This window comes from Myiozetetes cayanensis, unplaced genomic scaffold, assembly GCF_022539395.1.
Source record: "Myiozetetes cayanensis isolate MyiCay16 unplaced genomic scaffold, myiCay2020 scf18, whole genome shotgun sequence".
Lineage (NCBI taxonomy): Eukaryota > Metazoa > Chordata > Aves > Passeriformes > Tyrannidae > Myiozetetes > Myiozetetes cayanensis.
In genome coordinates, this window is record NW_026087389.1 from 14,735,816 (window position 1) to 14,875,879 (window position 140,064).

At 47.4% G+C, this 140,064-nt stretch overlaps 3 protein-coding genes and 1 long non-coding RNA gene across 8 annotated transcripts; all 4 read left to right on the plus strand.

Annotated features, from left to right (window-relative positions):
• The first annotated feature begins 2,870 nt into the window (after nt 1–2,870).
• Nucleotides 2,871–58,546, plus strand: POC1A (POC1 centriolar protein A). Of its 5 annotated transcripts, none has more exons than XM_050312989.1 (12): nt 11,761–11,799; nt 12,515–12,626; nt 12,922–13,006; nt 13,698–13,869; nt 16,508–16,687; nt 17,752–17,859; nt 19,071–19,186; nt 23,538–23,671; nt 31,880–31,948; nt 34,012–34,107; nt 46,744–46,884; nt 58,273–58,546. In XM_050312989.1, exons 4-12 carry the CDS (start codon nt 13,709–13,711, stop codon nt 58,369–58,371), a joined length of 1,104 nt encoding a protein of 367 aa, XP_050168946.1. In that variant the 5' UTR covers nt 11,761–11,799; nt 12,515–12,626; nt 12,922–13,006; nt 13,698–13,708; the 3' UTR covers nt 58,372–58,546. The 5 variants fall into 5 exon arrangements, with proteins under 5 accessions (XP_050168948.1, XP_050168945.1, XP_050168944.1 ...); XM_050312990.1 differs by having other exon boundaries at nt 11,762–11,799; nt 12,515–12,629; XM_050312991.1 differs by lacking the exons at nt 11,761–11,799; nt 12,515–12,626 and adding an exon at nt 2,871–3,272 and having other exon boundaries at nt 46,747–46,884.
• Nucleotides 58,547–78,573: 20,027 nt separating this feature from the next.
• On the plus strand, nt 78,574–88,808 carry LOC126638848 (uncharacterized). Its single transcript, XM_050313075.1, has 4 exons — nt 78,574–79,054; nt 82,422–82,496; nt 82,695–82,828; nt 87,969–88,808. Exons 1-4 carry the CDS (start codon nt 79,013–79,015, stop codon nt 88,456–88,458), a joined length of 741 nt encoding a protein of 246 aa, XP_050169032.1. The 5' UTR covers nt 78,574–79,012; the 3' UTR covers nt 88,459–88,808.
• Nucleotides 88,809–88,874: 66 nt separating this feature from the next.
• On the plus strand, nt 88,875–93,419 carry LOC126638849 (uncharacterized). Its single transcript, XR_007628702.1, has 3 exons — nt 88,875–89,391; nt 90,372–90,532; nt 91,401–93,419. It is a non-coding gene; the product is annotated as an uncharacterized LOC126638849 (long non-coding RNA).
• A 10,068-nt stretch (nt 93,420–103,487) lies between these two features.
• DUSP7 (dual specificity phosphatase 7) lies at nt 103,488–111,775 on the plus strand. Its single transcript, XM_050313004.1, has 3 exons — nt 103,488–104,105; nt 106,394–106,822; nt 109,365–111,775. The coding sequence occupies exons 1-3, from the start codon at nt 103,694–103,696 to the stop codon at nt 109,670–109,672; spliced, it is 1,149 nt and encodes a 382-aa protein (XP_050168961.1). The 5' UTR covers nt 103,488–103,693; the 3' UTR covers nt 109,673–111,775.
• Nucleotides 111,776–140,064: the final 28,289 nt, after the last annotated feature.

The following is a 140,064-nucleotide window of genomic DNA, read 5'->3' on the forward strand; positions in this document are numbered from 1 at the left end:
AGATCTCATACAATGGGTCAAGGTACAGTTCTAGACAGGAATGTGCTTGGTCTTGACAGGGCTTGGTTTATCTGTCAGGCTCATTGCAGGCCTGGCATTGAGCTGAAAGGCAGAGGAATGTGTCTGCTCTCCAAGAGGGAGTAAACCTGACCAAGAATTGTAGGGCTGGGTGGCTTGCAGTTGGACATGAATTCTTCTGAGAAGGCCTGAGGTGCTGCAGGAGACAGTGGCTTCTCCTACACCACTGGATGACTCCAAGCAGCACATCTGAAACTCACTGAAGCTGTAGCACCTCCTTTTTTTTTTTTTTTTTTTTACTTGTCAGTCTTCCTATGACAACCAGCTGCTCTCTTCCCCTTTCTGTTTTCACAGGAGAAAAGAGAATAAGTTGCTTCCTGAAGGTGGAGTTGGGAGAGATGGCTGTAATTACTGGGTCCTGCCCCTTCGTCCCAAAGAGTGCTGCCAACAATGGCATGTTGCTGTTCCTTGGTTTCTGTGAGTGCTTGGTGAACTTAACCCTTGGAGCAAGCCTGAATTTCTGAGGCTATTCGGGAGATAAAGTGAAATCCAGAAGCTGAATATAGGCACTTTTTAAGGGACAGGGCATGTTAGGAAGTAGCCTGTTGAATCTGTGTTTGGAGTGGAGGATTCACATCCATTTGCAAAAGACTGAAGTTAGTCAGTGAGATACCCTCTGCTCCTCCCATTCCTCAGCACTACATACAGGATTAAAGTCTGTTGCAACAGTCTGAAGGACTCATATTTAGATATAAAGTATTCTGTAGAGGAAATACAGTAATGTTTATGCTCTTCCCTTGTGCTGCTGGTGAATTTCCCTGTGTGACAAGCTTTTCATTCATTGGCATGACCGTGGCATGCCTGCTTTTAGCACTGTTTCCAAACTTAGCCAGTGCTTAGAACAGATTGTTAGAGAACAGCAACCTGGCACTGCTAACAAGGTGAGCTCAGGGGTTGTTCTGGGCTCTCAGCTGTCTGACGGGTCTCTGTCACCTCAGAAATAGCTCCCCCTGTTACAGAGATCCCCAAATGCTGCAGCCAACCTGCCTCACACTGGGCCGTAAGAGAGAGACAAGCAGGAGCTCAGACACTGGGTACTAAGTCGGGTCATTAGCACTGATTCTGCTGGCATGAAGAGGGTTTACTACACACAAAGACTTGTTGCAATGTGTTTCAGCAAGGGAAACACTTTTTCCTTACTTGGCTTGCTTGGCAGAAGTATTTGTAGCCACACTGAAAGGCTAGTTTGTTACTGGGGAGCTTGTGAGATGTTTGTCCAATTAATCACAAAAATTGCAGAGAGTGTAAGGGTGTTTCTGCAGATGTCCCAGGGGCCCAGATGGAAGAGAAAAGCAATAAGAATTCCTCCCCATGCTGCTCCTACTGGCCAAGTCATGAGTGCCACCCTGCAATGTCATCACTGTGGGACATGGGCACCACGGTGGTGTTTGAGAATGTCCCACGGGAACCCACGGTCAGCACCAGTTGGTACTGGTTGGCCTTTGGTTGGTATCTGGCAGGACAGAGCCTGGCTGACCAGAGCAATGGCTGCAGAAGAAAGGTTGAGCCCCAGTGAGAGAGGATGGTTTTAAAGGGAGGCATCAACAGCTAAAATCTCCTTGTCTTCCTCAGACAAGCTGTGAGAGTCCTCGGGTTCAGCTTCTTCGGCCTCTACTGAGTGGGATAGTCAAGCAGCTGTGGATGATGCTGTAGGAGCAATGACAGCACTGACTGAAAGGGACATTCCTCCTTCTTCCAAGGGGAGAAGTGGCTAGAACTGAAGATCTCTCTCAAGCAGCTCTGGAAAATTTCTCACAGTGATGAGTTTCGTTCCATTTGGTGGGTTGGTGATGGATTCTTTGTTGCCATCAATAAAGAAATGTTCAAGAATAAGGTGCTGGTGAGAAGAGGCCTTGGGAGAGCTTTTGAATTATAGAGTATGAGATGTTTTCCTCACCAGCTTGATCTCTGTGGGCTGTGCAAACTGCCATGTCCAGTTTATCTAACTCCAGGGATGAATTTCCAGGAGAAGAAGCAGCTGCTCCAACTCTTACAAAGGTAAATCCGTTCCTTTCCACCTGAACTGCTGGGAGAGACTGATGTTCATACCAAATAAGCCTCAGCTGTAAATGTCCTCACTTTCATTGCTTTCTCAGGGCATTTTCAGGTGAAAATGCAGAGCTGGTTATCCCTTAACAGGACCATATTGTAAGATTTGGGACAGCCTAAACTTGAGGTTTCATATGCCCCTAAAAGTCCTTTTTAATACCCAAGTTTGGCTTTTGTCTAAAACTACCAGTCCTAGTTCTCATATCTTTGTGTTTTTCAGGTTTGAATTAACTCTCTCCTTTGCTTTGCACTATGAATCTCTTATAGCCCCAACTTTAAGATGGAGCATCCCCAGGTGCTGGAAAGGTACAAGCCAAGAGTGGGCCGCAAAAGGAGAGCCCCAGCTGCATCATGTCTGGCTGAGGAGCTGGAGGAAAGCCGCCTGCCAGGAACCTGCCAAGATCTTCATCCTGCACAGGGAACTGCTGCTGGCATGGAGAAGGAGGTGATCACACCAGCTCCACCACAGGACATGGAGGTGTCTGCTCACAGAGAGTCCATACCTGCCAAGGTAAAGCAACAGTCCATTGGCATCAGCTGCCCTTTGCTTGCTGACTGGCAGAACGAGCTATGGCTGTGCAGGGCCATGGCCAATGAGGGAAGCTTCAGTCCACCTGTAGCAAAAGAAAAGGGAGCTGATTCCCACAGAAACAACACCCCTTTCTAATCCAGATGCACTGGGGCATTGGGCTGACACAGCTTCTCCTGGCCTGCCAGGACAGGGGGAAATCCTGCCCTGTGACACTGCCATACAAGCGATGGAGAAGGAGCAGGACATCCAGCCTGGCAGGGACAGACACAAGGCCAAACAAGACCCTTCTGTTTCCAGTGAGAGCACAGGCAAAGACGGTCGACTCTCACCCCTCTGCTTTCCGCAGAAACTTTGGAAAATGCTGGAAAGTGACCAGTTTCGGTCCATTTGGTGGAGTGACAGTGGAAGATGTGTTGCAATCAATGAAGAACTCTTCAAAGAGGAGGTGCTGGGCAGAGGAAGACTTCAACAGGTTTTTTACACGCAGAGAATCAAGAGTGTTATTCGCCAGCTGCACATCTATGGATTCACCAAAATGCAGCGGGATGACCACAGATCTGCCTCCCTACCTGAATTCCTGGCAGAGGAAGCAGCAGTTTCTGCTCACAGCCAGGTACAGCACCTGCTCTGAACATCAACTAATGCTTATGGTAGTCCTGAGGAGAGAGGGACCTTCACTGCAAATAAGGCCTCACCACAGAGGAGATGGAAGTGGGAATGAGAGGTCTGGTTTTCATTTCCTTCTCAGGCTGTGCTCAGGCAGGTTTCAGTCTTTCTGACTACTAGAAATGCAGATAAGAGACAGTTTGGTGAGATCTGCTGAGCCTGAGCCCACTAAAGGGAAAGACAGACTCAGCATAACCTGATTTCTCTCAATGTCTTTGCTCTGTGTTTTGCTGTACCAAATCTGAAACCTTCCAGCAGCACCTGCTGAATGCTGAGCAGATGCATCTAAGGAGCACAGGGTTACCTGACTGCTCATATCCACACTGAAGCTACTCAAAAGTAGTGATATTTGGCTTTTGAAAGCAGTTGTTCTGCTTTTGAAAATCCTACATTGCTCTGCCCCCAGAGAGCAAAACCCCAGGGGTAGGATGACTGAACACAAATATCACATAATGCTTTAGCCTGAGCTTTAGGTTCCATAGAGCTCTCAGAGCCCTTTTCTGCATCCATGCTCCTCTTTTGCAATTCAGAGTCCTAGTTCTTGTAGCTTGGGGTTTTCCATCTTGGGATGGTGGCAACTAACTCTTCTCCTTTGCCTGTTTTAGATCCTGTACTACTATAACCCCTGCTTCAACCGAGCACATCCCTGGCTGCTGGAAAGGTGCATGAGGAGAGCTGCCCTCAAACGGAGAGCCCCACGTGCAGCAGAGCTGGGTGAGAGGTCCCTTCAGAAGCCCAGAGGATCGGTCTGTGGGAACGTGCAGGTGTCTACTAAAGCCCATCCATGCCCACTTGGCAGCTGCTCCCTTGCTTCCAGAACCTGATGGAGCACAGTACAGATATAAAGTCTAATATAATTAGTTACAGATAAAGCCTAATATAGTTGGTAATAAACTGCTTGAATAGTAAACCTTTTCCAGTTGTCCTGCCCCATTTGAACAGTGGAAAACACAGCACTTACATAGTTCTGTGGTGTTATTGTTCCCACTTGACCTGTAGCGGCCTTAGTGAGACAGATGTCCCAGCACAAGCATGGGGAAATGTTATGGTAGCACCAAGGGGTGCAGAAAAGGCTGAGCTCCTGTTGGCACTGGACAGGAGGGCAGCCAGATGTCTCTGCCTCCCTGAGGTGGAAATGTTGGAAGGGCAAATGATCTGTGCAAGGAAGCGACTGGTTTGGGTGATGGGCAGTGGGCCAAACTCACTCTGTGGTTCTGCCTGCCTCAAACTGGCTTGGAAATACTTCACTTCAGAAGGGACTGGGTTTACTAACTACGATCTGTTCACAGATGGGAAAGTGCTGTGGGGTAAAAGGTCAGACGTGTGCCACAGTTTTAATGGTGGTTGGAACCACGGCTGCTCTCATGTTTTGCAAACAGAGGCATCTTTCCCTTAAGCATGTAAAGGCAGCAAATGTAATGGATATTTAGGGTTGTTCTGTGCTCTGCCCTGGTCACACTGATCTGCCATTCCTCTCCACAGCATGCAGGAGTGCTGTGTGGGAAGTAGAGCAGGCAACCACCCTGGCTCTTTAGGAGATGCAAGTCCCCTGGGACTGTAGAGCTTTAGAAGAAGGACAGGACAGTTTTGTGCTTGCTTGTGCTGACCAAACTCAGCAGGAGTTTCTCTAGGAAGGATGATGTCTCTCCTCCCCACCCTGCTCTCAGCATGCCTGAATGTTCATTCATCCTTTTAGCTCTTCCACTTAGCACCTTTTGTGGAAATTCAATACCTTTCAGCAAGGGCAGACTGATACACTCCTCTGATCTGCAGAGCAAGGACCCCGACTTGGGATATTTTGAAACAAAGACTTTTCCCATAAGATTACAGGCTTAAAAATCAAGACCAAGCGTGATCCAGTCCAGCAATCAACATTGATTGGAAAGCAGGCTAATGGGGAGAGATGGAAACTGAAGCAACTGGCACTGGTAATACTGATCTGGTTTGGTAGGTGGGTGGTGCTGGACTGTGCAGCATTACCTGCCTCAGCGCCAGGGTCTGTGTGGCAGTGCCCCTGCTGGGTGTGAACGCTGGGCATGTGGCCCACAAGTGAGGAATTCCATGGCCCAAAGGTCTCAGCTTTGCTCCTGTGAACTCAGCTGGCCTTTTCCTAGTACCACTCTCTTTGCACTTTGGGTTCTGTGTTGATGTAATCATGAGTTCAGGGAAGCCTGAACTCCTCTCACCCCTACAGGCACCAGCAGGAAAAGTTCAGGGACTGAAAACAGCCACATGCCCTTGATCAGCAAGATCAGCAGAGCTGGTGCCACTGGTATCAAAGAATTTAAAGGTGGGTTTGAGCTACATTCCTGTAACAGATAAAGTGGTTTAAGACACTAGAACCAATGTAAGGGGTCAGAGAAACTTTGTAGGTACCAAGCAAGCTGATGATGGGATTCTGGCTGGATCCAGCTTGCTAGGTTTTCTTACTCCTGAATCCTTCTCCTTTAGGCTAGCTCTAGGAATTGTAGGCATGTGTGAGCTCCCTTCCCTCCCCCTCTCCTGGATGGCTGAGGAACTCTGTAGTTTCACACAGGGAGTAGCAGTGAATTCCTCTGGCACTCCAGCATATGTCCTGGTGTCACTGTGTCCCTGTCCCCTTGTCACCCTTCCCCTTAGTGCTTCAGCTATATGGCTGAGTAGTGAAAGTGGTACAAACCACCTGCAAAGACAAGGCAGCAAATAAAGCACACTACTGCAATTCATAGGGTGCTTTCTGGCTCTGTGTCCAGCTTCAGATCCGAGACAGAAATATTTTGTCTCGGTGGTCTGAGCAGCTCCAGAGCCCAGGCTTTGCAGACCCTTTGCTTTACAACAGCAGAGACCCTCAGCATGCTGAGGGCTGAGGAGGGTTGGCGGCTCCCCCAGCCCTGTCAGCTGGTTCCTGTTGTTGCTATAATCAGCTCCTGTCACTTTCCTACCCTCTTTTCAAGGCTCTGATAACAAGCACCTGGGGCAGCCAGGTGACCTTTGGCTGAGCTTCCTCTTTAAACTCCCGTGGCTTTTGCTTCATTGCCTGGTTGTTACGCAGCAGTAAAGATCTGTTCTGATAGCAGCAGAGGCTGCTCCCCTCCCCTTTCCCCTCTTATGCAGGATCAAAGCTCTCTGAATTTGCTTGAACAAATTTGCATTTAGGTCAGTGAGAGACTTACTTGAGGGAAAGATTTTTCTTTCTGCTGTCTTTTTCTTAACTCTGTAAGAAAGGATAATAAGCACAAAGGCAGGTGGGAGAAAAAAAACTCTGGTCTATAAATAATTGGGTTTGGCACAGATGGGAGGACAAAGTCATTAGGAAGAGAGGAAACAACTGATGTGGCAGCAAGCTGCATCTTAAGCTGATGTAAAGCATCCTCTCCCCACAGAAGCAATGGGACCTTGTCACTGCCATCAGCTGAGCTGCTTGGTGGACTCAGTCCCCTCTGCAGTGCCTAACCTGTCTGCAGCTGCCTCCTTATTGCAGCAGCAGTGAGGGAGGTTGAACTGCAAGTCTCTGGAATACCAGTCTTCATCTACATTTTTTGGCTGCTTGTCCCTATGTGCTTAGGCTGCCTAAGTCCCTGCTGTGCTCTCAGGATGCAAAGGGGCAATAAGGGGGTGGCTGTCACATCCCAGATGGTCATGTTGACATATGCCAAAGCATTGCAGGGTTGGTTGCTCAAGGCTCCTGCCTCCATCTTTAGTGTGCATTGGGATGGGACACAAAACAGCTGTGGAAGACCCTGCTGGGATTGTGGTGGTCATGGAGACAGGATGACCTTGTTCTGGGAGTGCTGCTAGCAGCTGGGAGACCTGGATGTAGTTCCTGGTTCCATCTTAGCTTGTGCACATTGTCTTGACCAATTCCACATCTCTTGGGGCTTTTTCTGTAGATGGCAAATACTTTTTCTCTCTGCTGGTCTTGTTGAGCCCCTTGGCTTTTCCAAACCTCATGGTGGCTTTCTGAAGCCTTGCACACTGCCCCTCAGTTGGAATATTCTTAAAACTGCACAGGTATGTGTAGAGACTGGTGTGCCCAGCAGTTTAAGTATTAACAGGGCACGTGAGAACTGGGGTTTGCAATATAGAAGTGGTAAACATTCAGTTTAGTTGCTAAACTTAGACGCACTCACTCCAGCGAGAAGTTCATGGCTTTCTGAATTGGGCTCAAAGTCAAAGGCTAACTGTAATTTCACGGAAGAACGACTCACCTGAATTCTGGGCGGGTCTGATGCTCTGCAAGAGCTTTGCTGCTTCGCAGCATGCAGGGACCACAGCCCTGGCAGGGCTGGCAATGCAAGGCTCTGTCGATAAGACAGAGGTGGCAGATACTGGGTATCTGGTCTCTGCCTGATTCACAGTGATACAAATAAGGCCAGGGAAAATACCAGATAAAACTTGCTGGGAAATACCAGATAACGTCTACGTCACAAGCTGTGAAGTGGCATTTGAAAGAGGCGAGCTCAGCGCTTCTTCCGCCCAGAATTAAGATATTCTTCGCAGAGAAGCTGACTGGTTTGGCCTGATTTATCTTTAATGCAATCACGTCGCATTTTATCCCATTTTCCTGCTCGTTTCTCCCTCCTTAGCCAGCGGACGCTGTCGGAAGCCCCCGCCTGCCCCCCGGTGGCCGCCTGAAGGACGGCTGGAGTCCCTCCAGCCGGGGTGACCCCGCGGGGACCGCACACGGCCCGAGCTCCTTCTCGCCCAAACACAGGGCAGATAATGCCGCAAAGATGTTTGAATGGCTGAACCGGGCTATCCAAGACCCCACCGCCTCCACCACTGGACCCTATGTGTGCTCATTTCTCCTGAGGGCCCTTTTTTCCCCTGGAGACCTTGGCATGAATATTCATTAATTCTTCTTCTTTTGACTCTTCTGGACTGCCACAAGTGGGAATGACTTGCCAATGGGCTGCTGTCACGTCTGGCTGTTGTTATTGAGCAGTGGTACCCCAGGGTTGATGGCTGATAAGAAAAGTGGCCATCCACGGCTACCACAGATCCTTCTAGTGTATTATCTAGAAGGTGGGTTGGGGGTTTTTTGGGGTGGTGAAGTCCTTCAATTAAAGCAAATGTTCCCACTTCCTGTTTTTATCAGTGGGAGTGCAATCACATGTTTCTGGTTTTCTGTTGCTCTAAAATGGATTGTACAAGGCTTCCTTAGTGCCTCAGGCATATTTAGCATCATTTATGTGTTCTTTTTTATTTCCGTGCAGAGAAAGAAAAGCTAATACTCAAATGCCAAGGAATTTAATGAGGAACAGGTCAGGCAATGCTGGAAACTGCTTACAATTTCTAGATCCAAAATCCATAGCTATGTGGGCAGAAAGGCCATGTCTGAGGAAGGAATTTATCTTTTCAGACACAGTAACTCAAAGGACAGAGCTTTTCAGGCACATAAACACCCCTGAACCAGCAAAGTGTCTATGGCAGGAGGGCAGTGCAGCAGGGAGAAGGATGGATGGCTTCCCTGCAAAGAGCAATTCATGGGATTGTGTTCATGGCTTTATGAGCAAAGCAGGAGCAATTCAGAAAATGGGAACCAGAACAGCTCCTGACCACAGGATGGCTTGAGTGAGTGCTTGAGCTTTGCTCCCCCAGCCCCTGATTGCTGGGCCATTCACAGCTGGAGAAGACAACACTGCTTTTTGGGTCTCCCATCTCTCCCAGGTGGTTTTAAATCCACTGGTCAAAAATAGAAAAGTGCAATCCCTTTCGAGCGGTTTGCAAGGACAGTGAGTTGACATCAGGCAATACCTGCCGCTTTGGGGCAGGGGATGTCAGGAAAAGGATTCTCCCTCCTGGAGCTGCTGCTTCTGCACTGCAGTGCCCCAGGGAGAAGGATGAAGGACTTTTCTGCAGGTGTCAGAGGGGCCCAGTTGGAAGGCTTCCCAAAGGGGCACTGGGATGCCCAAGGCTGCAGCCATCCCTGCTCCTCCCTAAGGACCCACTGCTGGGTGCAGCCTCTCCTTGCCCACAGCCCTTCAGCACAGCTCTGGGGACTGCTGGGCTCTGCAGTCCCACCACCTGTATCTCTGGGAGGGAGAAGCAACAAGTGCCCTCCAGCAGCTTCTCGTCAGGCTGCTCCCCTCTGCCAGGGCACCACTGCCAACCATCACTGAGATGTCCCCTGCAATGTCCCCACTTTGCAGCACTGGCACCACAGTGACATGCCAGAACATTCCATTGGAACCTGCAGTCTGCTGGTGCCAGCTGGCCTTTGCCTGCTGACTGGCAGGACATGGACAAGCTGTCCATGGACAAGTTGGCCATGGAGGAAGAGTTCTCCTCCCTTCGCTTTCCACAGAAACTTTGGAGAATGCTGGAAAGCAGCAGGTTTCAGTCAGTTTGGTGGAGCGAGGGTGGAAAATGTGTGGCCATCAACAAAGATGTTTTTGAAGAGGAGGTGCTGGGCAAGGCAGGACCTCAGCGGCTTTTTGACACACAGAAAATGAAAAGTTTCATGCGACAGCTGAATGCGTATGGATTCACCAAAACAAAACGGGATGACCAGAGATCTGCCTCCCTGCCCGAATTCCTGGCAGAGGAAGCAGCAATTTCTGCTCACAGACAGGTAGAGCAGCTGCTCTGCACATCAACTAATGATTGTAATAGCCTTGGGGGAGAGGCAGACCTTCCCAGAAGGACCTTATTAGGTCTCATCACAGAGGGCCATTTGTGGGTGGAGAAGCCATTTCTTACAAGGGGTCTCATAAAAAGGAGGGCGGAGAGTGACAGGACAAGGGACAATGGTTTTATACTGAAAGAGGACAGGTTTAGGTTGGATGTTAGGAAGAAATGCTTTACTGTGAGGATGGTGAGGCACTGGAACAGCTTGCTGAGAGAGATTGTAGATGCCCCATTCCTTTAAGTGTTCAAGGCCAGGCTGGCTGGGTCCCTGAGCAACCTTATTTATTGAGTGGCATCCCTGCCCAAGGCAGGGGGGTTGGAACAAGGCAATCTTGAAGGTCTATTCCAACACAAACCATTCTGTGATGGAGGATATAGAGGAGGGAATGAGAGGTCTGGTTTTTATTTCCTTCTCAGGCTGTGCTCAGGCAGGTTTGAGTCTTTCTGACTACTAGAAATGCAGATAAGAGACAGTTTGGTGAGATCTGCTGAGCCTGAGCCCACTAAAGGGAAAGACAGACTCAGCACAACCTGATTTCTCTCAATGTCTTTGCTCTGTGTTTTGCTGTACCAAATGTGAAGCCTTCCAGCAGCACCTGCTGAATGCTGAGCAGATGCATCTAAGGAGCACAGGGTTACCTGACTCCTCATGTCCACTCTGAAGCTGCTGAAAAATAGTGGTATCTGGCTTTTGAAAGCAGTTGTTCTGCTTTTGAAAATCCTACACTGTTCTGCACCCAGAGGGCAAAACCCCAGGGGTAGGATGACTGAACACAATTATCACATAATGCTTTAGCCTGAGCTTTAGGTTCCATAGAGCTCTCAGAGCCCTTTTCTGCATCCATGCTCCTCTTTTGCAATTCAGAGTCCTAGTTCTTGCAGCTTGGGGTTTTCCATCTTGGGATGGTGGCAACTAACTCTTCTCCTTTGCCTGTTTTAGATCCTGTACTACTATAACCCCTGCTTCAACCGAGCACATCCCTGGCTGCTGGAAAGGTGCATGAGGAGAGCTGCCCTCAAACAGAGAGCCCCACGTGCAGCAGAGCTGGATGAAAGACCCCTCAGAGGCCCAGACAGTCAGCCTGGGCACTGAGGGCAAGCAGGACTGGGCTTCACGCAGGAGTTTTCCACCCGTGAGGACTGCACTGACCAAGGGATGGGCTGAAGCCTCTCCCAGCATCTGCAGCCCCAGCCCTGCACGCGGACCCCAGACGTGGCACATCGCGGAATCGCTGAGAGTCGGCAGCCAGCTGATAATTTCTAACTAAAAGCGTTACTAGATAGAGGCGAATGGAGTTGGAATAAATACATTTTAGTTAAGTTGGTATTACACCGTTGGAAGAACAACCTTTCCCCGCTGTCCTCTGCCCTTTGAACAACCCGGGGTAAGACCCTATTTGAACAACCACAGACGCCAGCAGAAGCAGCTCATCCGCCACCAGCTGAGCCCTTTATTTCAAGAGTTCTTAGCCCTAGAGAGCACGAGTGGGTGCTGCTCCAGCGGCCGAGACCCAGGGACCGATCCCTTCCACCAGTCTGTGGACTCGCCCAGCCCCGAGAGCGGGAGCCGGGCGGTTGGGCACTGCAACAGGCACCAAGCGTAACCGATGCAACAGCGCGGGAAGGCGCCTTCCCTAGCGCCGCGAGCACCCTGACGGGAGCGTCCGTGCTCGGAGGGAGCGGCTTGCCCGGCGAGGGCTCGTTCCACAGCCCCGAGGATCCCCGCCCTCAGCCCCTCACGCCGCCCGCCATGGCGGCCCCTCCCGGCCGGGCCCGCCCCCCGCAGGGCGGGGCCGTTGCTACGGGGCGCGCGCGGCGCGGGAAGCGAACGGCGGCCGCGGGGCGTCATGGCCGCCCTGGGCATGGTGAGCGCCGGGCGGGGCACGGCGGGGCCTCAGGGGGGCTGCCACCCAGCGCGGGGGGGGGGGCCAGGGCGTCCCCGGCTCTGCTGGCTGGGGGGAACGTTGTGTCGGAAGCGGGGGTGCTGGAAGTGCCGGCCGGGGGGTGTCTGGTGCTGTGCGGGGCCGCGGTGGGAGCCAGTGCTGGGGTTAGGGGGGGTTAGTGCTGGTGGGGGTGGCAGCTTGCAGGAGGGGCTGGGGGCAGAGGGGTCTGGGGGAGCTCGGTGCTGCCCAGGGTGTCGGGGGGCTGGGGCTGAGCTGTGCCCGTGTGTAGGGGCAGCTCTGGGCTGTTGGAGGGGCTCTGGGTTTGGGGAGGGTGGTGCTGGGTGTTGCTGGGGGAAGTCAGCCCTGCTCTGGGGCTGGGCGCAGGTTTGAGCAGGCTGGGGCTGCGCTCAGGTCCTGAAGGGCAGAAGGTTGTGGTGGGCATTGCCAGGGGGTCGGAGACTGCGTGTGTGAGAGCAGGGGTTGAAGCCTGATCAGCCTGTCCTGGTGTCTGGGGGATTTTCAAGTGTTAAAACCTCTTGTAGTGCTTTTTGTTTGTTTTTCTGCCTGGCCTCAGGCTTTGTTTGGCCTTTGCAGCAAGGTGCTGTGCAGGGACATGCTGAGTTCCCCAGGTGTAGGGGATGGGTAGTGGGTCAGTCTGTTTTGCTGCAGTTCTGATCCCACCTGCCTGTTCCAACAGGTGTGGTAAATCTTGCAAATTTGCCTCTTCTGTGCAAATAGTGGCCTCTTTGCTGCACCTGAGCTGGGATGAGCAGCTGTCAGAGCAAAGCTGGGCTTGACTGCCTGCTCAGGTGGTATGGACATGGCTTCTCTGTCTATAGTCAGCTTTGGGGTTTCTATACCAGTAGCATGAGGGATGTGTGCAAAGTTACCTTAGATCCAAGCTAATAACAGCTTGGATAATTTGCCCCTTTTAAAGTTTGTGATACATGTGAAATTTGTGTTTTGTGTTGTGCAGTGTTCTTGTCTCTGCCTGGCTTTTGTGGGGTGAATATGTGGCTTGGTTCACCTGTTGTAGAAATAACATGGTTTTATTGTGCCAAGATGGTTCTTAATCTATGGTGTCTGAACATTGTTGTCTTCTAGGAAGATCCATCTCTCGAGAGACACTTCAAAGGCCACAGAGATGCTGTCACTAGCGTGGACTTCAGTCTCAATAAGAAACAATTGGGTAAATAGTCCGTGTTTTGGTGGCCAGATGGTAAAGAAAGAGCTTCTCTGCTTTATTTAGATGGAGGGAGGAGTGGAAGTACTGAGCTCTGCAACAGCAGAAGATCCTACTGGCCCTTCCTGTTAACAGCAAACTGAGCACTGCTCTAGTCACCTTGCAAGCTTGTGTTTCTCATATATTGTCAGGAACTGCTGAGCTGACTTTGATCAGCATTTTCAGAAGGGAGAGATGCTGGAGGGAGATGTAGCCAGGTTGCCTTTACATCACCAACTCACTGCTCTCTGTAATCTGTGGTGTGTTACTTGATATTTAATCTGCTGCAGCTGACACCTGCCTCTGCTTCCCAGTAAGAAAGTGATGAGATAACCTTCATTCACAGGCCTTCTGTGTGTTCTGTGAGTGTGTATTTAACTGGAAAAAGCTTTACAAACCTGTGTGGCTTTTGCCTCTGCAGCTGTTGCATGTCCAGACCCTTGGAAGTAAATTGTCAGTGCGAGGCAATGCATGGCTGGCCTTGTTTTGTTTGAATTGCTAATGAAATACACAATGTGCAATACACTGGTGAAGCTTCGAGGACAATGCACTTGAGACTGCTGGAAGCAGGGTACTGACCTGAGTGTGAAATGCAGGTTTAGTGCAGTTGGAGGAGAACTGAGGCAAGTTTGGTTTTGTTTTTCCTTTTTCGTTTCAGCAAGTGGCTCTATGGATTCGTGCCTGATGATCTGGAGCATGAAACCTCAGATGAGAGCCTATCGCTTTGTGGGCCACAAAGATGCAGTGATGTGTGTCCAGTTTTCACCTTCTGGTCACCTGGTGGCTTCAGGCTCCAGAGACAAAACAGTCCGTTTATGGATCCCTAGTCTGTGAGTACCTGTTCCCTTCTGTCTCTCTTTGTGTTTTAACCATGGCTTGGGATTTGTTCTTGCTTCTTGGTGGCAGTTCTCCAGCTGTGGGACTGGGATCTGTTTGAGGGAAAGAAGAACCGCTTAATGTGAGGCCTCTGACAGAGGAGATGCAATTTGGTCTTGAAATTGCATGGAAAACAAAACCAAAATCCTTTGCAAAGATTAAAATCCATTGTAACTTCCTATGCCAATGTAACAAGCCACTGATGTAACTCCTCAGTGGTGAGCTGTTGGATTTTTCTTACCTAACACTTCCTGAAGTAAATAGGAGAGTGCTGAAGGACTTGTGCTTGAAAACTTAATCTTACTGCAAGTAATGAGAAGCATTTTGTGGCCAAGATGCAGAAAAGCACCTGCCCCTGCTTCCTCTGGTTTCTTGTTTCCCACAGTAACAGTGGGGTTGTTTTTTCAGAATGGACAGGGATGTGAATAGGGATTGGAGATTCTTTTGCTTGTGAGCTTGTGAATTACAACTATCAAAAGACTAAAGGAATGTGTACAAAAGCAGACCTGATGATTGTGGTGGCAAATAAAAGGGATTTAAAAACAAACAAACAAAAAACCTCAACAAACCCCAAACCTAACAAAGCCACACAAAATATATACCCAAACTTTAAAATAAACAGGTTACTTCAGGAACCTGGGAAAGCATTGTTTATTTTTGATGGGTTCTTATGTTATGATTACACATTGGAAACTTTGCTTTATCTATTAAACCATAAGTAATCTCTGTCATGGGACTGGTGTGTCCTGAAAATGACTTCTTAAAATTCACGATAAAAGTGCTTTTAAATATCTTAGTTATAATGGAAGTTACAATCTGCAAATTTAAGTTCTACTTCATTATAAATTATTTTTTAAATTTATTTATTTTAGTTCAGCTTTCCTATGAGGAATGATCATGAGGACGTGTTGGCGTGTATGTTATTAAAAGGCACAAGGTGGATTAGGATTAAAATTTAACCTTGCTGCTCATCAATCTCCTACAAAGAAGGAGACTGACACTGTCGTTTTGCTGTTTCCAGAGCTGATAACACAGACTGTTTAAAATAAATTACAGCACAAACTTGTTAGGGTTCTCAGAGGCTAATGTATATATTTTAAGAAAGGACTGAGATGTGATGGGACAACTAAATGTGTGCTTGGGTGATTCTGTCCTGGTTGCTTAGCCATGTGAACTCTGAGGTTGAAACTGTACCTTTGGCTGTCAAGTCATATCAGAAAAGGGCCACTGGGAGTTATTGTTATGCCAGTTGTTGATACCTTGGTGCATAGCACCTTGAATCTGTGTTTATTTGATATTCTTTGTCATTTTACCTTCTCCAAATATAACAACAGTGTTGATGTTGAGTCAGGTTTGAGACCTTCAAATTGACACTTCTGCACTGTCATTAAAAGGGGAGAGAGAGCCTGCCCCATAGTCTGTAGGGTAGGACTTTATTTGCAAATAATCTCAAAATTTGCAGTCCCTTATTACAAGGGCAACATGTTACTGAAGGAGCTAATGCTGCTGTGGATTTCCATCTTTGGGATTTCTTTTTTTATGGACCATGATGACAGAATTTTGTCATTTCGTGTTTCTGCATGAGTTTTTATCAGAGTTGTGGATGTTCTGTGGTTTTGGACAGAAAGAAAACTTTCCTGAGAAGTAACCTTTACACTTGCTTGCCTTGTGGCAGACAAAGGATTAAATAAAACTAGGCAGCTCTGACCTTTTCTGAGGAGGGAGGGAATATTGCTGGAAGGTATGTAGTATTTTGATTTTTTGGCCTTTATGGTTTTGGCAGTCCTCAGCCTCAGTATAAAGTTAAATCCCAATGGAGAAGGGAGTGAACCATCGTGTTTTTCTGCTCTCTTCAGTCTGTGAACATGGAGCTCCTGGTACATCAAGAGTTCCATAAGTCTATTAGACCTCTAAATATGTTGCATTTTGTGTCTCTAGATATGCCTTGCATTTATTTGCCAGAAGAATGCCTCTTGCATTTATTTGCATTTATGTGTAAAGAAGAGTAACAGTAGCTTGACTCTTTCCTTGCCTGGCTGAGTTAATGGTGGTTTGCTCACAGTTGCACAGCATCAGGTGTGCTGAATTTAGTTGTGTTATTTCTTGTGTGATGCTGCACTGGGAATTGTCCAGCTGGAGCTTGGGCCTTTACAGGAACAGTTGTGAGGTCATTGCCTGCTTGGCTCTGTCCAGGATGAACTGTGGAAAGCTTCCCTCCTCACCTGCCTTGCAGACAACAGAACCTTAGCATCTTCTTTTATATCGATATTTCCTTAAATGTTGTTTGAAATGGCTGCACAAACTGGCAGTAGCATTTCTGCCCCCTTATAGGAAACATGGGTTGTTTTCTGTCTGATTGGGCTCCAGTATTGAACTGGAACAACTAGTTTTAGCTATCTATTCTTTATAGCTCGTGAAGCAGGAGCGAGTTTGGGGTTGATCAATGATTTTTTCCTAGTGTAATCATGTGCAGCTCCCATTGAAATTGTGGTTAATAGCACTGCTCAGTGTACAGCAGCTGTGTGTTTTCAGGAGCATAATGCCTTTGTTGCCCTGTTGTGCAGTTTTAAAGTGCTCTTTCCTTCTGTGCAGCAAAGGAGAATCGACTGTGTTCAAGGCTCACACGGCAACCGTAAGAAGTGTTAATTTCTCCAGTGATGGCCAGTCCATAGTTACAGCTTCTGATGACAAAACAGTCAAAGTGTGGACGGTTCACAGGCAGAAGTTTCTGTTCTCACTGAGTCAGCACATCAACTGGGTTCGCTGTGCCAGGTGAGTATGGCTCTGTGACAAATGGAGATGGGGATTTGTCCCTCAAAGCAGGGACTGAGTGTCATGGGCTGGTGTTAACACAGTTCTATTCAGAGTGATTCAGGTGTGTTTAGTGACTGAAATATGTTGCTGACCTGCAGAGAGATCCCTTTAGATAACAGTCTGCACCCGGTGTGTGTTACTCTGGTGATCTTTGTGAAGCAGAGACTTTCCTGCTTTGTGATTTCTTCTGTACTTTGCTGTTACCTGGTAAAGCTTTTGTTCCTGTTGCTAACAGGAACAAAAGGAGAGGTTTCTACTTTTATTTCATCTTACTTACTTTAGACTTATGCCTCTAGTTAAAATGATCAGCTGTGCTCCTTCCAGAAGGCTGTAAGTGCTGCCCTAATAATAACATTATTTCCTGGTAACTGTCTCAGGTTTGGTTTTGAGGAGTTTTTTATGTCTATATGTATGTAGGATAAAGCCACAGTTTCTCTGTAGGTGAAAAGTTCATTACAGTTCTGGAATGTGGTGGTGGCAGTGGCTGATAGCTCTGTAGATGCCCACAGAAGAGCAGGAAAGATGTTTTTCCAGTATGTTTGATAATGTTCTCTAGTTAGGGACTCACGTCTTGATCCTGTAACCTTTGAAGAGAGATCTTGATTTGCCATGTACAGAAGATTTTGAGTTGAGAACTTAATATGATCCCCTAAGGCCCTGGAATGGGGAAGGTTCTGCTGCAACTGTTACCTTGGGAGTAATTGTGTTGCTCTGAACTCTTGTGGCAAAGGCAGGAATTGTTTTGAAACTGGGTAGAGAAGCAACTTGAGATAGACTTAAATTGAAACAAGCAGGACAGGAGATCTTTAGTCAGACTCAAGACTATCCTGAGAGTTATTTTATGTGCTTGAGGAATTAGGGATGGTTTTGCTTTCTTTTCCCTCTAGTTAGTAATTGGATTTTTATTCTCACTGATGCCAGTGTGACTTCTTGAAGAACGAGGTGTGTTTACCAGCGTACCTTGACAGCTGGCCAAATCCAGTTGACCCTGTACACCTTAATTGCTATAACTCTTGTTTTAGGTTCTCTCCTGATGGACGATTGATAGTGTCATCTAGTGATGATAAAACTGTCAAGCTGTGGGATAAGACCAGCAGAGAATGTATCCACTCCTTCTGTGAGCACGCGGGGTACGTACCTGGGGGTGAAGTCTGAAGCAGGGTGCTTGCTGAACATACACCTGCTCTGTGAGATTCAGAGGTCCTTGTCCTGGCAACCCCAAAACTGCTTAAAAAAATCCTTAGCACCTGTTATAAAAGCAGCCAGTGTGGGGCAAGATGCAAGAGAAGTTTCCAGAATTTGTTGACAGTTTGTGACTGCTCGAAGTTGCAACTGGGAGGGTTGTATTTCAGTAACTGTTCAACACATCAAGCTTCAGTTTCTTTGTGCTTATTTATTTTTGGCTTGGATACTTTTTTTCATCCTCAAATTTTTAAGTAACAAGGTTATTAAAAAAACCCACTCTGTATTCAGAAAAAACAGCTGTTTAATTTGGAATGTTTAACCACTGCAAAAGTTCATTTGTCCAGAAACATAAAACAAAAGTCCTTAGAGAACTAAGAAACTTCCTAATTCCTTGCTGCATTGAATTTTTAAGTACAAAGTTCTTTCCGGGTAATATCCAGTGACTTTAAGACAAATTCAGATGATGTTATTTTTTCCAGTGTTCTTAAGAATATGGCTTGTCCAAACAACTTATTGAAATAGCTCAACTTCTCCAGCATTTATTACAAGTACACTCGAAGGATAATTAATTTTATCCAATTTGTTGTGTGTATTGAGTGAGGAGTTACAGGTGCCCTTAACTGAAGGTTCTGAAGGTTTTATTGTACTTATGTGTTCAGAATAAAAATTGATTTCATTCAGGTCCAGAAAGAAATTTGGCCTCAGCCTCACTACCTTACAAGTGGCTATATGTGATTTCAGGTACAAATTCACTGAGTTCCATCTTAAAATTAGTTAATAGAAGAAAAATATCTGTTCAGTCTTGTACACAGTGCTCTGGAAATAATGTTCATTTAATAGAAGACATGTTATGGAAACATTAAATGAACACTTGAAAATGTTCTTGTGACAGTTGGATCCATCATATTTCAGGATCTTGTGTCTACAGCTCCTACACCTGCAATGCAAACTGTTGAGATGGTGTGCTTAGGTAGGACCCTGCATTCTGCTTGGGGTTAGGAGCAAGGTCTTAAGAGAAATTCAGCAAAATAAATCTGCAGGTCATCTCCTCCTTAATCTTCAGCGAGTCATAATGTAACTTCCCTTCTTGAAAAGGCTTTTTTTGATCTTTAGCAAGAGCTGAATGTGAACAGTTGGACTTAATTGCCCTTTGCAGGTTTGTGAATCACGTGGATTTTCATCCCAGTGGCACGTGCATCGCCGCGGCTGGGACGGACAGCACGGTCAAGCTGTGGGACGTCAGGATGAACAGGCTGCTCCAACATTACCAAGGCAAGTTAAGATCTTGCACAAGTTGAACCTTTCCATGTACTGATATGAATTGCTCTGAAGTCCAAGGAGTGTTTCTCCATCACCTGCTGCTTTTCTGAAAAGGCACTGGGTGAGGCCTGCCAGTGGAAGCCTTTTTTCTGCAGACATTGTGCTTTGCTTTGTGTGAGCTCTGAGATTGATTCTGAAGCTGTCTCGTCTTGCAGGTGGGCATGGATGTTTGGCTCATGCTCACTGTTCTGGAGGAGATGGTGTGCAGTAAAAAAGATGTGGCCTTTGCCTCTGAGTAAGCCTATAGGAAGAGTCAGAGGTATTCCAGCAAAACAAAAGTTGAAGTTCTTTATGAGAAAATTAGGAAAAGTTAAAAAAGGAAAATCAAATCAATGAATTGCAATTTTGTACCATGATCCGTGTTTACAGTTCCTTCTCCAGAATCTGTTTGGTTTTCAGCTTCCAGAATTAGCTTTGACCAAGTTGTCCAGGTTGGCTTGTCCATGGAGTAACTATCTTTTTCTAAATGTTTGGGGCTTTTTTCATCTTACCTTCCAAATGGCATTTCTTCCCATTACCTGTCCTTGTCCAGCTGAGAAGTGCTGCTGTTTGGTATAAATGGGTAGGAGAAGGCTGCTTTCCCATCCCTGCAAGCTTCTTTGAGGTTGATTGTCCTATTCTGTGCATATTAGTTTCTTGAGCCTAAATGTGGCTCTTCTTTCCTTTACCAATAACAGTTTTTAAGGCTGCTGTGGTATTTTTAAATTGATACATTCTCAAACACTGTTTCCAGTGTTGATAGCTTGTTGAACCTAATTTTGGTAACTTTTCCTGAGGGTTGTTTCTGCTGTGCTTGTAAAGCAGGTAAGAGACGTGGGGTTGGAGCTTGATGCATTCTTTCTGCCATCCACATCAGCTACTGTGGGTTCCTCCTGTGACACCCTTACAGCTTCAGTTATTCTTATGGATCACAGTCACTCCTAGTTCTCTGATAGTCAATAAAATCTAATAGAAATCAAACTTTCTGATGACTGTTGCTCCAGTTCACCCGTATTGAGCGTACAATCACAGCAATGAATTCTGAACTGCGATTTCTTTATGTAATAGGTATTGTTAACTTGTGACCCATATCAAAACTTGGAAATGCCTTTCTGAAGTCTTGTTGCTAAAATCAGTAATGTGTTTAAATACTTGGGCAGTGCCAGGTTGTCCTTTTAACCTGCTTTATCAGCTTTTCAATGGTGGCAAGATCTGCAGTGCATGTTTCCAGCCACAGTATAACTTGGCTCAAAAATCATCTCTTCCTGCTTTCCACTTACTGCTGTTAAATTGTCCAGATCTAATGTGGTTTAGGTTTGGCTGCCAGGTCTATTTTTTGTCTTGGAATTACACATTTCCCCAGTATCCCACCCTTACTGAATGACATTTTAGTGTGACACCCTTGCTATTGAAGTGATCATTTCCTGTTGTGAGTGTTATTTTTAACAGCTACTGTGCAAATCCTAATTGTGTATTAAACTTTGAACTAAAAATAGTCATAGAAGCTGAAGGAACCTAAAATTGCAGTGGTGGCTGTTTTCAGGCCCTTCATGGACCTGTGACCACAAACCGATGTGTTTGTAATGTGTTCTGGAGATGTGTTCATAAATCCCCCTGTGCTGAGGGTTTATACCTGTCCTTTTGGGTAAATCTGACATAGTTTTGTGGCTCCCATGCGAGGCTGCCAGCCCAGTCCCACTAGATGGCACCTCTGCCTTCAGAACCTGTTGGTGCTGCTGATTTGCAGGGAATCCATTTTAAATATGGATTTTCATGGAGGAGTTAACAGATAAGTAGCCCTGCCACGGGCTCTTGCGTCTTAAATTTGGGCTGTTTTCCAGCACCGATTAGTCTTTTAGCAGTGTTGCTCTCATTGCCAGGACTCATTCCAACTGTGACATTTGTAAATGAAAGTTGGAAGTAGAGAGCAAGCTGCAAAACCTTTTGTATGGTGTGTTTTTCTTTTAGCCAAATGAAGTATGCTCTGGTCATGTTTGCTGTATAGTAGAACAGACACTAAACTCTCTTATACAGTAGATTTTGCACAGCCCTTGCAAAAGTGGCCAGTGTTTATTGCCTGACACTGTTTTTCTCTGCCCCAAGTTGAGTGTGGGACACCTCTGCAGCAGGTCTGTGGAAACAACTCTAATCTGTTTTTTAAAATTGCTGTTTAAAAAGAGTAATTGGTACTTTTATCCAGTTTGGATGGGGCTGATGGTAGTTACCTGTGTCAGTAGGGGACTGTGGCTTTGTCAAGTCCGTGCTAATTTATCTTCTCACTGGTGGTTACTAAGGGTTGCATTCTCTATTACATAAAAGTAGTATTTTGAGGCTTGGGACAGTTATGTGCAGTCACTACAGGCTGGCAGGACTCAGTTTTAGTTGTTAACCCCAGTGTAAGTCTCCTAAAAGGCTGTTATGGTGCTCAGGCTTGGCTGGTGGAAGGGTGGCCTTGTGGAACAAGTCACTGGGAGATCCCACCTTGTGCTGCTGCACTGGATTGATTGCTGACAACATGAAACCATGAAGGGAGGCTGCAGAATGTGTTGGCAAGTTTTTGGAGTGGTGTTGTGAATGGTCTTGTGGGAGGTCTGAGCTGGTTTGGTAGAAGGCAGATGAAGTTTTCTGTGAGCTTACAACAGCCAAGAACTCCTTGGGCACAGAAGCTCCCACAGAAACCCCAGTCTGTGTGACTTCTTTCCATTATGGAAAGGGTTTTTTGTGAAGCTGGAAATTATTCACTGTCTGGAACTTGGAAGATAGGATATGTCATCAACTTCATCTATTTCTGGTGTAATTCCTTTCAGGACTTGCCTTAATTGACCAGATATGTTTGTCTCTATCTGAATATAGACACTGATGGGGTGGGGAATATTACAAATCAAAATTTTCAAGGGAGGAGGTCATTTAGCACTCTTTCATGGGAAAAAAAACTCCACACAGACCTTTTTCTCCTTTAATACATAGTGTAATACAGGGTAGTAGAGGAAGATCTAGCTGTGTGATAGAGGCAGTATTCACCAAGAAGAATAACTGTTCAGAAGTTACCTGTGTTAAGGTTTTCTTCTGTGTTTTTTAATAGTTCAGGTCAAGAGGAGTTATGTTTTCAGAACTTAAGCTGAGGTATTTAGTGTTCCTGAGAATTTCAAAAGTAGAGGCATTCTGTTTTACGACTGAGCAAGGTTATTTCAGATATCTCCTTCAAATCCCCATCTGCAAAAAATAATATGTGGTTGTAATGTTTTAAAACTGAATTTTGGGGTGGTTTTTTAACATGCACTATGGATTTAAAATGCACAGCAGACTCTCAACGGACTATAAATTTAGTTGGGTGTGATGTATTAGGAGTAGTATATTTGAGATACCAGAACATTTGGAGGGCATAGAGTATAATTAAGAGTAATTGGGTGGTTAAATTCTTCCTCAAGCCTAGTCTTAATATTCTGTAATGTCACATACGCTCAGAAAGCTGTGCATATGTAAAGTACTTCATGTTCTCATAAATAAATATGTTCAATAGCTTGTTTTGTGAAAGTTCGGGGAAGGAAAAAAAGCCATAAATCAGATGTTTAATGTCAAACTTAAGTGAAGTTCACCGTAACTTTTTTTTTTCCTAGAACATTTCCTCTAGTTCTTTTCAAAATAACTCTTGGGCTTCATCTTCATGCAGGGAGGATTGCTTTACTGGAAGTTCACACTCTTGATAGTTTGTCTCTTCATCCTTGTTTTAAATATTTGGTGAGACAAATTGGATGTCTGAAGAAATAATGCTTATACTGGACCATTTTCAAGTTGCTGATTCTTATTATTTCTCTTAAACCCAGTCTTGGCTGGAGTTGGGTAGTAAACCAAAAGATCCTGTGCAATGTCAACTCTGGGTGTCTTTCATTGTAGTTTCAGTCCTCTCAGTGCATTAGCATGTAGATTTTAATCTGGAATGATTTGGGAGCGAGAACAGCAGCTCCACAGTAGTAAAATATGTCAGTGTCCAGCGCTCTCCCAGAATCCCACTGCTGACTTGCACATCCAGTACATTTTGGAGCCGTGCTGGAAACTTTCGTAGCATTAAATCTCCCAGAATAATTGGCAAAACTTCCTTTTTCCTTTCAGTAAAGTAATGCCTATTTTCAGGAGAATTCAGTACTGTTCTTGTTCTCCAGTGCTTTGAAGAGCTCTTGTAGAATGTTTTCCCCCATGATAATTTTCCTGTTAAACTCTATAACAGAAAATTGGAATGTGCTTGTGCTTTATTTTATTCTGTTTGCCTTGGGTTTATGTAAACTGGTTTTGGTGACTGTTATTTATGGTTTTTTTCCATTCTTAGTGCACAGCTCTGTGGTCAACAGTCTTTCCTTTCACCCCTCTGGAAACTATCTGGTTACTGCTTCCAATGATTCAACTCTTAAAATTCTGGACTTGCTAGAAGGAAGACTTCTGTATACTCTGCATGGTCACCAGGTGAGGCAAAGCCTTTTATACAGTAGTGGACAAACTTGTAACAAACTGGGCAAATCTGTGCTTGAGGCTTTCACTCTTCATGGCCAAAAACTGTTTGAAAACCTCCTTGTGTAAAATTACCATTATAACACTGCTAATAGTCTTTGAGGTTGTCACTGTTTTGAAGGGAAGGCCTATGGGGAGGGAAGGAGGGAAGGCAGGAATGGAGAGAATGAGAAAGCAGGACCAAAAATGAGCGCCAATATTGAGGATTCAAGTCTAAGAGAGAAGGAGCTCAGTCAGGGCAGACTCTGACCTGGGGTCTGTCTCACACTCTCTAGTGCAGCTCTGTCTCTGTCCCTCTCTAGAGTCCTGCAAATAACACTTGGCCCCCTGACACAGGTGTTGTGAAGACAAAGGCTGTTCACCTGGCAGGACACTTGAGGACAGTAGTGATAAAATAGAGGAAATCTATTTTGGGATGTGATTTGGGAACATGTTTTCATCTTGTTAATGGGCTGAATTAAATAATTGAAGGTGATAAATGCTGCTGGTGGGTTAAGTTTAACTGATTGGCCTATTAGTATTATGCTTCTGGATGTGTTGCTTGTAAGGTTAATAGTACGAATGTTTGGAGCACTCTTTCTAAATCTTAAATGAGAATAAATAGACTAATTTCATTGTCAGTGCTGAGTGGGGTGTGAAAAAGCAGGCCTGCCTTAAAGGTTCTCTTTGCAAAGGGACAAAGAGAACAGAAATTCCTAACCCACTTGTGTGCCTTTTAAAGTGGGGGCTGCCTGGGGAAAATCACAGGCTGAAGTTTTTGGGGTGATGGGGATGGTTCTGGACAACAGTGTAAGCTGTAAAACAGCTTACATTTATATATGATAATTCTGGCTTCTTGTGGCTTTGTTTAGTGACTACCTTGTCTGATGTATAAAAAGGTTGAGTTCTGTAACTTCTCTTTTGCTATACATAAATAAAGTTTTCTCCATTTTTGTAATATTAATACTTAATACCTCATACTTAAACCTTTCCATGAAGCAGAGCTTTGATCAAAACTGACCAGATGCTAAAAGAAGGGGTGGAGATAAAAAATGCTGGTTATCCTAACATGTAAGCCTTGACTGTATAAAAGCTTTTCTTGCTGTGAAAACTGGACTAGGTGGATCCTCCTATCAGGGCCTGCAACACTTCTGTTGTCTTAATCTTGTTTTCATATTTGTCCATTGTTTTAATCTTCCGAGTTCTTGGAAAGTAGCTTCCTGGAAAAGGGTAAGTGTGGAGGGACAGTGGATCTTTACACCTTTCCTCCTTCCCTCAGGAGGGGGTGTGCCTGGTTACTGTTCAGCAGGAGGCTGAACCCGCTTTCCATTTGTCTCCCATCTGAGCTGTTCTCTGCTCCTCACTGACTGCAGCAGCACAAAAAATGAGTTTAGCTCTGAGTGAGAGTCCAAAACTGATTATGGTGATGGAGGTCTTCAGAATTAGACGCTAGGAAGTCCCTCTAGGCTAATGCTGTACTTAACTCGAGGCTTCTACTGAACGGTTGGTTTGAGGATCATCTGTTCAAAAGTGGAGTTAAAGCTCTGTATTTTTCCTCCCTGTTGCTTCAGATCAGTAGGACAATGTCTGCCACTCTCTCCTGGACATCTGACTGGCACTGGAAAAGCTTTGCCCCTGGCGCAGCTGAAGGGTTGCTGCCATTGTGGGATCACAGATCCTTCAGTTTGGAAACAAGTACAAGTATCAAAGTGGCTGGTAGAGCCTTCTGGTTGTGTTTAAGGGTATTGCAGTGAGATGGCTGTGGAGCCAGTCCTGGCCTAGCCCTGGCTGGCATTCCCTCTTGGGCACATGCTGTATTGTGGGTTGGTTCTTTTACTGCCTGATTTAACAGATACCTTACTTTTCCACTGAAGGCATTTGTCAACCTGTGCTTCATTCACAGTAATCAATGGTTGTTGACTACAGGCCCTGCTTTCACCAGAAGCTGCTGAGATGTATTCCTGCACTGGCTGCTTCTCCAGCCTGTTCTGCTCATAGATAAATCCAGGCTACTTAATACTGAGGGATTTTTTTTTTCCCCACCCTCTGTTATCATCTGTGATTTGTGCCAGTATCCCCAAGTGGCTAAAAATGAAGTGAGGTGTGGATTTTTTCGGTCATTAGGTAGATTCACCTTTTTAAGTGAGGGCTACCACACGAACAGCCTGTTCCAAAGATGTTCTTGAGTTGTGACTTCGTGTGGTTGAACACGCTGGTTTGACACTTTGTTCCTACTCTGACAGCTGGCTGCTGTTAACATTGTTCTGGGAAGGCTGCATGCAAGTGGACACTTGAAGGAAAAAAAAACCTTTAAGGCCCTTTAGACATACTTTGACGCAACTGCTGGAGTGCCAGGAATTTGTTAGCAGCTGATTAGCTGTAGTTTACATGGGGAGGTTGGCCAAGTTTACATTGCTGTCTTTAACTGAAATGTAGCCGGCCCCTTGTAGCAGGAGGATCATTAGAGACAGGAGTTTGCAGCTCGGAGCTGACATCTTGCAGCTGCAAAATATCATTCTGTATTGTGCTGCGTATTTTGGTTCTGGAGGGCTTCAGGCTGTGAAGTGTTCTTGTCCAATTCCATACAGATGAGACACTGGCTCGATATGTAAGTCCATCACTGGTACTATAATGGTATCACTGGTGAGGAACAGAACATTTTGGGGCCCCTAAGTCACCTCTGGAGCTTGTCTGGCCTTTGGAGTGGTTTGATTAGAGCATTTCCAGACTGACTTCCTCGGTGGAATGGAAGTTCAGAGTAAATATTTAGAAAACATCTCCTGGTTATGTTTATAAATAGGAAGACAGAAAATGCAAAGATACAATTCTCCAAGCAACCTTGACTTGAACTATGAAGTAGCTGCATTTTACCTACCTGGGTGACATAAGTGCTCTCTGCTTTGCTGGCTGACTAATGAGCAAGAGTTCCTGAGCAGGTGCACAGGAAACAAATGTGCTCCTTTACTGTCTGCTGCCAGCTCTGCTTAGGTGGCATTAAACATCTGTGCAGGCCTGGTCCTCTTGTGATGTTTGAGGACATCTCAGGGCTGCACAGAAGCCAAACAACAAAGGGAGAGAAAGGTGTGTCACAAACAACAGGCAATTGACTTTAGGTTAGCATTTCTGGCTCTTGAAAGGAAATATGAGTGCTCTGTTCTTGCTTTGTGTTTCTTTAAACTGAAGCTTTCAGGAGTTAAAGGTACTGAAGATTCAATTATGAGATGCCAGTATAATTTTCCCCTATGTTAGCTGTAGCACTTACTCCCTTGTGTTATCATCCTCACTGTGCAGTTTCTAGGAATCTGCCTTTTTTATCTAAACATTTTTCTTACTGTTGGAGATATGGATTCTCTACACAGTCTATACAGCTTTCCATTCCATCCCTACTTGAGGACAACACTCAGCTCTGTGTGCACCTCTTGATTTTTCCAACGTGCCAACAGAAGAAATAGGTGAAAGTCATGACAGCCAGCCTCCTGTCTCAGGCCCTCTATGTTCTTTGGCCCTTGAATATGTTTATCCAGTTTTTTAGTTGCTCTTGGTGTTTCCCCAACTGTCTTGATCATTTATTCTTTGCATCATTTGCTCCTCTACCCTCTGTCATCTCAATGTCCATCTGTCCAAATGTGACTTTCTGCCTTCTCCTGTGCATGAAGCAGCTGAAAGCAACTGTTAACAGTGTCAACAGTGACTGCTCTATTCAGTATTATTTCTTTTATGCCTAGAATTGATGATACCATGCCTGGGATCCCATGTGCTGGTTGCTGCTGGATTTGCTTCTCAGGCCTTGTCTCCTCTGGTATCTCTTTTTCTCTTTTGTTCTAGGAGAGTTTGACTGAAGGCACTGCCTTATATTTTCTCACTTCTACATCTCCTTTTTTGGCAGTGGAAGAGGAAGCTCTCCTTTAATTCAACTTTTTGCATCCTCTAGATATGCCTTGTTCCAACTCTTGGCACCTCCCTTGCTCTCTTACCTGGCTCTTCTGTACTATGCATTAGTTTCTCCCAGGATTAAAAAAAAAATTAAAAATCTACTGGCATCCTTGACCCCACTTGTCTCTCCAGCTTCCTTCCTCACTGCCTCTCCTTTCATAGTGCAGACAGTGCATCGTTAAACTACTCCCCTCTGGTTTATTCCTGGACTCTCTCCAACCTGGCTCTTGTTTCTTCTGTTATGCTGAAGCCAAAATGTTAGCTCTGTTCCTAGCTGAAGCCTGCAAGTCTGGCCTCTCTTGACTTGACTGTTGGTGTTGGCCCTGCTGTTGTTAGAGTGAGGTGCCTTCTGTGCCCAGCAACTCTGTGTGCAGAAAAGGGTATTCAGGAGGGATTTCTCTGTGATCATCCACTCATTATTTTTGGACAGTACACATTCATCTGCTGCCTGCATGCAGGTATGGCTGTGTGCTCCAGGCGTATTTCCATTTCTCCAAACTAAACTCTTGGCCTTTCTCTTAAGTATTTATTTCAGAGACATCTTTTTTTAGCTCTACCCTTGAAAGCTTTGTGTTCGGGGATGCTATTCCTGTTGTCTTATGTCATCCCTGTGTCAGTTGTTCCCGGTGCTGTTAGCATCCCTCCAGTCACTCACTTGGTGTTGTAATCTGTGCCCTGGCTTTGGGTCCCATCTCTTGGTGATTATGGCATTCAAGTAATTCAGAGTAGCTCTGAACATCTGTTTTGAAGGCCAAACTTAATGTTTTATGCAAACTGATCAACCTGTGAATTGCTAGGGCAATAAAGCCCTTGTCTTTATTAATAATAAATAAATCACTAGCGTCCGTCTGTAGGAAGTGGGAAAACAGGGAGAAGGTGTAATCTCCATCTCTGGGGGTTTTGATCTGCCCATAAATTGTGTAAACATGCTGGGCCTCACCTTTCTTACCCATGTATGCAGCTAGAAGTGGGCTGTCACCTGGTGTTTCAGCTGCCATGGCATACATATCTGCCTGGCTCCTGTTCATGGGGAATGCTGCAAAGGACCAGGTTTGATGCAGTTATCCCCTCTGTATGGCTTCCTTTTTTCTTTACAATTTCTTTGCTGCATCCAGTGTTTGAGTGGGTTTTCCTTTTCAAAACTCTTATGGGACTTCTCTCCCCGCCTGCCCGGTGCTCTTTCACTAGAGGAGATGAGATGAATATTAATTAGTGGCAATGTTCTTCTCACTGAACAATTCCAGTGGGTGACTTCTTGCTTTCTTCTGTACTTTCCCTCAAACTTTCGGCAGCTCTCTCCCAGTACCACCAAAACTGTCGTTATAATCTCAAATTCCATTCGACATACACAAAAGCTTGATGGTCCTCATGTTGCTGACCTGCTGAGGGCTAAATAGAAATGTTCCTTACTTCTGATTTTGGTGTTTCTTGTTGTCCAACCCTTTCTTTTTTGCAGCTTGATATTTAGTGTAAGGCAAGAATCTGTAGGAATTTGGGGATTGGTACCAGCAGCTTGTGTGGAGCATCCAGGATAACAGGGATGCAGACTGGTAATTCTGAACCTCCAGGAGATTCTAATAGAAGGTCATTGTATCCTGCTACAGAAAGAGGAAAGCCCTTTAGAGTGCTACTTCCTCCCACGAGTTCTAGTTATGTGGGAAATAAGTTTAAAATTCTCTCTACAACTTTTATAGAAGAATATGCAACTGGTACTTTTTGACACTTTTGATGCAAACCATGAGTTAAAAGGCGGGAAAAAGTCCCTCACCACTTGCCTGTTGTCCAGGACTGCATCAGAAATCTGGTGGATCTCTGCAGTGCTTACCTGGGACAAATGGAAGTTAGGCTGTGTCTAATAACTGGCAAGTGTAGCTTTTTATTTTTGTGTAGTGTGTTTATATTAAATTGCAAGAGTATTTGGCAAACTATGTTGCTACAGCAAACCTGTTATATCTGGGAAGAGTTCTGTGAGTGTATGTAGCAGGAATACTTTTCACTTAATTTATGTCAACAAATCTGTGGAGGATGTTGTGTCTATAGACTTGTTTGTTCCCTTTCTTTCAATTTATAAAGGCACATTCAGTCTTTGATATCATTTTCTATTTTGGGAGGAATATGTTCTGTTGAACTTTTTTTCCCTTAAGAATGCCATGACTTTGGAGTCAGTTCATTGCCTGTTTTGATGTGATTTGTGCTGTGCCAGATTTTGTCTAAATACACTGAAATATTTAGACTGATAAAAATATTTTTGGGAAACATTGCTCCTCTCCAGTGTTCCTCACTTGTGCTCGTTCCCAAACACTTTGTCTTGGTTTTTTTTCTGCCCTCCTAACTGTGGTTTATTACAGTCAGAGTGCAGCTTCTCTTTGCTCAGCTCTGTTATCTTGGAGCAATATTCACCACTGCATTTTTCTGGCTATGTGGTTGTTTCTGCCCTTTCTTACAGGTTATTTGTCTTTTGCTTTTGCAGTTTTAGAGGTTCCATTCCCGGCAGCGTGGTCAGAGAGCTGAACTGCTGGGAAGGGTGGGTGGGAATAAAGGCAGAGGCTCAGCTGATTGATGGCAGTGTCTTTGGTTTGAAATATCTAACCCAGTCACTGCTGTGTCACTTGAACAAGCTTAGTCACACTTATGAGTGCATTTTGAAATTGCTGCTCCTAGATCATTTCTCCAAGTTCTCTGGAGTGAGGTGTTGCTATTAGAAGACTTCAAAACATTTTGAAATTTCACTGCAGGTGAAATGATAACATGGAAATACCTTGATGTGTTTTAAGGAAACTAAACCCCTTCACACTGGGAGTGACCACATCAAGGTCTAGTTTTGCTGGCATGACCTTGTGCCAGCATGTTTGGAAGCCCACAGGACTGTGGGACACAGAGCTGGCTGCTTATCCCAGATGCAATCTTTGGGTATTTGTTTACTGTCAGGATTTATAACGCTGAGTTCACTGCAACAAAGGAGAGAAAGAAGAGAAACCAGAAACAAACTGGATGTGACATTTCCATGTGATGCCCATTGGGAAGATGTGGACTCTTAATAGAATAGTCTCTCCTTGCAACTTGATACAGTGGGGAGAAGCTTCTTTCTTGCCTTCTGAGATACATGATCTTACTTGACAGAGGATAACTCTGCGTCTGAGGAGGTGTATGATTGTGTGGTGGAGTTTTCTGGAGGTTGTTGTGACTTTCTCATTTGTGTTTTGGTGTTTGTTTTCGGTGTTTTCCTCCGTCAGTCCCCCCAGCTTGTCAGTGCCATAGGAAATTCTCATTCCTGCCTCTGCCCATTTCAGCTTGGGCAAAAGCTCTTGCCTTAAGATGTTCTGCAAGGGAATGTGCTGAGCAGCTGACACAGAACTCCACGATCTGAGTTCTTGGCTGTTTATTCTGAGCAGAACAGTTTGTCTGCTGTGCTTGTGGTTGAACACATTTCCCAACTCTGTTTAACCTGTCTCATCCTTCCCATATGCATCCTCCTGTGTTCTTGCTGGGAGGTTGAAACACAGTAAAATAGGTGTGTGATGTGATGTGTGTGCTGCTGCTCAGGCAGTGCCGTAACACTCAGCAGCATTTGAAGCCTCTCAGAACTGATTCACACACGAGGCTTCTTCAGAATGCAAGTGCTTGTGCTGTGTGAAGATGATCCTGGATGCATCAACTCTGGCATCTCTTCTGTAAAACTGCTAAGAGAAAAGCAGTTTAGGCCAACCTTCTAACACAAACCCACATGGATCATTAGGCTGCAGCTTAAAAATGACAAATGATGGTGTTGTAAGGAGTGACTGTCTGCTGCAGGTGCCTGTTTGGTTTGAAACCTCTGTCGTTGCTTGGACAGATTTCTTACTTAAATGCTTGTAACCTTGGCCTAATTAATTGGTGCAAGTTGATTGCTGTGGTTGCTAGCTGGTGCAGAAAGCAAGAGCTTTAAGCCTTGGGTCTTCTGCAATTCATATGGAATGTTTGAGGGGAACAGGGAGAAGTCTGACCCTGTAAAAATTGTTTTGTTCCCGTCTCTGTTCTAATGCCATGGATATTGAAAAGTGGATATCTTAAACTGGGGGCAAAAGTGTGGGAAATGGTAAGTGTGGGCATGTTAATTGTGACCCATTTACCTGACAGGTAGGAGCTTTCCAAATTTTGCCTTTAGTTTGCTGATGTCAAGTGAGAAATACCCTGTAAAACTGCAATGAATGGAACTTTGTAATGCTTTTTCTTTCATGTTTTTTTAAACCTATCTTTTAAATGTGTTTGCAGGGCCCGGCCACCTGTGTAGCTTTTTCAAGATCTGGAGACTTATTTGCTTCTGGAGGGTCTGATGAACAGGTATCTGATTCATTTAATTTGATTGTTTTGTGCCTTGTTGTTACTGTTTCTTGGCGTTTTATTGCTTTCAAAGAGAGGTGGCATAGGTTGTCATCTTGTCTCTTTAAGACCACTTTTTATTTAAGGCTTTAAACAGAGTGTTTTGAAGAGATTCATCCTGCTTTTTTGTCTTTTAGAATTACATTGGGGTCACTAAATAAAGGTTTGCTCTTGAAGTGCTTATCTAACACAAGGAATAAAAAATGCCTGTTTGCTGTTGTTTCTCTGTTCCTTAATAAAAGCCCTGATATAGCTGGAAGCTGCACTTCATTATTACTTATTTTCAATAGAAAACTTAAGAAATTTTATTTGTCTTCAATATCTAGGCATAGCCAAGAAGCTGACTGATTATTTGTTTCACTTTGAGCTTAAGAGGATGTATTAGCCTACATTTCTTTGTTGTGTAAAGCAGATTCCTTCAAAAGGCTTATGTTTTATCAGCTCTTTTGTCTCTTCTGTGGTTGGGATTTCTTTAAGCAAAGTCATGCTCATTGCAAAGTATCACCTGGTGCTGTTAAACTGAAACACTGACTGGCAGTGCCTCTCTGGCAGGGTGCCTTACACAGGTATGTTCATGGCAAGGGGTCCTAATAAACTTCTTTGGAGCTCGAGACTGTGGTTTTGGATGCATGTATTGGGAAAGGTGGCTCTTGACTCTCCTGTTTTTGACTCCCATGAAGGAACCGCCTCTCTCCTTTTGGATTTGTATCTGAAAATGCAGGCAGTGCTTCCTTTTGTGCATTGAAAAAGAACTTTAGCTTAATATATATATATATGTATGTATTAAAAACAGAATTAGCCCTAAATTGTGTACCTGCAAGTAGCTTCTTCAGTGGAACGGACCTTGTTAAATACTGGTTTTCTGAATCAAAGAGAAATACAGCAATTAATTATCAGGAACGTGTCTGCAGGTCAAAAAGCATTTTTTTTGTGTGGTAATTTAGATAGGTAGCCTCTCCAAAAAAACCCATACTTCATTACTGAGCTGCAAACAGGACTGTTACATGAGCCTGTGCTGCAATTATGTGCTGGTCTTAACAGTGTGAGTTGAAGACATGGACAGACTTCAACCCAAAGGAGTGGTCTGAGCAAGGATCCATTTTTCTGTCACTACTCATCACTGAGCTGTGTTACATTGCTCTTAATCCCCAGATTAGACTATGTGGCAGTGCCCAACTTTGTTGTAATAGCACCTTTGGTAGCTGTGAAGAGGCAATCTCTACAATTAATACAGATTGTGTAATCTATACAATAAAAGAGCATCACTTTTTTGTCCTGCTACACAGTGGAATGGCCTCGTGGGTTAACCATGCAACTGCAAAAGAAAAATGCTTTCATGTGAAGCAGGGATGAAAATTTGCAAATGAAGAATAAACACTGATGTTTCTGATAACCCAGATGAGCTGCCTGAGTGTCTTTCAGTCCTCTGAAATAGCTGATTGATTGCTCTTGAACTTCTTTAGACTTGTAGGGACACTGCTAAGGGTTTTACTCCATAGACTTGCTCTTAATATGTTGAAGTGATTTAGAGGCCTCTCTTCTGAAACCAGTACTGTGTTATGGAGAGCAGGGGCCTGTATGTGGGATTTTAAATTTGGCATTGAGTTGACAAAGTAGCTCAAGATCTCTAATGCTAGTCTCAGTACTAACTCTTATTTTCTTCTGAATGAATCTCATGATAAATGAGTGACTAGTTGTTTGTGGTGTGGTTGATGTGTTATAATACCAAGCATGGTATTTTAAAATATTTGTGGTTTTAATGCTGTATTCTGCATGTTGCTTTGAGTTTTCTAAGTCCTTCTAGTTTCGTGATGTTCTTGACCCAAAGAATGTTGGAAGAGGTCACTTACCCATTGAGAACTCAGTTAAGCTACGTCTGTATTCAGTAGCTATTTACAAACAACATCCTTAATTTAATCCATGGCAAAGCTTTCCTAGGTGAACTCTTCTCTGATGTGTTAACAAAATTGTCCTTTAAGCAAACTTTGACAGAAAATTTTAATGGAGTCAATTTTCTTCTGCAGGTGATGGTGTGGAAGACCAACTTTGATGCAGATTATGGTGATGCACTGAAAACACAGAAGTCTGGCAGTACTGTGGATGGGTCCCATCACACTGGGGTAGGTCAGCGTGCAGTTCTGAGGGTTCCTTCTCAGAACACTTTCTGCAACTTGAAAGTGTGTGACTCAGGTGGTTGAACTGGGGAACCATCTTTACTTGGTATTTATTTGAGCTGGAGGATATCTATTTTTAACTTATCTTCTATTGTTTGCTTTATTTAACTGTATAGGAAAATTATCTATAATGATTTTAAAAGGGAGATAAGCTTAGTGCATGTATGGATATGTTTTTTTTATTAAAAGCCTCTGTTTAAGCATCCATGGTAGGCTTGAATGATAGTTCACCAAAAAAGCAGATGTGAGGAACAGCTGAAGCTGGTTTTGCTGGCTGATGTGAATCCTTCAGGCTGGTGTCAGTCCTGAAAATAGATAATGTTCGTGATATCTGTTCACTGACAGTCAGCAAAGACAAAAAAAAAAAATCACTGCCTGTAGAAGTCACACATGACAAATAGGTGACATATTATACTGTAGCTTCTTTCCTAAATACCTGGAGACATTAGTTCATATCTGTTCCCTGAACCATATCTTAGGAGACATCTGAGTTCTGACTGTACGTGAGGGATAAATCCAGCTGGTGAGTAATGCAGCCTGATGCACTGATCTAAGTGCAGAACAGATGCTGGATGTCGTGGCTGTTACAGGAGCAACCCTCAAAAGTTACTGCCCATAGGAGTTATAATTTTTGCATGTGGTGATGATTCACTTGAACTTCTGAATTTTGTCTTGTCTATCTTTGGATATTTTTTGATACATTTGAGTACACTTATAGGATTCTGCAGAGTGTTATTACTGTGGCTGGTTTTTGGTAAGTCTTGTTCAACACGAGCTGTAATCTAAAAGACCATTTGTGAACCAGGGGGTCTGTGCATAAGTGGCATTGCCCCAGTTGAAGGGTAAGCTTCTAGCCAACATCTGTTGCTCTGTGGCAGTGTCTTTGACCTTATCAGTGTAGGGCTTTACTAGGTTACTAAACTTTTCTCAAACATAGTAGTGTTTTAATTTAATATGACTTCAGACCATTGCTGGAGGAGTTGGAATAGCCACAGGATTTTGTGATGGGCAGGATCTGAGCCTGCAGCTCTAAACCTGATGCCTCACTTTGTGGAGTGATCTGTAAAGAAAGCAAACAAAACCAGAGGTTGGTTAGTGCAAGGTGAAGTAGGAGAAGATGGGAGAAAGCAGTCACAGAAGGAAGGACACGAAAGTACTTATTGATCTTTGGCTGGCTGTGGCTAAATCTGACTTCTTCCTTTTCCTCCCCTCCAGTGTTCTAACTCTAAAGCTATGCAGGCTATGAAACTATCAGTCCAATGACCTCTTTGTTTATTAGCCTATTGAACTGGTCTAACTTTGAACTCTCTCTGCTTTAATTTAAAATATGGTGTAGTATAAGTGTGGACTGAAATACAGCAGAGACAAAGAAAACCTTTCTGGGGAAAAAACCACCAGTTTCAGTTTGTAACATTCCAGTGAGGGGGTTAAATAATGTAGACAAGGTGTTGAGTAATGTGAGATAAGTTTACCCTTCCCTGTGCCAGAGCATATCATCCAGTAGCAATTCAAGGAAAGGAAGAAAATGCCTGATCTCTTCTAAAACTCAGTTCTTCATTATAAAGCTTCTTAGGATGTCCATTGAAGGGAGCTACTGGGCAAATCCCTTGTACAGTGACTAACCACCGTGAACATCTGTCCCTCTAACAAAACTCTTCCCTTGTGGAAGGGGGTTTACCTGGCAAAACATCCAATAGGTGCTGCTGGGACCAGCTACTGACGGGCAAATCCACACCACGTGGTGTTGGCTGACAAAGGTTTGCTCTGAGCTGTGGGAAATGGGGCACAGAGTGTTCTGTGGGGTGCCATGTGTTGCACTGGGCCAGGGGCTGTGTTTCTGCAGAGGGCAAAATGAATCCACAGAGACATACTTTGGTCTGGGGACCTGAATTACTTCAAAGGGGTATTTTGAACTGCCACCCAAATGCAACCTTTGGCTTGGGCATGCAGCAGGGGAGCTGCAAAATATAGCTACTACTTAATATGCTTGTATTAAGGGCAGTTACAATTGCTAAAGTTAGAAGGGGAAGAATCAACAATGTCCTCTGAGAGCTTGTTTTGAATACCCTAGGTTAAGATTAAATTTAGAATTGATCTGAAATGTTCTTTGCTGTTAAAAAGAAGCTGATATCTCTGAAAATGTCTTGGTTTGCTATTTAGATATAACCTGAGCTTGAAAGTCTTGGCTCTGTAATAACTCGTCCATTCATGGCAGCCTACTCTTTTCTTTCAAGTGAATGTCATGACTTGTATCTTTTAGAAATGCATCATGCTGGGCTCTTTAAGAGTACCCTCAGTGCAAGACTTAAATTTCACTGTATATTAATTTCTTTCTTGTTTTGAACCAAATACTTGCTTTTTTAATAATGGATTACTTCTTTGGTGGGTTTTGTGTAGCTGAGATGGTTATTTTTCCCATCAAATTCAGACTTTGAAACTGCCACCTGCAGATCTTGATTTCATGCCAAGGTCACCTTTTCCTTCAATGAAAAAGTGAAGTTGCTCCTTCTTTCTCTACTGCTGTGTTAGTGTGCCAGGATTCTGCCTATTGAATAATCCTGAGATTTTGCAAACATTTCAGGATGTATCTATATTTAAAATAAGCATGGAGGTTATTATTTGGTTTCTGTGCCCCTAAAATATATGAACACTATTCTCAACACATCTTGAATCTGTGTTCACCCTTAAGTCCAAAAGAATATTTTTCCATGGAGAGTTTATGCTTTTGTGTAGCTGTATAACTTTTTGTTAGGCCTTGTGAAAGAACAGATACAAATGAAAACAGTGGCTCTATAAAACCACTCAGTGCAGTAACTGGTTTCTCCTTGGGAGGGTCTGACCTATATGTGAGAAAAAATAACTGAACACAGACATCAAAACTAGTTTGTCATCAAGATGAATAGGAAGAAAAAAGAACCCTAAATAACCTGTGGGATAAGAGTCATGAGATATTGTTGGGGTTGGTGAGCTTGAAAACAAACTTGCTTAAAATCAGTTTTCACTTCCATAGGAAGAGGGAGACTGGAGCCTTTAGAAGATGCTGGTTTCTGAGGCGGCCGGTTCAAGCTCAGTGTGAATCAGGGTATTGGACGTGTTTGTAACAACAGATGTAAACTTCAAAGTTGCTCTGCCCACCTGCTTCTGTTTGCTGTAAATATATGAGGCTTGGGAGATGCAGCTTCCTTTGAAAGTAAAACTGATCCATGCAAGGAATAATGCAAATTAAAGGGAAGGCCACAGTGAGCAGGATTTGCAGTCATGACCGTGGAGTAAAAGCACAGACATGAGAGTGTGATAGAACACTAGAGCTGTCAGAAGTGAATTATAAACATGTTAGCATAGATGTGAGACTGTAAATGTTAGATCAGAAGTAGCAATAAATGCTTACTCTTAAATGATAAGCTAACAATTGTTGCTATTAAGTATTTCATAATCCACGTGAAAACCAAGGTTCAGGGCAAGCGCTCCTGATGTGTGGGGTGTGAAGCTGATGGGAAGAAATCAAGTCTTGCAGTCCTGTGTCTTGATCCCATGAGTGTACTTGCTTTGATCTAGAACCTAAAGAGTAAGAGTGAAGTCATACTTTATGCTGCAATATTGAGTGGTGAGGACCTAAAGGAAAGTCAGAATGAGAGGTGTGGATTTTGCATGTGTTCTCAAAAATATGGGATTTTTGCCTCTCTGGGGTCAGTAACTGTGAGCATTTGGGTCTGTCTGTGTGAGGAGTTGTGTAGGATCAGATCAAAGGACGTGTTCACTGTTCTGATATGTTTTGAAAATAGTCATCATACCATTTATTTTTTCCAGGGAGGGCAGATTACATCCTCTGCATGTTACTTTCTAAAGAAAAATACCTTAAAGCTTGTTTGTGTTGGAATACCTCAGAAGCAAAGCTGTCTTGAACAGGAAGAGTAGGGGCTTCACATGTCCAAAAGGCAGTGAAATGCACAGGCTGCAAGGATTGTGGGTGGTCTGTTATCTCAGCTAAGGGAGGTACTTGGTACAGCACAACATAAACTTACAGGTGATGGGGAAGTGTTTCTCCTGCCACTGCAGTTGTAAATTCTGCAACCATAGAACTTAAATATATGCAGCTTAGTTTACAGCTCCTGATAGGACTCCAAGACCTGTGAGTGGATGTGCAGGCAGACTCAAAAACAGGCAATCCCTTGGTAGGGCAATTTGGGAGACATAGGTGGAGTTGCAGAGCTGTCCTTTGACACTCTCTTGCCAAGAAGTCTTTCTGCTCTTCTGAAATTCAGCAGTACAAATGTTTTAAATATCTATAGCTGCTATGAAGTTCAGTGGCACTCAACTGTGGAGATATCAGGTTTGTAAGCATAGCAGACCTTCCCAAAGGGAAGCTTGGGAAGAGTAGCACTTCAGCAGAAAGGACTTTGAAACAAGTAAGTAGCCTTTGACTCTTCAAATGCATCTTTCAGTTAAGACAGACATTTAGGCCTCTTTCTACTCTGCTGGGTTTAGATCTTTCTGCAGGCATTGGACTGTACTTATTTCTTCAATTGTATTTTTTCCAAAATAGTCCTGTTGAATAGGGTTGGAGACTAATGCCAAAAAACGTGATCTGATTGTAAAGTTGTCTGGGTCCTGTAACTGAGTGTCCAGAGCTGACTCCACCTCTCTCCTCTGCTGGTTCCGTCTGTTTGGTGACCTCGGGTGCCTGCTGTGCTCAGCCTGTGCTCTCTATGCTGACTGCAGCACTTCACTCTGTCAGCCACTGTCCTTGTGTAAACAAATTCCTCCTGAATTACTCACAGGCCAGATATGCCTCTTTTTTGACCTTTTGGCTTCCAAATTGGTAACTATGTCTAATTTTGGCATCCGTTAATACTTATGAATCCTTTTGTACTTTTTTTTTTTTTTTTGCTTGCTGTGAAATTCCCTCCTGGGAATCAGTTTCATTCCATAGAGCTGCAGCTCTTTGCAATTGGATGTGAATGTGTGTTGTCATTTGCACCTCCTCCACCACTTTCTATTTATTTATTTTAAAGCATTGTAAGGGAGGAATCCTGTATTCAACAGCATGGCTCCAACCTTTCAGCATACATGTGGTCTGCAAATTACTATTTTTCCTGATCTGCTGTCACCTTACTTTTCTGAGGATTCCTACTCCAGGAAGCTTTAGTCTGGTGCATGGTTGTCCTCCTCCTGGAATAGGTAGGTAGATTATTTCCTTATCAGAACAGCAGTGTCATGAGTGCTCAAGATGTTTTCCAGTGCTCTCTACTCTGCTTAGCTGTCCAAGCAGAAACTTCACAGGGATGAGCAGGAGTGTTGCTATGACTGATCACAGGATGCTCAGGAGCTTTCCCTGTGTCCTCCTCAAGCAGGGTGGTTGTGGATGGTTACCCATCCTTTCCTTGAAGGAAGCCCATTTATGGAAGCTGTTGCAAGATGTGACCCTTGTAATGGCTTTGCAAGAGGAAAGAGATTCAACAGGAACAGAAGAAGACTTGAGGATGCTGGTTGACATGGCCTGGCAATGTGCACTTGCAGCCCAGAAAGCCAAACATGTCCTGGGCTGCATCAAAAGGAGGAGCAGGGCGAGGGAGGGGATTCTGCCCTTCTGCTCTGCTTAGGTGAGACCTCACCTGTAGTGCTGTGTCCAGCTCTGGGAAAGAAGGACAATGGACCTGTTGGAGCAAGTCCAGAGGAGGCCACAAGGATGGATCAGAGGACTGGAGCACCTCTCCTATGGGATTGTTCAGTCTGGAGAAGAGAAGGCTCTGGGGACATCTTGGAGCAGCCTTCCAGTACCTAAAGGGTCTACAAGAAAGGTGGAGAAGGGCTTTTTACAAGGGCCTGTGGTGACAGGACAAGTGTCTTGATGAAGATTGTGAGAGGGAGGAAAAGGCAGGCACAGGCACCCTCAGCTTTGCTTTCCAAGGAGATCTGAATGACTGCAACAACCTGCAGCAGCTTTGCCTGGTAGTGGATGGGAGCAGCTGTGCTGCTACAACTGTTTTCCTTTGTGTTCTGGTTTGACAAGATTTCTTGCAGAAATAAGAGGATCAGCTTTTAATTTCTGTCATCTTACAGTGAATAGATTTGTTCTTAGGCTCTGGAACAATAAGGCGAGTCCTGACAAGTCATTATTGGTCAGAATAAAAATTGCCTTTTAAGTTCAGCATCTCAGGCTAATTAATGTAAATTCTCCCACTTAGGTTGCTGCTGTATGTGACTTGTTTTAATGCTTGAGTCATAATTCAAAGAGAAGAGACAGAGGCAAGATTTATATTTTTTTCTAGGCTGCTATTCTGTGTCAGCTTTGAGATGGATGAAGATAGCTCAGACTTTGCAGAAAAGTTTCTAAGATCTCAAACTTTTCAGCTAAAATCCAAGCTCCAGCAAGAGTAATAACAAATGGGTGTGTGTCTGCACATGCTTAGGTGTGTATACATATATAGCACACATTTCTATAGAGAAGTAACAAATGTAAGTATGCATTTCAGTGTTTGACTGCTTTTTCTTGGGAGTTTTTCCCCCCAAAACAAGAATGGGGAAGCAGTAGTTCAATTCTTGGTGAAATTTCTTAGCAATAGTTTTCATATTTATCTTTTTGTTCCTCTAGTGTCTTTGTTTCCACACAAAACTGTTCATTTGAGATTTTTGGTGCTGTTATTCTCCAGCAGCAGTGTTAGAATAGACAGTTGAGCATCACCTGTACAACAAAGCTTAATTATTCCCTATTGAGTTCTGGAAGTTCTCTTCTTATCTCCTAAGAAAACACTAGGACTGAGGGGAGGGAAAAATTGTTTAAGGGAGGTAAAATGCCTAAGCAGAGTAGGAAAATATAAACCTAGAATGTTGAAGGCTGCCCTTAGCTTTTTCCTTCTTGAGAAATACAGACCTGCCCTATTTTTTTTTTTTTTTTTAAACAATTGGTAGTCATCAAGTTTTACCTGTCCATGCTCTCTTTCACTGGGCTTGCCATGTTTGGCATCCTGTTCCCTGTTTTCACTCATCACAGCAGTGCCATTTGTGCTTCTGGAAGTGTAATACATGCAGAACTTTGCTATGTTTCTTCAATGTTTGTAGAGGGCTTTGTAGCTGTTTAAAATGTAACTCAAATTGGAAAGGAGCTAACTATTGGAGATTAGTTCCTCTTATCACTCTGTTTTAGTAAGACTGTTAATTACTGTAGTGTTGCATTAATTACTAATCATTTGGAAGCCCAAGCTTTGTAAAGAGTTACATTCCTTACAGTTTTTGGGTTGTGGGGATCCTCTCTGCCAGAGCTTATCAGGAACTGCGACTCTTTTTCCTTGCAGTGTTGCTTCTCCTTGGAAATGTTTCTACTTTTTGTATAAAACAGAGATAACAGCACGAAAAACATCGAGCCTGATCTTGGCTGGCTCACAGCCAGCTGGTGCCATGGTGTATACAGTGGTGGTCAGTATAAACTGACTGGGAAGCGTGGACAGCATAGCACCTATTGCCTCTAGTTCTTCTTGAAGGTTATCAGAAGCTTTGTATTTATGGGTTTATGGCAAAACATGGCTGTTACAGTAGGGGTGCCAAATTTCAGTGGCTTAGCTTGGTATTCTTAGTAGCACCAATAAGGAGGAGGGCTCTGCATAAAGAATTTCTGCCCTCTAGCATATCAAACCCAACATTCCTTTTGTCTGAAGCAAAAATGAAAGGTAAGTGACGTTCTTTTCACATCCCTTTTCTTTTTCTCTCTCTCTCCCTCCCCAGTTCCCTTTGTTATCACAACTTGAATCCTGAAATAAGAGGTGAATGGCCCCATAAATTGTTTCACAAAGCTAATTTAACTGGTATTCTGTTTCTGGTTGTTACCCTCTGCTCGTCTGGACAGTAGATGTGGAGTAATGTGCAAGTCTTGAAGAATTTCTCCAGAAATTTCAGAGCTGCCTCAAAGAGGGGATGCTTTTCCAGGCTAGGAGAATGAGCTTGTGCTCAGAGAGCTGTGTTCAATCAATGATATTTCATAGGTAGCAGGAAGAACTGAGGCTACCTCTCAGCTTTTCATGAGCCCTCTAGTCTAGCATGGTGTGTGTACTCCATCTGACCTTCCTGGGGAGCTCACCTTAAAGCTAAAATGCTTCCACTGGATGTCACTGTTGCTCTTGGAGAACACATTTAAAATATCACTTTACCTGTGGTGAAAATGATTCCTTGAAATAGAAGATTTTTAATGGTATTTCTGTCTTCTTTTAGATTAGTAGGATTGGGGTCCAAATGAACAGCGGACACCACCTTTGGGATTTTTCCACTTTTCTGTTTTTAGGAGACTTTTTCCAGCTAAGATAGTGAATTTAATTGCACTTAGTGAGTTTTAATACACTGAATGTCTGTATTGAGTTGAATACATTGGATGTATGTGTTGGTTAAAGGGAATGATGTCTTTCTAGATACTTGAAAATTAAGTCTAAGACTACATCATATTCCTTTAAAAAGCACAAAGACAAAACCCCCAAAGCAATGTGAAAATTGATTTAAAGGGACTTAAAGGTAGAGCTGAACCTACCCACCTTGCATCGCTTGGTTCTTCCCTTCCAGCGGAAAAAGGTGAGGAGAAGGGAAAAGAAGTATTTCCTCTGGATTGAATTATAAGAATCCTATGTCTTATTAGTAGGTGTAGAATTCAGGTAGGAAGTTACTGTATCAATATATCTTCTAATGATCACAATTTAAAAAGCAAAATGGCATTTTTTTGGTTGTCCCTGTCATTCACTACAGATGCACGTGTGTTGTGTAGTTAAAACTTGCTCCCTGCCCTCCCTCCCCTCCTCCTTGCTCCCATCAGCACTGTAATTGCTGGCCAGGATGCTGTTTAGCCAGAACAATTTTTGTAAGAGGCTCAGTAAGAGACCTCTGGAATGAGGGCTGATTAATTTTCCCCTTCCCCCAAGTAGTTGCACTGTGCTGTCTTTAAGTGGTTGCTATAAATAAATCACTTCTGTTTTCCCTTTGTCACTGAGAGCTGTATTGTATTCAGAAACTGCTCATCTATTCTTCCTTTAATGTTCAGCTGCTCCTTGCTCTACTCCCAGGGCTTAATATGCAGATGTTGTAATAAGATATTTAATGGCAAATACGTTTGTTTGGTTCTGCCAAATGAATTGCGCACTTGAACTCTGACTAAAATAAATTAAACCTCTGCAGCAGTGTCATTGTTTCTGGTGCCTGTCCCCAGCATTCAGCTGGCACTTTACCTTGCAGGTGAGTCAGATGAGAGCACAGGCATCTCTCCCTGTAGTCATGATGTTCCTTGCTACTGAGACTGACACAATTCTCTATTTTTGCAATGTTTTTCTAAATCTGTTAGAATTTAAATCACCGATGGCTGGCTCACCACATGATACAGATTGCCATTAGAGAAGGGTGGCTGTAGTTTGGTCTCTAAGGGCTTTCTTATTCATTCTTAGGGACAGGAGCTGATTTAATCAGCTTTTACAAAATTTAAAAATGATTTTTTCTGGGGGCAGTTTGATTCTTCCTCAGCTGGCTGCGCACTTCCTTTCGACTGCATTAAGGTACTAGTAGGTACAGGTCGTAGTCTGGCTGTTAAAGGAAAGTTTCCAAACTTTTCCCTCTTGCTGAACTGTGAAGTTTAATACTTCAGTTTCTTTGTCTATTTTGTGGGCAGTGACTCAAAGTGCTTCTGTAGGCAGGGTGTTCTTGTTCCTAGAACTGAATATTCAAAGCCCTTGGTCAGTTGAAAAGCCTCCCTTTTGGAAGTCACTGCCGTGACACACTGACACAGTTTATTTACTGGCTGGCTGTGTCCCTGGTTGGGACAGATGCACTAACTCAGAACCTCAGTGCTGAAGGCTGTAGCTACGGGTTATCTGGGTGATGATGACGATGGGCAGTAAGGAACCCTTCAAGGAGTGATGTTTGAAATGGGACAGCCATATTTTCATGTTTCTGTTTTTAATTGTAGATACACTTCTGTCCTTGGGGGTGCTGCCACCGGTGAGTACCTTCAGGAGCCCAAATGGCCTTGCTGGAGGTGGCTTGCTTGGTTTTCCATGGGGGTGGCACAGAGCCTGTGATCTGAGCAGTGTGGCAGCTGACAGCTGTGCCCCTGGCTGCAGCTTGACACGGTGAGGGACCACCTGACCCCCTAAAGCATTAGTGTAGGAACATCTCTGCAGCACTGCCCTTGCAAATATGCCAGACTCTTAAACTTTGTGGACTGTAGCAAAGAGAATATCAGCTCTTGAGTTCAACCCAGAAGCTTTTTATGAAAAGCTGTCTGACGTGCTATAAAGATGGAGGGAGAAGATCTGTCGGTACAGTCATTTTTCTGCTTCTGTGAGTCAGCTTGTCCTAATGGGTTTTGAAGTGGATAGCTCATCATCATTTGGGGTTTTTAAGTGCAGGTTGTATGCAGTGTTAGCTCACTCAAATTTCTGCTGTGCCATGATTGACTGGCCTGAAGTTATATCATCGAAATACGCTAGTCAGCCTTAAAATAGCAAGAAAATACGTTTTTTGATGCTAGTTACCCATTGAAAAGTAGGGGTTTGTGGTTTTTTGCTCAGTTTTACTTTTAAATTTAAGCAGCAAGTAGCAGGTTTGTAAGGCTGGCTTTATCTCATTTCTGCAAGAACATATTTTAGCTGATTGAATCAATGCACTGGTGAGCAACATGTGGCTCTTGGGCTACCGGCAGCACAGGAGTGGTTGGAGTGTGGCTCCCATACCGAGGCTGTTCAGTGTGACCTGGAGTGTGGGCTGTGTTGGCCGGGGGCCTTGTAGATAACCCAAATTATTCAAGCAAGTGGGAGGAAGCAAATTAGCAGAGGCCGGTGTGGCTGGTACCTCCTGATACCCAGCTGCATCCCAAACCTGTGGTGGAGCAGCAGGGATCCCTGAGGAGCAGTTGTTAGATGTATCCTTTAAACCTTTCCCTTCCTTTCCTGATCCTTATGCAAAACTGGCCTTGTGATGCTTGGCTGTTTGAGGATGGTTTTGTTGGCAGGGTCTGGAAGAGTGGTTGGCCCTTACCAGCAGCAAGGCATCCTCCTGGCAAAGCTACTCGTGCTGTGGCCTCTTTTCCTTTTCTCTTCCTCACCCCCTCCGGTCTCCAGCTTCCCTAGGTAGTTGTGTTTCTACTCTTTGCACTACTTTCTGCATATTTTGCCTGAATGTTGGACTGAACCTCAGCCTTGGGAGCCTCTCTGTGCCCAAAATCAGTGGTTCCCAGCAGCACAACTATTTTATGTATATTTTTTTTTTTAACATAATTTTTATGTATGCACATATATATACATATATAGATATTCATAATGTACTGAACAGTTTGGGAGTTAAAGTTAAGTGAGCTGGTCTAAGGTCTTGTGGCAGTTTAGTTGCACACCTGCTCATACCTGTATCGAATACAGAGATGAGCAGGTAGATCAGTACAGCACTGATGAGAAATGCATTCCTGGTACTGCATATGAGAGGAGAGATGGAAGCAACTCTTCATTTCTTGCTTTGGAAATACACATGTGGGAGAACTTGTAGAGACCATCTTCCAATCTGTCAGAATTCCTTGCTGTCTTTGCTGATTTGTGAACTTCATGTGAGTAATAAGTGCATGGGATGGAGCTGCACCAGGCATCGGGCCATGGAGAACTACATTTTGAGTGCTGTGATCTTGGCTTTAGATTCAAATCTTGTCTGTTAGTGTAAATTGAGAAACTGAAGTCTGCAGTTGCTTAACCAGTTGGCTGCCTCCTTTAGTTAAACTTCTCTGAACTACTTCTGGTGATAATGCAGATAAACAATGCAAATACTGTTTGTTGTAGAAGAAAGGTACCATTTTGAAAGAAAAGGAAAGTAGAATAAGTTCTTTAGTAGAGATCTATTTGTGTTTTTCAAACCTAATTTATTCTGAATGAAATATTCAAGCTTGCATAACTAAAGTAGTTGAAATTGAAACTTCAAAGTAAACTTGTTCTTAATCTCATTGAGAAGGAAAACCAGTTCAAGATATAAACAAAATTAAAATTACTAAATCAAAACTGTTCCAGTGCATATTGGATACATCTTGCTTCTGCTGAACTTAACTGCAGTACAGTGCCTTTGCAACTACCAAACATGGAGAGAGGCTTTAACTTTACTATTAGAGTGAAATAATTGGGCTCCTCTTGGGGTATCTTACTTAATTCTTGTTATTTGGATGCAGTGCTTACATGTGGCTCCCATAAGTCTTCATTTACCTGTGGTCTGTGCCTGTGGGCCACACGAGCATGCCAGAGCTCTTTGCACACATAAAACTTGAGCCTTGCAGGATTGCTTCAGGATTGTTATCTAAGGTTTACCTTTCCTCACCAAGGATTAGAAACAAACACAAGCACACACACACACAAAAATGCCCCGAAAACAGCAAAACCACCCTCCACCTGGGGCAGGCAGGCAAGTCAGCAGAAGCTTTTCCTTTTCCAGCTGTGTCAAGAACAATTCCTTTTCTCCTTTGCCTGTTTTTAATAGCATAGACCGTCCCAGCATAAACTGTCCTTTACTGTTTACCCTCCATGAAACAGAAATCCTTCTCCAGTTGTTTGCATTGCTATAGCAGATTATGTCTGTTTGTTTTTCTAGCAGTCAGAAATGGATAGTGGTATTCATCATAAGAAAACAAAAACTCAGGATTCTGGTAGGAACCACGAGCAGCAAGAGGTGGAGGCCAGTCTTGCAAATACCCTGGAGCATATTATGGGACAGCTGGATGTTCTGACTCAGGTATGGTTTGCTCTTTAATTTTGTAATGACAAAGGTAACTCTGACGGGAAGAACTGGGAATGCTTTTTGCAATACTTTCATAGAATAAAAATGTGACTAGTTCAAAACCTCTGTTTTTTAGTAGTATTTTGATAAATCTTTCATCATTTGTTTCTCAGCTTATCTCTATCAGTTCCCTCACACTGACTTCCAGCTTAGGCTGGAATTCTTCCTTTATGTTCCTTTATGCTGCAGTCTCTTTGAGTGCTGCGTGAGCCAGCTCTGAGAGACTGTGCTATTAGCCAGGGTTTATCTAAGGTGATGCCTAAAGGAGTGCTTGGCACAACAACTCTGTTTTGGTGAATAATCTGTCTCTCTTCCCTCCCCCATTATACTGCAGTCTATAGGTAAACTCCGTTCAGATCCTGCCTCTTTTCCCCCACCCCACGTTCACCTACACAGTCCAATTTCTGCAGTACTCTCCTCCCATCAACAAGTCTGGGCCCTTCTGTGCCTCGTTGCTAGAACATGCTTTTCACCCACAGTTACAAACAACTAATCCCAACATTAACAAACAGTTCTTTCTTGGAGTCACTAAGCGATGCTTGAACAGTACCAGCCGTCAGTGGTGATCACAGTATGTGTTTACTTAGTAAGAATTTGGGGATAGAGCTGGTTTTTGATTAACTAAATAACATCTCATTGCTCCTGTGAAGAAACACTGTGTCTGATTATTGTCTGGCCCTGAATTTCATTGTGTGTTTTTTGAGGTATGTGACAAGCACGGGATAGTAAACATTGGTGATCTCCTGTAGCTGAGACCAGGGTGGTAGGATGGAAAAATCTGTGTGGGAGGGTTTGTCTGTGGGTTTAAATGCTGTTTCTGAGAAAGAACAAGCAGGTGTTAAACACTTGGTATTGAGCATACTGATTACTAGTTAAAGTTAGCTCTCTGCTCTTGAGAGAGTTAACTTGTCAAAGTACTTGTCAAAAAGTGCAAGATGATGGGTTAGAGGGCCCATCAGGGGATTGAAGGCTGATTTAGGGATTAAAAAACATGCCAGGACTACAGGCAGTCTAAAATAGTGTAGGATGAAACCCAAAAGGTATTTAAGTTCACTTGGCAGAAATGCAAGAAAGCACTTTTCCTGTGATCTTTAAAACGCTGAACGCTGGAGGAGGGGAGGGAAATCTCTGACACTGGGCCCTCATACTTGTGAGTAAAAAGCAGCCCAGTGTATACACAAAATATTTTATTACTGTTTTTACGTCTCCCTAGTAAGTTTGGAATGTGATTGTTATCTTTCATTACATAAATCAGATCCACATTTCTGATGATGGATGTGTAATGGCTCCATTTCAACTTCATAGGTGTTTAGAGGAGGCAAATATTGCAGTAAACAGTTCGTGGGGGATTTAACCTAAATATAAGCAATGCAAATAGCTGTCAAAGATATTGTGTAACTGTAGAAAATTCTAAATGTTGTTTAAACCTAGCAGAAAGAGAAACTGAGATCAGTGGGGGAGGAATAAATTAGTAAGTTTAGGATAAAATTGGAAATACCCCTGAAATAGTAAAAATCCAAAAAGCTGCCTTGAGTAACTCTGCATTCTGCAACCTTTTACCTTTTTTTGTAGCTTTTTTACCATCTTTGAAGCACTTAATTTCTCATTGGTTCTGATCTGTGTATGTTGTGTTTTGTATTAACACCATTTTAATGCATTTTTACAGGTAGATGTTCGTGACACATTGTTGAAATGGCTTCCTAATTTTTCATTTTCATGCCAAGGTTTTGATATTTAGCAGCAAAACAAACCAACACCAAACAAACTTAAGCAAATGAGCCCGGAAAAAAATCCTTGTTCCTGGACTAAGGGAGGAGGTTCCTCAAAGAGCAGGGATTGTCTTTGTTCTTGTCATAGTTTTTAACACTGTGTTACCATGATATAATGTACCAGAGGGGGAAGGTTAAAGTTGTGAAAACAACTGCCTTGTGAAATTATGCAAATACAGGCCTAATTTACTTTCCTAATATTTTTTTCTGTAGTTGTCATTTCAAGGCTTAAATGTGGTATCATGTAAGAGTGGGAAGGAGAGAAAATACTTTCAATTTCTGCTGAAAGGGGTGATAGTAAGACATCAGGCTGTCATCTCTTGCCAGCACGCAGCTTTGTTCTGAGACACACTCTTGAAGGTGCGTCATCTGCCGCTAGCAATTATTAGTACCTTCCCTCTGCTGATTTCCAGATGAAATGACGTGTTAAGTACTTGGGTTCAGTGGGATTTTTCTTTTTTAATTCAATTAAAAGCTCTCTTCCAGCCAGTCACCAATCACTGAGGCTGTTAGAGGGGTTTTGTGCCACACACAGCAGACTTGCTCCATCAGTTTGGCACTTCAGTTCATTGGGGGAGATGAACCAGGAGAATCTGGTGGCTGTTGGATATCCCAACTAGCAGTAACCACTATAGTGAATAGATTTACAAAAATTCATTCTTACAGTATTGACTTTGTGCTAGGATTTAATTCTTTAAGGTTTTGGTAACTTTCTTCCAACGGGCCTTTGATTCAGTGAAATCTTTTTCTCTTCCTCCTTCCCCAAACCCTGTCAGGGCATCTTACTTGTAAGAAAGTGGTTTAATGTGACCTGACAGAGTCTTTGTATTTTTTCCTAAAAGTGGTTTGTGTTTGGCCATACTTCACATGCAAATACATAATGTTTGACTGCCTTTTTCAGAAGAGTAGCACGTGCTTAGTAATTCTGTTGCCTTGAAGAGAGGAGTGAAGTTGAGGCCTTTGACATAAGTCAGTTGTTTCCAGTAGTTTTGGATTGCTTAGATACCCTGGTTCCCCTTTCTAGGGAAGCAGACAATTCACATCTGGCAAAGGAATGAGGAAGATGACAGTAATAAATGTATGATAAAGATGATTTGCTCCTCCCTTTCCTGCAGCTCAGTATCTTGTCAGTGTCTCAGTGTTTAAAAATCCGTCACTGGCATTTCAGAGACGTGAAAAGTAGGAAAATGCAGACTGTTTATCAGTTAATTTTTTTAGTGAAGGCTGGATCTCGGTGCCTCAGTGCCTATATGAAGAGATGTGGTGAATATTAAAGTTTAAGGGAAAAACAAGGTGATTTTCTCTCTTGGATAACTTCCTAGAACAGAATGGTGTGTTTTGGCTGAAGCGTAAATGAAGCAGATATTAAAGGTTTACTCGGTTCTGATGCATTTTCTGCACTTAAAGCTGAACTGCCCTTCTGAAAAGATCATCTGTGAGTAACCATGTTGGCTGCAGTGAAAAACTTGTATTTGCAATGATCATCTCCAAAGAGTTTATATATTCTTGTCCTCACTTCAAACACCTCCAGCTGCTGTGTTCACTCTGTTGATCTGGTGGGCAGCAGGCACTGAGGCAAAAGCTGCTGGGTTTATGTGGGAAGGGAGATGTCTTCTCCAAATGGAGAGTTCAGAACCAGGTTAGCATAAAAATTCATAAATAGCTGCGATAATCCACCCACAGGAAATGGCTTTAGATGCTTCCCCAAACTAATCTTGCGTTGAAGCTGGGAGAAAACAACACAGTGAAATGGAGACGACTTGATAAATCTGTAAAATAATCCAAAGCCTCAACTGAAGGACAGTCTAGCTCATGTGGGATTAAAGGATTATTGCACTCCAGAAAAGACTGCAGGCAGAGGGGGGGAAGTAAAATTGTTTTAAATGAGTTTTTTAGCATAAAAAAGACTGGGACATAAGTGAGTTGCTTTTTAATTAAAACTGAAAATGTTTGTATGTGCAATGCTTATAATGAAAGTAAGTAAAATCAAATTTTTATTCCTTTTTTTGAGATGTGGCCTCCAAAGCTTGTGTTAGTGAGGAATGAATGTGGTGCCTCTCTTCTGAGAGGCATGGACTGTTAATTAAGCAACTTGCTTCAGTAAAATATATGCTTTTATGACTTCAAGTAGTTATAAGTCAAGAAGAAAGATTTGGGGGGGGGGGGCATTTCGTAAGTGCTTCTACTTTTGCTTTGCAGAAATGTCTTGGTTTCTGTGTTGCTCTCAAGACCTGAACACCCACAGATTATAGGTGAACCCAATACGCAGGAGAAAAACTGCAGGGAGTTTTTATTCCAAAAGAAATTGTTTGAAACACTAATAAAAAAGTTCCCATCTGAAAAACCTGTGAAATGTCAGATGAGCTTGCTTTTTAAACCTTAATTCAGAGGACAGAGAGGCTATTTTTTATGAGTCAGACCCATCTTTTGGATATTCAGTAGCTTTGATCTCTCACTCAAAACAAATGAAGTGCCCTGGTTGTTGCCAGTCCTCTGTGTAATTCAGCAGAGTTCCTTTTATTTTTCTGAAATGTACTTGTTAAAAAATCCTGATGCAAATACATTTTTCTTATTCCTAAGACTGCCTAAATTAAGTGCACTCCTAGGGATATTTCTGTTTTAGCAGAACACTGTCTGAAGGCTGGCTTTTCAGAAGTCTCCCTGGATGTTCACAGGACCTTCACCTTCCATTTTCAATGGGAAGGAACACTAAACACCTCCCACAATTTGTTTTCACAGGCAGACTTTGAAGATTAATATAAATTGTTATTCAGCCATTGGATACCAGCAGCTGTGTTCATTTAAGTGAGTGATTTGCATCCTTTCAGAGGCAGGGGACGGATATGGGAAGGCTTTGAAGTCTTTGTGGCTGGGGAAGACCTTTAGTCATTTGGGGTTCTAACCTCTGTACTGTGCAGTTGCTGTCATGGCCCAGGCCTGGGTTTTTTGATGTAGCTCATCATAACTTGCTGTGTTTTATACTGTGGTGAAACTGGAAGTCTCCTGACTCCTTTTACTATGCTGGTGTAGCCCCAGAGGTCTGGGAGCTCTGCACCGAGGAAGCTGCCCAGAAGCCATCAGCCATTCCCTTCCAGAAACTTGCAGGATCTGATGTGCCACCAGTTTAGCTTTGGCTGATCGACTGTCAAGACTAAGGTGACAGCAGTGTGTGATGAAACACTGTCAGTAAGAGGACAGTAAATTGAAAGGCTCAGTTGCAGAGCTTGTGTGCCTTTTGTCCCCACCCTGTGTGGGAGACACTGGCAGACCTGTGGCTCAGCCTGTGTGGCTGGGGTTGATTTAATACAAAGGACAACCTTTTCTGTCCCCTGGGGTTCCTGTCGTCACTGTGATGCTGGTACTGATCGTGCTGCTTGCTCTGGCAAATCCTGGATGGAACTAGAATTTTTGGGTTCACTTGTATGACTTTCTTACTGTAAAAAGCGCAGTGAGCACCACAGGTGATCACTTGTTGCTGTACTGAGTCTCCCACAGGAGTAGCTTTGTACATTACACCAAAGTTACTCCTATAATTTAGTGAAAGGGTTGGTAAACTGAATTCAAGTAGCTGCAGAAAGTGAAGTGTACTGGGAGGTGGAAGGAGAGAGGGCAGCTGAGATCTCTAGAATGGTTTGAGTTGGAGGGAACTTTAAAGATCATCTAGTTCCAACCCTGCTGCCAAGGGCAGGTTGTTCAAGCCTCATCCAACCAGGCATTGAACACTTCCAGGGATGGGGCAGCCAAAGCTTCTTTGGACAACCTGTTCCAGTGCCTCACCAGCCTCATTGTAATAATCAGAAGGGGAGGTTAGCTGAGCAATACTGATTTTGAGTTTTACAACTACCTGTTTCCTTCTTGTAGTGCTTTGGGTTGCTAAATGTAAAACATTCTTTACTTTTCAAGTATCCTGAGTAGCACGTGTCTGACTGCTGGCTCAGGAGAGCTGGTGGGACTATGACCTTGGGTGAATGTGCAAAACCTTTGTTGAGGGGTCTGTGGGACCTCCTGACCCCCAGCTGTATAGCAGCACTGACTGAGACATTCCTGTCCAGCCACACTGGAGCTACGTGTGTAGTAGGAACAATCATACAAGTTTGGGGAATTTGAAGCATGTCCATAGCTCAGCCTGGTGTGAAATATTCTATGCAAATAGGCTTTGTGAGAATTCACCTTAGCTTTGCATTCAAAGCTGTTGAGATGGTGAGGAGCCACAGACCTTATTTAAAATGTCTGGGGTAGCAGTTCTTGTTTGAGCTCATGAGGAGCTATCATTTCTGTTAGAAATCATCCCACTTGTTTATTTTAAACCTAAACCTACTTTAAGTGTATATTTGGTCTCTGAGATTAAGGGTTTGACCACTGGAGTAAGATGTGAAGAGCCTTTTCTACATTGTTAGTAGCTGTGAAGGCTTCATGCCTTGTTATACTGAGATGAGGATTATTTTCCTTGCTAGTCTGAACTGCCAGCTCTTGCTGACAGTGCTTCAGAGTGTGTTGAACGTCAGTATCTGGTTTGGGTCCCATCTGAAATCTATTAAGATACAGATTTCCCATGAGGAGGGCAGCCCAACTCTCTTTAGGTGTGTGTGGTACTAGGAGGGCTCTGCTGGGGGTCACGAGTGGGGTGCTGAGATGGAAAGGACAGCAACAGCACGTCAGGCAGAACTTCCTATGGTAAGGAAGAGAAGCTGCTCCTTGCCAGACAGGTTCATGCTTGAACTTTTGCTGCACAAGTTCTCCCATGAGCCTTTCATCTTGCAGCTGGAGTTTAAAAAGCCACACTATGGTTAGTGGAAGGAGTTAACTTTTTTTTTTTTTTTTTTTTTGGTAAAAGGCAGGTAGGACTAACCCTTCCTGTGGTGGTTTATTTGACTCATTGCATTAGTTTAGAGAAAGGGCTCCCAAGCTGGAGCTTTCTTGGATATTTGCTAATTCCTGATTCTGCAGAGGACTGGATATATGCTCAGGGTTGTATTTAGCAGATGTTGGGGGTACATTTTAGTGATTCACATGCATTAATGGGGGGGCCTCTGCTTGTTGATATTACTCAGTTAACTGGTTGCAGGTTCCCATCTGCATTCCTTTCTTGTAAGACTGTTTTTACTTCCCAGTTCAGAACCAAGAGGCTTCCTCAGTGCTGTGCAGGAGCCTGGCCCAGGTGACAGGAGTGCCCTGCAGGTACCTCTGAACCCACTCATTAGCACTTACCAAGGAGGCACCTTTGGATGCTAAAGCAGCATTTTCATGGTGCAGTTCACTTGTACTTCCTGGCCCTGTTTGGGAATGGGCTCTGAAATGACCATTTTTAGGGAGAACCATAAGAAGTTACAGCAGGGTATGTAGGTCTTGGAAAACAAACCAGAGTTGGCCATGATGGTACAGAAGATAGAGCTCTTAAGCCTCCAACTCCAGGTCAAATTTGACAAGTCTCATTCTGTAAATCCAAGAGCCATCTGTGGTTTTCATTGTACCTCTTGCAAGGCATCCATCCCTACGTTTTTCTTTGTACCCACAGAGTGAAGTGGGGAAACTGGGCACAGAAACTTGGGAACTTCTGCATTTGCTGTGTGTTCTTTTGCAGGTGCATTTTTTTTTTTATAAACTGAAAAGAAAATCCTGTCTTTGTAAATTAACATGTCAGATGGGAAAGAAAAATCTGAAGAGGCAGAAGTAATGTTTTTCTTGGGCTGTTTGATGTGTTAGTGCTCTGCAAAATCTTTTAGCATATGCTTAGAAAAACTGGTGGAGCAAACTTTTGAGGATTTTTTATGTAAGTAAAGCTAGAAAATTACTTCTGCCTCCTTTGAATCAATGGAGAGAGGGATTTTCTGTTAGGAATAAACAGGAATAGAAGTGCAAGTGTCATATTGTGCCTGCATAGAGCCAAGAGCACAAATATTGTGCAGGATCGTGTCCCTTGTAGGTTCAACCAAGCTGTTGTTACCTGACCTGATTAACTGTTGTATGGATACTTTTTTGGGGGAGGTCCCTAGTTCCTGGTGATCAATCAGAGCAGTGTTCGGTCCCTAAGCTGTTAAGTGGCTGATTAGAGCCGGTTTGAGTGGCGCTTTGAAAAGCTCCTGTGCTGCTTGCGGGACAAGAGCTGCACCTTTGAGCTAGCAGAGCTCGTCCTTAGTGCGGTGAGCTGAGCCTTGGTTATTCCACCCTTCTGTGCCCTTTCCTGCCTGCCCCCAGCTCCAGGTTAAGTCCTGCTTTAGCTAATACCAGCCATCTGTCTAGGTGGATCTCTCCCGGCAGGGACTCCCTCCGCTGCTCCGGAGGGTTGCTGCCGACCTCTGCTCCCTTAACTCTGTTTCCAAGTTTTCTTTGGCGCTGGTGGAACTGGTTTCTTTCGGCATTCAATTAGCATCTGCTTCCCCTTATCTGTCCTCCTCAAAAGCCCCTCCGGGGCTGCTGCAAAAGCTTCAGCCCCGAGGCTGGTGCTTCTTAAACTGTCTCTGCTGCTTAATCAAACAGGGGCATGTTTAAGAGGGGCTGAGGAATAGATACTGATGAAAGCATCTTGGAACAGCATCACAGATCACTGTTATTTGGGTTGAGGGAGTAAAAATAACATGGAGGAATAGCATAAGGGGCTTGTCATCAGGTAGGCAAGCTTGACTACTGGGTGCCTCAGATTAGGTGTCCTGGGGGAGCGTGGAGCTGAATATTCCCCAGAATTTAAAAAGTAAATAGGAGGCAACTTTTTTTTTTTCCTACATACTTTCCCATTAACGTCCCAAAGAGAAGAGCAGGTTTTTTCTGTGCTAAGTCTGTGAAGATAAATGAAGACAAATGTTGCAGGAAGTGTTGGTTGAAGTGATTTAAATTTTCTTTTCTGTGAAAAGTTCCGTATTCTCTCCTGGTGCCTGTAGTAATGCTCAGTACATTACTGTAATGTCAGAAATACTCCTTAAAAAAATAAATAGGTTGATCTTTTTTTCTCGTTTAAGCCTGAGCTGTTAGCCTTCTGCCAAGTTGAGCCAGGACTTCAATAAATTATCCAGCATTTACTCCCTGGTGCGTAATGGAGACACGTACTGTGCTCCTGACACGACAGGAAGCCCAGATCCTGCCACAGAGTGTGAACCTGGCTCCAGTGAATCCTCCCTGAACCTGGCTGACACTGCTTTCCTCCTTGGCTTAACTGTTGGTTCCTTATCTTTGGAAAGCCATCCCAAAAGCAGGCAGGAGTTGAATGGATGCTGTTTCATTTGCCTCCCAAGAAGGACTTGCTTTATAAATAGCAACGTGGAAATATTGTAAAACTCTCAGCTGCTAATAAAGGCGCCTTTCTTTTCTGTGCAAGGTACAGTGTAGCACTAATAGCAGCTGGGCAGTATTTGTGCTTTCCCTTACCTTCCTGGGATGTCAGATGCCCTGTCTATTTTGGGCATCATATATCCAACTCTAAATGGACTGTAGTCATCGATTCCTACTTTGGACTTCCTGGATTTCATTTCTGACTGCTGCTTTTCCACAATTAGTTTCCAAAAAATACTTACTGCAAGTCTGCTGCTTATACTTACATGCAGTTTCCATTCTAATAAACATTTTCCCTCCAGCTTTCTCACGAATCCAACACTTTCTGAGGGCTCAGTCTCACGGTGCTGCCTGTAACAGCCCTTAACTCGTATCGACGGGATCATGGTGGCAGTAAATCATGGAACAGAGGAGCCACGAGTAATCTGGGCATTGCTTCTAGCAGGGCAGTGTGGCCAGGATGTTAATTCAGTTGATTCTCTTTCTAAAGGAAATTTGATGCAATGTTTCATTCCCTCTCTTTTTAACAGAGTGTTGAGTTACTAGTTCATTTTTTAAATGGAAAAGCCAGGATCCCTACTGCTTTTCATTCTCTGTCTGGTTGCTTGAAGGATAAAATCTTTGCTGTAAACGCCTGGTAGACATTCAGCCTGCTGTGTTCTGCCCTCAGTAGCTTTGCTCCTGATCTCTAAGACAGTCACTAGGCAGTGGCATGGCTGGATGTGAAAAAGGTTGTCCTCTCTCTTTGGACATGTAGGAGGGCTCCTGCTGGCTCTGGGGCATCTGGGATGTTACCTGCTGGCTCCAAAACGTTTCTTCTAGTTCTTTGTGTACTGCAGTTCTTGTGCCTCAAAGGGGTGGCAATAGAGGAGGGAAAAAACTTAAATGCAGCTGGTGCTGTAGCCCATGGAATATTTGGGCAATGCAGGTTTCATTCTTTCAGGTGATGCTTTCTACAGCTGCAGCAGCACTCTTCTGCCTTGCCACAGGTCAGAAATGAGAAATATATTAGAAATAAGCTTTGAACTATGCTTGGGGAGGGAAAAAAGATGGATTATGGTAAATGCTGTGATGCACAGCCCTTCCTGACTTTGTTGATCAAGATGGCTTTGCCTTAGTGCCTGCTGTTGTTTGCACTACGCCTGTTTTCTCCCCCACTATTTGTCTCATTCCCCAAATCATTTTACAGGAGACTTTTCTTAGTCTCAAGTGGCTTTAGCCAAGCTATTTCCTCTCTTTGTGCTTTCGCTTCCCCAGCTGTAAAATGGGGATAATGAGACCTGCCTGCTTTTGTCAGGCACTTAGAGATGTGCTTACGAAATGCGCTATTAAAAGGCTTTCTATGTATAACTGCTATACAAACAGCGGTTGTCCAAGTTTATTTGAATTACTTTATTAAAGCCCAAGGTTCTGAACATCCTTTGTTTTTAACAGAGGATGTTATTTATGCAGTAAAAATGCCCAAAATGTGAAGCTATTGATTGTTGCTGATAAGTTTATGGATATTAAAGCATTAAATCATCACTGCCCATTATCAGCCATTCTGGTGTCTTTGGAAGCTGAAAGTGGTTGCGCATAGCTGGGGCCCCTGATTATCTCAGAGTGATCAATAAAAGGTTTTCAGCAGAAGCTTTTATTGCCACGTGGTTAAAATGTTCTTCCTGTGCATCCTGTACATGATGACTTCAGCTCGAGGAGAGAGATAGAACAATCCTTTGTGGGGTAACTGGATTACACAAAAAAAAGTGGGCATTATGTTGAAGTAGATATTGCTACTTGCAGTTTCAGTTCCCCTCCACCACCTGCTGCACTCCCTTATGCTGGGAGGGTTTTCTTGCCTCTCGTTGTGTTTGTCCAGCAAGTTTTGAGTGTTTTAATTACAGCAAACCCACAGTATTCAGAGAAGGGAGGAAAGAGTTGGAAGCAGAGAGGTAAGTAAAATCAGAGCTACAACTGGGCTAAACTGTTTAAAATCTGTGTGTCTCGTTAGCAGAGGAGTGACCACTTCCTCATGAATGTGGAAGGACAGAACCTGTCCATGAAAGGAAATGCAGAGCCCCATCTGAAAGCACCGAGTGCTGAAAAGCATCATTTGGTGATGTCTGCAGGAGAACTTTGCGCCTGTCATTTTCTGTTGCTCCTCTCTGAAGTCCTGTGGTCCTCTGCCCTGCTAAAGTGCTGACACTGGAGTTCAGGCCCTGAAATACCTCTCAATGCTCCTGTGAATTTAGCATTCCATTGCTCACTCAGAGTACAGTGTGTAACGTGGCGCTGTGAGCAGCTCAACAGCACCTTTCCCTTTGTTTTGCAGACAGTTTCCATCCTGGAGCAGAGGCTGACGCTCACTGAAGACAAGCTGAAGGAATGTCTTGAGAATCAGCAGAAAATCATTCAGAACAAAACGAACTGATTTCCTGAGAGGAGTGGTATTGGGAGGTTTGAGGTTGTTTGCGTTCCCAACAGACTGCGTGTGACTTGCTTTAGCAATTTTGAGCACAATCTATTTTTCACTTGAAATGTATAGTTATTGTATCTGTAAATAGCTTTGTTACTTTACTAAAATAAAAGGAATATTTTATTCATAAGGGTGGATAACAGTTGTGATCTCTTGTGCTTCCCAGAGGTACAGCAGCCGGCGTGTGGACTGAGTACTAAGCAGGAAGGTCGCCCCTCTCCCATCCCTGGTGCTGCTAAGTCGGTTTTGAAGTGTTCAAGCATCTTGGAGTTGCCAAATGCCTGGCACAGGCTGTATTAGGCTTGTTGCTGAGGTGTGTGCTGGCTGTAGGTGACAAGCAAAGTGCTCTCAGGATATTGTGGGCAGTGGTAGTTCACCTCTGTTCTAAGACCATAAAAAACAGGTGAGGGGGACTCAGCTGGCACATGGAGAAGGGTCTGTCTCAGCCAAGTCCCTGGTGGTACCTGGCAAATCTGACAAAGGGCAGTTGAGACCCTGGGTGGTGTTTGTGCAGAGGGGGTTAAACCCAGTGGTGGGGTTTAGCTGCTCCCTTGTGCAGTGTATGGAAAACAACTGCTTGAGGCTGGAAGAGAGGTCCTGGTGTGTCAGATGCAGGGTGGATTCCAAGTGGATTTTGCTTTGTCTTTGTCTGCTTCTTAAATTAAAGGCAGGGGAAGGGGAGAGGAAGGCAACCAAATAGTGGAATGTTTTCTCCATCGTGGAACTCCCCTCTTCTCATACTGGACTGCCTTTAACTTTTGGTCATTTTGCAGATGTTTTCACAGTTGAATAGCTCATCACTGGCGCCCTCCTCCCCTCATCACTCCTGGCTTTTTTGGGGCTTTAGCAGGTGTTCAGTATGTAGCTGCACAAGAATTTGGACTTCTGGGAGATCCAGTTCTCCAACACCTCTTCTGCTAATACACACTGGAAGTCTCCTTTCTTGCAATGAACTGTGACCCGCATTCCTGGAGAAATGATCTGCAGGAACTTGAGAAGTTTGGGGTTAATGTAACCCTCCTCACACTGTCGGATCAGTCTCCTCAGCCTGATGTGCCTCAGTCCCTGCCCTTGGTGGTCCCTCATGCCACCACTGCTTGCCAGCCTCTCACAGCTTCCAGAGCCAATCTCCACATGTGCTGTGGGTACTCAGGATTCTTGCCTGAGGACTGGCTGTTTCCCTGCTGGCACCAGGAAGCTGCTGGTCTCCTTCCCTCCTGGTACTTCGTTCATCTCTAAGAAACCCTTTCTGGCTTTATCACAATATTTCACTCCTTCATTTGCAGGAGGCTGAGAGCTTTCTCATTTCCATGCTTGGTTGATGATGAGTTTCTCTCTGCCACAGACTTTGTTTTCTGTTTCCAAGCTCTTAGTCTGATAAATCATTTTTTTCCCTCAGATTGCTCTAATGGAATCAATTCACTGGTGATATTCTGTGCTCTTGCTCTAAGCTTTCAGTGGCTTTCTGCTGAGACTGACATAATTTTCATTGAAATGAGTTTAGGTGGGGATGGGGATGGGTGGGGAGGAGGGGACTCAAAGGTATCTGTGGCCAGTTTACCACTGGGAAAAGGCAGTTTCTTCCCTGATCTGCTGCTGCTGAAGTGATGACAAAGGTCAGATGCAAGAGCCTAAACCTTCAACTTGATCTTCAATGTTATGGACTGGCCTTTGGAATGGAGGTTTGAACGGGATAGGAAAGTTTAAGCATTCCACCATGAGTTTTTAAGCTTAACTTTAAAAATAGCCTTTGCATCCTTTTAATGTGTAGTTTCTAATGTCTTAGAGACCACAGAAGCAATTTGTATCTGGCATTTCAGAGAGGATGGCAACACAAATGACACACTTGGTGTGTGCCCAGAGGTGCCGCTTCTGGGTGCAGTTGGTACAGACGCCTTTTTCTTTTCAGATGCTCTGAGTGAATCCATTTGAAAGACTCAGTTGTGCTTCAACAGCTGATGAAGTGGTCAGGTGCTTTGGGCAAGCCAGAGGGATGTAGGATGTTGTGGCTTAACCCCAGCCTGCGACTAATCCCCACACAGTGCCTCGCTCACTCCCTCATAGTGGGACAGGGGAGAGAAGCAGAAGGGTAAAAGTGACAACTTGTGGGTTAGGATAAAGGCAGTCGAACAGGTAAGCACAATCCACAAGCAAAGCAAAACAAGGAATTAATTCACCACTTCCCATGGGCAGGCAGGTGTTCAGCCATCCCCAAGACAGCAGGGCTCCATCGTCCATAGCAGTGACTTGGGAAGACAAATACCGTCACTCTGAATGTCCCCCCTTTTCTTCTTCTTTCCCTAGTTTTGTTTGCTGACCCCCTTGGGTCAGTTGGGGTCAGCTCTCCTGGCTGGGTCCCCTCCCAGCTCCTTGTGCCTCCTCCCTGGTGGAGTGACAAGCAGAAAAGGCCTTGACTCAGTGTAGTCACTGCTCAGCAACAACTGAAGCATCCCTGAGTCACCAGTGCTGTTTCCAGCACAATTCCAGAGCAGGCCCATACTAGCTACTGGGAAAAAGAATTAACCCTACCCTAGCCAAAAACAGCACTTTGGGGAAGTTGCTCTTCTGGGCTCAACTTCTTGTTCAATGTTGTTGTAGAGATAATTTGGATTCCCTCTCCTCCTGACTTCCCATACCCACCCTAACGACCTCTGTATGATTTAGGTGGCAAGAAAGGTAATCTGAAAGGAATTTCTTCTGACAGTGCTGTCTACCTCAAGCATTTCCTTGTCCCAAATCTCAGCAACTTGCACCCTCTTCATTCCTCCCCCCTTACAGCCTCTTACCTGGAGTAGGATATCAGGACTTCAAATGTACCAGCAACTTCTATGGGGTGGCTATTGCTTGAGAGGCAGGCAATGTTTGGAAAATACAAGGGTTACGTTTTAATCCTTGTGCTTAAACATTGAGCAATAACCTCAAAAAAAAAAAAAAAAGAAAATATCTGAGGAGCCCAAATCCTATTGCCTGTCTTTTCCTGAGGCTCCTGCTTTATCCACTAAGCACCATGGTTTTTGAGCACTGGGGAGAGAACAGCCTCCAGAGTGGGTTAAATCCACTTCTATTTTTATAATCATTATCTTTTTTTTTTTTTTTTTCTTGACTTGGGCACATCTGCAGTGTCCAGTTTGTGAAGCCCTTAACTCAGGGAGCAGTAAAACAGCCAAGTGAGGAGGAGCACGTTGTTTGTACTCGGGCTCCCATGGCCTCTGCACTGCATGAGGACATACCCTGTCTTGAAAACCACTTGTGGGGAGCTCTGTGCAGGGGGAGTGGGGGCTACGAAGAGTTAAAGATTTTGTTTTGGATCTCCAAGGCACGATGGAAGCCAAGTTCTTAAAAAAGTAGTTTAATTTGTTGCCATTACATTTGCCAGACGTATGACCTCACTAAACTTTCAGCAAGGGTTCTTTGTGCCGAGATTGGCCCCTGGGGAGCCCGGTGCTGCTGCAAATGGCTTTTTGGCTGCTACGAGCATGGAGCATGTTAAACATAACCACGATCTGTGAAAAAAGTAAGAATCTTCAAGCACTGCCCACTTTCCTTCCTGTCTGGGAACTGGAATTGGACAGATACAACAGCAGAGCTTGTTACTGAATAGGCAAAACCAGCAGAGCACTGTGGTACTGACTCTCCTGGCCGGGAAGTGCGATGGCCGGGAGCATCCCCTGCCCGTGGGGCCGTCACTGGGTGTGAGTCTGCCAGCCAGCTGGGAGATAAATCCAACTATGATCTAAGTAGCTGGGCTAAAACTAGCCAGCCTCGTGGTGCAAATCACTTATTATATAACCTCTTTAAAGAGCTGCTTTTGAACGAAGTGTTTTTTGAAACTCTTGAGTGGGAGGGGAGGGAAGCGAATCGTTTTGCAAAGGTTTGTCACTCTGACGTGAGAGCAGGGCTGCGGTTCTTCGCTTGCTTTTAGAAACGGTTGGTCTGCAAGTGCTTCTCAAGTGGCATGACCTGATCACCTGTAGTTTTGGGAAGGAAATACAATGGGAAAGAAGATTCTCTTATATTGATACTCGTCTGTGTGTATGACCTGGATTTCCTGTGCTGTAGGAAGTTCTGCGTGTGTCTCAGGGAAAGCTGGGATCTATTTGTAGCTCTGCAACAGAACTGTCATTGCAGGCAGACATGTCTCTTCAGTCCCCTGTTCTCCTTGTCAGGGGAGACATCTATAAATTACTTCCTCTGTTGAGGTACAGGTTCTGTGAAAGAAGAGCTCGTCAGAGATTTGAATGTGGTATGTCAGGGAAGAGGGAGATGGGCTTCCAGGACTCAGGTCCCTGGCATCCCTTACTTTCTCCCTGTCTCCTGGTAGCACAGCAGCCAGTGCTGCTGGTGAAGGTGTGCTGCACAGCACAAGTGGTGGCTGTCACCTCAGGCTTCAGATGGTGTTGGAAGCTACCTGGTATCACTTCTGAGCAAAGGTGGGGGGACATTCCTGTTGGGAGAGGGTGCTGTGGGGTGGTTTCTGGTGAGGGATGAGCCTCGTGGGCACTGGGGACGTTCTGGCACTGGGCAACTCATTGTCTGCTGAGCTGCAGCTGAGACAGGCCAGGTGACCACTGCTCGGGGCCATGAATTTGCCATCTGCAAGGAAGTCTTTCCCCAGTGACCACCTTTAGATTTCTTTATACTCACTCCAGCCCTCCAGCCCTTCCTCCCTGATAATGAAGTGCAGCTGGAAACGCACCGTTTTGTCGTCACAAAAATGTTAGGCTTGAACCAGTGCCGTGACCCAGTGCCAAAAACCTGTCACCTCTGTTCTCCTTCGCCGTTTCTGCTCCCTGCAGGCACCTTCCATGCAGTCAATAACTCACTGCTGCCTTCCAGACACCGGGCAAGCTGAGGATATGGTGGTGCTCTGTGTGGCACAAGGATATTTCTGTAAATGTCCAGTGAGAAGAGCTGCAAAGGCTGGTCCTGCTCACACCACGAGCTTGTGGCTGTGTGGAGCGTGTGCTGCTGGTGGTAGCTGTTCTTTCAGCTGGTGACTGAAAGGGTTAAGCTAAGTAGCTGCCTGCATGGAGCTCCTGCATGGCCTCAGTTCCCTCTGGGGCGGCTGCTCTTGGCAATGATTCCCCCCTCACGTTTTCATAGCCCTGCTGAAGCCCAGAGCTGAGCTTTGGTGTGCAGATCTCCCAGCTGGAGGAAGGGCTTCACTGCTCAGCTGAAATGGGCAGATCTTATGTGCCCTCCCAGCCTGGGAGTGTGCTGGGTGCTGCTCCCAGGAGGAGAACCCCTCACAGCATGGTCTGGGCATGAAGGTGAGGGTGCTGTTGCTCTCCCCCTTGTGTGAATCTACTCTGCCATGTGTAGATGCCATAACAAAAAGGCTCTGCCTGCCTGCTGCTGCCCTTGGTCTGTGTGGTGTGGCAGGAGCCTTGTGCTAACCAGGGTTAACCAAGATGGTTTTCATCCTGTGAAAGCCAAGGAATATCCTTTTTGTTTTGTTCTTCCAGGCTGTGGTTGCCTCAGAAGACGTTGTTTCTTTTCGTCCTGGGGGCAGGAGGTGTTGATTTCTGTGTCAGAGTCTTGCAGTACAGGCCTGTGGCTGAAAGAAGCTTCTGATTGTGTAGGGTTCACTAGGCGAGAGCTTTCTTCAGGAGCTAGGGATGAAGATTTTGGCTTTTGGCACTTGTCCCTGATGAACACAGGGCAGTAGAACCGAGACAGAAGTTCTGAGTTGTTGCAGAAGCTGCTGAATGGTCCCAGAATGAGAAAGGCAGGCTTCAAGCCTGCAGGCTTGTGGAGCAAGATCCCCTAAGGTGACCTGTTTGAATATGGCCCTATCTATGTGTTCTTCAATTAATTAACAAATAACTCCTAATGCCACTTGATCTCCTTAAAGATGCATGCCTGCTGGGTTATTTTTTACTTTGTAGCTCCTGTTTGTTTCCTGAGGGGGAGATTATTTGACCTGTGTATGATGTGTTTCTTTCCTTTACTTTATTATTTATGAAATCAATAGATCTTAAAAAGGAACATTTGCCACAAAGTGTCTGGAGCAAGGTGTGCTGGAGGAGAAAGCGAAAACCTGCCCTCTAGCACAGCCTTTCACATCAATCCAGCGTCAGACAGGAGCAGAGGAGCTCAGCTGAGCACAAAGGGCTGGATTGTCCGTGAAAATGCCTTGACTGCAACCCAGGTGATGGAGGCAGAAGCAGAAATTCTGGCCTGAGTACCTGCTGGTCACACAATGAAGCAGGAGCAGGAATAAGGGTGGGCCATGGGATCAGTGTTCTAAATTTGGCAGCCCTGGTGGGTGAGGGGAGCTGTGGTCCAGGCTCTGTGCTGTAGAGGACAGTGAAAATTCTTCAGACGCCTTTAAGTGGCTCTGTGTTGGTGGTGTTGAGCAGACTCAGATGGCTCCAGAGACCTCCCAGCTGTGGTGAGGGCATGGCCACAGCCACCAGCTCTGGTGTGGCCCCAGCCTGCAGCATGCCTGGGGTGATATTGCCACCTCCAGCAATTTGCTGCCTCAGGCTACTGCCTGCTTTGTCTGTGCCCAGAGCCAGCCTTGCTTCCCACTTGTTCCCCAAAGGGACACTTGAACACAGTGGAATTTGCTTGAGTGGGGTCTGGAGCTTGGGATCAGTGCTGAGCTGCTCCCTGCACCGGGAATCAGTTGCTTTGCTTCAAGAAACGAAGCTGAACGAGTCTTTCTCCCTGCTCCCTTTCCCACCCTCTGGTAGCAATGGGCCTGTTGTTTTCCCTGTGGCCAGTGGGTTTTCCTGCACTCCCTGCCCCTGGCTCAGCAGTGTGTTTGGAGGTCACGTCCTTTGCTGCAATCACCCCACTCTCCTGCCTCTCCTCACTCTGTGCCACCTTCATTGCCAGCACTTAGAGGAGAAGCAAAGATGAAAGAGAGCAGAGATGATTACATTTAATAGCAATGAAAATTGGTGTGGTGATTGGGGGCCGTTTTCCTTCCTGTTCTCCCACCTATTGAAGCTGTGGAGGCAGCTTTGAAATCACACATGGTCATCTTGCCAGGCCTGTGCCGGGCTCTGCTGTGGCGCTGGAGGGGAGGGGAAGGCCAGGCTGCATCTGTGTTATCTGGGTTTTCCATCCTGGCCCTGGTAGGCAGAAAAGTAGGTGGGTTGTTTTTTTTTTTCTTCCTCCCCTCTCTTAAATGAAAAGCTCCTTTGCCCCCTTCTGCAAGTGCCTCTGCCCTGGCCCCAGCAGGTTGGCTCTGCTGCCTTTTAGATGCAAATACTTTGCTAATTTGCAAGATGGGAGAGGAGCAGCAGAAAGCTAATGAAGGTCAGCTAAAGTCCTCTTTCCTTAATCCACCCCAGCAGTTCACAGGCTGGATCAAAGAGCTCCGGGGTCAGCTGCCCCTCCTCCTGCAACGAGCGTCTCTGGCCCTGTCATGAGGTCCCAGGCTGTGGGAGAGGTGCTGCACCCCAGCAGTGCTGCTGCCACTGGGTTACACTGGGAGAAGTACCAGAATGCCAAGTGAGTGACAAAAGGACTGTGGCTGTGGCCCCGTGGTTGGAGCCAGCGTGTCTGTCTGTCTGTCTGTCCGCAGTGCAGCGAGTAGCAAGGCAGTGTGACCACCGAGACCAGGGGCAAGTGCATTCTGTGGCCTTGGCAGGAACCTCTTTAAGAGCATGAATGTGGTTCTTAGCCCAGTATTTATTTAATGTCCTGGGTCCCTTTCTTATTCTTCATCAGCTTCCCTAATGCCTGGACCAAACGCTGGTCCATGCAAGTGGCTTCCCCCAGCCTCTGCAGCGGGAGCACAGGATTTGGCAGTGAACCAGCTTTATTCTGGAGTGTGGCACGCTCACCTCTGCTGTGGCCACCTGTAACCTGCCTCCATCCTCCTGAAACCCTCTTGCCTGCACAGACCAGTGAGACTTTTCTGCCTGCCAGGGAGGTGCTGGATCCAGCTCCACCACCTCCTCCCCAGGTATTTCTGCTTTCCCCAAGGCATGAGTCACCCCAGGGCTTTTGGTGAGCTGTGGCTTTTGGAATGTGGAGAGCTGCAACCTGGGTTAGCTGCTCCTCTCCTTAGGATCCCTTTACCTTTTGCTGCTAAACAATCTTTGTTTTCATCCAGTGAGAAATTTTATGTGATTTAGCTATTCAATTAAGGTTGTTTTTTAACTTCTTGCTCAGGCTGCGTGGAAATTGTTCTTAAGAACATTTGCATCCGTTCATCTGAAGTCAATTCCTTGGCAAACCGAGCAAGGCTGCTATAATCCATCCACATCTATCTGCACCAGTTTAACTAATAACACCACTGAAATCCCTGAGGGTAGTTAAAACAAGCCCCCGTGTGTAAATGGAAGAAGGGGTTTTGCAAGGGATTTAACCCTTTGCCTTCCCTTCTCAGGTTGTGCAGATGGAGCAGTGAATTCCCAGCCCCAGCCTGGGAGCTTCCCTTCATGGCAAGGAAATCAGGTATGTGAAGACTGCGCAGAGGTTGAGGCCAGATGGGTTGTGAGGCCCCTTCCAAGGTTATCAGCTCTGATGAGGTGTCCAAATGCAAAACACGTGTGTGCAGAGAGAGCAGTGAAATCGTTCTTGACTCAACACAGCGTCTTTACAACCATTTTCAGGACTGTTGTGCTGGAGAGGCTTTAAGGCCTCTTTTCCTCTGAGTCACAACACTGATTTTCCTTTTTCCTGAGTCTTTTCTTTCCTTGAGTTTTCATCCTTGATGAATACAAAGCTGCTTTGTGGCCTTGCAGAATGTGTTGCACATTCCTGCAGCTGGTGGTGTTCAAATGGGTCCTGTTGCATCTTAAAAAACAGGTGGGCTGGTGGTGGACCTGTGCAAAGTGTGGGAGAGGGTGTTTCCAGGAGCTTTTGTGTGGGGCTATGTTTAATTTTGTGGTCTTTGTTCTCATGCAGGGATGAAGTTCATCAGCTGGTATAGCCCATGATGGGGCAGTGTCTCAGAGTGATGGCATGCCCTTGGAATCCTCTCATCACCCTCTAACATGGCAGCCAGGTAAAGCCAGAAAAACAGTGTCAGGAATGCTAAGGAAGGTAAAAGACATGAATATTTAAGAGAAAAAACATGGTCACAGCCCACAGAACAGCTCAGCAGGGTCCATGGGCTAACTGTGGCTTTTGTTTACTCCTGCTTTACTGTGGCCTCTCAAGAAGCCTGACCTGGCTGAGAACTCTGTGCATCATGTTTCTCATCGCATCCATCCTCGTCTCATCTGCAGACATGAAGGGTAAATCTCTCTTCATTTACTTTCCCATGCTAATAGAGGAGGACTTCTTATCCCTTCTAGGTGGGCTTTGTCTGCTTAGAGTTCCTCTGTGGAGGAAGGGGCTGTTCATGGGCTGGGAATTGAGAGATCTTTGACAAGCCCCTTTCAAAAAAGGCTTTCAGGGCCAGTCCTGTGAGCTGGACCTGACAGTGGGAAAAACATGCACCATTTCTGTGTGCCAGTGTTTGTGTGAGTCAAACTGCCCCCAAAGATCTCGGATAGTGCTGGAAATGGTTCTTTTCTCCAGTGGGTAATCCTTCACAGAGCCCCACTGCATCCCTGCTGGTAGGCTTACCCAGCACTCCTGTCTGATGAAAAGCCACCACGTCAATGGGATGTCTCGTAATCGCAGCATTGCACAAACATCCTTGGGATCTTTGCCGGAGACCTGTGAGAATAGGGGAGGTCATAATCCAACCAACCTTCCTGGACAGGGATCCTGACTCACTGGAAGGTGGAGTGCCTCACTTCAGACCATGTAACTTGTCCACACGTGGTCACGCTGTGATCTGCAGCTCGGACATGGCGAGGCAGGTTTGGTTGGGGCTGGCTGGGTGCCTCTGGCAGTGGGAGTATGGCGTGGCTGGAGCATCCAGCTGTCCTTCCGCTGCCTCAGCTGACTTCTGCAGCCTGTGTGGAGCTCAGCTTCTGTAGCTGCAGCGGCTGAGCCAAGATCAGCACCTGTGCTCTTGTTTCTTTTGGCTGGGCCATCCCGTGGTACACCTGTGGCTTTGCCTACTGGATGTTCGGGCGCTGGATGGAGGTGTGGTGTCTGTAGGGAAAGTTTGGTTTGGCTCTGGACTCCCTGTCCTGAGCTGGAGCTGGTGAGTTGAGCCTTGGAGACCTAGGCCTTTTCCTCCCATAGATATAGGGATAATATCTTTATGGTTGGGGTGGTGTGCCAAAGTGAGTCAAAGCCACGGGAGCAGAGGTGCTGCTGAAAGACCTGCAGGTTGGAAAAGCTACAAGAAATCCACACTGTGGTGGTATTCTCCTCTCTGCTGTTGTAGTCCAGGAGGCAAAAATCTCAGTCAAAACAGGGTGCTGGAGGGTGAGCCAGTGTCTTTGGAGACTGCAGAACAACATCCTCAAGACAGGTCATCCCAGTTGCCTGCATCCCTCAGCAGTGTCCGTGCTTGGCTGAGGAAATGGTTGGTGGCAGTGTTGAAATGCTTTTGGTTGGGAGACAGCCCAGGTGCAGAGCTGCGGGTGCTGTTTCATTTCCTGCACATCTTATGGCTCATCTCTCAAGCTCTTTCTCAAGAGGTTTTCTTGTCTCCCACACCAAACCTCCTCCCTTGTTGACTCTTCGCAGGCTGGTTTCTACACTTGGATTTTGGGTGTTATTCCCTTTCTCTTTGTTACCTGAGGCTTTAATGCTGCCTGGTGGGTTCACTGAAGACCTCTGAGAAGGGAGAGTATCATCTTTCCTTTTTCTTCCCCGCTTCCCTTGATACAAGGCCTTTCTCCCTATTGTGTTGTGCTGAGTTACTGGGAGTGGAGTCCCTGCTTCAACTCCATTTTTCAGGAGGCTCAGAATTTGCTAACAGGGTTTGTAATTCCTGACAACCACCCCTTTCCTTAAGCACCAGGTGTGGACACAGATTTCTGCTACCACTTTGAGACCCATTTCTTAGGTGGCAGGTTTCAGGTGCAAATCCCAGACTTAAATTTCCCTTCCCAGCCTCTCACCACTCTCCTGTGGTTGTGATCAGCCAAGGCAGTGGGACTCTGCCATTCCAAGCAGGAGTCTGGGACAGGGGCAGGCAGCAAGGTCCTCTGACATCAGTGCTGTGTGACTCAGTGACCTGGCTTGTGCAGTGGAAGAGAAAGCCTTTCCCATTGTCCAGCAAGATCTGAACATGGTGTGTTACTGATAACGTGCAGTGGGGAAATCACCTCTCCAATCTGACCTGCAGATCTGATGAGATAAGCACGTGCTGGGTGGGATTTGCCCTGGTTGGTCATGTTCCACCTACATTGCACAAAGGGGATTGCTCAGGTAGTGTTACATCCTTCTCTGAAGTGTTGGGGGTGACACCTGCACTTTCACCATTCCTTGAGTCCTCTCCCCAGCCACGGGGAAGGATTAGCTCACTCAACCATCCCAAGACACTAAGCTGCAAATCAAAGGCAGGTGAAGCTGGCCAAGCCCTGTGCACGTGTGTCTGCCCCTCATCACCCAGTGCTCCTTTAGATCCTGCCTGCAGCACGGCCTGGGGGTCCGTGGGGCATCCAGCGGGGTGGGAACAGTGCTTTGGTGGTCTCTGTGGACAGGTAGGTGTGCAGACTGTGGGGACAGATTAGGCTGCATGGGAGGCATAATCAGATGATTATCATACCTTTTCTTATCTTTAATGCCATCTCTTATCTAAATGCCCTCAGTTGTGTCTTCTGCAACAAAAGCTTACAGGTTTGAGTGGAAAGAGTTTATCAGGTGGTTGCTGTGGTGTGGCTGGGTGAGCAGCAGCTGCCTGGCTGTGAAGGGGAGCTTGCAGTAACTTGTCTTTGGTGCATGATGCTTTTGAAAAGCCTCTGGGTTGGCTCACTTCAACTATTTCCTTCCCCTGGACCTTGCACTTCAGGTCTTTGTACTGCCCTGGAGAGTGGGGTTTAAAGTTGAGGAGCAGAAGATGGCAGAGAATATGGTGAATGAAGGGAAGGGAGCATGGATCTCCAGCTTCACCCAGTTTTCTGGAAGTGTTAGGAAACATTTACTCAGCTGGTGTAAGCTCTTGTTGAAGGAGCTGGGTTTCACTGCCTCAAGGATGTCCTCAGCCCGGGGCAGGTGTCTGCACTTCTCAAAGCCCATCCGACATTTCTACAATAAGTTCATTTTGTGGGGGATGTTTTAGAGCTCCAGCAGTTTCTGTTATTAAATATTATGACCCAGGTCAGTAAAACTGTTTCTCAGCTCCCAGGCTGAGGGAGCTGATGTCACTGCAAGGAGTGCTGAGTGTGCCGTGGTCACGTACACTCCATCAGGAACCGAGTTGAGTCTGGAGGAAACGGTGACTGACAGGGGCCTGAGAGCTGAGGGAGAGCTGACAGTTCTTGGAAACGTGTCACACCTGTTGCAGGTCTTAAGGAAGTGTTCCAAGTGCAGGTTACACACAAAACTTTCCCTCTGCCCAGGGCCCAGGTGGGTTGTGAGCAGTGCCAGGGCACACAGCCACTGGGCAAGGATGGACAAGTACCTTGGTGGAAATAGTTGCACTATGGCATTCCCTGATTAGTTGTCTTTTCTAATTTCCCCCAAGTTGTGACATGTGTGGATAGAAGAGCACTGTGAATAATTTACCATAAAGAGTACCTTTGCTTTCCAGAAGACTCGAGATCTGGTTGGAATGATTTGGGGTTGGGGTTATCATTTGCCCTTAGCACAAACTCATTTTGAAATGCAAGTGTAAGGTATAATACACACAATCAGTTGTCAGGAACTTTGAGCCTCATTGCTCTTTTAGAGGCAGTTCTGATCTCCCTTCTCTATGTTATATAGATACTCCAGCTACTTTCATATTCTCAGAGAGTCATGTAGTGGGGAAGACACCGAGCAGAAACTTTCTATTTTTCATTCACTGTTTAGAGACCCCTGGGCTCTTTGAGAGAAAAAATGACAATTTTTTTCTATCAGAGAGAAAATGTATTGTCTTCTTTTCTTTTTCTGGAATTGCTTGTCTCTTATTGCTCAGTTGTTCTCTTGAATGATCAAGGCATTAGATGTCAGAGTTAATTTCTTAAAGTTTGGGAAACAAAAGGATCTCTAAATCATGCACCCTGGCTTGGCAGAGCTGTTGCTGTGATGTTACCTGCTCAGGTAGAACATATCTTCCCCTCTGGGCCTGAATGGCAAAACAACTCATCCCCTTCCAGGTGATGTGACCCTTCACCTCACGCCTTGGAAGGCTGCTGTGACCCTTGGGTTGACAAGGAAATTAAAGGGAATTCAGGGGGTTTTTTTGCCCCTGGAAAATCCTTTCAAATTCTTGCCCTGGGCTGAACACAAAGGGAAATGTGGCCAAAGGAATTGGAGACCTGCAGAGCTGAGATGTCTTGGGCACAGCAGCTGTTCAGAGCAACAGACCACTCGAACTAGACTCCCTTCCCTCACCACCCCCCCCTCTGTTTAGACTGTCCAGGGAATAGACCTGGAGTCTAATTCAGAGACCTGGGCTGCAGGACCTGGCACTGGGGACAAGTGCAGCGAGGATGTTGTCTCCCCTTCTGGGTGTCGAGATGTGATGATGCAGCCTTGTGTAGGTGTGAAATGTCAGCAGTGAGTGTTTACCCACGGTGTCTGACGTGACGTGCAAGGACCTGCCTGTCATTTTGGACCATCTGTTTCTTGCTGTGGAGGTGTCTCTTGCCTTTCCTGGTGTCTTCCTCAGCCTGGTTCTTCTCTTTCCACTCATGGTCCCTACTGCAGGTGCTGCTCTCTGCCTCTCCCTGGTTTTCCATCCTAAGCCTGCTCCGTAGCCTTCTTCCTAACCAACATCCTGGTATCGGGTTTGGGTTTGGATTTTTGTGGGATTTGGTTCCATGAAGCAGTACTCCTCTTGTGAACTTGTTTTTCCTCATTTAGGTGGTTCTTGCTGTCTCTCCCTCCCCTTTGCATGGAAGAGACACACTCAGGCTATGCCTGTCTGACTTGCACTTGCTTAAGCCCTGGGGACTGGAGAGCTTGTCCTGACGTGATCCTGCAGCAGTGGAGAATACCTCTAACACAGGAGGGAAAGTATTCATTGCTGAAGGAACCAGGGAAGTGGGAAATGCCTGCCTGATAGGTTGGAGCCCTTATCGTATCTCTCCCAAAGGACCCTGCTGAGGGAAGAAACTCCTCTGGTCTTTTTACCCTTCCCTATTCAATGCTGGACAGCACTGCAGGAGTGTGTCCTTGAGCATCTGTGGGTAATTCTTACCCTGACCCCACAGCACTGGATGCAAGATGCAAGGAGAAGGGACCATGTGCCCATTGAGGCAAGTGGAAAGTGATTGCAGCCAGGTCTGCCTTGCTTTTGGTGCTGCAGAGGGGATCCACCTCTGAGACAGATGTTCTGTTCTGCTTTGGGCCATCCTTCTCTGAGGGAAAGGCTAAAGACCCAGGAAGAGCAATCCCAGAAAGAGCTGGTGCTGTGGCTTTGCTCCCAGCCCTGTGTGGTGCTGGGCACTGTCTACCCCAGCCACCACCACGGTGTTTGGGTGGGCACAGGGTGCCTCATGCCTTGGCACCTCCTCTCTGGCCATGCCTGGTTCTTGCTTTGTGCTTTCTCCTCCCTGGCCAGATGATAAACGAACGAGAGCATTTCCCAGGACTTCTCTCCTGGATAAGCCTCCACGGTGCTGTATTTATTTTGCGGGATTGATGCGCTGTGCACTTTGCTCTCTGGCTGATTCAAGCCAACACAACACAAATAACGCTGCTTTTATCTGCCCGGGTCCAGACCCTGCTCAAAGCCTCCTCTTGACGTGACTCACTACCTGGGCAAGCCCTGGAGAAAGCAGATGTGGTAATTCAGTTGCAGATCCCGTCCTTTTCTCACGGCCCTGTGGTCAGCCGGCTTTGCCAGACGCGCTCCGGGTGGCTGGCAGAGGAGTGAGGTCTCCGAGCAGGAACCTTGCATCAGCCGTGCCCGCTCCTTCACCTCCTGCCTGCCCCAGCCCTGCCAGAGGGATGCTCCTGGTTTGCAGGGTGCTCAGTCCCACAGCTGATTTGGGACGTTGTCTTCTGTCAGCTGTGTCGGTTCGGTTCGGGCAGAGGTGTTGGTGTAAACTGGGTTCTTGATCCATTGAGTTAATTCATGAGAAGTAATTCATAAAAAATGTGCATTGTCACTTTTGTTGATGTCCCTGCCTTTGACAGCTTCTGTGAGGGTAAATTTTGTTCACTGAATATTTTGTTGTTTTTAGAGAATGCCTTTTTTAATTCTCCTGCTTTCCTTTCTCCTGTCTTCCCTTTCTGTGTCCTCCTTTTTAATCCTTAAGTAAAACCTCAACCTAAACTAAAATCCATATTTTAGGAAAAATAACACATGAAATTGAAGGGGGAAGCTGGAATCCAATTTGATGAATAATAAATAATCCTGGGCTCAGAAAAGCCTCAGCTATTTTTCTCAAAGCAGCTGGTGCACTACTAGCTTGATTTGCTGCTATAAATATTGGCCAGGTTCTTTCAACTCTTGGGAAGGTAAATGAGAGGCAGTTGCCAGGTTTGGTTGGTATTGCATGTCTGGGATGATGAAAGGGCCAAGGAAAGCGGCAGATCTGTAATTGTGAGCGGGGTGCTCAGCCATGCGGGCTGGGAGCCCCAGCCGGGGTGCAGCACAGAGGCATGTGCTTGATGTGGGATCTCCCTCTGCCACGGCTCCTGCCTGCCAAACACCAGCCTGCCAGATAACTCACGCTGGCTCCAGGATGGGAGGGTGCTGAAAGCGTTCCTGCCCAGCCGCAGAGATGAACCTCGGTGACGTGGCGCCGGGTGCCCCTCCGGGCCTTTCCGTGGCTGCTCCAGGGTGAGGGGTTTGGAGCACTGACACTCCCTGCAGTTGGACACCGGTGGGCAGGTTGGTGCTGTGATGCCTTTCCTTCCTTCCATGGGCCTTAGAGGAGCAGTTTTGCTTCCTCAAGTCCCACATGTGAGAGCTGAAGCTTTGTCTTCTTTGTTCTCAGTGAATGAAATTTTTACTTTGCTTTCCTTCACAATCTACATCATCACAGAATCACAGAACCGTAGAATGGTTTGAACTGGAAGGGACCTTAAAGATCATTGGGCAGGGACACCTTTCACTTGACAAGGTTGCTCAAAGCCCCATCCAGCCTTTTCTGCTGGTAACTAACTTAACTTAAACTCACAGGACTTACCTGTTTCTCATCTGTCTGTGCTTACAAAGCCCTTGCTGCTGCTGAGCTCAGGGCAGCCATCCTCCACCCTGGCCCTCGGTGCGGGACTGTGCCTGGTCCCTTTTGGCACAGCCCAAGCCTTGGGTTTGGGTTTCTCCCCAGCCCTGCCCAGCACAGGGTTTGAGCACAGAGCTGAACGAGTAGACAAGTACAGCCTTTGTGGGACCAACTGGAAACATCTCCTGTTTCCAGCAGCAACCATGAGGGATGCCATAAAGGTTAAAAAAACCCAGGGGCATGTGTAGACCCATCCTTCCCTGGCAGGCAGCCCTTGTCAAGCTGTGGTTAAAGCTCTGTTTCCCCATCAAAGATGGTTTCCAGTCCATCGTGATTAACAGAAGATGGCATCCTCTCCAACAATTTATATCCTCCTTTTTTATCACAACTTAAGCTTGACCTCCAGGCTCTGGGGAAATACCCCCAGCCCCAAGGATGCTCTTATTTTCCTGAGGAGTAGCTCTACCCAGGCAGTGCCCACTCCACAGGGAGAAGGAGGGTGGTGAGACCTTTCCCTTTCTTCCTCCTCTTGTATCTTGCATGTTGAAGACTGAGTGTATATCAGGTTGGGAGATGTCCTGCTCTTCACTGATGAAGATTTCTCTCTGTTTTCTTGTGGTGGCTGGTATCACCCCCTCATGAGGTTGCCTTGACTGGCCAAACCATTGAAGACAGCAAGTCCTTGAGAATAGTTACCTGAAGAACAAGAAATGTTTGGGGATGTTTGTCCCTTAGCTTTACTTGAGGGTTATTAATGGCTTTTCAGTGGAGCTAATTGAGCAGTTGTGTTAATAACGACATAGTGAGAACTGCATCGCTACAGGAATAACATCGAGTGATCTCCAGTGGTCTCCAGGTATGTGCCTTTGGTGCTACCCTGAGCATCCTGGTCTGAGGGGATTTTACTGCAGTTGGTCATGGGGATTTTTTAGCAACTTGGCCAGCTTTGGGCTCTCCAGCAGCACTGCCTCAAGGATCCTGGCTGTGTCCCTGCCTGTGCCCGGCCGTGCTGTAGTTGGACCCGGTAGCATCGTGTCCGTTTCCACAGCAACAGCACGTGTGAGGCCATAATAAAGTCAGATTACAGCTCCTTCCCTGTGTGTGCAGGCAGGAAAAGGAGTTTTCTGAGGTAAGAGCTCAAATGACTTGCAGAGGAGCATTTTGGCTGAATAAAAGCAGACTCCAGTGGCTAGGGAGGCTGTTTGTGCAGTGCTGGAAAATGCTAACGAAGACTGAGTGAGTTTTCTAGGAGGTTTTTTTCTCTGCCAAGTGGATTCCATGCACACTTGTAGTAGGAGCTAAATTTAAAGGGTGATTGTCCAGAAAGGGCTACAGAGCAGGTCCCGAAGTCTCTACCTCTCCCACAGGGCAGTAACATGGGCTGTGTATTTTCTCAGAAGTGGCTTTAAAGGATGCTGTTGGATCCAGTCTCAGCTTGGAGTCTGCTGCTGGGGTGGCTGTTTGTCATGGGCTGAATGCCAACAGCCAGGCTGTGGGGAGAGCTCTCACACAGCCCTTGAATTTGATCTCTGAAGAGCAAGAGCTGGGCAGGACTGTCTTGGCTTGGCCAGTGATGAAGATCTTCTCTGGAGATGTGGTATGGCCCAAGGGGGTCCATTTGGTGTCTCTGGAAGCTTCTTCCAAATGAGGGCATGATAAGACTACTGGTTGGTTGGTGGTGTTGGTTGATGGGACTGTTGTTTCATGGCTCTTCAGCACTATCAGCACAGTGGCTGAGTTTGCAGGCATCCAAAATGATGACTCCTTTGACCTCAGCATGGCAGTTCCAGCACTCTGGTCAAAAAGCAGGAACCCTTTTAATGTGGTCAGACCTGGCTTTCCCTGTCCACTTCAGCTACAACTAGCAAAGCGAGATTCCTGGAGGGCTTTAGGAGAGCAATTTCTGCTTAAGTATCTAACCATACACAAGACCAACAGGATTTAGGCACCACATGGGTTTTGGAAGAGCAGGCATCTCAGCTGTGCTGAAGTGGGGATGCTGGTGTGGGGAGGACACTGAGGAAACTCACTACATTCTGAGAATGCCAGATGTATCTCGGTGAGATTTCTGTGGTGTCTCCTTGCTCAGTCTCATGAGGAACATCAAAGGAGGCTGCCAGGGGAAACAAATAGAGACTGAGGTAATTCCTCATCATGGGAGAGCCTTGAGAGCCCTGGCCAAGGGAAACCCATCTCCAGCCAGGCTGGCAAAGCCAGCTCTTCCCAGTGCAGAGTGTGGGGCTGTGCTGGCCCTTCCCTGGGCTGTGTAACTCCTGTGGGTGGATGAGACTGTTGGACACTGCCTGGGGGGCTGCTTGTGGCAGAAATTATGCCAATACCAGTGGGGTATTGCAGCTCAAGGAAGCTCCCAGAAGGTTTTAGGCAAGGGTTCGGATGTGGGTTAAAGAAAGGTCAGGCCCCAGGTACTGTCAAATGTCACAGAGGCTCAGAACCACAAACATCCTGTGGTTTTGTGTTTCCCCCTCCTCGTCCCTGCCACCACCTCTCCTGTGTCCCCTGTAATGTGGCTGTGAGCTGCCTGTGTGTTTTTGGAGGTGGCACCCAGGTAGCACCTGCTGACTCACCTGGTGGGTGTGAAAACCAGGGGCTGGCTTTAGCACCAGCCCTGCAGAGCGATCTCAGCAGTTTTGAAGCATCCTCGCTGCTCAGCCCAGCTTGGCTCTCTTTCAGCAGCCTTTTGCTCGAGCACCGAATTCCTCCTCGGGAAGTGCAATATTCATGAAGGAGACACGTTAATTAGCAAGCTGTCTGCTCCCTGCTTTGGCATGTGAGTAGGTGGTGTTACCTCTGGAATTAGGTTGAAATCCGTTTGGTATTTAGGTGCGCTTGATTTGCAAGAGCTTGGAGGCCCCTTAAAGAGCACCTTTAAAGCACACTGAGCTATGTGCAACCTTCACATTATGTGTTTTCTCTCTGTCGGGCTGGGATGTTCAAGGAGACCTCATTCCTAGGCTGGGATCCCCTGGCCATCCAAAAAATCTGTGGACAGTCAACCACCGGCAGTCAGGATAGGTCCTGTCATTCCCGAGTGCATCCTCCCTTGCTGGCAGAGCAGCCACTGACAGATCCATGATTATCTCAGTCATGGAAGTTGCTCAGGGGAAGCTTGTTCTCAAGTTGCGTTTTGGAAGTCAAGCAAGCAAACACCAGGTTATGCAGCTTCGCAGTGGCCACGTGTGGCTTTGCTGCAGTCCCCAGCCTGGAGGAGTCTTACTGCCTCTGGTAGAGAGTTTTGAGCCCAAGGGCCACATTTCAGCCTGTTATTGAACCCCAGTGGCATGGAAGTGAACACGTAAAATGGAAAAAACACCATGAAACCCACTTAATTTAAAAGAATTTCTTGACTGTTTCCACCACCATCACAGCTCTAGCACTAGTACATAGTCTTCAAGTAGCAGCACGTTTTGGCAACTTCTCTTGGTCATGAGAAGCCAGAATCAAGCTTTTTTTCCCCCTGAATCTTTTTAAGAACTTTCCCTGTTCTGCTAAATTCTAAGAGTAAGAAGGTAGAAAGTCAAGATGCTAAAAAAGACTATGAATCTTTCTTGTGCTGTAGTTGAGAAATGAAAGTTTCTTCCCTTTTGTAAATGATTTCCAATGGTTTCAACATTCTCTTCCTTTTTTTTTTCTTTTTGTCATAGCAAAAAAATGAGGAAAAAAGGGGGAGAAGTAATGGAAAGGCCGAATGTTTCATTTTCTGGTTAATCCCTTAAGAAATTTAAAGAGTAAAGAAGTGGCTCATGCTGATTTCTGGAAAAAGGCAAAGAAACTCCGATTTCTGCCTGTCTGTCATTCTCCCCCACCACCCAATTGAAATAATTCATCCTGCCTTAAATTTAAACATTTGATTTGGAAACTGGGGCAGAAGGTGAGTGTTTGTGGGTGTGTTGGCAGGGGCATCCTGAGCAGAGAAAAGCTTTTGGAAGGGCAGGATGCAGCCCCAGCACTGCAGGGTGAGCTATACTGGGACTCTCCTTGGGTAAAACCATGGCGAGTGCTGCTGGGGTGGACGAGGAGGTGAAGATGCCAGCCCAGGAAATCTTTAAATACTTTCAACACAGGAGCTCAGCTCCCACTCCTGTTAATTTGGGAGCTTCTCCCAGCTGCTCTCCCTGGCTCTGAGCAATGCCCTGCTCCCAGGGTCAGCAGCCTGGGCATCCAGCACCCCTCAGGACAGCTCTTGCCCTCTCTGCCTGGGCGTTGTGTGGCAACAAAGGACAAAAGGGACTGGAGGAAAGCTCCCAGCTGCAGTGAATGATGCGTGCCCTCCTTTCCCATCAGAACCCCTCTGGAAGATGTTCATCACTAATGCCTTGTTTCTCTCATTTACATGAAGGTTTCTGCATCCACATGCATCCCTGCTCTGGACCACGTGGATCTCTGCTGCGGGAGCTTGTCCTCAGGGTAGACCAAGGCTTTGCTGAGCCAGTGGACTCCTGGTTATGTGCAGCATGAGGGTGCTCCCAAGCCAGGTTCAATGCTGGGTGAGTCACTTTCTTCTTGCTTTTTCTGAGCCTTTTCCCCCCAGTGCCACCCAGCTCACTGAACACGACTCCTCTGGGGCTGCTGCTCCGTGGCTGTTCACTCAGGTGCCCCCAGCCGTGCTCCCAGAGCGGTGGACAACTCCCCATGAGCAGCAAGGCATCCTTTCCTGGCACCTCTGGAAGCAAATCCCGCAGCAAGGGACCGCTGTTGTGCCTGCTTTCCCCAGATGATGATGTCAGGGAGGAGAAGGCATGCCGGGAGAGAATGACTTCACGGAGCCGCTCCGGGAATTGGTCCCCCCTCCTCTCAGAGAGGGCTGCTGGAAGGGAGCCCAGTGATGTCTTCATCCTCCTGCCCCAATGCAGGCACTGTTTGCAAACGCTGAGGCGATGCCGTTCAGAGAGGGGCCAGCCACCCTGGAGGATAATGTGGCTTTTGGTGGCTCTGCTCAAGCCCCGAGAGCCTCAAGGTGTGTTGTGGCTCGTGGGTACCAGCGGTGGGTTCGTGTGGCTCTGGAGGAAGGGGAAGGAGGAAGGTGGCTATTTGACTTCTTTTCTCAAAGTAAATGATCTCTGCCTGAATGGTGAATCCATTATGGCTGTCCCTGGACCCCACAGCCCTGTGAGGTGAGGATTTCCCCATTTACACCTGAAGCACAAGGGGAGATCTCCTAATGCAGCACAACGTTTTTGGACTGAATCAGTTGCTGGTGGAAGAACCCAGGCCCCAGCACACTGTGAGTTATCCCTGCAACCCACCATCACCACAGAAGAGCATTGCAGAAACACTCCACTCCTGGTGCAAAGGCTGCACGTGGCCAGAGCCCATCCACTGTTTATTGTGCAGGCAGGACCCTGGTCCTGTCCCCTCTCCTATGCAGGAGTGAGAAGTAAGTTCATTGAAAACATCTCTACTGGAGTACCAAAAAAATGCTTTAAAATGATCTGTTTTGCATTGGGAAGGGGAAGAAATGCAGAATGGATGGTTCTTGTCTCACATGAAACACCAAAGGATGGAAACAATTAATGAATTAATTTCACTAGCCCCATTGGAAGGGTGCTGGCCACAGCCCTGGGAAGTGGTTGATGGGGTTGTGGTTGATGTGTGCTGCCTCCCTTGCTTTGATCCAAACCAGTGTGAGCACCCATCCACAAATGTGGGGTCTCGCTGGCATCCTGCAGAGCCAGAGCCCGAGATGAGAGATGACTGTTCTTTGAAAGTCAGGATCAATAACCTCTGAAAATAATATTAATTAAAAAAACCCACCCAAACCAAAAAGCAGGACCTGCTCCTCTCTGCTCCCCCAATGGGAAGATGTGGCAAAGCCTTTCCTGTGTTTGGGTTAGTGCTCTGAGAAGAGCCAGGAAGACTTCTAGCAGGCTGTCTCCTAGGAAATGGACCCATTTCAATCCTGTATTAAATAACTGTGGGACTAAGCTCGTTTATCCTTTGCCTTTTCACACCCTGGGTGACCAAGTGAGGGCAAGTGCGAGACGAAGCAAGGCTGTGGGACGTGGCTGTGCCTCGGATCTGTGCCAGCCCCTCCGCCCAAGGACAGTGAGCTCAGAGCTGTCCAGGGTTGTGTTGGCTGCACAGGGAGCATCTGGAGCAGGAGGTGAGCATCTGGAGCAGTGGCAGCATCCGGAGTGCTCGGGAAGCTCCGGGAGCTGTTCCGTCTTGCTGTGTAATGAAATGCTGCCACACCTGTGCAAATTTCCCCGTAGCCCGAGGCTTGGGTGGAAGCGTGTGGGGATCATTAAATCAAGCTACTTAAGAGCTACTTGAAGATGGAAGATGTGAAACGGGGCGTATGGAATGGGTCATGTCTAGACGATCCCCCGAGCACCTGACTGCCTCCACCAGAGCTGCTGCTTGCAGTGACTCTGGCTCTTGGCTGGTGCCCCTGAGGGACAGGCAGAGCTGGCTCGTGCAGAAAGCCCAGCTGAGCTCCTGCTCCATCTTGCAGAGCGGTTGGGGCTTGCCTGGAAAGGCCAGGATGTCACCTCGCATTGAGGAGCCAGCCAGAGAACTCGGGCTGGTGGTGCCTGTAAGGACAGGACCTAAGGAAGGGTTGTGTGGATCTGGGATGCAGACCCCAGGTGTGCTGGGCTTGTGGCAGGCAGAGCTGGTCCTGCTTTGTTGGAACGTTCATGCTGTTTTTAGAAAGGCTCTGCTTAACTCCTCTGTGTTTTATCCTTTCTCCTGCCCTCCTCCTTCCCCTGGACTGAGATCCCAAGGAATTGTGAAGGAAGCTGGCTGGGAGAAAAAGGCTTTTAGTTTGAGAGAAGCCATAATGTGAGTTACCACTTGCCTCAGCCTTGTGCATTTGGGAGTTTCCTTAGTGCATTGCTGCATCCCAGAAGACTCTTCCACACAGCTCCCTGCTTATGTGCATCCCCAGGGGATTCTGTGTTGCTCCCTCACCTTCCCTTTCCAAGGTGTTGAGGTAACTCCTGAGAGCCAAGACTGCACTGGGATCTGGTAATGCAACATTTTTTCCTTTGGTAGTCAAGAGTGCAGGGTAGCAAGCTGGCTGTATCCCCCTCCCCAAAGCAGCCTCCCATTAGATCACTTTAAATCCAGCCCTGCTTGACCTCTGTGTCCAGTTTTAACAGCATGACCGAATAGTTGCCGATGGGGAAGCCTTGTTTGATTGTGGAGGTAATAAGATGATTCGAACACAAGAGCTGATAGTTTCAAGTAACTGCAACTTAACCTCGCTGCATAAAGCGTTATTGTCCTGCCACAGAAATCCTCTGTCCGGGGGAGCACAGCTGCAGGGAAAATAAATGCTCTTCTTTTTTTCTTTTTCTTTCTCTTTTTGCTGTTTGTTTGTTTAAAGCCCAGGGACCTCGGGTTGGTTTGCTCTCGTTGGCCGCGATGGAGCAGTGGTGGGATGTGGGTGTTGAGCTCTGCCCAGGGAGCTGTGGATCCCTGGGTGACTGTGGGGAAAATTCCCTTTAATCCAGGGAATTAAACCCCAAGCAAAGCCATTGATGGTCATGGGTTTAGTTGAAATCCAGGCCAAATCCTGGCTCCATTGAAGTTAAATGGGAGTTTTAGCTGCTGGTTGCAGAGGGATCAGGGCTGGTCCCTACTGCCAGTTGTTGAGCATGTTTGCCCTACTGACCTCAGCGGGATGGACTGCCCTGCCTGGGGTGGGCACACACCTGGGATCTGGCTCCCTAGGTGCTGCAATAATCTTGGAGCACTTAGGATGGCAGTGGGTGCCCCATTTGTGCTTTGCCTCCCCTGTACAGGTCCTGACTCTAGACCAAGCCCACATTGTTCTGTCTGAACCGTCTGAGAAACCTCACCAAGCAGCAGCTGCTAATTCATCATTTGCCTTCTTAAAACCATCTCCAGATACAGAAACAGCTTGTCACTGCCTGTAACCAGCAGGAATACCAGATCCTGCCAGCATCTGTTTTGGACATTGAGGCAAGTGGGTCTGGGACAGCTTTGTCTGGGGTAGAAAACCACTACTAGTGTCATACCAGGACTGCTGGTTGCCTGCTCCTGCCATGCCACGAGGCCAGGAGAAGTATTCCTAGACAGGCCGACCCTTCTAGGTGTGTTATAAATGGGGTACTAGATATATTTGAGTATTTGTTTATGAGTGGCATATGTTTTGGACAGAAGTTGCTGGTCCCTGGGTGCTGGGAGCTGCAGGACCAACCACGTCCATCAGTGCTGCATGTCCAGCTCAGGGCAGGAGACACCGGACCTGGGGCCGTGTTGCTCTTCTGGCAGTTCAGACCGACTGTGCAAAGGTAATGGGGGGGCTGTTTTGTTTGCTTAGTTTTATTTTTTAAAAACTTCTTAATTTTTTTTTTTAATTCCTCTCCCACGCTCATCCGTGGGGTGAACAGGGAAGGTTTTAGTCCAGCTGGTTTTGGGAGCACTTAGAAATCCCCGTGGGGATTTTTTATCTGGCAGAGCTGGGATGCTTTCTTCACAGTCATGGCTAACATAGAAACATTTCTATTGATTAGTTGCACTTATTTGTTTGTCCAAACACACAGCAGCCCAAGCCTGCAATTGTGTGTGTACTCAAATGTCTTCCAAAAGCCACTCCTACCGCCCCTGCAAAATAGTTGGAGAGTGACACAAGAGTGATAAACATCTGGCCATGGGAATGCTCTGGAGTGAATGAACAGGAGTTGTGAATGGGGACGGCTCCCTGTGAGTGGCTCTGTGGTGGCAGTGACTTCACTCCCTGTGAGACCCACATAAGCGAGGCAGTGCCTCTGTGTCCCAGAGGAGAGGCAGTGACCCTGAGAGCCCAGCTCTGGAAAGTCCCTTGCTCAAGGAAGAGACTTCAGCAGATGCTTCATCCAAGCTTTTCTTCTGGCACGGATCGAGGTCTGGATTTGTCCTTAATGGTTCTCGCTGAAATCCGTGCTTAACGTCATCTGGTGAGGGGAATCAGTGATTTGTGGTCTGTGTCAGGAATCAGCTGTCCTGTTCATCAAAGCTTCCAGCCTGATGATGGGATATTTGCTGAAGATGTTTTAAGAAATTCTACTGCTTGGGACTAAAATAATGTCACTTTATCATTAATACACCATGAAAGCCTCAGAGACTGAGTCTGTACCAACTGCTGGTTCACATCCTAGTAAAATCCTGCTGGTGTAAGTATGTTTCTAGACAAGCATGATTTTTGTTCTTTGCTCCTGGGAGCTAGCAAAGTTTTATTATTTTTTTAATTATTTTTCAAACATTGCCTCTACAAGCTTCTCAAACTTCTCTCAGGAAATATCTTTGCCATTAGTACTAAGTAGGTGCTTTTTAAAAAGCTTAGAAGAATGAAGGCTGAAATGAAATCCAAAACCAATCAAATCATCCAGTTCTGAAACCTTTTTGGAGAGATTTCTGTTTGAAACACTGCGAGGGATGTGCACCAACTCTACTGACTTGAGTCCAGCCACAAATTATTTGTGACACGGGTGAGAAACATGAACAGCTTTGGTGGGAGCTGAATTTCCATCAGCAGAGACATCCTGGCAGGTGGAACAATTGCCTTTTTCAGGCCCAAACTGGGGTCTGGGGCAGGGATCATCCTTGCTTGGGATTCCTGCTTCCGTTGCTGCTCCACACTGGTGGTGCTCAAAGCTTCCCCTTCTCTAAAAATGATTTTGCTTGGGGACTTTGGCTTTCCTGGTTGGCATGGCCCCAGCTCTTTCTGACAGTGAGAGGTACTGGGTGATGGGGTGGGTGAGGTCCTGTGGTGGAAGCAGGAGGGGATACCAATGCCTGAGCCCAGGGCTCCCTCTCCTCCTCCCTGGGTGATGCCGGGGCAGAGGCTGCCACTCCTCCCCTGAGCACGACACCCAAACCCACGAGCTGCCTTGCATCCCCTAAGTTATGTTCTCTGGTTTATGGGTGGCTTCCTCAGTCTCTTTTGGAATGCTTTGGGTTTTGCTTAAAAACACTGCAATAGTGGGAAATGGTTTTGACAGAAGATCCAGCCTCTTTTTCTTGCATGTCCTCAGCACAGAGGCAGCAACTATTGGAAGAAAATCCCAAATATTTTCCAGGTGATGTGTTTCTCGTCTGCCACTGTTGTGGGCACTGGGGAAATGCAGGAATGCTCTCCCAACAGCTGGCAGTACCCTGAATCTGCCACTTGCTCTTCTTTCCCAGGGCAGCAGAAACTGAGTCTCCAAGCTCAACAGTAGTCTCATGGTTCAGCTTTTTAGGCCCACACCACAAAGAGCCCAGACTGGCTCTATGCCCTGAGAGGTGCTGATGGTGAGGGCTCTATGGACCACCTGGTCCTGCACCTTGCATCTGTCCTAGCCCTCAGCTGCAGCACATTTTCTGCTCCCTCAGGGATTGCTGGTGTCCCAGGACCCCACCACTCCTTGACCTGAATCTCTAGCTTTCTGTGCTTCCTTTCTTCTCTCTCATAATTTGGGGCAGGTCTTGGACAGCAGGCACATGTAGGAGTGGCTCAGGTGGCTAAGGAGGACCTCAGTGATGAGGTCAGACAACAAGGACCAGGGTAGCTGTGCTCTGGGATGGCTAGGATCTCCCCAAAGGCCTCCTTGAATCCTTGCCTCCTCAACTCGGGGTCCTGCAGTGTGTACCACACTCAGTTCCCAAGAAGCTCCAAGTCATGTGTCACTTCTGCAAAGCCTTGGCCTGCCTCTCTCAAGCCAGAGGTGCCTGATGAAATTCCTGTTATCTTCTGCAGCGGCCCAGGACAAGGACCCTGGCTTTGCTTGCACCTCCCTGGGTAGAGGGAGTTCCAACTGCCAGTGTAACATCACTCCTCTCCTCCACCACAGATGCACAAGCAGGGAAACTAGGTCACATCGTGGAGGTGTATCTGCCTTGTCCCTTGAGAAATCCTTTTTTCTTTATTTGTTTGGTGACCTGTGTCTTATCCTGGCTGGTGAAGAGCTGGTTTATGATGCATGGCTGGAAAAGAGTGGCTGAATCAGAGAGTTTTGGCAGAGGCCAGGCTGAAGGTGGGGTTTGAGCATGGTACCAGTTGCAGGAGCTGCGAAAGCTCAACCAGCCCCCCCAGGAGCCTCCCCAGCTGCTCCCAAGCTCTCTGCACCTCTCCTGGAGGCAAATCCTTGCTAGCTTTGGGATTTCTCTGCATGTGCCTTGATCCTAGGAGGGCTTTTTTTCTCATGGGGAAGGTTGCGTGGAAATAACCTGATGTGGGAATGTGCTCTTTGCACCAAAGGGGTTAAAGTCTGCTCCTTCCCTCTGGGCTGACCATGGAAAATACTGCTCATGCCAGGGACTATGCAGGACAGAAACTAGGGCTCCTAGGATACAACTATACAAATAATACAACTTGTTCCATGAGCAGCGGAAACCAGCAAAGCCTGGTTTCCGATGGGTTTATGTTGTGGAGTAAAGGGTGCTCATGGGCTCTTACCAGCCGGTAAAAGCTAAACACGCACCCATCACCTTCTCATCAGCCACCAAACTTCACAAAAGTTACATAACCAGCAGCTTAATTCTCTATTTTTTTTTTTGCTGGGATCAAGTCACACTTGATTTCTAGGGTAGAGTACATGTGTGATGGAGATGTTCAGCAGATGCATGCTGGAGCCTCACAGCAGCCAGGCCTTCATCTGTTTGTCACAAGCCCCTTCTTGGCACAGCAGCAGCCCATGTGACCCTTCAAGAGGCAGAGGAGCGGTAGGGATGTAGCAGGGGTTTCTAACTAAACCCAACCAAGATGTGCTTGCTGGTTTTTTGATCAGGAGATGATGAAGGCTCCTTAGTGAAGCACTAGCGGGGAGAAGGCGAGGGAGCTGCTGTGTCATCTTCATGAGGGTGGCAGTGGGGCCACTGGTGTCCCCTCGCTCTGATGTGGGGAGAAGCACCAGCAGAAACTGGTGTCCTGTGAGTGAGGGGAGGCTTGGGAGAGCCCCATTCTTTTCCATATCCAGCAGCGTGGTCCATCTTCACCCTGCCCCATCTCCTGAGCCGACCGTGGGAGCCACAGCTCTGCCGTGCTCCTTGGCAGTTCGGTTCTGAGGGATGAGTGTAAACGCTGTCCGCAGCTGGGTGGGATGGCAGGAGGCTGCTTTGCCTCGCTGGGAGCGCAGACTGGAGCTGTGTGGTTTGCAGGAGGATGACACAGGCTGGGATGACTTGTCACTGTGAACGCACGAGACGCTACTGGGGTGCTCATTAACGGGAAGGGAGGAGAGGGTCCCGAGGTAAACAGAGCAGGGCTGGCAGATGACTGCGCCATCTCTGCGCAACCTCGTCTAAGCCTATTTATATAAATCATGTGAAACCCAAATTAGAATTTTATCCATCTGCTGTGCTGTAAGTTGCTCTTCCACCAGCACAGCAAGCCAAGAAAATGCTCTTAACTCCGTAAGATCTGCCTTGAGCGTGAGAAAGGTTTGTATACAAGGCCCAGTGCTGGTGTGGGGGCTGTGAGGACTCATGCTGCAGCCTCCTGCAAGGCTGCAGGATGGGCTGTCACCACGTCCTCCAGGAGACAGCAGTGGCTTGACATCAAGGGCAAGCCAGGAAGAGATGTGGACGTTCAGTGAGAAGCCTCCAAGGCTTTACTGTGAGCAGGAGGACAAGGACTCACCTCTGCCTCGTGTGTGACATAACCATGGCTGGAAGTGTTGAGCAAGATCATCTCTGCCTGACTCCTGGTCCCAAACACTGTGGTGAGCTTGTCGTGGTCTGGCACAATGAGGAAGGTAGGGAAAAGCCCTTCTGTATTTTCCCATGTTTCCTACCTGTAACAGAGCTGGACTTCTGAGCCATTCCCTCAAGGAGGCTGTTACCTGTTTGCTCTGCAAGTGCTCAGCACTCTCCGTGGGGCGGCTCCTCCCAGGCATTACACCGGGGCAACCCAAATGTGGCCACAGGTCTGTGCCTGCCTTCACATGTGGCTGAACTCGCCTCTCCTCTGGGAGCACACACTCTTAGGAGGATCCCGATGACTCGGCCGGCCGGACACTGCCCTGGCAGCAAGCACAGGGCTGGCCCTGCCACCACAGTGCAGCAATTTCTAGGAAACACATCTGCCTCCCCACATGGGAGGTCCCTGGTGAAGATGATGACTCACCAAGGGATCTCTTGACCTCTCTACCCAGCACTGTTGCGATCTGGCTTTCTTGGTGTTTAGTGCTTTTACCATCATTAAAAATAAACCCTACTTTTTTTCTGTTATTTCCCCCTCACCGAATTGAAGGTTTCGGTGAACAGTTTGGGGGTAAACAAGTGAAGATGACACTGTGGAGGAACAGTTGGTCAAGTTTGTGAGAGATGGAGCCAGATCTAAATATGGCACAGCCTCACTGGTACAGAGCAGAAGGAAGGTGGCATATGTGTCTGAGCAGTTGGATTGCTGCATGCTCTGTTAGATTTCCTTAACATCAAGTGTGTTCTCTTCCTTTTTCCTTTCCTTTTTAGCATAAAAAAAAAAAAAGGACTAGAAGCTCACCAAAAAAGTCCTAGGGTGGAAATAGGGAAGGGCTACATGGAGGTGATGGACCCTTTGGCTCAGCTGACAGGTGGAGGCAGAGGTGTCTGGATGAGATGCTCCTCTGCAAGGACCAAACCAGGAGGCCATGGCCACCCCCAGCCAATCCCCTTGCTGCTGATGCACACACCAAAATTGGGCCTGGCAAAGGCCTTTTCCCAGGTGACCTCCATGCTGCTGGGTACCAATGGAGTGATTGCTCTGGGTTATGTGTCCCTCAGAGTCCAAGACCTGCAAGAGGGAGGAGATCTGTGGTGCTCATCTGGAGATGCTGCACACTGTCAGCCTTCCAGCTGGGCCTCTGCACACCAGAAACAAGATGGACCAGGTGCTCTGGGCTGTGTCCTCAAAGTGAGTGTCTCCTCCAAAGTCCCAGGCCACTTTGTTGGCACAGAAAAGCTGATTCCCTCTAGCATTTAGTTCCTCCTGGGAAGTGCATCCTTACACCCTCTGATTGCACCAGCTCTTTGGGCCTCTTTGTCTACTGACAAAAAACCAGCAGAGAAATCAATGTCCTTGGATTGTCTTCACTGCTGGCATGAACTGCACAAGGATTTCACTCTCCCCCTGCAGCTGACTGTGGAGGCAGCCAGAGGCCAGGCTACAATGGGGAAACAGGGTGCTACTGGATGCACACTGCCAGTCCTCACGTGGCTCCTGCCCATCCTGGTAGGCAACCACAGCCCCTGCGCTGGGGGGACTGAAGCTTTCTTGCCTGTGGAATGCTCTTGCTGGGTTTTCAAATGCAAGGAGCAGCCAGCACTATCATGGGAAAAAATCTAGCCTGGCCCTTTTTGTCACTGTTTAAGCTTTGGTTGGCCCAGGAGCTGGGGAGGGTCTCCCCAGCCAGCTGCAGGCCCCGCAGCACCCTTCCTGCTCTCCCTGGCAGGGTGGGTGTGCAGCCAGAGCAGTATGGCTATACAGAACATAGCCTCCACTGGGAAGTCAGTGTTTGCCAGCAAATAGCATAAGGTTTTCATTTGGTTTAATTGCCTCAGAGTCAGTCTCCTAATTTGCATTTTAGATCAGAGACCCCAAAGTCCTCAGCCCAGGAGAAAGTGCTACAGAGGAAGGATGAAACAAAGACAGGTCCTGGAGCACTGGTTGTGCTGCCTGGTGTCTTGCAGCAGTGCTGCCTTGGAGCTACTTCTTCTGCCCTCTGAATGGTGTGAAAATGACCAAAAACCAAAGGGCCCAGCCTGCCTCTGGAAGGGTAAAAAGCTGTTGGAGCATTGCTTGATTGAAGAGGCTGAGGATGGTGCCTGATTTCCTGCATCCACATCCTGGGAAAGCAGTTGGAAATTGATCCTGGTTTGGTCATCCACTGATGAGCTAATTTTTAACACCAAGCATGTGAGTATAAAAGGGATTAAACATAAGTTTAAGAGCTTTAATCACATAAAACGGAGGTGGTTCAAATGCCCTTTGTGAATGCTGAGGTTCATCTTATTTCGAGGGGTAAAAACAGAGGAATATAGAAACAGAATCTTCTGTGATGCAAAATTGCTTCTTTTTCCACAGTTTTGCTTAGTTCATTTTTATGAACAGACTCTTAATTCAGTTTAACTCAGTCTCTTTTTTCCCCTTGCTCTCCCTCTGCAATGTAATCCCACTCTGTGTCTAGGTTACTGGCAACCAGTATATCAAGCTCTAGCCAAGCATGTATTAAAATAAAGCTGCAATCTGCTGAAAAACAGGTTTTAAGATGGAAACAAATAATTAGAAATACACAAATTAGTGTCTGTCTGACAACAGGTTGAGCTCTGCACAGATTTAAACAAAGCTGTAGTGGCAGGATGTGAGCGATTCAAACCGGAGGCAGTGGCTGAGTTTTGACTTTAATGGGTCAAGTGGAAATTATGTGGGGAAGGAGCAAACCCTGGGTGGGTTTGGCTGGGGCTGAGCACCCAGAACTGAGAGATTAAATAGCAACACATGGGGGCTTTGAGTAACTCGTGGCCTTTCAAGGACCAAGGCCTCATGAAGCAGGAGCCTTGGCCGATGTTAGAGTTGCATATGCTGCTGCTGCTGCTGTCTCTGGCACTGGTCCTTCCCCTGTGCTGACTGCCTGCACTGGTGCGTGTTTATGGGCAGTGATGAAGGTGTGGAAGCACTTTCTGTGGTTTTGTACCTTTGCTGGGGGTGTTTTTTTTGCCTGCAGGCTCCCACGGTCTGGCAATGCCTTGGGGCCAGGCTGGGGGAGCCCTGCCCATGCCCCCTCAGCTGGGCAATGGACAGCAGGGCCCCTGCAGAGCTTTCCAGCAGCTGCTGGGAGCAGTTCAGTTAAATATTCTTTTCCTCTCATTCACATGGGCATCTCACCGCTGGAATAGCAATGTGCCAGTTCCTCGGGGAGCCTGTGAGCAGCAAGTCAGCCAGCAGCCTGGATCGTTCTTCTGCACCCATTGTTATGGAAATTGCCTCAGAGACAGTTGCTCCAGCAAACATTTTTAGAAGCTTGAGTGAGCTGTGCAACAGCAAAACTACTCTGGAGGTGAGGAAAACCCCCCCTCCAGGCTCCCAGCACTGCCCCTTCCTCCAGTGGCACAGTGGAACCTTACTGGCTCTCTTGGGTGAGATGGGATTTAGGGTGTTTCTTTGCCTGGTAAGGCAGGGAGAAGGAGCCTCTGGAGGAGAAGCCCCTTCTGCGTCAGTCTCCAAGGAAACCCTTGGTGTTGCGTGGCTCAGCCTTTTTCGCACGCCTGGAGTTTGGGCAGTGGCTCACACGTCCCAGAGTTGTGCTTGAATCATACATCCATGCTTTCGTCTGCCAGTGGCATTTCGTAAGTGCAAAATTTAGGCAAATTGTGGGGTTTTCCTGCCCCTCTGAGATGCCAGTTTATCTCAAGGATACTCACGGTTGGACAGGTGCGCGGGAGAAGTGACGTCCTCCCGCGAGCTCGGGAGAAACTAACCCTATCTCTGTTTTGAATGCACATTCCTTACCACTGAGTCTGAAAGGAGAAGCCTTCTAGTGTTCCCACACCTCCCAGATTCTTGAGAGCAAGCCTGGGAGCTGTGGTGGTTATGGGGAACCTTGGGCAGCAGGTGCTTCCAGGTCTGCTGCCACCAGCCTGGCTGCAGTGCCTCAACCAGAGCAGGTCACAGCGAGCTGCTGGGGAAGAGGAGCTGTCTCTGCCCACTGCCTGGTGACAAGTGGGAGGAGGAGAGGAGGGCAAGTCACTACCCTACAAGTTTCTAGCCCCCCTTCAGGTTAGGGCTGGACACCCACACGGGCAGTTTCACTGCTCACCCCCCATTTGTGCTGAAGTACCCAGCCCTCTCATCTCAGTTTTGATCCAAAAAAATCATCTCATCTCGATTCTCTACAAGCAATTACAGTTAAGGCTTGCTTCTCCTAGGTTAGCTCACGCTCATCACCACTGCCTGCTGTGGAGCCGGACCAGATCTCCAGCCCATGCCCAGGAGCCCTGAGCAGCCTCAGCTGATGGAAGGGAAAAGCATGGATCCAGTGACCTTTGTTTGCATAACTGCTGCCCACAGTCCCTGCCTGACATTTGAGGAGCGGCCGTGAGTGCTGCAGGGGTGCACGGTGATGGGGTGCTGGGCAGGGCAGGTGAACCTCATCCTTGCTGGCAGAGTGCCAGGCTGAGCCCTGACCCTTCCTTTCTCTCTCTGGAAGTCACAGTGGACTCTCGTGGTGGTGTCTCACCAGGAATCAAGGACAAGAGACGTCTCCCCGCTCCTTGCTGGCCAGGCAGAGGGACTGACCACAGTTTGTCTATTCCCAGGGCTGTTTTGCTGCCCACAGCAATGGAGCCAGAGCAGAGTGGAGTGTGTTTGGCTCTGTGGAATGTTGTGTCACTCACTGCAGGTGCCATGGGACTGAGCAAGAGGGAGCTCACAGGCTGGGGCTGGGAGGGGACCTTGTCATCCCAGTGGAGATGCCAGCAGTCACGAGGGGTGGCAAGGTGCCACCAAACAGCCTGGGCCACACTGGCCTGCCAGCTCCCCAGTTTCAGCCTGGCTGCTCCTCAGCATGCCCCCAGCAGTGCCTGGGGTGGGGAAGGACGACTCCATCCCATCCCAGGCCTGCCTCCTCTGGCTTTTCCAAGCTGGCTGGTATTAATGCCTCCAGGCACTTCCTGCAGGACCACAGTGCCAAGTGCTGCAGATGCTGTTGAAGCCGCTGAGCATCCTGACCTTTACACTGGTGAGTTGCCCAGCTTTGCAGCCAGTACAGCTAAAGGGTGTCTTTCTCCCTGAACCTTGGGGACTCTTCATGCCAAGGATCCTCGATGTTGCCAACCCCCAAAGCTCAACAGCCAGAAGCACGAGATCAGCATAAGCCCCCAAGTTTCCTTTAATAAAGAAAATTTCAGGGGAGGATGAGGAAGGCTAATTCTTTGTATTTTGTATTCTGAACCATTTGTGCTTATTTTACCTCCCGTGCAGTACTTTGTCTGCTGCACTTGTGCTGGCTGGACGCTCCCTTTTATTTTGTTTTGTTTGCATTTAATGTGAAAACTGAGCTTTTTGGGGCAAGAAGCTGAAGCTTGGCCACAGAAACTGAGCCCTGGGCTGTGCCTGACTATGAAAGTCAGATGCCTTTGCTGGACATCTTGCTGCTTTAGCTGCAGATAGCAGGGAAGAGCACTTTAATATTTATCCTGAGCTAAAAAAACAAGTAGAATGGAGAAAAATATACAAAGTAGGCCATGAAAACAGGGTTGGTGAACATCTGAGATCCGCTCCTAATTAATAGCAGTTCCCATCCCAGAAATCATACCATTCAGCAAAAGTTAATCATCTTTGCTCATACATACAATACACTTCAAGAGAGAATGAGTCACCCTCATTGAAATGTCTAATGTTATGAAATCCAGTGTGACTGATGTAACAGACCCGGCTGAGCTCTCCAAATTGGCCAGCAGCACCAGGCTGTGTGTGACCTGACTTCATTGAGTCTGCTTGTTTCTACCCAGGATGGATTTTCCCTTTAGTTACTGGAACAGGCTCATGGCAAAGGACCCAAGAAGGACGTGGGAGGGCAGGTGAGTGGGGCAGGAGGGGCTGGCATTGCCAAGCCCCTGTAGTCCTCACTTCCCACCGTGGAGCTGCCTATCCCCACTCTTGGGAGCCCACAAAGCACAGAGGCCCCGATCCTGCAAATATCTGGGCACCCACGTAATTCACAGCTCATTGGGGTGCCTGGGACCAGCACTTTAATAACATCACTCTGCATGCTTAACCATTCACAGGCCTGGGGATTTATTCTTCCCTACTTCGTTCAGAGAGGAATGTAGGTTGAATTCAGCATTAAGATTCTGCATTGATATCAGCTGTTCCCTCTTAAATTAAATATTATTACCTGCAAACATTTCCTTTTAGCACTGGGAGCCGTTTGCTTGGTGTACTTTGTTTAAATGTCACCATATGAATTACTGAAAGTAATTTAAATATTTAAAGACATATACTGCAAGTCTAATTTTATTTTGAAATCCCGAGCCAGGCTCGCAGCTGATGCAGCAGATAACAGCTCAGCCTGGCACCCCTGGTTCCTGGCCCAGTTCTTTCAATTAATAATTTGCATTTTCCAACACCTTTCACCTGGCAAGTCTGGGCTCTGAGATTTTTTTTTCTCCAGCCAGATTTTCTCCTCTCTTTGAGGCCCTACAGCCCCTCTAGGATGGGTGTGAGTCCCTTGGCAGGTTCTCTCCCATCCACTCGTCCACCTTGGTTGCCCTTCAGGGGCATCTGCTCCATAGGACAAACTCTGGGAGAGATAACATCAGAAATGCCAGGGCCCGAGCAGAAGAGACAGAATTGCTCTTGTATTTCGTGTTTTCCAACTAGAGAAGATCCCCCTCCCGACACAACCTTTTCATCTCTTGTTATCTTTATGAACAGCTTTAAAAAAAAGTACCATTTCTGGTACACTGGCCCCGCTGCTGAAGAGCTGTTCCTCTTCCACCTCCTTCACCTGCTGGGATGAAAAGCTACAGGTAATGTTGGGGAGTAAATTAAAGGCTTTCCATGAGGAAATAAGCTAAAACAGTAAACAAAATTCTGATTCTGAAAAGCAAAACAGCTGAAGTTGTCACCAGGAAAACATGGTGATGAAACACTCTGGTCCTCGGAAATTACCCTACATGCTGTTGGAAAATACCTTCTGACTCAGCCTGCTCAGTGTGTCTGGTGCCTCTGTGCTATTAGCTTTTACTTGACCTGAATACCCCAGGTTTTCAAGGAAATAATCTTCCCCGTGAGAAATGTCACCGCCAGACCCAAGCCTTCCTGAGAAAAGCCTGGGCTGGGTGGATGCTGGGACTTCTCCCACTCCTGGGAGCAGCCTGCCCTGAGGAGCTGTGTTCCCACCGCTGGGCAGCTGATCTGTGGGGCTGGGGCTGGCTTGGCTCTGATGTCTCACCTCTGCTGCCACCACAGGTGGGACTCCTAATGCAAGGTCCAAGCTGCCTTTTAATCATGCTGCAGGCATCTCCCTGGAACATTCCTCTTGCCTGCTGCCCCGCCTGCCCTTCTCCCTCCAGAGAGGAGTCTGGCTTCTTACGCAAAGCCGGTGACTCATTCCCCAGGATGTCTTTGCTTAAAAGTTGCCTGGTCACCTCTTTCTCTGTCGCTGCTTCCGTTCTTGTCAAATGCTGAGTGAATGAACGGTGACATGCAGGCACAAGGCACAAAGGGGCTGAGATGGCACAAGCTACTGGCAGGATCCCCTTTTCCTTGTGCCCTGTGTGCCCCCGGGGCAGTGTCCCCCCTCTGCTGTGGGCAGTGGTCAGAAGAGAAGCAACATATACCTCCAAGCCTGTCCTTTTCTCCAGGCTCCACCACTTGAGCTATTAAATGCCCTGAGCAGTCCCTGCTCCCCTGGCTTTGTGCATTTTTTTAGGGTTGTGCTGCCATGAGGAGGGACCCTGATGGGCAAAGAGGAGCTTCATGAAGTGCAACAAGGGGAAGTATGAACTCCTGCCCCTGGGGAGGAATAACCCCACTCACCAGCACACACTGGGGACCAACCAGCTGGAAAAGAACTTTGCAGGTAAAGACCTGGGGGGGTCCTGGGGGACAACAAGCTGACCATGAGCCAGCAGTGCACTCTCAAAGCCAGCAACATCATGGCCTGAATTAGGAAGAGTGTTGCCAGCAGGCCAAGGGAGAAGAAGGAAGGTTTTGATTCATCCTTTGTTACCAAGCACTGCTGCCACTGGTGGAAACAGGACTGGCACCTGTGAGTGTTTCAGATATTTCTTACCAGCTCTTATGTCCAGCAAAGTGTTGCACGAAGGAACTTTAACCCCATTTCAAGGACTGGGAAGCAGGACACAGACAGAGGGAAGGGATCTGCCCAGTGTCATATAATTAAGCCAGTGGTGGGTTGGGAAGGCACCAGACCCTTCAGTGAGACCTGGTTCAGTTCCCTCTGTACTAGGTCATGTTCTTGCAGGTCATATATATGTATCCAAGAGTTGTGAGTGTACCCAAGAGGGTCAAACTGCCTGGACCAGTGATCGGCAGGGGTTGCTGAATGAGTTCACAGAAAACGGGAACGTTGTTAAATACATTAAACATATAAACAAAAAAAGGCAAATCAAGAAGAATTTGACCCAAGAGATGCTTTGTGTTCAAAATAAAGCCCTGTTTCCTGGAAACTAAACTTTTTTGGGAAAAAGAGTGGGGTTCAGCTGAACATTACTAACTCTGGGAGGAAATCAGAAGTTGTTTTCCAGTGCTCCGAAAGAGGAACCAGCCCCTTGCTCCCGAAACGCTTCACGGAAATGGCTTCTTGGCGTTTGTTCAGCTTTATTTTAAATGCACTGAGGGGTTGCAAAACCAAAGGATTTAGTGCAAGGAAAAAAATCTCATGAACTGGAGCATCTTCACAGATGAGCAGGAGAACTTCTCCATGAAAGAGCAGTGCTGCCACAGCACAGGTGGTAAGAGCTCAAAGTGGGGCAGGAACCTGTCCATTCCTAGCCACCAAATACATCCAAACCAGAAGAACTACATGAATGAAAAGCAGTGTTCTGGGGAGACACACACGGACTGGGAGACCTGCCCTGCTCCTTGGACTAAAAGGATGGGAGCAATAATTGACTTTAAAGCTGCCCATGGTGAGAAGCAGCAGCACAGTGCAAGCTGCTGCCCCAGGATCTGTGTTGGCTGAGGGTTTAACTGGTGCACTTTGGAGTTTCGCTGATAGCCAGGTATTTGAGGCACTGCCACGGTGCTGAGGCTACCTCTGATCTGCCACGGGGTAAATCCCAGGCAGCGCTGCCAAAGCCACCGGGACTGCCCCGGCTCCACCACAGCTGGGCTGAGCTGGGATGCCTCACCCCTTCAGCAGTGGGGAGAACTCCTGGCAGGGTTTGCATTTCAGAGGAGCACCCAGACACCAAGGTGCCTCCCAGAAACAGGCTGAGGAGCAGTGACCACCCCGGCCCCGTGTGGAGAGAAACCTGTATTTGGTGGCCCTGCCTGAAATCAGACCCAGCAACACAGTGAAGAGGGAGAACGCAAAGACTGGTGAGACAAAGCCTGGTAAAGTCATCGTGTCTCCTCTCAGCTTCTCCCACCAGAGGGACAGGCTGGGCACTGGAGAGGCCAAGCAGCACCTTTCCTGGGAGACTCTGCACTCCCTGCACCCAGCCCAGGTCTTTATCATCCAGCTGCTTCCACTGCCCCAAGCCAGCATCCCAGCAGGTAGAGACAGGCAAGGGACACAAAGCTCATCCCCCAGGCACGCAGGGGGGAAGCTGGGCTGGGGACACAGAGCTGGGTGCAGCCTGCACCCTCCCTGCTCATTGACAGCCCTTCCTGGTGGGTGGCGAAGCTGCTTTCACAATGGTTTCCTGTGAAAAGCCTGCTCCAGGAAGCTCCCCACTTAGGCTCCTTGAAAAAAAAATATTTCTCTGCAGGAAATTGCTTCTTGAAAAACAGCCTGGCCGCCTGGGAGAAGCTGCTGAGGAACTGACGTGTGCACAGGGAGGGCGGGCAAGGATCCTGAATCCACGGAGCCCAGAGAGTACCAACAGGGCCTGCACTCCGTGTCTTGGGCCATCCTGCTCTTGCCTGGCTCTTTTCTAAGAAGGAAGGGCCTTTTTGGCCTCCAAAAGAAGGAATGATTATAAATGAGGTATGTAGGTATGTATTCAACTCCACACTGTGCAGTCTGCATCCAGTACATGCCTGAGACAGAGTTGAGAGGAGATGTTACTGTTTTTTAAGTCACATAAATATCCTGTCCTGCTCCATCACTGCAGTGACAGACTCTGGAGGGTCTAATGCCAAAGGGAGCATCAGAGCTGCCAGCTCCTCTGATCATCTGCACGGGAGGATTTTGTAAGGGTGGTGACACACGACTTCCAGACCTGCTCATGTAAACCTCATTGCTAAAAGGATAAATAATCCTAAATATTCTCCAGAGTTCTTCCTCTGGAAAGAGCCTGGAGCCCAGGAAGCAGAGGCAGGGAAGGGAAGTGGTTGTTGCTGAAGGATGTTTTCCCAGTATAATTAGATTGGAGCTGCTCTCCCTTGATGTCAGAGCCCTTGGAGGCTCTTGGCTTCTGCTGTAACATGAGCCCCCTTTCTCTCCTGGTTTTCTTAGAAAGCATGGAGACCTCATGAGTTTTCATGTAACCAGCTATTCCTTACAAAGCATTGTGAGAAAAGCTGAGCCAATATTTCCCAGAAAAATCACTTCTGGCTTTACAGATTGAATTTTTTGCACGAAGGTGGAAGCATACCCCTTGCTGTAAAAATTCGGGGGTTTCCTCAAACCCTGAAGATGGAGTCAGACTTTTCTTGGATGCACAGGGAGGCCAATGGGAACAAACTGAAGCATGGGAAATGATAGCCCACTTTTTCTCTGTGAAGGTGGTCAAATACTGCATCAGGTTGCCCAGAGGAGCTGTGGAGTGTCCATTATTTGGAGATAGTGGGATACCCAACTGGGATGAGGTACCTGCTCTAACAGGCCCTGCTGTGAGACATGGGCTGGACTGGACACTCCTCAGAGGGACCCCCAGCCTCAGCCCCTCTGGGCTGCTGTGACCACTGTGAGATGACAACAGCCCCCGGCTGCCCAGACACTGAACGTGCCCTCTGGCTTTTGCACAGGAGGGGGTGGTTTGCTTCTTCTGCAGGAACATGCCAGAGAACAATGTAGTTGCCTTTAGAGCAGAATTCAGTGACACATTGACTCGAAAGGCTCCCGCTGTGCTGCAAAAGTGCATCTCAGACTGGCAAATGTCCGTTTAGGAGAGAAAAAAAAGGCACCGCCCTAGGACCTGGAGCTGCCGGTTCCACACACTTGTGGCTGCCTTGTGCTTCACAAGGTGCTCCGTGAAGGTTTCTCCTTGTGGGGGTTCTTCCCCAGCCTTCATCCCTCTGCTTTACCGGGGCAGCAGGGCAGAAGGGCTTTGCCAGGGCTCAGCACCCTCACAGGGTGGAGCCCGACGGAGACTTTGCCCCGAAGTGGGGCTGCGTTGGGAATGTGGGGTGAATGTGTTCCCATGGCCGGGTTGGATGCCTGCAGTGTCAGAGCTGGTGCTCCACAGGGCTGGGTGGCTGCAGATGGGAGACTTGGACCCTCCTGCTGAGGGTTTGTGGGTGAAGGGCTTCGCCGGGCCAAAGTCATCTGACACTTTTCCCGGGGGTGGGTGAAGTTAATGAGTCCAGATTAGGCAGTGCGGGGGCTGGGGAGCTGGATTTCTGCTGAATATATATGAAGGCAAATGTAAATTCTAAACTTTCTAGGGAGTATTTTTACCCTGGCTCAGTGTTAACACTGATAAAAATAGTCACAAATTAGTGCAGGAGTAGAAAGTAAAATTGGGGCTGTTTTTTTTTTTTTTTTTTTCTCCCTGTTAAAACCATGCATCTGTTTCTCTACCAGGAGTTAACCTCTTACATGCATTAATGAAACACAGGGTAAACCATCAACAAGTGCCCTCTCCTGACAAAATAACTCCTACTTCAATTCAGTAATTAGGAAGAAAAGCTGAAATTAAGCAATTTTTTTTTTTTTTTTAAGGTAGAAAAATGTGATTCAGTCCTAGAAATTCAGCACTGCAAGAGGATGTTAACATCACTCCAGCCCACCTGCCTGGTTCCCTAGCACCCAAACGCTTGCAAAGGTGATGGGAGGTACCAGCCCCATTCTGCAGATGGGAAGAGTGCAGTACAGAAAATTATGATTTCTCTCAACGTCACAGAGCGAAGGGGAAGCTGCCCTGGGAGCCCACGTTACCCGAGCAAATTCCCAGCTGAAATTCTGCTGACACAACACTACTTTGAGCTGCCAGTCCAACATTAAACTTTCAGGAAGGAGCTTCCTTTCTTGGTACTGATTGATATTTGACCACAGGCACCTGAGACAGGTGAAGACTCCTGTTAGGAGCAGCTCAGTGGCTTTATGGATTGATATCTGGGCCACAGATCATACCTGATACTTCTTGTTAGATGTGGCAAACAGCTGAGTGAGCAGTGAGAAGGTAAGTCCTGGGAAGGTTTAGCTGCTACAGCCCAGATTTGTTGCAGGAGAGGCTGCTTTCACAGCTGAGACTTGGAAGGAAAATCCTTTTGGGGTGCAATGTTGTGGAGAAAGTGCACGTTAAAGAGAAAGAAAAGTTTTTCAGAGGTTCATTTTTAAGAAGAAAATGTATGTTAACTTCTGACCAGCTTCTAATTAGCTTTACTCTTCAAATTCTTGGGAACCCCAGCCCTCATCTAAGCTGTAGGTACCCCACTGGGGGGTGTGTGTCCCCTTGGGGTGTGGCCTTCTGCCCTTTACTCATATTCTGGCTCCTCCCTTGGCTCAGAGTAGCGTCTCTCACATCCTTGGGAGCGGAGCCACCGCAGGGGGTGTCAGGGCCAGGCTTTGGGCAGACATCTGCTAACGATGCACTTGCCTTGTGTTCTGCCATGACTCATGGTCTTTGTTTCTAGAACATCAAAATGTGGCCTGCGGGCTCTGCAGTCAGAGAACCTGGGAAAGGAGAGGTGGTGGTGACGGAAATGGAGAACATGAGATGGCACCTCCATCAGCATCACGGGAGATGGGGACAGATGAAGATAAAAGCAGTCTGAAGCCAAGCCAGCAAGATGTGGCTGTGGGCATGGGGAAGTTGCCTGGTCACTGTGCTGGGCATCAAGTAGAAAGTCTGTTGGAGGAGAGTCTTTCCACAGCAGAAAATCAACCAGAAAGATGCACACAACCTGTATTAGAAACCCAGGGCCAGTCATGGTGGCACAGAACGGAGATGACGGCATCCCCAGGCTCCCCAGGGAAGTGGCCATGGCACCAAGCCTGCCAGAGCTCAAAAAGCATTTGACCAGTGCTCTCAGACACATGGCGGGATTCTTGGGATGCTCCTGTGGAGGACTAGGAGTTAGACTCCATGATCCTTGTGCATCCCTTCCAACTCAGGATATTCCATGATTCTATGCATCCACACGTAGAGTGGTTATTGCTGCTGTCCTTGTCACAAGCACTTGGGCTCTTTGGAGCTGAGTGGAAAGCTGCCCATTCATTTCAGGACATGTGCTGATCTTCTGCCTGTCAGCAAAGCCTCCTACAGGGTGAGACAAACACCACCAAGATCCCTGAGGCCCTTCCAGCTCCACTGGGCTGAAGGAGGTGCTGGTGCACCCGACCCCAGCCTGCACTCTGCATTTTGGGAAACCTCGCTGGGGCGGGGTCCCTTCTTCTTGGGAGGGGATTTGAGGGAATGGCCAGGACTTCCTGCAGAGCAGAGGTCTCTTCTCTGACAGGAGAACACCCCCGCTGGATGTCAGCTTCTGGAGGATGCAGAGCCTGGCAGGATGGTCCCTTTGGCTGTGGCTGAGGCGCACTTTGGAGCGGCTGACTCCAGAGGGCAGCACGGCGACGGGCTGGCACCGACCGCTGCCCGTGCCCGCCCTGCCCGCGCCTGCTGCGGGCTTGCAGGGGGGACCCGCCAGCATGACCCCTACCTCCGAGGGCCCGGAGAAGAGAGAGGCGAGGGGAGGCTCTTCCAATGTCCCTCAGCTCCTGGCTGGGCAGGCAGAGGATGTCACACAGGCATTAAGCGACGGTTTTTAACTTTCGCCCTCGTCAGGGCGAAATCTGGTCTTGCCTCTGCAGGTGACGTGCCTGGAGCCTGTCCCGAAACTTGTGTGGTTGCTGATGCGACCGCAGAGTGGAGGTGAAACGTTTCTCCTCTGGTTTCACAGGACCGCATGCTGGCGGTCACACCTGCCTCCCTCGCATCACCAAAAACGAGTCCCCGTAAGATTTCTGGGCTGTTTTCAGCACAACGAGGACTTTAGACCCAGATTTAAGCTCTTTGCACAACCCGCTGCTGTTCCCCTTGTGAATTGAAGGTGCTTTGATAAACATTCTGAAAGGTCAGCTATTTTCACTGTGCCTGTGGCTTGCATAAGAACCTCAACATCCTCTGCTGCAAGAGCAGCGTTAGGAACTTCCTACTGCCACACTGAATCACAATAGCTTCCCACAGCAACCAGTGGTAAAAATAAACTGGGCAAGGGGAAGTGGACAGCTTCTGCTGTTCCGCTTTCTCGGGCACACTTGAGTCACACAAAAAAGGCGATGTAGAACAAGGCGTTTATTTTGCTGATGCCAATGAAATCCACTAGCGGTTCAGAGCGTGGCCCCCCTGAAATCACAGAGTGTTTTGCAATGAGATGCTCGTTGTGCTCAAAGTTAAGTGCTCAGTGCATGTGCTCAAGTGCTGTCTTGGGTCGGTATTTTCATTAGAATTCAGAGTTAGGAATTAGACTAAAAGGAGGCAGGACCCCAGCGCAGCTGAGTGCTGCCTTTGTACTAAAGACACCGGAATACAGCCTTCCTGGGATATTTGATGTCTTGGGGATGTGTAAAAGACCACTGAGGAGACAGTGGTTCTGTAATGGTTTCAGTAGTAAATCTTGGCTTTAAGAAGAGCAGATTTTGACTGGATAAAAAGCACCTTCAAATACAATTCAATTTGAAATTTTGCCTTCAGACAACGTCATTTGGATGTTTTAAATGATATTACAACTGAGACTCTGTGTGTGTGCACGTGTTTGTTTGCGTGAGGGGGAGTGTTTTAGGAGTGATATCTTTCCTGTTACACAAGGTACAGCCCAGATCTTGACATTCAGCCAGCTGGGAAAAAACCCTGTTGAGACCTAGTCAGGTTGCTGAGCCTGAGAATCTGCTGGTGAGACAGACCCTGACTCTTCCCTTCATAACAGTGTTGGCTAAGAAAGTTTACAGGAAGTGGCTAAAGATATGAAAATTTAGGAGGAAAAAAGGAATGGCTCATCTGTCCCACACCAGGGAAAAGGATTGGTTCCCCCTCCCGCACATGCCCAGGGGAACTTGATGAGCAAGGGCTTGTAGGATAACCCAGGTGACAAGGGACAACAGGAGGGCTCCAGTCAAACCTCCTGCTGAAAGCTGGGTCAGCCCTGAGGTCAGACCAGGTTACTTGGGGATGTGCCGAGCTGGAACTCGGCATGGATGGAGATTGCACAACCTCTCTGAGCAACCCACCAGTGTTTGACTGTCTGCATGGTGAAAATAGACTGCAGTTGAAGTGGCTCATACAGAACCACGTTTTTAATGTCATCCTGCTCATTAAAAAGAGAAAGATCAAATCTATTTTATAACAGGAATAGTTTGTGTGGGGCACAGAAAACTTCTGGTACCAGAGGACTGATTCACATGAAAAGGCATGTAAAAAGATGGAAGGAAACCAAAGGATGCCTCCAGTTACATTCTTGTCCTGAAATTTCAGTGTTGCAGCACAAATGGTTTGTATTTATAGTAGTGGATACCAGTAGGGAAGATAGTCTAAAAATAAACAGGGATGAGCAGATAAAATAATATATTTTCGGACAAAATCATCTGTTTTGAAGCTCATCCTGAGAACGAGAGGGAATGCGGAAGCCTAATGAGTCCCAGTGGGTTTTATTTCGGAACTGTGCACCGCTGTCAAAGACCGAGGCGGGGCTCGGCACGACCCACTCAAAACCCACGAGGGCCTCCGCGCCCGCCGGCCCGTGGAGCGGGTCACCCCGCTCTGCGAAGTTGCTGTTAAACTCCATCCCGCATTCGGCGGAGGGGAGCGAGGGCAGCCCCGGCGGGACGGGACGGGCCGGGCCGTGCCCGGCGACACCACCGCGGCCCCCGCGCCCTTCCCGCGCTTTGCCCCCGCCCGGCCCCGCCCCCGCCTGCACTCGGCCACGCCCATGCCCATGTATGGCTGCCCCGCTCCCCCGGGCCGCGCCTCATTGGCTCTGGGGGCGCGGCGGGGGCGTGGCCTCGCGGGCGGGGGCGTGGCCGCCCCTCCCGGTGCGTGTGCGCGGCACCGCCCGCGCCGCTCCGGCCGCGGCGGGCGGGGCTGATGCGGCCGGCCCCGCCGCCGCCCCGCCTCCCGAGGCATGACACGCCGAGCCGCCGGCGAAGCCCCGCTTTAATTGAGGCCGCCGGGATGGGGCGCAGCGCGTAAGGCTGAGCGGGGTCCGCCGCGCTCCGGGCCGCAGCACCGCGCACCCCACGGCCGTGCCGAGCGGAGCCGCGTCCGGCGCAGCGCAAGGACCGACCGGCGGGAGCGGGGGCCGCGTCCGGACGCCGCGTGGGTGGCCGGTGGGGCCGGGCGCTTGGCGGCCGCCGCTGCCGAGCCCCATGAAAACGCAGGTCTGGGGGAGCTCCCCGCGGGCGCCCATGGCTGCGGCGATGCCGTGCAAGAGCGCGGAGTGGCTGCAGGAGGAGCTGGAGTCGGGCGGCGGCCGCTCGCTGCTGCTGCTCGACTGCCGCCCCCACGAGCTCTTCGAGAGCTCGCACATCGAGACGGCCATCAACCTGGCCATCCCCGGGCTCATGCTGCGCCGCCTCAAGAAGGGCAACCTGCCCATCCGCTCCATCATCCCCAACCACGAGGACAAGGAGCGCTTCGTCAAGCGCTGCAAGGCCGACACCGTGCTGCTCTACGACGAGGCCACCGCCGACTGGCAGGACAGCGGCGCCGCCACCTCCGTCCTGGGGCTCCTGCTCCAGAAGCTGCGCGATGACGGCTGCAAAGCCTATTACCTGAAAGGTGAGGTGCCCCCCGCCCTTCCTCCCGCCGCGTCCCGCTCCCGCAGCCCTTGCGCGCGTCCCGCTCCGCAGCCCCTGGCCGGCCGCTGTGTCCCCGGGCGCCCACCCTCTGGCCGGCCGAAGGTGGCTGGATTGTTTTGCTTCCTCCCCTCACCCCCTCTGCCTGATTTATTTTTATTTTTCTATATGTATCCCCCCCCCCCAACGCCGTGCATCCCGCTTTAATCCCCCGCACAAAATGGTCGCAGGCTGGAAGCAGCCGGGAGCGCCCCGCTTCTTCCTGCGTCGCCTCCCCGGCAGCGGCGGGAGAAGCCCCCCAGCCCCGCCGCCGGGACGGCTCCTCCGGCGCTGCCCCGTCCCACGCCGACCCTGGCCGGGCAGCGCCGGGGAGCCCCTCGTCTGCGCTCCCCCGAGAGAGCCTTTCGGGAGCTCTCCTCCGGAAGGGATGGCCGGATTTTGGGGGGGCCAGGAGAGCTCTCTCCTGTTATTGTGTCTCTCTCCCATCTCCGAAAAGCCAGCGCTTGGGTTTTCCTCCCCCTTTCCCAAGGCAATGCCGGCGGGTCTGGGAGAGGGCAGCCCGGCTGCTCCCCCGGGGCAGGGCGATGGGGGAGCGCGCAGCTTGCGCTGCGGGGGAGCCGAGCCCCGCACATGCCCCTTCCTGAGGACTGCGGGTGATTTGGGGACTTCATGCTTGTTTGTTTTTGTTTGTTTGTTTGTTGGTTTGGTTTGGTTTTTTTTGGGGGGCATTTTAAAAGATTTCAGCGGGCTGAGCAGAGCCCACAGCTGGGCTGCTGGGACCCTTCTCCCATCCTCCCAGTGCTCCCAGTCCGGTCGCTGGGTGGCGGGTTTGAGGCAGGAATAACAGGAGAGCAGAGGAGTGCGTGTGTGTGTGTGTGGGAGAGTGGTCAAGAAAGTTGCCACTTGCGGCTCTTTAAAAAACACTGCTGCTCTTTGATATACCCTTTTTGGGGAGCCGGGGGAGCCCCTGGTAACGGGTTGGGCTGGCAGGGGAATAGGCAGGTATTTGGGGACCAGCTCATAGGGCTGCGCTGCCCGCTCAAGCCTCCTTTAAAAATATGGAGCACAGGAGTTGATCTCGTTCCTCCCTTGACTCTCCGATCCCTGCCCGTGCCGGTGGCCGAGTCCCCCATCCCATCATCCCATCCCGGTTTGGGGTTTCCCATGGGCTCCGTTGATCCCTCGCTTTGTATTCCTGTTTCTCTCCCCGTCGTCCTTCATCCCTAGGCAGGAAGGAGCGGCTTTGAAGTTACTCCTAAGCTCTCCCCGATGGGCAGGGGAGGAGCTGAGCCCCTTTCTCTGCCTTTTTCCGGGAGCCTCGGTGGGAAATGTTTCCAATTAAAATTCCAAAATGGCTCCTCGGCGCTGTCTGGCGGCGCGGGGGGAGGAAGAGGGCGAGGACGAGCCTTTTTCATGAATGGATGTGGCAGGAGCTGTCTGTCCTGCTCAGTGACCCCGCCACAACCACCGAACCCGCTAACGAAGTTTCCAGGAGCCTTTTCTAATTAAACCATTTGTCAGTGTCAGATCCCGATGGCTGAGCTCCGGTTTAATATTGCCTGGAAAGGAGGTAGATCGCTGGGATTTTTGCTTCCCTACCTCTGACTTCCTTCCCAAGCTGCTGAGCCGAGGAGCCAAAGAAAAGAACAGGGTCCTATCCCTCCGCACTCCTGACGTGGTTTGGGTGAAGAACAAACCTGTGACGCTGCCCTGTCACAAAATGTGTTTGTTGTAATAAAACAGGTGTGAGGATCACTCTGGCAAAACTTTAGGGTCGTTTTATAATGCCTGAATATGTATTGTTTTGTTGGAGTTTGGTGGTTGTCCTTGATTTATCTTTTCAGATACAGATACTTTTGTGCTTTCATATCTAGGTGGCATAATAGCTCTTGTCTAAACTGCCCCAGACCCATATTTTTGAGGAGCTAAACAAAGCGAGATTGTCTCTTGACACTGATTTTATTTTTGGATGTTTGTTTCTTTTGTGGTTGAGATTTGGCCCCTATTTGTCACTAGCAATATCAAACTTTGTAAGAGACATTCTTGGGTTTCTTGGGACCTGTTTGCTCATTAGCAGTTTGCCCAGGGAAGATGAGGGAGCAGGGAAATGCCTTTCTTGGTGTGAAGTTGAAGGGATACCAACTTTTTGCTGGCAAAGACTTTCAGAGTACCATGCACATGTGTACAGGTAGAAGAATTTCCCATTCTGAAGAATAAACCATCTTTTTGTCTCTGTCTTCTCCCCTTCCCTCTCTCCTTCCCTCTTCCCAGGTGGCTTTAACAAGTTTCAGACCGAATATTCTGAGCACTGCGAGACGAACCTTGACAGCTCCTCGCCCAGCAACTCTCCCCCAGCATCGGTCCTTGGCTTGGGAGGGCTGCGGATAAGTTCCGACTGCTCGGATGGCGAATCCGACAGGGAACCCAGCAGTGCCACGGAGTCGGACGGGAGTCCCATCCCTAACAATCAGCCTGCTTTTCCGGTCCAGATCCTACCTTACCTGTACCTGGGCTGTGCCAAAGATTCGACCAACTTGGACGTCCTGGGCAAATACGGCATTAAATACATCCTGAATGTGACTCCTAACCTGCCAAACATGTTTGAGCATGACGGGGAGTTCAAGTACAAGCAGATCCCCATCTCAGATCACTGGAGCCAGAACCTCTCGCAGTTCTTTCCCGAGGCCATTGCTTTCATTGGTAGGTAGTTGGCAAAACATCTCTTTTCACACTCACCGCTTGGGAATGTGGTGTGCCGCTTCCCAGGGCTGTTGCTCATCCCCAGCCTCACCTCTCCGGGGCACGGCATCGGCACCAGCACCAGCTTAGCAGCCGAGTGTCGTGCTGCCGAGGTGGCACTTCTGGTGCGTGCCACCCTGGCTGGGTTCAGGGAGCCTTCCCCTTCCCAAATTCATCCCTCTTGCAGCGCCTCAGCCGAGTTACCTGCAAGTGGTCGGACCGGCCCTGCTGCCTCTTGCCCTTGTATGGGGATTTGCACTTGAGTGAAATGGCTGAACCCAGGCACTGGGGAGCTCCTTTGCCTGCTCTGTTTGGAGGAATGAGTGTTGATGGGAGTTGCATGAATGTGACTGGTGCCAGCGATTCCTTAGCCCCAAGTGTGGTTAAAAGTGTGTGTGTGTTTTCCCAAGGGGATTTGCTAGTCTAGTTGGGATCCTGCTGTAAGTCACCCTAGCATAACTAACTCCTTGTATGGATACTTCTCCTAAGGTAAGTGTCAACACAATGAGTTAGTGATTATAATTGTACTGCAGAGCTCAGATAGAAAAGCTGCTCTGCAGACAGCCCCTGAGAGAGCTTTGGCTGGTGAGGGGGGGTGGTGCAGGGAGGCAGATCTCTTCTCTCAGGCTGGTCTTGACTGTGAAAATTGCTTCTTGTTCTCTGGGAAATGTGTGTCAGGCTGATACTCTTCCAGCCTGACCTGTGCAGTTTGCTTGTGATGGTCATTAGTCTAATCTGTTCTGTTTATGGGGGTGAATGGCACGGGTAGTAATACCCCTGTTAACTATTAAAAGCCCCTTAGATTTGTGTCTGATTAAAAGCACTGGTATAGATAAAGGAGAAGGGGGACCTTTACCTTCAGACTGAAACCTGTGCAGCCCATTTCAGTGCTGCTTTGTTGCCCCAGTTTCAGACCTCAGTGCTTGTGCTTGCTATGCCATAAGGCCTGAAATGGGGCAGAGCAGTGGTAGATTCTTGGCTGCTTTTCAGCCTTTGGAAACCCTGGTTCCCACATGCTCTCCTTTACCCCCAGCTTCTGACCTCTAGTAACATGGTTGTGGTCAGAAGCAGCTGCTTGGGTGAGGCAACAGGGACCCGTCTGATGTCCCGTCCGCACTTCCTGCTCTGAGCGTGGTGTGAAACGTCAGGGATGAGGTACCAGGTTCCTGCTGACATGTGGCATTTGGGATCCCTCTGCGCCAGTCAGGCCTTTCTCTGTGAGCACCGAGCTTGTGCTTTCCAGTTAATGACAGGAAATGGAGGATTACCTCACTCTAAAGCCAAACACCAAGAAATGCTGTGCAGGTCAGATGAAAAGCAAAAATGTCTTGAAAAAATGTTGAACTGGGAGAGCCTGTGGGGAGGGCTGGGTACCCTGGGGGGTGACTGCCCACCGTCCTGGAAATTCTTGCCCAGTTTTGGAGGCTGGGCAGAAAAATTTGTTGTGGCTTGAGTCTGGATTTTGTTTTGCCCGCATCTTCCTTGCCCTTCCCTGCACTTGTGGTGCCAGAGTGTTTCTTACCTCTGGCTTCGCCCGAGGATCCTCTTTCTCCTGCCACCTTCTCCCTCCCCACCAAGCTCTCAGTCAAATGACTGACTTCAAATAGGGCTGCCCAGAAGTAAGCAGTGCTGGGTACTTGCGTGCATTCAGTGCTCTCAGTGGCGTGTCCCTCTTTGAGCACTAAGATGTCAATTCATAAAGGGATCACGCTGTTCCGGCAGTGTGAGAGACAATGAGTGTGTGTGTGCTTTTCAGCTGGTGGCAAGGGAGGGGAAATTTCGCCGCTGTTCTCTCGCCATTTTTTGGTCCAGCCTGCATTCCTGCTTCCCGCTACCATTCATCCTGAGAGTCTCCTCCAACACAAGCGTTTGTTTGTAGTGAAGTGCATTTCTGTCGATCCTAAAGAACAGTTTCACAATAAGGGAAGTTCCTGCACTTCAGACTCTTACTTAAATTGGCATCAGCTACATTCATGTAACTTTCTAGTGGAAGGAGGACAAGAACAGCAGAAGAGAATAACAACTCGTGCTGCTGCACTGCAGCCTTGCACTGAGTGCACAGCCTTCCCCAGTTAGTTGGTGTTGAGGTGGGTGTGCTGTGCCCAACCACCAGTGTCTCCCTGGAGCTGTTGTCTCCAGCTCCATCTGCCTCCTGTGGGTTACTCCAGCTCTCTGAATAGAGGACACCAATGCTCCCTGGGCGAGGGATGTGTTGCTAGACTTGATTCATAGTTTTCAAGCAAGTGAGATGCTTGGCCTTGTTGGGGATGTGTGGCTTTGCCATGCTAAACAATAGGTATTCCTGAGTGGGAATATCTCGGGAGCCCTGTGGGGAGAGGTGTGGGTGTCAAAGGGACATGAGATGGTGTCAGCAGGAGCAGGGGATCCAGTTCTGGCAGTCATCCTGGTCCTAGGAGCTTGCAGCTGCCACCTGGCCCTGCTCCAAAGCAATGCATTTTTGGTGCAGAATAATAGACTCCCCCTTCCCCTTGTCTTGTTTCAGATGAGGCCCGTTCCAAGAAGTGTGGGATCCTTGTTCACTGCCTCGCTGGCATCAGCCGGTCCGTAACAGTCACTGTCGCCTACTTGATGCAAAAACTCAACTTATCCCTGAACGATGCTTATGACTTTGTGAAAAGGAAAAAATCCAACATATCCCCAAACTTTAACTTCATGGGCCAACTCCTGGACTTTGAGAGGACTCTGGGACTCAACAGCCCTTGTGACAACCGCTCGCCCAGTGAACAGCTCTACTTTACCACCCCCACCAACCACAACCTGTTTCAGCTGAACACCCTGGAGTCCACATGAAGAGGACACTGCCTGGTGGGGAACTCGAGCATCGAATCGCTTCTCTTGAGCATTTCAACTCTTACGAAAATATCTGTCTTGCCAGGCAGCTCTGGAAGGAGTAGCTTCTCTGGGCAGAGGTGCCTGATCGCTGCTTTAGGAAGGCTAATGCCGTTCACTAGTATCCTGATCCAAGTGGTTCCAAGAGGTAGTGTTTTTACAGGGGGTTATTTAATACGGGCGATGTTACAGCATTTTGAACGCGGCTGTCACCGGCAATAACCGCTTTCCTGGGTGCATTGGGACTGTCAGAACATGCACACGTGTGAAGAGCTACCAATGGTTAGCTTGCTGTGGAAAACCAGGAGATTTATGCACTTGGAAAACGTGAACAAAAGGTGTTGGGCCAAGACTGTTTTACAACCCAAGTTTACTTTTTTTGATTTAAAAAAACAAAAAAAGGTAGATCTTACTCGAGCTTTGGGTTCAAACTCTTTTTAAATATGTAAGTTCCTGACTGTTTGTACAGACGAGGTTGCAAAACCAGTATTTTATTCTGTCTCTTGTTTGATTTTTTTTTTTTTTTAATCAAATGTTTATATTGACCAAATGCATTTTGCACACTTTGTGAAGCCTTGGTATGTCCTGGCATATTACTGGGTACTCCAGAGAGAGATACATGCTGCTGCTGTTGTTGTTAGCATCTGGTAGGAAGCTTTGTTATGTGTGAAGGCCAGTTGGGCTGAAACGCAACCCCTTCACCACTCCTGCACTCACAATCACAAACTCTGCACTGATTCAGCCAAGGTGACTAAGCCGCAAGCTTTTTTTTTTTAATTTTTTTTTTTTTAATGCCACCCCTGCCAAAAAACACTGTTTGCTATTGCCAGAGGTAAAACTCTTGTAGCCTCCAGAGTCGGTAGAAGCATGTCTGAGCCCAGCTTCATTCTCTGCTGCCTGTTGACTGACTTAACGTCATCCAGCTGGCCCGAAACCATCCCAGCTTCCCGAGCACTGAAGGTAGTTGCGATGCTGGCGTTTCTTGTGCACACTCGATTCTTTCCCACGTGTGCGGGGTGGAGGGGGAACGCAGCGAGCGCCCGGAGCAGAGCCAGGATTGCGTAGCGGGACGGGACTGAATCGTCACGCACGGAGCGTGTGAGGGGCGTGAAGAGATGTGGAAGTGAGGAGGAGAGCATTGTAACAGAGAATTTATATATATATATATATATATGAATATATATATTAACTGGCAAATTCTGAGATGATTGGAGCTTTCAACAGAGGTTCTGATTTTTTTTTTTTTTCCTTCTTCCTCTTTCGAATAACTTTATGCCGTGCCTTCTATTCTGAGAAGACTTGTATGTATTTCTGGCTAGTGTTTGGCAAACTCCTTATACCAAGCTGGGAGGGGAGGAAGTGGTAATAATTTCTGGGAGGAGGGCAGAACGGATTTGGAGATTTCTTTATTGGCTGCAATGTAGTCCCTCCTTTCTCCCCCCTCCCTGTCCACTTTAACTCTCATGTAACTGAAAGGAAAAAAAAAAAGCCACGGATTTTTTTCTAAATATCCAGTTTTTTGTACTTTTTTCAAGAAAATGAAAAAAATAATTAAAAAAATCTCCATCTGGAGGAATGTTTGACGCTGTCACATCCTGAAACTGTTCTTTTTGTTACAAGATGTTATCAGAATGTTGGAATGAGCTTCTGTTTCTTGTTTTCTGGTTGTTTTTTGTTTGTTTGTTGGGTTTTGTTTGCCACAATGTTGGAATCGTGGGTCATTGGAAGGGAGAATGGGCGTACGGTTGCGAGTGAGAAAATTGAGAATATCCTAATTGCATCTTACCTCATGGAGGAATTTATTTTTTCAGGGATTTTTTGACAGTGCATCTGTATTGCATTACAGCTAAGCTGGTTTGTAAAGGCTTCCTGTGCTGTTAGTGGTCTTTCTTCTTTAAAGGAAAAAAATAAGATGCATCTTTCTGATTAGTACAAATGAGAGCTTGTTAGTGAGGAATGGTTCTGATTTCTGAGTTATGAAGGAAAATTAGTGACCCTATATATACTGATCCAATATTGGGACTTTGTTTATATTGCAAATAAATATTATTTTTTCTTTAAAAATGATGTTTGTGTCAGATGCTTGTCTAGCCTCTGCCCATATAAGGGCACACTGCTCTTATCCGTTTTTTATGGTCAATTAGTATTCTTCTGTGACCATGAAGAGCATTTGCTGGGCAGTGTTCAAGAGTGGTGTTTGGTTTCATGCACAGCTTAATTTTTAAGACCTGTGGTAAAATGGAGAGGGGGAGGTGGGAGGGCGAGGAGAGGGATAAGGGGGTATTGGATAAACCAGAGAACAAAGAACAGCTTGAGAATGGGACTGGCTTTGACCCCAGCCATTCCTCTGCGCCAAAAATAAATAGATAAACTAAAGACACTTTTGTTTGCTATTTAAGCGGGGCCTACAGAGGCATGGCAAGGCCTTGCCCACAACTGCTGTGTTAGCAGACTGTATTTTGGTTGGAAAGCAAGAGTTGTGGCCTTGTGGGCAGCCACCTGATGACTTTTCCTGAGTCTCCTGGAGAGCAGGAGCTCCCTCCTGCATCCCTGGGGGAAGGGGGGTGCAGTGTGGGTTGCACATGGGCTATGCTGTCCCCCTGTGCTCCCCAGATGCAGTTTGTGGGAAATCTGGAGGGGTTGATGAGGATGTTTTAGGGTAAAATGTGGCTCTGAGTGCAGCCCAGTTGTGGCTCCCCCCAACTCTGCTTGTAGCTGGGTAGGGCTGGGTTCCCCCCTACCCCAGTATTCCTTGTTTTAACCTAAATGCAAGAAATTAAATGGCTATCTATTCCGTTGTTCAGTTCCTCAAAGTGACTGTATGTGCCACCTTGTTCTTCTAATCCTGGGGCCTGAGCACCAAAGACAGGTAGTTTAATTCCAGAAGCAGCTCAGGCTGGTGAGTGCAGAGGGGAGGTAGAGGCTGAAGCAGAAGCCAAGGGAGAGTGTGTGTGTGTGCATGAGTTTGTTTACTCCTTAACTGCATGATGGGAATCTATATATTGATTTAGAGGTCTGTTTGTGGCTAAACAAATGAAAATCTACCTGGTATGCAGGGAAAAGAAGACCTCTAGGTTTTACCTTGTAATTACATGGTAGAATACCTTTTGAGGAAGATAGGAAACCAGGCTGGAGGCTGTGCACTGGAGTGCAGAATAGCTTGTCAGGTGTATGGCTATATTTGCTTCCATCTAATTTCCTCTTAGGATTTTCTGCTAAGGTGTGGAGTAGGATATTAGCAGCTAGCGTTAGCTCTGTAAGCTCATTTGTGTGGTAGCTGAGTTGTGGCTGGCTGGAACAGCACAGCTGCTGTTTTGCCATGGCTTTGGAGGAAGGGCTGGTGTGCAGGCAGCTGCCAGGCTGCTCCTCTGGCAGCTCCCTGGGGTACCTGATCCTGGGAGATGCAAGTCTACTCTGAGTGTCCCAACACTGGTGCACGCAAAAGCCCGTGTTGCCAAAGGAAGGAGATGACTTGTCTGAAAATCATCCTGCCACCTGCAAGTGCTCTTTTCTCCCAAGACCCAAAGGAGCCTTTTCCAAGCTTCCTGGCCTCAACAGCAGGGAGCAGCCAGCCTGGCTGGTCTTCAGCCATCAGTGTTTTACAAATGTCTTGCACCGTGCTTCTTGGCTCAGAGGGGTTTCCTTGGAGACCTGGTGTCTTGTAATTTAGTGAGGAGAAGAGAACTGACACCAGGCAAGGGGCAATGCTGGAGAAATAGTTACAGAGGGAAAAGAGAGCTTGAGGTCTGTCTACACTCCCTTGCAGAGGCAGGCACGAGCACTGGCTGAGCGTAGGAGCACGGGCTGAGTGAGAAAGCTGGTTATGTTCAGAGCAGTGGAATTTGGCAAGGAGATACAGCTTCCCACACGCAGCAGGGAGAAGCTCCTCGGTTAACCCATTGATTCCAGATGAGCTGCTTGTAAGATGCTCAGTGGTGTTCTACTCTACAAAACCAGGTAATCTCCTGTTTGGGCACAGAGATCTGCTGTCCCTGGGTTTTCACTTGTGATGCCACAAGTCCTCAGGCAATACAAATGGGAATTTGTCTTTTTTCCCAATGAAGGACTTTGTCTTAACTCCTCATTTGAACAGTTAGAGGGACCACAGGTCCTAGGTGCTTTAAAAAAGTTTCTCCCTCCTTTTCAAGTCATGGCAAAAGCCCAAAGCTCTGAGCACAGAGATCAACTTCTGCAATTCCCCACCGGGAAGCCCAGCGTCAGGAGCTCTATGAGCAGGTCATGAGCTTGGGGAAGGGGCTTTGTGGTTACTTGTAGGGTTTTTTTTTCCCCTTGCTTATGTCCCCTTCCCTTGGTGTGGCAGCAAACATGTTCAGAGCATGATGCAAGTCAACCTCTGCAGCTCTGAACTTGTCTGCTGTTGCATCACCCGGAGACACGTGGAAAAGCAGACACTTCCTGCTACCATCTGAATTTGGGTGCTCACATTTCCAAGGTAACCAGGTTATTTGTGGGCTGTTATAGTCTTGTTTTATCCTTTCTGTGAGCAAATAAGGATATTTGCAGTGTTGCAAAGGCACTCAAATAGTTCAGCTAATGAACACGTCCCTGTATTTACAGCTGACTGGCACAAGCTGTGATAGTCATGCTCTGGGGTGCTTGTAAGGCGTGTGAAAGCAGCCTTTCTTCCTGATTTTGTGCCATTTGCTCCTGTGCCTCCTCAAATCTGTCTCTTAATTGTGGAGTGCTGGGCTGGCTAAATGTAATCTGGGATGAGAGGGAGGGTGAGGGAACATTCAGCAGGGAGAGCAGCTCCTGGAAGTCCCATTCAGCTTCCATGTCCTGTTCCTGCGAGTTTCTTTATTCAAACAGCACAGTTGCCCTTTCTCCTGGCTTTGTGCCCTGACCTCCTTGCTGTGTCTTGCAGCAGCACAGGCACAAAGGATGGGCCATGGCGAGGCCTCCCAGAGCTGCCCTGTCCGGTCTGGCACTGCGGGGTCCAGGCTGCCCAATGTGGCTCGGCAGCAAACGTGCCTGTTTGGTGGGGGCCGTTGGACAGCTGTTGGTGTGGTGCCTGTGTGGGAACTGCCTTAAACTGGCGGGAAGCGGTGAGGCGTCGGACCTCAGGACGGCTGTCCCCAGGGTCCTGCCTCACCACACGCTGCTCGGGGGGCTCCTGAGGGGACCTCGCCTGTTGACCCGAGAGGCTCGTGGCCATCACGGCGGTACAGAACTACGGCTGGGTCCTGCGGAGGAGCTGGGAGGATGAACAGCCCCGTGAGGAAGGCCCCGAGCCGGCCGAACGCCTCAGCCTGCGATGGCGGCGCAGCCCTCGGTGGCTGCGGTGGAGGCGGCACCTGCGGTCAGAGACTGAGCTGCTTGCTGTGGAACTGTAAGTTTGTGGAGCCTGCAGGCTCCTCCCTGACGCCTCCCTGCTTCCCTGCTCCGATCCTGTGTTGTGATCCTGTGTTTGGGCTGGGAGCTGGGTCAGGGCGGAAGCTGCGGTTTCAGCTCTGGTGGCTCTGTCAAGGGTTGGGGTTTAATTACAGGTTGGGAACGAATCCCATGGCAGGCACAGCCATCTGGGCTGGCTGGGTGGCCATGGGCTACTGGGACCCAGTCTCTGTGGGCCCCTCAGTGCTGGGGCAGTGTGGAACCCACTCCCCTGCCTGGTGCAAGGCAAGACCACCAGTGCTTTGCTGGCCTTTCTTCCTCCCTTCCAGTCGTGCTCATTGCTGAAATCGCTCTTGTTCTGCATTATCCTTATTTTGTTTCCCTGGTTCCTCGACTGCCTTCTGTTTCTTCAGATAGTAGAGGTACTCCCACCTGGCAGCGGTTCCTGCGAACCTGTGGTCCTGTAGGAGAACAGAGCCCTGGCCCCATTTCTTCTTGGAGACATTGAGACACTGGAAATGGAGATCAACTGTTCTGTGGGGAGATTTGGAGGGGATGATATGTGTGTGAAATATGTACTGCCCAGTGGTACAAGCGATCCAAGAGCATGTAGGGCCTTAAGAAGTATCTGGTGAGGGACCCAAGTCTGGGGAGAAAAGGGAATCCAGACAGATTTATTTATTTTCCTACTTTCTTTCCCTGGAGAAACATCTGGCTTATGTAAAGCCATTTGCTGGGTTTCTCACCGCTTTATTTTGAAAGTCTCTGCATTCGGGCACTCTGCTCTTCTCATCTCCCTGCTCTTCTCATCTCCCATCACAGCCTCAAGGGCAGAATCTTCATGATTTGGGGTTTTGCTTTTATGAAGTTTACTCTTTGTTTCTGGTCTGTGTTGTCTTTTTCTTATATTTTCTTTCCTTTTCTTGTAAAGGACTGCTCTAGTCTGACTTGTGGTTTGGCCTTGTTTTCTTCTGAGAGGTGAATTGCTGTGATAAGCCCTGCAAAAACTGTGAGGGAGCAGACTGGTGCGTTGGCAAGACCCTGGTCACTGATATGGCATTAGTGAAAACCCCGTGCCAGCAAGAAGCTGAGCTCTGAGGTTTGATTGCAGATATAACATCCTAAAAGCACAGCATTTTTCAGTATGGGAGATTTTGAGCTGAATTATGCATGAGGGAGTGCAGTTAGAGGGATAAGCACTCTACTTCCTTTTGCCAATGCAGCTCTGAATTGGACCCATCATTTTCATGTGCATTTATCCTGGCAGTGAAGTGCTCGGTACCTGGTGAAAGATTTACAGCTCTGCTCCAGTGGTGCAGTTTGTTTGGGTCTTATTCTAAATTTGCCACTTCCTCTCCCTGAGTAGCTGATTCCCTGTTGCTTGGAGCAGGCAGTGGTCCAGGCAGGATCATACCCCTGGGAGCCAAGCAGGATCCTCTCGGAGATGTGCAAAACAGGATGCTGGATGTTAGTTTGAGGGGATTCAGGGTGCTGAGCCTGCAGAAAGCTGCCCTCTCCTCTGACAGAACAACAACTCTTCTGTCAGCTCTGTCTCCATGTCCTCTCTATCATTCTTCCCCTTCCTTCTGCCCCTATTCCAGCAGTTGCCTTTGAGTGATCCTGTGCTGGAGGTTCAGGCAGGCTCCTGCATGTCTTGGCCTTGCATCCCGTTGGCAGAAAGCTGAGAGTGAGAAATGTTTGGGAAAGTTTTGTGGGGTTTTCTTTTTTTTTTTTTTTTTTTTGTTGGTTGGTTTTTTTCTTTTTTTTTCTTTCCCTTTTTTTTTTTCTTTAAAAAAAAAAAAAGGAAAGAAAAACCAACCAAAAAACAAGAAGCTTTGCTATTCATTCATTCCCCAAATAGCTTTCCCTTTCATTGGACAACATCCTCCTGCTAGGACAGTCCAAGCCTGTTCTGACAGGCAGCTTATCTGCTTTACAGCTCTGACTGCTTCCTCTGTCTCTCCTTTGTGTGGGAGGTGTTTTGTCTTCCCAAACTTCTGCTGACTTCAGTGGGCGCTTGCCTGTGCCCAAACACGCACTGATGGTGCAGCTCAGTGCCGAAGTTCGCCGCTGGGTTTTATTTATGTCCCTGCAGTGTGTTTTTCTTTGCAAAGGGAAGGACTCGAGTGGCTTGGGGAGGGCAGGAGGGTTGTTATTGAAAGTCAGTGAAGCTGAGGTTCTCTGTTCACCCTGTCTGGGTCCATCCTGCAAGTCCTGCTGCAGGACATGGTGAAGGCCCTGGTGTTGAGGGGTGCCACGCTGATGGGGGTCCAAATAAGGTCCTGATCTGCACAAGGACTGTATCTGAAAAAGCCTGGAGCAGCCAGCTTGTTGCTTTGCTGTGTTGCCAGCTGCTAAAGCAGTTTAGAGAAATTCCCAGCCTAGTTTTAAATCTGGTAAAAGTGGAGAGAAGGGTGTGTTGTTGCATGAAGCGAGGGTTACAAATGTTGGTTTTTTTAACAAAACAAAGTCAGTCACGTTTGAAGCTGTGGTTTGCCACTGTGCGTTCCTGATACAGGATCCATGCTTTCCCTGAGATAGTTTCCAGTCTACAGACCCTTGGATGATGGTTAGTTTTCTTGAATCTCCAACACTTCTGTGAGTCTGTTCCCTCTGGAGGTACATTGGGGTGTGTTTATTGTGGTTTTAACTTTACTCCCTGAGCTGTGGGATCCTTCCTACTGGCCATGCAATGCCACCACACGTCCAATGCTCCTGCATGTGCAGTGGCGGCCCAGGGATGTTTGTAGGTCAGGGATGACAGATACTGAGCAGGACTCATCAGTGCTATTAATTAATTGCATTCCAACGGCAGCGAAAGCAGTAGCAAGAGTAATAAACAAATTATAATCTACATTATGAAGCTGACAGGTGCCACCCACTCATTACCTGTCTTTAACCACTCTCATTACTACCCAGTCTTTGTGGGAACTAATCTTGCTGCTCAGTGTCCGACTTGTTCATTTAATGCCATTATCTGAAGCAATCGGCCTCTCCCTGTGAAAGAAGAGGAAGGTGCTTTTCCTGAGGCTTGTTCTCTGGGAGCTCTGAGGAGGAGGCTGAAGGAGCAGTTTGCAAAAGCATGGTGTGGCTGGGAACTGAAGACTGAAATCCACAGGGACAATCCAGGGAGGAGCTGGGGATGGGTGGCAGAATGGAAGATTGTAACTAGGAGAAAAAGTCTGCACTCTGTTCATCTCCATGGGATTGAGGAATAATATCCAGTGAAAAGGATATTAGGAAGAGCCACATTTTTTTCCCTCCGGATGTTTTCCAGGGTTTGGGAGCAATGAGTAATGACAGTTCTCTTTGTGGCTGCCCTGGGGCACTGCAGGAGGAAGTCCTGGATGTGTTTCTGTGGGGATCTGTTCAAGCTCCCCCTGGGAAAAAGAACTGAACTCCAGGAGCCGTCTGGCATAGGTTGAATTCAGCAGAGTCAGGGATGCTCAGCCAGAGGAGCCTCCTTGGTGCCTGGCTGCTGCCATTACCTTGTCTCAGTCCATGCTCAGTGTCAATGACTGTGCTATGCCTGAGCTGCAGCTGTTCTCCTTTCCTTGCTGACACAACTGGGAGCCATCCTGGGGAAGATTATTGAAGCCTGGAAGCTGAGGAGTTGGGCTGAGAGAGCAGATGGGAAAATAGGTCTTTTTTCCAGATACTCCATGGGTGGCTGGACCCTGGCCAGCCAGAGGTCCTGTTGAGCTCTCAGAGTTTTGGGATATGTCATGGGGGTCTCTAATGAGTAAATAATAATCTGAAAGCTGAGAAATTAAGGCTGGGAGGTGAAGGGCCAGCTTTCCCAATGGAGGATTGCCATCAGTCAGATGCAACAAGGGCCTGTCAAAAGCCAAAGCTGTTGGTGTGTCTGTTAATGATAAAGAGGAGTAAGTGGCAGATGAAGTTTGCTGCTGACTATTCAGAGTAGCAAAACCCCAAAGCTGTACTGAATAGCTGTAGGAAGTCCTTGCAATATGGAGTGGTGGGGTTATAGCATTTGATGCTGAGAAAAGCACAGCGATCCAGTGGGAGGAGGGAGCCATCCTAATCTAGAATGCAGTGCAACAAGCCCAAAAGGGGATAATGCCACAAGGGAGAGAGATCTCAGAAGTGCAATGCACTGTGCTATGGGAGCAAGGCTTGATCTTGAGTATGGTCAAAAAACTGAAGCCAGTCACCTTCTACAAGAAGAGCTGAGAACAAGCTGTATAAATGTACTGCATGAATCTATGGTGAATAAAGGCCTTTGTAGGCTTGGGGGATGTTGGAGTAAGTATTGCAATAAAGATCCATTGAGTATTTTTAAATATCAATACACAGAATCATGTTGAGAAAATCCCACAGCTGCAAATAGCTGGAGCCTGGGAAAGTGATTGTAATGTAACATAGCTATGTCCTCGGCCTGTTCTCATACTCTTCTCCAGGTGATGCTGTCAAGTGCCATTGAAAACAGGACACAGGGCAGGATGAAGCTTGATCCAACAACAGTTAGTGGTTCTGATTCCTCTGCTTTTCCAAGAAGGTACTGTCCTAGGATGAGCTGTGTGTGGCACACTGTGGTGCGTGTCTGAGGAGCTTTTATGGAGGCTGAAGACACTGAGCTCTCTCTCTCTCTCTGTTCAATAAAGAGAGCTGCTGAGGTGCATGGCTTGAGGAGAAAACTCCTGAGGTTATTGTACATCTGTTGTCAAATGGACATTGCAAACAGACAGCCAAAGCATTGAGAAAGTCTTTGTACCAACAGGAACATCTTGTTCTTCACCAGACCAGTCACTCTGAAATGAACCGATTCCTTAGGCAATGGAAAGCTATTGCCTGGGTCAACAAACCCGCCTCTTGTCTCCTCTGAGGAATGTTTGGGCAAGAAACCAGCTCCAAAAGGATTTGCTTTCTTCAACCTACCCTCTCCCATCACTTCTTAAGTACCCTGCTTCTGGTTAAGAAGGACTGGATGATGTGGAAGTATCTGGATGGGTCAGGCCGACTCATCCTGCCCTCAAAGCCCTCATGTGCTACTTAAACCCACACCACAGTGGGGCGAGACACTGTGTGGGAGTGTGAGACAGTTCCTAATGTTCCTGTTGATCAAATGGCCCACTGAGTCTCCTGATCTGCTGTGGTGATAAGTCATAACAAGGACTCTCTCTTAATCCTCATTATCCTCTGGTGGCACTTCCTGCCCACATACACTAGATATTTCCAATCAACAGGGAGTAACCTCGGTGGAAGATAGGATCAGATTCCCAGGAACCAGGCTGTAGTAAGAGTGAAGAAAGAATGAGGAAACAGTCCTAATTTGAAGCTAATCTTATAAATACAGGGCTGGATACAGACAATAGGAAGAGATATGTCAGGAGAGCTTTAGCATTTATTTAGGAAAGGATCATCTTTTTCCAGGAGTAGCCTTAATTGTAACTTAGGATGTGATGAAGTTGCTGTTTGATCTCAGCTTCAGCAGAGGGGAAGAGACAGATTCTGCTTTGTGTCACCAGAGGAGGGGTAGCCTGAGAAAAATACAGGGAAAAGTGGTTTTAAAAGTAATTTTTTGTCACTTGTGTACTGATTCAAGCTGCATGGATGGAATGTTTAATTTCCCAGTTTTTATCTGAATAAAACACTAAATAAGGAGAAGGCTGTGTGGCTTTTCCCCAGGCAGACATGCTAATGTATGTATGTACCCATTAGGTATTTAAAGTTGCACGGCATTGCTGGAAATGCAGAAACCCACAAATCTTTTCTTCTAGTGTAAGGGGATCATTGGGGTGGGATGTTTCTTTAGCCTACCTAGACCCATAGCTGGAGCCTGTACCAGTCAGAGACTTGGACTGTCCTCCATACTCCCCTTTCATCTGGGTGGGTTGTGATGGAGCTGTTTGTGATGAGGAGTTCTCTACAGACAGTTGCTTTTATGAACCTTTTTTAGACAACCTGTTGAAATGGAGAGCAGTGTCCTGTCCACATCCCAGCACCACGCAAGGGAGCCTGTGATGCCTCTGTGTGTTTCATTGCAAGCAGGGTGAGAGCAGGTGTGTGTTTGTGAGAAATGAGTCACCTTTACGGCAGGTGTGAGGGTCCCTCACCACCTATTCATGTACAGCAGGTGTTGTAGCACGATCCCATAACCATATGAATGACTACAGTGCAACAAGGTGTGGACATTGGTTGCTCATCCCCACCCTGAAGGTGGTGTTGCAAGTTCCTGAAAAATGCCGTCATACCCTTGCAGGTTTGGACTCGTTTGGCTTTTCACCATCTGTCCTGCTCCTGAGAGCGTGGTGGGCTTGGTGTTTTGTTTGTTGCCCAGCTCTGGGCTGGTCACTGCCTCTTAATTCAGAAGGTTTACAGGCCTTGCCTGGGATCAAGTTTGTGAAGCTGCAGTGATGTACAAACCTCTGCTGCTTCCTGGAAACTTCCTTTTCCTTTTAGGTAGCCCCACTTGGACTGGTGATCTCCCAAGGCTTGGCCTAAGTGAAGTCATACAGTAGTTCCCTCTCCCAGGCTTCCTGTACGAGTTAGGACAAGGCTTTTCAGCCATTTCTTAGTTTCTCACTTCCTATTGTTTCTGGCCCTCCCAGGACTGATTATTTTTCTGAAAGTCCTCAGAACAATGTGGACTTCCATTCCTTCCCCAGGTGCCTGGCTCTGCTGTATTCTCTTCACCATAGCAGGTTATGTGGTCTAAGGGTTCTACTCTAACCCAAGACAGGGCACAGTTTGACTCTGATGGCAGGTTTGGTTTTTGTTTTTGGGCTCTGTTTAAGATAAACTCTGTCAGGGAGCATGGCTGGCTCAGAGGACATATACAGTGGTGTGGGCACAGCAGATCCTCTTTGTGCTAAGTTTACTTTCATAAAGGGTTGCTAAGTGGTGCCTACGGGTGGTTGATGCAGCTGGATAGTGAACAGAGTGTAATTGCTTCTGCTGTCTTCTGGGATGTGCTTCCAGCAAGTCACGACACCTGGTAACGTGCTTATAACATCTATTAACCTTGTAATTTTTTAAGTGGCACTTTTATCCTGCCTGGTTACCAGTCAGGTCTGGAAACATCGACTGTGGCTTTCCATGGTCGCTGCTAAAATGTGCCTGGTCACTGAACTCGCTGCATTTTGCTGTCACCATTGTCGTCTCCTCCTTGTCAGATGCTCCACTCCTTTGCACAGGTCAAAGCCTGCCCTTGTTCATTAGTTTTCTCCCTGAGTTCTGCAGAGGGGATGTTGGAAGGTTGATCCTTTCCTGGCCAGGTGCTGCTGTGTGATATTTCCCCCTTTAAGATGATGGATACCCTGCAGTGAAGAGCTGTGGGGCTGAAGGGGTCAGCATTTCTGCAAAGCACTGAGTCACCTGCTGTGGCACTGGAGTGTGGGAAGGTGGAAGAACTGGAGCAAGAGTTTGGGCTTGCTGCGGAGAGAAGATTCAAGAACTGTTGTGTGTGCTGTTGGGATCTGGTCTGCGGCAGCAAAAGGAGTCCCTGCTGCTGTGGAAGGGACATACCAGGGTATACACAGGGTGCTCAGTCAGGCAGGGGATGGATGGAAATGGATGTCCTGCACTGCCTGTGAGCAGACCTTGGACTAAGCCACCAGCAGGAAGTTGGTGGAAGAGCAGGGATCGACCCCTGAGCTTCTAACAAAACAGCTTTCACCAAATCTCATGGCTCAGCCACCTTCTCCCAGGCTTGCTGTGAGCACAGGTGTGTCAGGCCAGAGTACCCAACTGCTGGAATCCTGATCTGTACCCCTCACATGGGAAGGTGTCCCTTGGAGAACTGCAGGCAGCAATATCCTACCATGTGGAAAGCCCTGAAGAGGAGAAGGCTTGGCCAGGAGAAGGTGGGAAGGACACAGAGGATCTTGGGGTGGGTTTTCAGGACAGGCTGACTTCCAGGTCCAGCTCTGGGGCAGCCCTCGTAAATGCTCTTCACAGCACTGGGAGGGACTGGTGTTCAGGGAGCAGGGCGGGGTGGATGCTCTGTGCCAAACTCTCACTTGTCTCCTTTCTCTTTAGGGCATTCTTCATTCATTAAACTTGCTACCAAGGCAGCTTTGGTGGAAGTAATCAGTCTCCTGAGAGTGGAAGCCTTTCCTAGGTGAGCGCCCAGTGTTGAGGTTTGGGTGAACTGTGTTTTTGGAAGACCAGAGCGGAAAAACTGGGGAATTTTGTTGTGTGCTCCATTACCAGTGTCTGTGAACAAGAACACAAAGCAACAAACAACACCAAAGAGCAGAGAGCCAGTTTTAATTGCCTGCAGTTGGATGGTGAGTGGAGCAGAGCCTTGAACAGAGAGCACAGCTTGCCTCTAAGTTTGTATGTCTGCCACCTTCCTGGCTCTAAACATGACTTCAGCTGTGACTCCAGGATAAGCAGTGAGAGCCAGTTTAGGGTGGGCACCGTCTTTGCCTTCCACTTTCCTTAGTGCCCAAGTCAGCAGGGCCAGGATCCCTGGGCAGCACCCCTGTGGCACAGCTGTCACGCAAAATAACGAGCTGGCAAGTCCTGACTCCTTGTTTATATTTTGGTGAAGGTTTTTATCGTGTTTCCTGCAGACACGGATGGAGAGGAACGGGTGGTTCTGCTGTTGGCAGCCCTTTCTGATAAAGGCCAGTGGCTTTTCACAAGTCTCACAGCTTTTGAGTTGCTGTTGGATCTCAGTATATCCCCTTTTGCTGCTTCATGTTGCTGCTTCTCCTGGGCCTGCTGGAAGACCAGTGTTGTCTTCTTTTTAAGAGGCTGCTTGATCTGTTTACTTTTCATCTTTATAACCCTTATTCTGTTTGTGTATTTTTTTATTCTTCGTCTGTCCCAGAAACCTCTTGTTTGCACTCCCCAGGTAGACAAAATTTACAGGAATCTTTAATTTGTTAATTGAAACTGCTTCTTGCTGTATGTGGAAACAAAAAAAAGCAAACTACAGCTGCAACACAATGGAAGTGTAAACAGGAAAACATACAAAAAATACTTCGTTTTGGAGATGTAGTCCCTTAAGAATATAAAACCTTCTAGGCCTGGAAGGTCTGTGAGTCAAGTATCAATTGGTGTGATGTACCAGAAAAGGAAATGTTTAACTCTTTTATTTATGTCCAGGAGAGCTCAATGAAGCCTTCAGGTTAAAAAACAGCTCCGGAGGATTCAAAGGAAAACAGCTCATAGGGCTTCTGGCTGCATATGCAGCATTTTAAATTTAGAGTTTCATGGGAATGTTAATAGTCTTATTCTCAGCAGTGTAAGTGGAATGAGTCTGTAATTTGGAAACTTTTGCATGACTTTCAATTTTAAAATAAAAGAGAATTCTGGCCTATATTTTAAAAAGTGACTATGGAAGGTTCCCCCAAACCAGTGGTTAGATGGCCCATAAACAGAGTCTAGAAAAGCAGGTCCCTTAAGGCTGTTTCCACTTGGAATCCAAATTTATTAAAGGATCTTTTGTTGGGAAGTCACCATGTGATTTGGGCAACCAATAATTGGTGAATTATCTATTAGCTGAAATATATTCAGATAAACTGAATATTTGAACGTAATGAGTAAAGTCATTAAAACTTAAGTCTGTTCATGGCTAATTTGTGAACTGACAAAGGAGCTCAATCATTTAATGAGCATTTGGTTCCAAGCTGTGCACCTAGCTCTAGTGTCCAGCTGCAAAGGAGCAAAATGTTGAGTATTGATTGCTTATGAAGATCAGATCTTCTTAAAGTTATTATTGCTTTACTTGGAAAAGAATTTGGAGTGTCTTTTTTATTTTAACCCCTTCTGGCAGGGTGCCAGCAGGTCAGAGCCAGGCAGTTATCCCCTCTGCACTTGGTCAGACAGTTAACCAGGGGTTTCTTTGGTCTGGAAGTTCGAAGGGGGTTCTTGTCTCTGCTGCACTGGGACCCTGCCAAGGCAGGACAGCACTTTTCAGCTCTGCAACTTGAATTAGGGCAAAGGAAGAACAAACTGTCACTATGAGCTGTTCCAACCAACTCCCTTCTTCTGTCAACTGCCAACCATGATTTTATGTTTAATTATTTGCATTACATCATTAGTCCTGTGCTAGGTGTTGTACATGGCTAATGATGCAAAGCCTACCCCAGGTTTGGGCACCGTACAGGCTTCCCTGTAGGGCGGATGTGCCAAAGTGTTTGAAGTGCTCAAGGAGGGGAAGCTGGCAAAATCTTCCCTACCTCCTCCCCTTGGAATAGTTGGATATTTAACATGCTAATTTAGCTTACGTATTAAAATGGAATATTCTTCTTCAGCAGCAAACCCTGCAGTGGTTAGAATCTCCATTATGCTTCCTGTGCCGAGTGTCCAAGCAGGACAGTTTTGAGGGAGACTCTGCCAGATGTCCACTGGGCTCTTCCCACCTCCACAGCCCCAGCATCAGACTCTCCAGAGGATAGAAGTCAAAGGATCTCTTCTGAAGGTGCCTGGTTTGCGAGCAGATCTCCTCCCTCCCAGGGCCTGTGGTGAGGGCTGGCTGCTTGTCATTGCCCCAGTGCTATTTCCGTGTCCTCACAGCCTGTGCATACACACATATTTCCACTTGGTTTTTTAATCACGTTCTCCTTTCTGAGCTTCCCTTTTGACTGTTGATAAACTGCATTGCTTAACACGGGTGAGGGTGTTGGTTTTGGAGGGTCTGGCAGGGTTCCTTGCAGAGCATCCGGGTGCACAGGAACTATGACAGTGTGGTCCCATGGTCTGTGTGGTCTATCAGCCAGTTCCCTCCTGGCAGGAGTGTGCTTGCTGCACAGGCCAGCTGGGATGGTAGGGGTGCAACTGAGAAAGGATGTTTTGTGTACCAGTAGTGAACCTCTGAGCAAAGGGGGCTAGGAAATGGCAGTGCTGGTGGTGGAGATGGGCTGGCCTGACTCACAGACCCCCTGTCCTACACTCACCGTGTCTGGTCTTAGAAGGTGGAAGGGAAAATTGTTCCTTCCCTGGCGTGTGTTGGTGTCTCTGTGCTCCTGCTCCCATTCAGGGCTGTGTGTGTAGTGTCTGTGAGGCAGAGCAGGGCAAGGCAGCAGGTGCCCAGATGCCTCACTCTTTCTCAACCACGTGGCCAGGCTTGTTGAGCCCAGCTCTCTGTCACTTGAATCAAGCCTGCCTTAACCTTGATGAAGTAAGGTCAGGGACTGAAGCTGTCTGCATCCTGCTATTCCCATGCTAGTTATACACTGGGAAACCCAGGAGCTGATGGTGCTCCACTGCTCTGGTAGGAGATGCTTGCCCTTTATCTCTCTCTGGAGTGGTTGGGTCTGTCTGCATGGAAATATGTTCTGCCTCCGGAAGAGGAAATACGAGCCCTGCTGCTGTGAGATGCTGCAGGGTGGCCAAACATCCTCAGCAGATAGAGATCATGTAATTCAGGTGGACCACTAAACTTTTAGGCAGCAATTAAGACTTATGCAGTAACTCTGAGTCAACTAATGCATCTGGGTGTTGCCTTGGCATACTTCCGATGGCAAATCCTTCCTGTGGAGACTTGGTGTTCTTACGTTCTCCTCTGACCTCCCGAATGCTCCACTTCAAAACTTGATCAGAAAGCTGTGGTGATTTCAAAGGGAGATGTCCCATTAAATTCCTTGTCTTTTCTTTGGTCCTCTAAACCTGCAGGTGATCCCAGGCAGTTTCTTTGATGCCTTCTTCCCCAGTGGATGAAGTAATTATGACTTCTGTGCAGCAGGCTAATAGCTCTGAAGGCTTTAGTCAGGCTGATTAACAACAACTGTGTTTTAATAAAAAATGTTCTGGTAAATCCTTCTGAATTGCAACCCTAATTACTCTGCAGCCTGATGTGCAGCAATTGCAAAGCTAATAGGATCACCTGAATCCAGTTAATGAATCTTCTGTCATGGCTTGCTGTGACTCACAAGATGTGTAGTGTTTCTTCTGGTCTCCCTTGCCCTGCTCCATTCCCTGGTGAATATTTATGCTCTGTATTGCTGAAGGTAAGGGGGTGTGTGCTTAGACTTTGAATGAATTAACTTAAATATATGTGCATCCTTCCTCTCATTATTTCAAGGGACTTATGAGGATCAAGGGCCTGGCCTTTTTGCTTTGGTCTCAAGGTGAATTCATTCAAGAAGTCACCAGTAGCTGCTCTTGCCTGATAGTTCTTTTCAGGCTTACAGGTTTTGATGAGAAATCTGTTCAACCCTGGTTCTCTGCTTCCCCACTAGTAGTCTGCATCTGTGTTAGAGAACAGAGTCAGGAGGAACACCCTTCCTCCTTGCTGCTAGGACATTAAGGTGGTTTGTGCTGCATCAGGAAAGGAAAAAAAAAAAACATTAAACCGAAAGTAATTTGTTTTGTTGGATCCCTTTTCCTTTAAGTTTCTACTCTTAGCATATAAACTTGCTTGTGCTCCCTGGCTGCCTCCCCTTCCCCTTCAAAAGGAAAAAGGCATTAACCCCGGATCCAAGTTTTTCCATCTTTTACAAGGTTGTAAGCTGGTGATCTGGAAGGCTCTGCACTGCTCAGGAGAGGGACTCTGGGCCAGCAACAGTGACCTAGTGGTGCTTTTGGTTTTAAGGTACCTTTTTTTTTTTACAAGTGGTTTGGGGATTGTTGGCAGATTTGTGTTAGAGGTTCAGCTTAAGTCAGGGATAAACAAGAATTGTTTGAAAGTGGCCTTTCAAAACTTCCCTCCTTGCTCACTTCTTGTTCTAAGTGTAATGTGCTTCTTACACAGATTTATAGGTTTAACTCCTTGCTGAGGCACACTATAAAATGTGTCTCTAACCATGTCCCTTGTAACTACCATAATAGCAAGGAAGCCTGTCTGACGAATTCAGTGGCAGGAAGCAAAGTAAACATCTAAAGGATGTAATAAAGAGATTCAGGTGGGTAGGACATGGCAACATACCAGAGGAAAGACTTGACACCAGCTGCATTTCTGGTCCTGTAGCTCCAGTGCTGTCCTTTACTGGACATAATGCAGTGAACCATTTGTGTGACCTTTCGTGGAGCTGGGGCTTGTGTAAAAGCCCAGATGTAAGGCCTGGGACTGGTTGTTCCCCGGCTCTGAGGATATTCCTGTAGAGAGGAGGATTTACAGAGCAAATCTTTCTCTTTTCTGCTGCTCACACCACAGCTGATTTCATACATGGGCCAAGCTGAAAAACTTCAGCTCATTACAAGGGTGTTAGCAGAGGAAACTGCAATGGGGATTTTCAGAGGCTTCATTAAATCTCTGTCTAGGAACTCAAAGGGTAAGAGGGGGAAAATGCTAAATGATTCGAGTTCTACAGTAGAGAGAGATGAATGAAGTTACAAAGGAACTGTACAAATATTTATTGCATGCTGGCAACAGATTTTGGGTCGGCCCTTTACAGCTGGGGGCAGGGAATGGCAATATTTTTTTCTTTTAAGCAGAGCTTAGAGGAAAGAAAAATAAAAGGCTTGTGTGATGTTTAGAAAGAGGAGCAAACCCAAGCCCAGCAAATCTGCTTATAAATGATAAGAAACGGAGGGAATGAAGCAGAGTTGGTGCTGGAGGGTTTGTGTTGGTTTCCTGGGCATTGGAAGTGCAGTATCATCCCTGTGGCTGCTCCTGCCTGGCTGGGACATGCCAAAAAACCTGTTGTGAATGACGGGCTAAATGTGGGAGGAAAAGAGTGCAGTTTATCTTGGATTTTTAAATATTACAGTGTCAGACTTCTGCATGTCTGGCTTTCCCCTGGAAGTTCAGAGCCTTTGAAGGCTCCTTTCATTTCTGGTGTTCACAGGCATTTATCCTCTGTGCTGGGCTTGGTAACTGCAAATGGATTAGGAGCTGTAGAATGGGTAGATAACAGTTTTGGTTGCCTATGGTGGGTTTTTTTGGTGCTGTTTTTGTTTGGTTTTCCTCTTTATGGAAGAAATGGGTAATGTGTGGCTGGAACTATCTTGACTCCAAGGTACTGGGTGCTTTGGCAGTGACATTAGCTCGGTGGCTTTGGGAGAGGGGGAATGCTTGCACTCCTTGCCTCCCAGAGGGTCAGATGGGTTTTTTCGTGGTGGGTGGGAGGAAGTCACTTCTCACCTCCTCTGCAGACAGAGCAGAGGTCCGCTGTCTCGCTTATGTTTCCCTTAGTCTCACTGATAAATATTTGTAATTTTGATGTTTTGGAAGCTGAGTGCAGGAAGATCAAAACTCACAGTTGCCAGATTTGGGGAGAGTGAGAAGTAGCTGCTTCCCACATGTCATCTGTGGGGTTTCTTCACATGGTTGCTCCGTGCTTGGGCAATGCCTTACCCTTCCTTACAAGATGCTTCAGGTCCATGGGAGCTCTCCACGAAGGAGCTGGGCATGAAGGAGCATGGCTGTGTGCTGGGCAGAAGCAGGACCTGTGGACCAGGAGGGATGGAGTTCATTCCTGGCTTTGTTGTCTGAGTGTGATGGCCAGGCATGAAAGAACATGGCAGAGCAGCGTGTGCTTGGTGCTGCTGGTCAGCAGCAGGCTCTGTCCTCACTTCACATTCCAAAGGCAGAACAAATCCTGCCTAACACTCGTTTGACAGTCCTAGTGCTGAGCCTGTCCCACTTGATTCTGGCTCGCAACAAGGCTGGAGGGGGAGCTGTGCAGTGGAGCTCCAATCTCCCTCTCTCTGAACCTAATGTGGGAGTTTTTGGCATGCCCCTGAGTGGGACAAAGATTTAAAATCCATACCCTAACCTATGGAGAAAGCATTCAGGAGGCTTTCATCTTTGGAAAATGCACTGGGTTCTCTTGGATGAAAGAGCTATTATTTACCTATCAACAACATAATCCCCCTCCCTCCTACAGATTGCAGGCAAGCTCCCGGGGCAAACGGCACTGTAATTAAGAACAAATATTTACTATGAAGGACTAGCTGAGGCCTGGCTGGGCAAGCAGCCATGAGCCTTGTCTGAACTTGCCTTCTGTTTGTTCCCCTTTGAAAGCAAGGAGTCAAAGTCTTTTGTCAGAGGAGTGTTTGTGAGGCACAAGATGGTGGGTTGGGCCTCCGAAGCAGCCAGGAGCTATCGGGCTGTTTGTTCCAAGCCTAGGAAATCCCCCACAAGCAGAGTTCCTTGCATCTAAAGGCACTTCACTTTCTGTATGGATGGCTCTTAGATCTGCAAGTGAGGGTTGGTGTGGGGACTGCAGCTGGGGCCATGCTACGACAAAGTCTGTGGAAATACTTGTCTGCTCTAAAATCACAAATTAATTCAGTCTTCATTTGCATCTACTTTCCCTTTTGATTTCTGTTGCAATTCAAGCATTTACTTCCCAGGACTCAAGCCCTGGTGTGTAGATGCAAGGGAGGTTGGCTGCTGGAGAAAGCATGTCCTTACAGAATTGCTGGGACTGTTTCACAGCTCAGACTCACAGCCTACTCACCTGCCTTCTTCCACTCTGATCAACAGCAAGGAGGGGTGACAGGGTTCTTGCTCATCTCCTGGCAAGGCTTGGCAAGCTCAAATTTAATAAATAAGTCAATTGTGAGTAATAGAAACAATTGCAAGGATGTGGTGTGTGGTTCAACCAGCTATCACTGCTGTGGTAGTGCAACAAGGCATGTGATTAGACTGGGAAATTGCTGTAGCAATACCAAGATTTACAGAATGAGTCCCACAGAAGGAGCAGACGTGGGAGACACACACAGACACTCAGAGCTTGCAAAAGGACTGATCAAAGTGTCTGAAGAAGGCCAGCACCAGCTTCCAGGGTGCTAAGGCAGCCGTGAAAGTAACTGGAGAGGTGCCCTGCACCATGCTGGTGTATGTATGTGCTATAAAACCCACAGTTACAACTTGTCAGAGTTTTTGAGGAATATGTCACCAACTGGTTTGATTAAAAAGGTCTTTTTTTGGTTTATTCCTCTTTGTTGTAAGGATGGTCATGTATTGGCAGCAGTTTAACACCTGAAAACAGGGTTCACGGTCGCCTGGCTCGTGGGCTGAGCCAAACCTGCCTAGAGAGCTGCTTTATATATTAGATACCTGGTCTGGGTTTTTTAAATAAAATACTTTGGTCCCAGAGAGAAAAGTCTATTTGAGGCTTTACTCTGAATGATCTTTCTCCTTTTCGTGTGGGAGCTTAGATGTAACAACAGAGAGAAGGCAGAGATTATCTAGTACGCAGGGTCTGGGAGGGCTGAGAAGAGGAAGGACTCTCAGCCATGAGCCAGAAAGTCACAGAAGAGCAAAGAAATGAGCTAAAGAGGCTCTTGCCCCCTAAAGGTGGCAAGAAAGCTTCAATAGTGCCACTTGCTGTGGCTTTGTCAGTGCCCACCTCCTGCTCTGGCCCATGTGTGTGCAGAGAGGAAGAGGCTGCACAGCCACTCCGGCTCATGCACCATGACCGGTGTGTTCATGCTGGCAAACCCCAACTAAACCCATAGCTTGAGTGGAACAAAACTTGCTTGTTGGTTTTTTAAACCCCACACCATCCTGGTTTGTGAGTTGTGTGTGGTTTTTGGCTTCAGTGTCCAAAAGAAATGCCAGAAAAGCTGTCGGGTCTCTAGTTTGGCTTCAACAAAGGTCTTGTCCATTCCAGTGTGTCTCGTGCATATGGGCTGTGGGAGGGGAGCCGGCTTTTGTCATCTTTGCCAGTGAGACAGACATCTAGTGTCCCTCTGCCAAGCCTGTGAGAGTTTTGCTTGAATTTTAAAGGGAGGTTGGTTTTTAAAACTGCCTGGAATATGTGCTGTGCTGTCTAAAAGAGAATTAGGCACTGAAGTTCTGGTCAGGGAAGATACAGACTGGTTCTTTGTGGGAATGATTCCTGCCTTATTTTGTTGATTCCTGCTACTGATGTTCTTTCATGGTCACATTTACTCATTGGCAGGTTGAAGAACACATGTATTTGGAGTGTTGTGTCTTGGAAAGGTGAGAGCCTGCAAGAATTCCTTGGATGAGGCCTAGATTGCCTTGGCTGATAGGAGATCTTGAAGCCAGATAGTCTACTAGACAGAGGTTGTGCAGGGACCTGCAGCATCCTAGTGCAGCAAGCAGTACTCAGGATTAGGCAGACTATCTTTTTAAGTTTTGTATCAAGGGACAGTCTGTGCTTGGGACTGTGTATACACTGGAGAATTTCCTCATTTCCTTAAATTTACTATGTTAAAGAGGGGCTTGCTGAAATACTTCCTCCTTCTGCTCTTCCCTAATAGTTTAGAGACAGTTTTAATGGTTGTCTTTTGAAAAGGACCTAAGGAAAGAACTCAAGATATGCTTTTCTGTCTGACATTACAAAGAGACTTCCACACCTCATCTCCAGGCACTGCCAATTGTGTTGTGTCTTTTGTGATAGTTATCAAACAAATACACCAGGTATTTCCTAGCACTTCAGGTACCCACGGGACCTTCTGAGACAGAGCACATGAAAGGAATCTGAGAAGACTGTGAGGATCCCCAGAGAGGTGAGTGGGAGGAGCAGGTTGCTGTGGCCCACACATTCCTGCATCGAGCTGGTGAGGAAGAGTTAACTCATTTCTGTCTGAGCTGAGCCTGGAAGCAGAGGTTGATTGACTGAACATTGGAAATCTTCTCTTCGTGCCAGGTGTAACAAGGATCATCTGGTAAAAATGTGTGTCTGCCCAAGACACAGATCTGCCTTAGACATGCATTAGCACGAATGGAGTTTGCTGTTTGCTGGAGGAGCCAGGTCCCCAGTTGAGCAAAGCCTAACGGAAATTGGATCCAGTCCAGAATGTCTGGATGGCATATGATATTTACTGAAATATGGCATTGCTTGTGTAAGCAGCACACCCTTCTCCCTCACTCTGGAAACCATCTGGGCTTCATGTGCGAGCGGTTAAAAGCCGGAGCAGGAGAGCATCTGATGCTCTCTGGCTCTCGTAACGTTTCCCTCTCTGGCCCCCTCCATGGGTGTCCCTGCATTTGCAGGCATGGGAGTCTCAGCCATGCCCCAATGTCTTCTGAACAACCCGCTGAGGGTTTTCTTCCCTTATGTGGTTGTAAACGGGGTATGGTTGTATGAGGAACTTGTGTAGGGCTTTACTGACAGGGTAGGAGGCAAGCTCTCTTGCCTAGGCCAGGGTACAATCATTTTGCTGGCCAAATCTTTCATTTCTAGCTGGGTTCACAGCCAGTAACTTTATTGACTCTACTGATTTTCATACGAGCTGGAGTCAAAGCTCCTGGGAACAAGGAAGGATTATTTGGCATGTCTGTGCACTGGCATAGCAAGTGTTTTCTCCAAAGGATGCTGAGCACCCTTGGCAGAGGCTTGGGACTGGGCAGAGACCCCTGTTCCTCACATGGCCAGGCTGAGAAAGGATTTGTCCAATTGCTGTGTTGTAAAGGCAGAAGAGGACAGGGGAGTAAAGGAAATTGTCCACTGCTTTCCCGGAGTTTGGCTGTGCTTTTCATTAGTTTCTGGATGGGGGGGGGGTGGTTAGTTAAAAGTAGGACCTCTGGGGTGGGGTTAGGGTTTCCTCCTGTGTTTTCAAGGCTTTCCTTGTAGCTTCCTCTCTGTCTGTGTATGCACGCTCTGTGGGTTTTGTTTCTTAGAGGGAGCATCATATGACAGCGCCAGCATCTCTGATCTTTCTGGCAGACTGATCCCTCTTCCTTCCTGAGCTTGATAAACAGTCCAAGAAACTGCGCCTGTGTGAGAGTGCATGTGCGTCTTTGAGACCACAGCTTGCTTCTCCAGTTCTTGGTGTGGTTTTCTATCCTTCCGTTGTAGTTTCTGGTGTTTCTCTGCTTTGCCTTCCCATCTCCGTTCCTGCTGTGGTTTACCTGCTGCTGGTTCACGTGAAGATGTGGGTGAACAACCTGTTTCTGAGAACTCTGACTTGTGCTCGCCAGCCTCTCACCCTGGCACAGGGTTTCTGAGGTGATGGGTTGGGTTTCAGGCCCTCTTGACAAGATTTTGCAGTGCCTTCTGAATCCAGCCTGCTCTTTGAGTGTTGGCAGTTTCTCCCTGCAACATGGATGCTATGGCTTGCAGGTTACCCTGATGCCCCGTGGAGGCAGATGCACTGTTGGAAGAGGAAAGCTTCTGTGTGTGTCTTTGCAAAGCACTGTAGCCCAGCAGAGCTCTGGTTCAGAGCAGGACTGTGATGTGGTAGCACAGTGTGAATTGTTCCCATACTCCAGCTGTCTTTGGCCTAATGGGACTAAAATAAAAAGAGGCACTAAAGCAACCTTTCTTGCTTCCAACCCCAGCAGCTTGTGCTTCTGCAGCCAAAGAATCTGGCTCCAGCAACATTAGTGCTGCTGGAAAGTGGAAACGCCCTGTGTGGAGACACCCGTCAAGGTCTGGGAGGGTCTGGAGGCTTAATCTTTGCACCTCTGCTTTGAGAGGGTCTCGTGAGCTAGTACTTGCCAGAGCCCCTTGGAGTTGTGTGATATCTTAGGCTGAGAGGGGTGCATTTTTCTGAAATGGTGCACATGTTTGAATCTAATTCTCCTCTCTAGATCATTGCCAGATCTGAGTTGCCAGCATCAGGCTGGATTAGCCTTGTCCTGCCTCTTTCAGGTCTCCCAGCTGAGTCTGCCCATTTCCTCAAGTGTAGCTGATGATTGAGAAGTGATGTGGGCTCGTCCCCATCCTCCAGGGTAGGAGGAAGGTTCCCATTTCTGTGTTCTCTTCCTGTCTCTTGGAGCCTTGGAGAGATCCAGCAGCTCAGCATTCAGCACCAGCATTTAAACAGGTCACTGCAGTACCGAGGTACCTTCTCTGCCCCCTCCCTTCCTTTTTCCTGCTTTGGCAGATTGCCTGGCCTGATTGACTGCATTTTGATTCATCTCTGATATTTAATCTCCTCCCTGGAGAAAGATGGGCAGGAGAGATGCTGTTGTTGCCCTGAGGTAGGAATCAAGAGCTGTAGAGTGTTATTTCACTCAGCCCGAGAAAGCCCTCTAACAGCACAGAGGACATGTTGTGCTGCAGTGAAAGGCGGCTTTGAGAGATCATGTAATCTGCCCTCGCCTGGCCTTGTGCTGTCTCCTGCTGTAGGGCTGAAATCAAAATACCATCTCAGATACTGAGCCCAATTGATTGGAGCTGTTTCAGTCAATTCTGTGTTCTGGAGGAAGACTTTTCCCCCCTCCTTCCCCATCCTGATCAGATAACATCCAGGAAGCTCGGTGTCCAGACAAGAGGTTTGTCTTTTGCAGGGAGGTGACCCAGTGCAGGAGGCAATCAGCCTCGTAGCAAGTGGGAGTGGGTGGGCTGAGGATGTTGGAACAGGAGAGTGACGGGATAGAGCAGGTGAAATGATGTCCCCCATCTCTCTCAGCCAGAAGGGTTGTTGGGGTCAAAGGGTTGGAATACAGATGAGCAGCTGTGAGGCAGAGGCTGGAAAGAGCTTTTTTTGTTCATGCTGAATAATGCTGGGTGCATTGGCTGCCTGTGTCTAACTGTATGCTGTCCTGCAGGGATGAGAGCTGTGCCCTGTTGTCCTTCCTCTTCCTCTGTCCCTGGGACTTTCCACTGGGTTGATGCCTCCTAAGGCTGTGCTGCCTCTGGGGCTCTTCTCAAGGGACAGTGACTGATGATGGGCTTTAAGGCAGTGAGGTTTAGCCTCTGCTCTCACCTCTAGGGAGGTGTTTTTCTTTCTGGTTTGCCACTGCTAGAGAAGGATGGGGGTACCAAGACTTACCTGGGCCAGTCTTGAGCGAAACAGTAGGAATCAGAGCTCTGATACAGGTTGAGTTCTGCCAAACAAGAATCTCTGTGCTCTTCCATGTTGCCTGTGTCCCTTGGCAGAAAGTGAATAGGATGAGAGCTCCCACTGAATGTGCTAATTTCTCCTGGGCCATATCTCTCCAAGGTCACTCGCTTGCAATTGCATCCATATGGGTGGCGCCTCTGCCTAGCTGAGCTCTTGGAAGCCCACCAGGATACAGATTTCATGTGACTGTGAAATACAGAGATTTTATATGGCCATGTAAAATGCTACTCTTTACCAGGATACAGCCTCCTGGGGCAGGTCTGTGAAGGCAGCCAAGTCCTATGTCCTACTTAATTTCTTCTGACCCCTATTGTCCTAGGCCAACTAACATATCAAAGGCCTGTTGAGAGCAGGGTCCTGTGATCTTTTTTTGCTCTAAGTGCTTGTTTCTGTTTATTGGGAGTGCCTGGCCTCTTCAGGGAACGGTGGAAGGAGATAGTGCTCTCAGTCTTGGCTGTGGCTGTGCTCCCTCCTGATGCTCTGTGCAATCTTCACTGCCCCAGTACTCTAGAGGAAGCTGACTGCAGCTTTATTTACATGCCATGGGTGGGGATATAATAAAAGGAAATGAAGAAGCCCACACTGACAGCAATGGCTTTTGTTTGTCACCAGCAACGCTGTGAGTCTGGCCTCACTAAAAAGCAAGTACAGAATGGCCAGCTGCCATCCCGTCTTGGGCTCTGGCTGTATGCTCTTGTCTGGACAGAGGAGCAGAATTAGGCCCATTTGCTCTCTCCTGCTGCACAAGGCGGTGGGAATGATGTGATGCTCTTCCCCAGGAATTAGCTTTGGATGAGGCACGTATTTAACCGCGGTAGGTTGGGCTCTCCAAGCGTTCTCAGGGTAAGACCCCCTCCTCTTTCCAGATGGTGAAATGTCTCTGAAGAGTTCTCACTCTGGATAGACTTTTTTATTTAACTGCTTGGCCTCTGCCCAAGGGAGTCTGTGTGGCTTTATGGGAAAGGATTTTTCCTTGAGCAGAGCAGTGTTGTGCACATTTGAAGATGTGTACCCAGTGGATCATTCAGCTGGGGATGGAATTGCTCTGTTGACCGCAAATGTTTGTGCATATGCATTGATTGCACTTATCTGTACGGTTATAATCCTTACTCAGTTGAACCTTCTGGTTTTATACATCCACTTGTTATTCTCTGTTAAAACCCGTTACCACCTCCTTTCCTGCTGCATCCTCACCTTTATCATCTTGTGCCATGCACCCAGTTGGAAATTGGCTGTGCCCCTGGGCCTTGCTGCCCAGCTGCACTTGTGGGAAATAAGTGATTTCCTTGGGGTGGCTGAGTGGTGGAACAGCAGGGATGAGGACCCAGACCCTCCCCTTGGGGTCCAGAAAGGATCATGATTTTTTTATGGCTCCCTGAGAGGATGTATATACTTGCATCTGCAGGGAGATAAACTAGATCTGACTTCCAGGAGAACAACATTTTTGCTCCTTTTTCTTCTAAATGGATGGGAGGAAGATCAGATTAGGAGAGAGGAAAGTACTCTAAGGTGAGGTGAGGGTGGTGTAGGACTGGTGAGGGACTGTTGTAGATCTAAGGAAACACAGGGAAGGAAGCATGCAGAAATAGTCTGGATCCAGTTGATGTGTGGATCCTGCTCTGAGAAAGGTGGTCTAAGTGCAATATTTGGTATTCTGGAAAAGCATCCTTGTGGTGTAGCATTTATCAAGGCTTCAGGTCATTTTTCAGTCATACGCCAAGTCCTGCTTTGTGACCTTCAGGAGACTCACTGTTACCTGTGTGTGCCTCAGGTCTTCCCCCATCTCTCCTTGGATGGATCAGTTCTCTCCATGGCAGCATCTTGCTCCTGTGGCCTTCTGCCTGAGCACAGCCCGGGCTTTGGGGTGGTAAAAACTCACAGCCTTTGTGGCTAAAAGCTAAAGCTTCCAAAGGGTCTGAGTTTCATTCCATGTGTTCAGGGAGGTACATCTGGGAGTGAAGGGGAAGATGTAAGGAAAACTTTTGGCTGCAAAATGTAGCAACGTTTTTTGGGTTTTTTGGTTTTTTGGGTTTTTTTTGTTCTGTACTTTTTTTGGGCCAAGCAAGGCCCTGAGTGCTGCTGTTGCTTCTCTCTGTCAGCTTCTTCCACTGGAAACTCCAGTTCCCCTCTCTCCTCTCCCTTGGATAAATAACTACGGTCTCAAGACCTGCAGGAATGCCAGATGGAAAGTGTTCTCTTCCTTTCAGACCTGCTGGGCACACAGGGCTCATTTACACCGTGCTGGCATGTGTCAGTTGGTCAGAGAGGACTGGGCACTGCCTCCTCCACAGGAGCTGAGAGAAGCCAGGCTCCAGGACACAAACGAAGTAAAGGAGAAGGGATTTGTGTGGCAAACGAATGCAGCTGATGTGCCAGTGCTGGCAGTGCAAAGGTGTTGTGTAGATCCTAATGTGCAGGAGACAGCCTGCTCAGCCTCCCAGCTATGATGGTTTTGTCTAGGCCTCTTCAAACACTCCTCAGACACCCTTATTTCAGAGCAGCCCTTACAAGCAAACACCTCAGGGGGGAAAATTTAACCTGCCACAAGTTTGAGGCTACAAAGCAAATTAGTGGCATGGTTTATGATCTGACCAGAAGATGTAATTTCTCTATCTGTGCTTGGGCACTGGTGGGTACCACTAATTTTCCAGGGACACACATAGTTTAAAGGGAAAACCAACTCTGTTCTTACATCCCATTCAGCAGCAGCCTTCTCTCCTTGATATAACCCCTTAGGGTGCTTTTAGAAGGAATGGGGAACTGACAGTGGTGGGAATGCCTACAGGAGAAAAGGCAGGGTGTGGAATCACACTGGTACCCAGGAGGAGTAATATGGATGGCAGCAAGATGCCCAGGCGCCCACCTGTGTGCTCAAACCTCTCACTGGAGCACCAGCAGCCTTTGATAGAACTTTGGTAGAATTAGAGACAAAATATAGAGTGATCCTAATCTACAACCCTTGTGGAAGCAGCAGAAAGAGAACTTGTCCATCACCAAGCTATTTTCAAACAGCACAGCTCTTAGGTAAGTGTTTGTGATAACATGTTGGGTTTTCCTCTTGCTTTACAGGATCCTCTCACTTGGATGATGTAAATGAGGTAAGTGCTAAATGGCATCACAGTCAGTGCCACAGTCAGCCTGGCTTCCTACAGGGCCTTCGAAGTGACAGAGAGGCACCTTGGGACATGGAGTGGCTTTGCAATAAGACCTGAGCTTTTGCTCAGCAGTCCTCGACCTGCTGACTTTGAGAGGTGTATGCAGGGGCTGTGGTGGTGATCGAGGCCAGATGGATGCTCAGATCTGGTTCTCCCTCACTTGTCCTGCCATCAGGTGTTGTTCAGGTGTGGGCTTGGACCAGTCTCTGTGGATTGTCGAGTTTAGCTCAGGCTCAAACACGGGGGAAATGAGCTCACCCATCTCTGCCTCTTCCCAGGGCCCTGCTCCGACAGGCACTGCTGCGCTGCGCAAGCTCCAGAGCCCTGGGGCTGCTCCAAGGCTGCCAGCCTTGCAGAGGAGAAGATGGTTTTATTTAGTTTGCTTGTATGAAGGAAAGGAAAAAAGTCTGTCAAAATAGGGATTTGGAAAGGGGAGGGGGGGGAGCAGGAAGTCTTCCTGTTGGCATTTATTAGAAGGGAAATGAATGTTTTATGTTCAGGGGCCCTGCTGGATGTGCAGTGCTCAGGGACAGTGGTCTGGAGGAAGCCTCCTGACTTCTTGAGTCGGTGGTGAGAATGTGATCTGGAATAAGTGAGAAAGGGCTAAATATAGAAGCCCCTGGCTCCCATCCTGTGATGGTGGCTCTGCCCTCACTGCAGTCCTGGAGGCAGCAAGTTCTGCCTATTGTTCCGGTCACATTCCTGTGTCCCACGATGGGGCCTCTGTGATGGAATAAAATGAAGAGAAACAGATGGGAAAACAATAACCCAAGGAACGGGCTCTGAGCTTTGCTGGAAGCTTCCAAAAACCCATAAATCCCCAAATGCATTTCTGCTGGATTAGGGAACTGAAGCAAAGCAAGGGCCAAGTACTTCCCTTCCTGTATACCCTGTGCTCTTATTGCCCAGAGACAACTCGAAGGGAGCTCTACCTTGCAACAAATTGTTGTAATGGCACCTCTTTATCGTTAGTACCTTAATTCTGACAACTTCCCTGTCTGTCCTTTCTCTGTACTCACTTTTTGTCTTGCAGACCCAGGGAAAAAGCCACTGCACAAGGAGCCAGCCCATCTCTTCATCCTTCTCCTGCACCACTGAACTGGCTGCAAACAAAACACGGTGGGGGTCTTGCAAGGCAGTGGTGTAGTCCTTCCAATGTGCTGGGAAGTGCCTCATAGAAAGGAATGACTATTAGTGACTGGGAGCCTCTTGGAAGCA

What these genes read in the sequence shown, in the direction of transcription:
- POC1A (XM_050312991.1), top strand. Translation starts at nt 2,886, where the DNA reads ATGGAGAAGGAGCAGGACATCCAGCCTGGCAGGGACAGACACAAGGCC. An exon ending in CGTTTATGGATCCCTAGTCT is followed by an intron (nt 13,870 to 16,507) that starts GTGAGTACCTGT and finishes CCTTCTGTGCAG; the next exon opens with CAAAGGAGAATCGACTGTGT. An exon ending in TCCTTCTGTGAGCACGCGGG is followed by an intron (nt 17,860 to 19,070) that starts GTACGTACCTGG and finishes TGCCCTTTGCAG; the next exon opens with GTTTGTGAATCACGTGGATT.
- LOC126638848 (XM_050313075.1), top strand. Translation starts at nt 79,013, where the DNA reads ATGTGCAGCATGAGGGTGCTCCCAAGCCAGGTTCAATGCTGG. An exon ending in CATCTGTTTTGGACATTGAG is followed by an intron (nt 82,497 to 82,694) that starts GCAAGTGGGTCT and finishes TGTTTTGGACAG; the next exon opens with AAGTTGCTGGTCCCTGGGTG. An exon ending in TTCAGACCGACTGTGCAAAG is followed by an intron (nt 82,829 to 87,968) that starts GTAATGGGGGGG and finishes TTTCCTTTTTAG; the next exon opens with CATAAAAAAAAAAAAAGGAC.
- DUSP7 (XM_050313004.1), top strand. Translation starts at nt 103,694, where the DNA reads ATGAAAACGCAGGTCTGGGGGAGCTCCCCGCGGGCGCCCATGGCTGCG. An exon ending in CAAAGCCTATTACCTGAAAG is followed by an intron (nt 104,106 to 106,393) that starts GTGAGGTGCCCC and finishes CCCTCTTCCCAG; the next exon opens with GTGGCTTTAACAAGTTTCAG. An exon ending in CGAGGCCATTGCTTTCATTG is followed by an intron (nt 106,823 to 109,364) that starts GTAGGTAGTTGG and finishes GTCTTGTTTCAG; the next exon opens with ATGAGGCCCGTTCCAAGAAG.